The sequence below is a fragment of the Microchirus variegatus genome, assembly GCF_963457635.1.
Source record: "Microchirus variegatus genome assembly, chromosome: 5".
NCBI classification, from domain to species: Eukaryota; Metazoa; Chordata; class Actinopteri; order Pleuronectiformes; family Soleidae; genus Microchirus; species Microchirus variegatus.
Window position 1 is genome coordinate 23,017,180 of NC_139806.1, and position 121,896 is coordinate 23,139,075.

Genomic DNA, 121,896 nt, shown 5'->3' on the forward strand with positions numbered 1-121,896 from the left:
ATATATATAATTCAGTAAAATCAACCAAAGTTTAAAATCAGACTTCAGCACAACAGCATTATGAGTTGTTTCTTTACAGTCAGCTTCTTCCTCCTCACGTAGGACTTCCACGGCTGTGGCTCGAGGATGAACATTCCTCCAGGACGGAGGTGTCTGTAGACTCTCTTGAAGAGCCGCTTGAGGCCGCTGTCTCCCCAGTTCAGGTGAACCCATTTGGTAACACTCAGGCAAAGGATTACGTCATACTCTGGCCGCTGAGTCATAAGCAGAGCATCATTCTCCAGTACATAGTTGGCCTGAAGGAGAGGAGAGATGGGATGAGAAAAACAGGACCTCGACTTCCATAAAGTTAAGGCTATTTCTGAAACATCCATCCATCCATCATCTACTGGTTTTTCCTCCACCGGAGGGTCGCAGGGGGTGCTGTGCCTATCTCAGCTGACATAGGGCCACATATAGAGGCAAACAACCATATGACTCAGATGTCATATCCGGAAAAGATACATTGCTAATTCACTAGTTTGATATACCACGCATCAAAGAAGCAATATGTAGGGATCATTTTTTCCTCTTAATCACCAAATCTTAATTAATCACAAATACTCTTCCCTGTCAGCTTTTTACACTTTACTTGACACAATAAGTTTTCTCAAAGAAAATGCAACACAGCCCTTTCAAACCATTCAGGTCTTATCTTTGGGTCTTTCACAGCTGAGATAATACACTCTCCTTTAATTATCTCCTCTAATTTTCTCCCTTTCTGCACCCAACTTATACACATCTCTGCCCAGTGCCGCACACAGGCCCTGTGGACACAAGACCAGTGGAGAGAAGAAACTCCCTTCGAAACAAGAACAATAATTAAAACCCATAATGAGACGCTGCTGGAAATGTTAATGTCATTATTAGTCCACAGTGGAAACAAAGTCTGATGCCATTAGTATCATCATCAATCTGGTGAAAAGGACTAAATGCATCCTGTTTGCTGCATCCTTCCTTCAGGTCACAGCATCAGTAGGTTTATAGAGCATGTAGTTGGAAACAAATGTGGAACTAACGGTACTGTGACAGTAATATCCACCACTCGGGTGTCAGACAATTTTGGCGTCTTTACATCATGATGACACACAGTTTTAGATGTGATGGGAATTTAGATTTAGTGCAGGTTGTGTCTCACTGTGAAGTACTAAATTTCACTTTACTTTCATCTAGGCTCCTGAGATACGGTAACATAGCAACCTCATGTACGCTGCACCAGATGTCTATACAGAGAACGCAGTCTTACCTTGACGAAGGACACATTTGAGGGGAACTCCCCGGGCCGTGGGCTGGATGATTCTGTCAGTGGAGGTGCAGCGATGGGTCCCCTGGCGATACGCAGGGACATGGGAAAAGAGCAGCTCACAGAGTGATCAGTGGTGGATGAATCACAATCTTCCTGCTCCATTTCCTCTGTTTTGGAGCTTTGCCTCTGGGTCCCTGTCTCATCTGTGTGACAGGAGTCATTGTCATTTACAGCTGCTGCAAGAACACTTTCTTTTTTCTCTGGTTTCCCATTTTCATTCCTGTTCTCCGCTTCATTGTGCTTCTGTTCAGTGCCAGTGTGACTATCATTTCCATTCCTCTCCTCCTGTTCAGTGCATGTTTTCTCCTGCATAGCACGTCTGGCCTCTTGGGTCTGCAGCTCAGAAAGATAATGTCTGATGTTCTTTCGGGCTGCATGTACGAGACCACCGTCAATATCCAGGCCTAATATGCGGGCAGGTTTCAGCACTTTGGCAATATAAAGTGTTAGATGGCCTGAGTTGCATCCCAAATCCAGTACCTCTTTACCTTCAAACCACTCTGGACGAAGCAAACGCACCCTTGAATCTTCACTAGCACCTGGGTTGCGGTAGCCATAGTACTTGTTGTAGTTGCCGTATTGGAACTTCCTCTGGTTCTCCTTCACCTGGTTGTGATGCTGCTGGTGCTTAGAACCACTTTTTGGGGTGTGGAACGACTGGGAATTTCTCTGTCCCCCTGTACTGCAACACCTATCAGCAGATCCTGACTTTCCAATGGGGGTAGAATGGGTTACAGGAGGCTCCATTTTGCCAGAGTTGCGCCTGCGCTTGCGTCTGCTTGTATGATGGTTTGGTCCTCCCAAAATGGAGGAAGTGGAATCCTCAATAGATGCAGAGGTCATTTCTTCTTTACAGTTGGCAGAATTGTCAGTTGAATGCTCATGGGATTCCTTTGTGGTACTGGATAAACTGTCTGAGTCTTTGGAGACATCTACTGCAGAAGATGAGGCCAATGAACCTGGGAACAGTATGGAGCTGCCAGATGTAACCTCACCTTTTCCTGATTCTGAGAGACTGATCTGTGTGGAGGAAATACTTCCCCCTCCTCCCCCACCCCCATGGTGTCTGTTGCGGTGTCTCTTCCTGCCACTGCTCCTATAGGAGGACACTAAAAAGCTGCTGTCTGCTATCCCACTGTTAAGGTTCAGTGGATCAGTGATGTCCCTGGGTATAAGGATCTCCACTGGGTCTCGACTCTTTGCTGGAAGAGGGGAGGATTTGGGTGTCTCTGCATTCAGTGCCCTATTGACATCCTCATCCAGCAGGCTGTTGAGATTCAGTGGGTCAAAAATGTTCCCACCTAAAAGGAAGTTGGTTGGCAGGACGGAGTCACTCTCGGAGTTTGCCCTTCGTCTCCTCTTACCAGATGATGGATGCTTGAAACTAGAGCCTGCTGTGTTGCGCCGTTTTGCTAGCTTTGTTTGTTGCTGTTGTTTGGAATGATGAAAGCTGTTCCTGCGACTAATGTTATTCTCGTTCCCTCTGGCTCTTTCTCCAGCATTATCCGAGTGAGAAAACGCATCAGTCGTGCTGGTGTGTTTAGGTGAGGCTGCAGTGCCTGGGACAGGACATGCAGCAGCACTGTCTGGTGGGTCTCTGGTACCCTCCACCATTACAGATATATTACTGTAACCTCCAGTACAATCTGGGAGCTGCAGAAATGAAGCAGAGCTGGCCTGGGGACTGCCAGTTTTTACTTTATCCTCATGAGCAGACATCTCTTCTGGTTTCCACAAGTGATACGGATCTGGAAGTTTTCTGGATCTGAAAATCACACAACAGAGTGATGTTTGTTCAGGCAGTTAATTAAAATATTTCAAATACAATCTACTGAATAAAATAAATATGTATGTGAATGGTGAACAGGACTATGCAAAAGGAGGTGCTTCCCTAATATAGTTCTACTGTCCAGAAAATGATTTTTTCAGAGAAAACAAACAACAAACAATAATTATAATGAAAATTATTTTGTTTTAGTTCATTGTAGTTTTAGAATAAGACCCTTTACAGTTTAGACAAGGGCCATGCTTTATGGTAGCCACCAACTTGCGCAGCCATGTTTTTTCAAGAGCCCAAACAGACAGTCCATCCAGAGCATGTGTCTCCATGCAAACAAAGAAAAGCAACATCCTTTCTGGTACGTGGCCACCATAATTCCCTGCTGTGCTGAAGAAAAAGAAGCGTGAGTGAAGGAGTCCTCCATTTGTTCGGGTTACAAACTGCAGTGAAGCCATTAGATGTCACTAACGTTGTGTTTCCATCATGGTACAGTACAGTACAGTACAGTACAGTACAGTACAGTTTGGAATATTAAAGCCCGCAGACTTGCATTTTGACTGAGAACAGTACCTTTACTTGAGAGGATGGATCTGCACTGCGCTCAACGGGCAAATCAGCGTGACTTTGTAACGGTACGGCGACAATGAACAACATTGAATGCAACACAACATATCAATGATAATATGCAAGCGAGTGACGCTTTTCTATTCAATCAGCTAACCAACCTCTGGTAGCCCAAAGGAAGGGTACCAAAAAATGGAACAGATGAGGCCAGTTATTTTCGTACTATTCCTAATGGAAACACACAAAAAACATGTACTGTACTGAACCATTCCACTCAGATACGTGCCATAATTCTTACACACTGGAGCTTTAACAACAATTGATGGAACAATTTAGAAGTGCATGCATCTTCATCTTCTTTGAGGCGATATAGTTAAATTTGCAAAACTGGAAACCAGAATGTTGTAAATAAATGTTCCTGTGATGCCTGTATACAATATACCAACCCTACTTTAGAAAACCACAACTACAGCAACAACACTAAAACTACTTCAGCAAACTTCTGGGATCCTGGAACCTTAGCCCAGGGACTTGTTTCCTCCAGAGAGCAACTCAAACACAGGGTCAGGTCAGCTGAGATTCCTTTACTTTCCTCTGTCATTTACAAACACCGTGTTACAGAAACAAGTGTCACTTTAAATGAAGACTCCCAGGAACTACGCCATTGTTAGAAATGGTACATATTATTAACCGTGTGTCTCCTGACGGGGTTACTGACCTCAAAAGTTTGGGAGACAGTTGTGGTGGACAGTTAGCACGCTAGCTCCTAGCTTCTCTGTCGCGGGGCAGAACGTTGAGTAAACGTTGGGCTCCTGTCTACATGCTGAAACGCGTTGTTTGTCAAAAACAGTTAACTCGCATACGCGGCTGCCTAGAACCACTTCAGTATGAGTCCCGGACGGTTATGAGGGATATACTACCTTTCAAATGGCCACCATACGCATACAGTCAACAGTGTAGTCACCATGAAAAATAACAGTCAATCTCACCTCAGTTTGTTTCTACTCCCCGCCTCCGGCCGGACTGTCACTACCCCACGACTCGACTCAAGCTAGCGTTAGCGTAGCTAGCAACACAAGTCTCCCTGCAACAGCAATACAAAACACAAACACGCAGGAAAACATAGCGCGGCTGTTCGCGCCGCTGTGTCCGTAGCAACGGCGTCTCCGACCCTCACAGTGGCCCGTCGTCCACTTCTCCAGTCAACTCGAGCGTCAGGCAGATTGGCGTATAAATGATTCCACTCGCTGATAGGGTCGGCATGGCGGCGCATCCGGGCTCCGAGCTGAAGCCTAAGATGACCGGGGCGGAGATCTGTGTGAGTGGTGGCCGCGAGATGGTGAGGAGAGGACGCCTCACTGATTATAACATTGGTTATAACAAGAGATCTGCTACTATGCATCCATTTGCATCGATTAACGTAAAAGTATTGCCACATGTATCGATTAAGCGTTTCACATGTGTTAACATCAGGCCACAACTGAGGCCTTAATGATATAAAACTTAGCATTTTGAGACATTTGGAGACTTAAAATGTCCCTATTCAAACTTTTATTGGCAAAAAATGTACAGCAGTAGAATGAGAAATACAAATAAAGAAAACAACAAAACATGTTATAGATATTTGTCCTCTTTAGTCACAAGCCATGTTTTGAATGGTGGCCAGATCAGGTCATGTAAAAATATATATGATCAAGACATAAAAATAAAACAAAATCACAATGACCTACAATAGTTATATTTGTATGTTTAGTGACATATTAGTAGACCTTAAGAAATTCAACAGTTTATTGGGATATCAATAATCAAAATTATACCAAGGTTTGTTTGCATATCTTGAAAAACACAGCTATTTAAAAGGCGACAAACATTTCTACAATAAGCTACTTGAATTTGCTTAATTAAACAATAATGTGTGGAGGTCTGATCTGTCTTTGACCCAAGTCATTCTTTTTTTGCAGTAGGTGCCGTTTTTATTTTCACCCCAGCCTTTTCAATTGTCTGTGTACGCCACTGTATATCAGTGGCGTATTCAGTTTTTCACTGACTGGTAGTGATGAAACATATGCAAATAATTATCAGGATGTGCAGAATAGTGCAGTTGGTTGTTTTGAATACTGTTTAAGAATACTGGTTGTGTAAGAGTATTTTTCTTTCAGCTTCTCCCTCTCTAGGGGTCACCACAGTGCATGATCTGTATATAATCGCTTTAAAAAAATAAAAGTCAATACAATAAAAATGTGGGTTTTGCAACCTTAGAATAAGACCTTTATTAACAAGGATCCCACTATATGGAGAGTGATGCAAAAAATAAAATGCATATGAAAACAGGCTTATGGAAAAAACGATCTATTGAAGTAAACCGATAACAATGAAATTGTGGAAAATATTCTGTCCATATTACCAACAAATCACAAAACTTGAACCCTACATGAGTTACTCTGTCATAAATAAACAAAGAGTTTTTATAACAACAAAATGAGACAAAATAATTTGTAAAATATTTGAAAAAATAATAATAATATTTCTATATTTCTTCCCAGAACAAAGTTTTGGTTATGTTTTGAAGAATTCAGCAAATGGAGGGATTTGTAATAGCCCAGTCTGAGGCCCACTTGCAATACCACCAATGCCCACCAGGGTGCCTCAGTTCACACTTTGGGAAGCAATAGCTTACACCAGAGTAATCCACGAATCAACAACTTCCACATATTTTTTAAATATATATTTTCCTTATATCCATCTTTAGAATTTTTTTTTCTTTGGGTCCTTAAACATGCACAATCCTCCTGTGGAGTATAAACCAATAGAAAATGGATGGATGGACGTACAAAATGTGATAAGAAGGTAGTAGAAGGCAGTACTCCAAGTAGCCACAGGGAGGAGACAAAATATACAGTGTAGCAGATTACATGACTACATGACTATATACACCTCTCGCTTCATTTTTTATCAGTGTTTGGTTAAATTGAAACTTAACATGTTGTTGTTAAGTTTTTCAAATACTTTTTTTTTTTGGAAATAATACATAAAGATAATAAAAAGAAAATAGGGTATTCACTTAAAAAGCAATATTGTTGATTATTAAGTCAAAATAACAGAGCTGCCTCATTCCACCTACAGAGCGGCTTCAGCCCTGAAAAATGTGCAGCTGCTGCAACAGAGATGTTTATGTGTTAAGGGAAAAGATGCCTCAGGTTAAAAGTAAGACAAACACTAGCAATCCTTAAGGATTTTTTTTTCTTAAATCAGAAAACACATTGATGTTGTAAGCAGTTTATGTATTGACATTGGACTGGAATTTCATCAGCTTTCAATAAGTATCAGAGGTTTTTATGTCATGTGAAAACTCAAATAGCTGAAGGGGATCTGGGAAAATTATATTAACATTATAATTACCAAGTAAAGCAGGTTTTACTCTTTTGCCCATTAATTTGATTTCCCACACTATAATGTTTACATTATCACTACTTAAATCTGAGGTGTGTGCACATTTAAGGCAGTTTTACTGAATTTAAGGGTAGAGCTGAAATTAAAAAAGGCCTTTATTCATTTTGTAATAAAAAACAAATGTAGTCACCCAAAAGTCAAATTGCAAAATAAGACCTCAAAATAAAAGTGGACCTGGAAATCTTGGAAAAAATATGGATTAAAAATAGGCTTGTGCAGGCTACTGTAGATCAGAATAACTGGATACTCAAACTTCATATTAATTGCTGTGTTGACAGCAGGCTTCTAATTGGGTCCTAGATCAGGCTCTGTTGGGTAAATGAGTCACTCCGCTCTAATCTCTATAGAAGGGGAAAATAGGAGCGAGGGTACCTGTTCCCCCGCCTCTGTCCGCCTCTTTTCTCATGTAAATGGGGGTGCGGTCCTCAATCCCGGAGACCATCTGCCCTTCCTCAGGGTTTGGGCCCCAAGCACTCTAGACATGTCCTATTGTCTGTGTGTGTCCAGGCAGAAAGTGGTGAGTACACATGGTTCTTAATGCCCAAAAGCCTCCTCCATCAAGAGTACAAGCCTGCTGTTCATTAGACCACATGTGACAGAGCTTGCGTGCCCTGTGTACTGAAACATCAAGGGGATCTACCGTTTGTTTTGCTGGAAGTGGTGTTTGGATTTAATGTGTGATGTCATTGTAAGTAACCGTTGGTTGAGGGATGACTGGACAGGTCGTCATGCTGCAGTACATGCATACTTCTGTCTGAAGATATCACCACCAACACTTTTCTTATCACAAAATTAAATCAAACACAGGTTTATAGTGTTACGAGAAAGTTTTATTCACATTAGCATCATCCCCTCTGGGCTTGATCAGAACCGAGTGTCTGCAATGTGACAAACATAGATGCCCTTTGCCAAGTTCATAATTGTGGGGGACAATAAAAAAGTGACACAGCAAAATGTCATTTGGAGTCAGGAAGAATCATTGCAATTGAGCTGCAAAAAATGATAACCTTTGATTTATAATTAATTGATTGCAAACCAAATTATTAGGCCTTATGCAGATCATGCCATCTTTTTTTGTTATTCACTACTGTGCAACTGAGGTGTGTGCATCATCTGACCTATCTCAAAATCCTCACGTGAACTGAAAGGTTAACCCCGGCAACGCTGACAAACCGATCATGACTTTCCATTGGGCCTGCCCGGCTCATTTTCAAAGCGACATGCTGCACGTCTGCATTGAAATTAGTTATTGAACAGTGGAAGCTCAGGGAAACGAGGCTGCGTCAGTGGTGTGGTACACAATAAGCCAGCTGTCAGTGGGAGGGGCTTGTTCAAACCAGTGTTGTCATGGATAGTACTTTTGTGTTGTGCTTCCCTCTAAGAACTGATAGGTGCTGCTGTGCAAGGCCGCTATGCTCTGACTGATATTGACGCAAGGCTTTATTGAAGACAGGCAAGTAGAAGTTAACACAGAAATGTCAACAAGGTGAAGACGGATACTGAATATCCAGAGTTATATGTAATAATAAGAAAATACTGGATTGTTTGTGACATTCGGTAAAAATATACAACATAGTGATGACATTTGCACCAACCTATACTTTTTAATAACACTGACATAACAGAATAATGTCATAATATATGCACACTGGCTCCTCCCTCTAATCCCCAGAGGTTACCCATTTGCTTTCTCACACCTGTTTTACATTCAGCGGCGCTTCTCTAAGCATCTAAGCAGTATTATAGCCAATGTCCTTGCTGGGTGTTTCGTGTAACAACAAAGAGTAATATAGCGTAGAGCTGAGGACATAAACAGAAAAATACACATTCATGGGAACTGGAACAGCCCAATGTGTTCAGTGTACAGCATGAAACTGCTCTGTAAATTGTAAATGCTGCACTTGGTTGACAGTATGAAAATGGAGAGTAGACTAATGATCCCTACTCAGGCTCATCAGTACCCAATCAATAGGTTACCCATTACCAGCAGGCTAGAGGTCTACTAACCTCTTTTGGGGCTTAAATCACACAAATTCACACATTTCACGTGGCTGCGTGATGACTGAGCATGACACATTATCTTTTACATGCCATGTTATCAGTGGAGGGCTGACAGATATCAATCTGATTTTGATCGATCTGAAAATTGAAGAGCATTTAAAACGAAAGGAAAGTGACAAGCAAACGTTGACCTATTTCCAAATTTAATCTGATTTAAAAAATAGTACTTTTTCTTTAGATTGCTTATAGGTTAGGCTGAAAAAAGTATATAAGACACTATATATACTGCACATTCTTACATCATCTGTATATGTTATATACATACATACATACATATTTAAAGCTGCAGTGTGTAAGTTTTGGTGTTTCTTTAGGTGTGTGTGTGGGGGGGGGGGGTATTTGATGTCATTATTCTGCTTGTTTGGTCTTTGTAAACACATATAAAGTTAGTTGTATGCCGCTACCCTGATAATGGGCACTGTCAAGCAAAACTATCAAACCAGAATGAGTTTGTTTGTATACAATGGCAGCAGGGGCAGTCAGGGTCAAGAATCTTTTGTCCCACCAAACTACTGAATTGTTGTTGGAGAAGTGCCGATGAACTGTTCATCGGCACTTCTCCTTTACTGTAATTAAAATATTTTACAATGGCAAAACATAAAACCATGCACACACCAAATACAGCGGCTGAGGGTGTATTTGTAAATGTACAGTCTCATGTATCATATCAAATCGAAGTAAACTACTATTCATTCTAGTCCATTCTTGTGTCATTCTTGAATATTGTCCATATCGCCTTGAGCACCTCACAACTACTCGATGTCAGCATTAACTTAAAAAAAAAAGTACTGTACGTATATCCAGGCGCAGGGGAGAGTTGAGAGAGTTTTTGATGATAATGGAAGAAATGTGATGTCAAGTTCAGTGGAACTCACCCACGCACCTCACCTCGTCTCATATATCATCATTTCCTGCGAGGCTTGCAAGTCTCTCTGAAGCCTCCACCTACCTCTGCTCCCTCCCAAGGCACATCTGAGCTGTGCCATAATATGATAATCTAAACCATAATTCAATATGGTTTATGCAGTAGTGATTGACCAGTGCTGTCATTATTTGATTCTAGGCCAGATTACTCTCAAATTTCTAACTTCCATTTTGCAGAACGATATAATTCTTCATGGAGTGATCAAGAAGGATGCCGAAGAAACACTCTCTGCACATAGTGAGTTGAATGTTGGAAATCTACATGTGTCTAGTGATGTTGATGTAAATGATCAAATAGTCTGACCTGGATGGAAAAGCTTAATTGCCATAAAATAAGAAGCTTGTTTGGTAAATTGGAACAATGCACAATATTCCCCCCCATATTCCCGAGAAGGCCAGAACTTTCAAGGAGCAATAAAAGGTGCACACAAATACAATTAGGAGACTGCAGTTATGCACTGGGGCTCCATCTGAAGCAGCACAGTGGCGCTAAATGATAACAGCAGAAAACAAGCTTCTAATGATAATGTTCATGCTCCAGTTTGGAATGCTAACATTTGCACTAAAGTGCAACAGCGCTAAAGAGATTACAAAATGGCAGTCTATCATTTTTTTATTGAGAAAGCATAATAACAAAATTTTGCAAAAGGTAAAGTTGGATTGTGAATCTCTAATAAGTCACTTTATCCAGAAAACAAGTTTATATGAATATTATGCAACACACTATTCCTTTGTAGACATCTTATGCCTGTCCCACACTAGACTCTTAGAAATAAAAGTGCTAAGTAGAACCATATAAGGGTCTTCGGCTTGTCCTAATAGGAGAACCCTTTTTGGCTAGGTTCTACCTGGAACCCTTTTGGAGGGTTCCACCAAGAAGCCTTTTAAAACCCTTTATTTAGAAATGGGGTTTTAAAGGGTTCTCTGGATCAAAATGGTTCTTACTGGAAACATTCATGCTACCAAGAACCCTTGGAAAGCAAATGATTCCAGGTAGAACCTCAGCCCTTGGAGAACCCTTTAGGAACCCTTATTTCTAAGAGTGTAGATGTTAAATGATTGGGACGAAATTGTAGGGTCTCTTCAGATTTGACTCTGGTTTGAACAGATTATCTGGTTAAATTATCCTGTAGTGTGAGGGATTAACAGACCTGATCTTTAACGTCATCGGACACATGATATACAGCACAAGCGCAAAAATGGCTATTGTTGTCAAGGAAAGAAACCCAAACGCTTGACTATCAAAGGACATGAAGTGATCATTCCATTTGTAGCATGGTGTCTTAGTGGTAGTACGGTCACTATAAAGTGTGAAATCTTCCATGATTGTGTTCAGTGGCCTTAGAGTTTGGTCGTAACAGGTTTGATGGTGTTTGTCCCTCCATGTGTCGGACGTGTGATGTTACAGCTGACTTATCCAGGGACTTTCTTCCCCATTAGCCGACTTCAGGGTCGATTATCCATAATTACAGTCACATGTGTGACGTGACAGGCATAAAACATGATTTAAATTGTGGTTGATGATGTTGGATTAACGAAAAAACAGACACATTTAGTAGATATTTTAAATGGCAATAAACTGAGCACTATAGCCTTATTTTTTTTAGAAAATGTTATAAAATGTTTAAATCAAATGTAAGGACTAATTTTAAAACACACCATTTCTCGAAACTATATCTATAATGTGTATAAAACTCACAAAGGCCACCACTAATGTAAATTACATGAGGAACATTGTCTTTTATTTTATCTTCCGCAGATGAGTGAGGACCATCACAGAACAGCCATATCACTCTCCCGACAGACACTCGACATTAGAGGGGTTGTCAGGACAACCAGCCATGATTCACAGAGCCTCCGATCGGCCTCCACCTAAGGCTTGAACCACTAGCCATGAGACAGAGCAGATGCTGTGACAGTTGGCCAATCACAGGTGAGAGAGAGAAAAAAGATGACATCATAGGCAAATTAGGGCAAACGCATGGAGTACTTTGTTTGTCGTCCCTGCCTCGGCTTTTTTTTTTCACTTCTTATACTTATACTATAATAAATTAAATGCTTCAATTAAATATTAAATATTGTTATATTCCATCTAACATGGAACAATCATATTTATTAATAATTTTTATTAAGACTTCTTTTTTTTTTTTTTTAATTGAATGACCCCGGGGGGGAAACACACATTTACAGCAGCTGAGTTAAGGTGACAAGAGGTGCAGTAATGTGCAAGGGCATAATAAGTAATAAGACGTAAATATAAGTAAAACTAGGATAAAATACAATATGGTAAAAAATTACACTGTAAATATAAGTAAAACTAGAATAAAATAAAGTCAAATAAAAATACACAATATGGTCAAAATTACACTCTAAATATAAGTTAAAAAAAAGAAATAAAACATAAAGATAAGAGTAAAAATAGAATAAAATAAAAATACAATATGGTAAAAAATTTAATTAAATTACACTCTAATGTAGAGTTAGTAATAAAGTAGAGATAAGAATAAAAATAAGATAAGAAAGCACAATATCCAAAAATGTACACACAGTGTAGAAAAGGACTAAACCGAGATGTGCACTCAATATAGACGAAAAATCCTGAATAAACTGAAATTTACACCATAAGCAGCGGTAAGTGAGTGGACATTTAAAACGAGGAGGTAAATATCCTTACACTGAGGGTGCAAAAACTGTCTGGAAATGTCACATTTTCTCTTCACATATTTAGATATTTATTTTGAAGACTAATTCTAATGGGAGATTCTCTCGTTTGGGACATAACGACAAGTTATTTTGTACTTGTTTTCTTTCATATTTTCTGCACATTTTTTGGATGAGCTAAGTGCAAGATGCACTTTTTGTGCCAACATCCCTAAAGCATTGAAAGAAATGGCAACATCAACAATTGCCCCACAAGTCTGCAGAAGTCAGGTTCTTCTCCCCTCAGCAGGTTTGCTCTGTCAAACATAAAACCAACTCTGTCTGACTGTGAGCCTCCTCCCCCAGACCTGCTGCCTGCATTAATATTCAGCCTCTCAGCCAATGAGCAGAGCAGGGCGGATGACATCATGGACTTGGGAACAGTGAGCAGCCAGTGAAGCATCCAGCCTGCCGAGCAAGCTTGCTTTTAGGGTCAGGAACTGGTCTGACTAGAGAATGGCAATCCTGCCTTTAAACTGTCTATAGAAACTATTGACGATGACTCGACCACAGCTCCAGGCCCAAAGGCGAAACGCTGAACAAGAGAATGTGAAGACATATTTCAGGTAATTCCCTCTCTGTGTATGCAATATGGATGTGTAGGCAGAGGGAGGAGAATGGAGGAGGAGGAGTAGGAGGGGGAGGCTGTGTATGTAGGGGTGCTTTGTAGCCTTTTTTTCCTCTCTCTCTCTCTCCCCCTTCTTCCATTCTGCATTCTGTCCTTCCAAGAAGGCAGCTGTTTCATCAGCAGTCTGTCCGTGAGGTTGGACTGGAAATGGATGCCTGCATCAGATGGGCTGGACATGTTTTGTATGACCAAGCAGCCCCCTCTGCATAACATCATCTCTGTATGTACTCCCTTGTGTCTCACACATAGCATCTTTATTGATGGGGAGGTGTTAGAATCAATGGTGCTGTATGTGTGTGTGTGTGTGTGTGTGTGTGTGTGTGTGTGTGTGTGTGTGTGTGTGTGTGTGTGTGTGTGTGTGTGTGTGTGTGTGTGTGTGTGTGTGTGTGTGTGTGTGTCAGACCTGGACAAATGCAGCAGCTGCAGTGGCAAAACACTGGAACAAAAATGAAGCAATGCTATTTTAGGTCTTTGGACCCGAGGCTGACTGATGCATCTGAGCTGTGTATGCTATGTTTGGGGTGGGGGCAGTTGACGGATGCTTGATATGTTGGTGGATGCTCCTTTGTTATCTCTGCACTGCCTCACTTATGCTCTTTCTCATGGAGGGTTTTTAATGGCTTTTACTTCCCCGGTCACACAGACACACAGAGAGGGAGATCAGGTACGTGTCTGTCTCCCGGCTTCAACATGGATGTGTGTAGCGGTTTCATGGCGGCCGCGGTGACAGGGAGATATACAACATCTGGTCACCTGACTTCATTTGGGATTGGAGTGGGGGTGGGGGCCGGTCCTGTAAAAGCTGAGCTATTCTGCCTCGGATCCTTTCACAGGCATCAGTGTTGGCGGAGGAGGATAGAGACTGGCTACAGTCTGAGCAGGATGTGTGTCTCTCCCCATCACTTTTTGATTTATTTATATTTTAGATTGTGCTGTCAGAGCCAGCGTACGGGGAGTGAGATGTTCCTCTCTGAGGGAGCACAGTCATCCTCCGGTTTGTGATGAGAGACCTGTTGTCTGGCCTTCATGTGAAGGGATGTTAGGGAGTCATGTCGGTGATCGAGGGAGGACAAGATGATAGTAGAGGGGAATTGGGGGATGGGATAGTGAAGGTGCTACTCCCTTCCAAACACTGGCATATTATGTTCATATAGGTACATTATATGCTCTGTAATCTATTATCCTGTCGAGACATAAAGCACACTGTACTTCTACTGTTATATTTCTGTTTTACAAGTGGCTGAAACATAAACTGCATGGACACTTCTTTGTCATTTCAGCGTAAGAATGTAATTTGATGATATTAACAGTTGCTTTTCTTAAAAAAACAACAACAAACAGAACAGAATTAGTTTGTGCAGTGCAGCATCACAGAGCACTGGTCTTGGCAGGAAAGACCTACAGTAGTCATCTAACGCAGTGCCACAATCAGACAGAAAGCTTGTGATGTGTCATTAGAGTAGAATCAAAGTGTTTTGGTATGTACAATATACATCCTGTTGAATGCAATTTGAATAATAACTATATCACTTTTAGAGTCTAGCTTCAGTTCAGTATTTACTAGATTAAAAATGACACAGCCACATGCAATTGTTAGCTATACTTATGTAAGGCTGAGAACTTGATGGCTCACATTTATGTATTTTTAATTAGCTTAGACCATTGAGCAGTTGTCATTTGCTAATTGTTTTGTGTCAACTTGTGATTTCAATTTCAGAACCCTACTTTTTTTTTTTTTTACACCTCTTGAAGGTCATAGAGACAATGAAGAGCATTGTGTTTTATTTGTGTATTTCTGCATACCATCAAATTGTTCCTACCTGTAGGTTATTGTCTCTGCATTGTTTACATGAGCCTCATTAGAGATTTATTTTAAGTCAGTTTGATGATCTAGACCAGGGGTCACCAACGTGGTGCCCGCGGGCGCCTGGTAGCCCGCAGGCAGCCAATACGGTGCCCGCGGGCTCACTTCACTTCACCTCACGTGCATGTATCCGTATGATCGCTCAGTAAAATATCTTTGATATTGTTTATAAAAACTGGTAATCGCTAGGAGTAAGCACTGGAATGAATGTGTATGCAGTTGAATGCATAATATTAATCATTTAAATGGTAAACAAAAAAAAATGTTAATGTGGTAGCCCTCCATATTATTTTTTAACCTTCAGGTAGCTCTCATCTCAAAAAGGTTGGTGACCCCTGATCTAGACTGTACTAGTCTGACACACTGTTCATTCTACATCCCTGGAAAACTGCACCTTCACCATCTGTAGTGTAAACACAACATCTGTGGGCAAAATCCAAGTCTGCTGTGGCTCAACTTTGAAGGAAATGTTTTCACAACTGACCCTGATGATGGCAGAGGCAGAACTACATATACTTTTATTATTAATCATGTGACTTCAGGAGGTGACAAGCATTATTAGATAGAATTCTTTTGGACATATATTGAAGATATGGCCTTTTCTTTGAATTATAGCTCATTTTATCAGAAATACATTTCAGAATAACAGAATACATGTTACAATGTTTTCTTCAAATACAAATCTTAAGAAATGCAGGATATTGGATTTTTTGCCGATATTCAATATTCGGATATATCGGGAGTGCATGGGCCGATAACCAATACCGATATCCATTTCCTTTTACCCAGCTGCAAAGGTCATTTAGTCTCTTATATAGTGAAATGAACATGAAAAAATGTATACATGTCACAGCAGATGTGGATATAAAATATCTTTATTATGCAAGGTAGCTGTAGGGGGCGCTAGCATAGAGGTCAAAGTCATATTACAGACAAACATTAACAAACATAAACATAAAGAAATTAGCACATTAATGGAAAACAAAACAGCAACAACATAATATATAGTTCAACAGGTTGAACCAATTCTCCTACACTCTTAGAAATAAAAGTCCTAAGTAGACCCATATAAGGTTCTTCAGCTTGTCCTCATAGGAGAACCCTTTTTGGCTCCAGGTAGAACCTTTTTATAAAGGTTCCACCTGGAACCCTTTTGGAGGGTTCCACCAATAACCCTTTTAAAATCCTTCATTCAGGAAATGGGTTTTAAAGGGTTCTCTGGATCAACATTGTTCTTACTAGAACCATTACTGTTACCAAGAACCCTTGAAAAAACCCTTTCTTCGCGAAAGGGTTTTTCTGAAGCAAATGGTTCCAGGTAGAACCTCAGCCCTTGTGGAAGGACAATTTTGGAACCCTTATTTCTAAGAGTGTACCAATCGTCCTTTAAAAAAAAATCCATCAAATTGGGAAAACAATGGCTGCCATAACTTTTCAAAAATATGTCCCAGATCATATTTCATTAGCTTTTCTTTCTTATGGCCAACATTCTAAAATTGGATTCAAAAACATCTTAACCCTTTAAGGTACGCACCAAGAGCAAAGCAAAAGCATTTTTTATTATTTTATTTTATTTACTTATGATAACGATAACGTGAAATTAGACCCTACAGTATTTCAGATACAGGCCTCTACCAAACGGTTGAGACGTCTGTTCATAATAAACCTGGTTTGCATAATTCATAAAGTACAACATTCACAAGTCACATTAAGTGTTAGTGAGTTCAGCTTGATGCATTTTTCAATGAGATATAGTGACTTAAAGTGTGGTCGACCAAATGGTTGAGTTGTACTTTAAAGGGTTAACATTAATTTCGATTATTTCATTCCTTTTTCCAGTCTGTCTACCTGTGTGCCGTTGTGGGCTTCCCCACAGTTTCCATTGGCCCGTGTAACCCAACACACACAACTTCTCTTGCCTCACCTCAGTTAACAAAAGCAGTTGACACAGGACCTCATCTTAGCTCGTAGCCTGCTAACCAGGCTGCCTGAAATATGATAGGAGGACACACACACACACACACACACACACACACACACACACACACACACACACACACACACACACACACACACACACACACACACACACACACACACACACACACACACACGTAGACCTCCATCTGTTGGGGACTTATTCCGGGTGAGTTATGCTGCTATTGTTAAGTGGAGTTACCACTGAAGGCTCCATGGTGACAGTTTATAAAAGGTGTGGTGTCTCATATGGGGTGTTTAGGGGACACGGCTGTCTAGAGCACAGCCAGAGTATTGTGGTAGGTGTGTCAGAGCTGCAGCCTGTGCGTTGTGGATTAACATGTAGGATTGGAAGCCATCTGGCCATTTTGTCTCAGAAAGGGGAGGGAGAGAAGAGAAAGAGATGGATGGAGAGAGACAGAGGTAGAGAGAGAGAGAGGGAAACACTCACACACTAACACATTGACACAGCGCCCTCCTTAATCTCCCTACTTGATGTCTGTTGCTTCTTAGAATAGGGTTATTTGTCTGTGTCGGCTGATTGTACTCCACAGCAAATGTAGACTCAGAGATTATGGCTTTAAAATAGCCACACAATTATTTTGGGAGGAAGTAAAAGGTGTTAAAGCATCGACAGTATGGTAATAGAGAATGCTTTCCTTTCCTGGAAAAATACAAGTATGAAATGTCGTTTAGGAGGACAGGGTTCAGAGAGTTTAAAACTGTAACTGGATAAAGAGTTTGCAGAGAGTTGTAGAGGCTCATCTGGACTTTAAAGAAGAGCAGGCTGTATGGAGGGTGTGAAGAGGGGTTTACAAAGTCATCTAAAAATACTTGATTTTAGAGTTATACAGTCTCGTGGTGTATTTCTATTCTGCTTTGTGTACCACTTGTGTACTCATTTTTCTGTTCCTTTGTAAAGCACTTTGAGTTGTGCTTGTGTATGGATAGGGCTGTACAAATAAACATTCCTTGCCTGTTGCACTTCACATATGTTTCCACACCTGCTCTAATTTCAACTGGTTGTTTGAAGGCAGCAAACTTTGGGTGAATTCCAATTCCTTGCTTAACCCTCAATCTTAACCCTCAATCTCAAAAATGCACGCTAACTCTAGTGCAAGTGCTGTCCTGATTCTCTGAAAAATTAAGTTGAGGGGTGAGTTTAAGGGCTGTATCGCCCTCAATATTGAGATTTTCCGAGACCGCCCTTGGGAGCAAGGGCTACCCAGAATGCATTGCGTGTTTTCACATAAGAAAGATGGCGTCGAAAGCAGCGAAGCGAGTGTGATACAAATTAAGTATTTTCTTTGTTAATAGAGATATAAAAATGATGAAAACCATTGTATTATCTTAGTTTAGGCCCATTTAATGGATCACTGACGTCATTGTTGCGTAACATTTATTTTTATTTTACGATCTTTTGTCAATAGTCGGCCGGTGCGCACACGCGATCGTTCGCTATCGTTTACCCTTCAATAAGCCGTGGTGTGTGTGGTAACTGTCAGCTGAATATGTCCGTGGTTGTGGTATTTGTATGAGTATCATCTTATAACTGACAACCTAATAACTTGACTGAAATAAAATAATAAATAAATAATCGTGATGTAAATGTGTTCTTCTTCTTCTTTTTTGGAGTTGACAGACTGGACGCAGCTTTCGAGTTATTCTGCCCCCTAAAATAACCCTCAACACTTGGTTTTGAGGGGAGGGTTAAGATAAGGGTTGAGCTTGAGGGTTAAGATTGAGGGTTAAGATAGGAATTGGAATTGGCCCTTTGTTTTTGATTAAATGGTACATATTATGCAAAATCAACTTTTTAATTGTTTAAATCCTTATATTTGGGACTCTGGAGGTCCTATCAGTCGATGTGTGAAAAAAGATGACCCACTCATGTTTTTGTGGTCCTCAGTCTAAGTACAGGAGATGAAACACGCGATGTTGACTTCCGCGCTCACTTGGACGTCACAATGCGCTAAATTCCTGGAATTGTTGTCTCGCAGAGCTCTGCTTTGTCCGTAAAACACACGAGAGTGCTAGCAAGGGCAACGGTATCTGAAAACCGGAAGTCTGCGAATAGTTCTATTCTTGGCTCCACAATGCAGCACAGAGTTCTACACAAACTTCCAGCCTCAGAGGATTTATCTGTCCAGTGGATACATGTTATATGTGACGGCAATGTGCCTGCTAGAGTCTGCAAATGCAATCACTTTTCTAAATGCTAACTGCTGTTAGCTCCCAGTAGCCTCTGTTGCTGATGTCATTTCCTGTCCCTTAAGATTTTTTTTAGTTTTTTTAAGGTGGACCTAAAGAGATACTACTATACCGAGCGTTCTGAACAGGGCTGTTTTGGCAGGGTGATTGAACTGCTGTGGTGCTTCATCCTTATGGTATTTTGACCAAAGCATGTCACAGACATGATTATTAGGACACTAGGAACTAGGTAATAATATAATATATATGGAATATATAATAAATAGGGTATAATATGTCTACTTTAAGATTAGGATGAGTCACGATTAGGGCTGTAACGATATGCGTATCGAAATCGAAATTGCGATACTCAGAGCCACGAACCTGTGTCGCGATGTGAGAAGGCAGAATCGTGAAACGCTCTTTCTAACTCCCAGTTATTTTTCCAGTCAGCCACATGATATGAGCTGTTATTTTTATTAGATGTCAAATTATCGCGTTAATTGTGATTAATTAATTACAGTCATCATTAACGTGTGATGTTTTTTAATCAGACGCAGCGACAAAAGTGTCATAAAACCAAATCTAACTTTAACAAACGCAGACATGCTGCATACTCACAGAAAGGTCAGAAACTCAGTTAAAAGCTCATATAAACCATTCTTATGTTCACCAAACACAGTTAAAACACAGATGGATCAAACCCGCAGGAGCGGAAAAAACCCGTTACGGCGCAGATATTGAAAAGCGGCACCGGAGCGCCAGTATGATTATGTAAACAGCGGAGAATTCACAGGTTTTTATCACTCTAAGATTCACGAATCCAGCCCCAAAATAAGAGCAAAACAACAACTGACTTTCAAGAAATACAACCAGAAATGTTGTCTTACCTTTGCTGTTTATCAAAACAAGTTATTTACACTGGAACAAAACTGCTTCTAATGAAGAACTCCACTTCCCAGCATGCTTTGGGGACAAATCCCAGTCTGATTGATCATTTACTTTGTATTTTTCAACAGTATTATTTTGTTACAGAAAAGAGAGAAATCTTTGGTTATTTATTTATTTATGTTCAAATCTGTTCACAGTGTTCCAAAATATTGTTATTAAATGTCACATTAAGTTGTTATATTATTAAATGTTGTTTAAATAAAATGTTTTTTTAAATTTAAAAGAAATCGTGGAATGTATCGAATCGTGGGTCAAAAATCGTGATACGAATCGAATCGTGAGTTTGTGAGCAGACTATATATGTAAGCTGTGAAGAATATGCCATTGAGACAAAGACAGATGTTGTCCTGAAGGATTTTACTTTAAATAAATATATAAATATATATTAAAAATATATGTATATATATATATATATTAAAATGTGTCCTTTTCACAAACAAGCATTACTGTTTTGTGGGAAGTGCATGCCCTCACACTGTTTTGTCTCTACAATTGGCGAGTTTTAACCCTTTCAACATGACTCTGAGAAGGTGCACCAGCTGGTGTGGCAGGAGGTAATCTACTCCCCTCTCTGCCTCCGGATGGCTCTCACCCACTGCCCACCCATGCCACACTAATGCAAGAAAACACCTTGAAAGCTGATGGTTTCCTGTGGTCAGATCAGCCGCAGGAAACCATCAGCGACTTGTTTGTCATCTTGAAAACGGACACATTTTATGGCTTGTTACTTACAGTGTCTTCATCTCGCTCATGTAATTGTTCAGCCACAAACAGGACATAACTACAGTAGATGCCAAGCTTGCAAAAGTCATGAAGTCTCTTAAATGTGAGGTGAAACATTTATTTAGTTCATTTATAAATTCAGTTGCTAATGATTAAATGATAGTTTTTTACTTTATAAACAGCGTTTGTGCACTCTATCGTTTATTCCACTGGTAGCAAACTGTCAGCCAGGAATGTTCAGTAGAGCAATTTATTGTTTTTAATTTAATATTGTTATTGCTTTTGTGGTTGACACATGTCATGGTGCACAACCCAGTGCAATTAATATTTACCAACTGTGTTATACTGAGGAAAAAAAAAATAATGCTGAAAATAAGAGAGCTAATGTGACAGGATTTAAGACACAAGGGGGAAAAAACAGTTTGTGTGATATAAGAGAGCACTGGGTCCACTTCTGCTGAATTAAATATTAAATGATAGCGAGCTCTCGGGCCACAACAGCAGGGGAGGTTTGGGAAAGGACGATGACAGTCATGGTGGATTGGAGAGCTGCACAAAAATCATATTGCCATTATTTTGACAGATATTGTGATATGATTCCTAATTACTACCATTTTACTGGGAAAAAGTGGCTTGGAGTGACAGTCACCTCTCCCCAATCTTGACTGTAGGGCTTTATTTGTGGCAGACATATTTCAAGATATTTCTATATGCACATACGTTTTAATGGGGACCAGAGCAGGTGAACATAGCTGTAATTTGCTTTTAATGCCACGTCCAGACGTAAACAATCTTTTTTTTTTTTTGCCATTTTCAGAAAGTAAAGATGGCATTGTTTCAGGAAATATCTCCATCCACACAGAACCCCCTGAAACGACTCAAAGCATTGTATTCTATATGCCACCAATGTAGTCGCGCTGTAACTTTACGCCAAAAAACACAGGAGGAGACGTTGTAAACATTGGATATAATAACAGAAACAGAGACAGAATAAACTGAGCCAGGGGAGAGAAGGGAAATTCTGTCTGTTTGGTTAAGTCTCTTTATTTTATGATTCAACACATTTTTCACCCCCCTGTGTGTGAAATGTCGAAAGTTCCAGTGGTGTCTTTTCAGACTGACTTTCGTCTCATTGACAGTAGTTGGTAACACTGTCAAATCTCCAAACACAAGATAATGAATGACAATGACAATGAGAAAACGGAATACCACTCGTTTTTTAACCAAAAACGAAAAAAACGAAACGATACTGGTATTCTATTTTTTTGGTTTAATACTTTAGTACCTGGACCTATGATGTCATTTTCCTAGGTAACATATTCGCTGTATACACGGAAACGTGATGCCAGTGCTTTGAGATTTTCCCACTCTGGGAGGCGTTTTAAAAAAATACAGTATCAGGTCCCCTATAGCTACGTTTACATGATGACGGTCTGAACAGAAGACGCAAAAGTGGCGTGGCGTCTTCACTTTTTGTTTTCTGCGTTTAGATGATTGGGTATGCATGCCAGGCGGCTAGGTGGCGCAACACCACCATGTCTGAGTGCATGCGTAGAATCTTCCTTCTCCTCTTATCTGTGCCGCGAAAACCAAAACATGGCTACCCAGTTGCTAGAAGAATTTTGTATGGTCAGACGAAGAAGTGGTATTATTGCTTCAGGGTCTGACGCATGGAAATAATCCGACATGTTTGTTTATTTCCCTGTACTGCAGCATGTATGTGACGTAAACGCACATTTTTGCGTTTTTAAGCCCCAAAAACGCCGTCATCGTCTAAACGAGACTTTTTGGTCACAACGGATAAACACAGTGCTATAGTTTGGCTTCAGCCCTGCCCCCTCTTTCCCTTTTTTCCCCTAGCAGCAGTGGCTGCAGCCTCACAGCAGCAGCATCAGTACACAGGAGACAGAGGAATCTGTTATGCCTTCTCTCTAAACTTCAGTCAGGAATATTATTTTGTTGCCACTGACAGTGAGTCCCGTGCAGCTCCATTAACTCTGCGAATACAAGTATCGGATTAGGACTCAACACAGACAAAACATATTTTCTCATCTGCAAGATTTTTGGGCTGTTGAATATCTGCAGCACTGCAGAATTTCACAATACTGCTGTTTTGTCACACATTCCATCTTTATCAAGTGTTTGAAATGTTTTTTGATTTGGATATTGCACTATTAGATATCAGGATTCTGAGTTGGAGTTTGATCTGCTGATGTCAGTTTTGACAACCTCATTAGTGCTCAGGTTTAAAGGTCAGAGTAGAATGTTTAAACCAAAACCAGAGATGCACTGATGTCATCTAATTTAAATTTAATGAGGACTGGATCGGGAGAAAATTGTGGAATTTTCCGAGCGGAAGAATCATCAACATTTCAACTCGAACTGCTTTGTGGGACATGCAACAGTAAAAGGCAGGAATACAAGGTGAATAGTATACATATAACCTTTAATAACATGGGGTGATCTTGAGTTTTCTATAAACAATCAAGAAAAGAAGCATCAAAGTAAAACCAGACGAGTTTGAGGTTAATAATAAATTATTGTTAAAGGAGGACATATTATGCTAAATCTAATTTTTAATCATTTAAATCCATATAGTTGGGACTCTGGGGGCCTTATCAGTGAAAAAGATGACTCACTCATGTTTGTGTGGTCCTCCTCAGTCTAAAACAGGCGATGTTGTCTTCCGCGCTCATTGGGACGTCACAATGCGCTAAATTCCTGGAATTGTTGTCTCGCGGAGCTCCGCTTTGTCCGTAAATCACGTGATTATGGCGGGGGCAACAGTACCTAAAAACCAGAAGTCAGAGAAGTCACCGAAAAGTTGTATTCTTGGCTCCACAGTGCAGCACAGAGTCCTACACAAACTTCCAGCCTTAGAGGATTTATATGTCCAGTGAATACATGTTATATGCTAGAGTCTGCAAATGATCACTTTTCCAAATGCTAACTGCTGTTAGCTCCCAGTAGCCTCTGTGGCTGATGTCATTTCCTGTCCCTTAAGTTTCGTTTTACTTTTATTTAAGGTGGACTTTTAAGGTGGACTTAAAGAGATACTACTAAACAGAGCGTTCTGAACAGGGCTGTTTTGGCAGGGTGATTGAACTGCTGTGGTGCTTCATCCTTATGGTATTTTGACCAAAGAGTATCATGTTCATTAGGACACCAGGGAACTAGGTTAACTTGGAGAAATAGGGTAAACTATGACCCCTTTATCTGATGATGTTTAAATGCACTGAGCTGTTACTAAAGTAGAAGTGTAACATTGCTTGAATACATTCATGTGTTTTGTTTTGCCTTTAAAAAAAGAAATACTGTAAGTTGACAGGTCAGGGATCTGGTCAGTTAACATGGAAAAATGCTCTCGTTGGCATATTATGAATGGGGATAAGCATTTTCTACCAACACGATTAAAAGATGTTCATGTTCAGCATTTTTGATGCCCCGAGGCTTGTGTATCAGCTAAAAATAGAGGTTGAAAGAAAAAAAAGTTTGACTAAGAATTTGTTGTTCAAGAATAAAACGCATGATTCCACTGCTGTGAGGCAAATTAACAAATAATGAGTAAAAAAAAGATTGGTGTCAACAACTGAAGTAACACAAAATTAATCTGTAATCAAGCTCATTTAGAATCTATGTAATTACCGTACACTGTCTGCTGTTAGAAACAGTTTTTCAGAATCAAAATGTTTTGCTTAAACTATGAAATTTGAAACAGTGACTTTGTGATATTTGCTGGAAAAGTCCATCTGCTCTGCCACCTGTTATAAGAAAACTACTTTGTCCGTTATATGGCAGCTGTATGCAAAGCAGAGTTTTAAAGGACCAGCCAACCAACCAATAAAGAGGCGGAACCTCCACAACCAACAAAAGCAGTTTTCTGCAGATTTTTATAGAACAGTAACTTTAATAATGTGTAGACTACATTGGTAGTTTGATATTTTAGATATTCCATATGTCAAGATTTCCCACAGAGTTTCTCTATGGGCTTTGGTGTGGGGGAGTGAGCAGTTTACAAAGTGACACAAACGTCAATTTTGAGTCAGCCCAGCCTGTCTAATGGCAAGATAAAGTACCAAACATATAATTACGATAGTGTACACTTAAGCATGCATCGATTTTATCTGTTTTTCCTCTTGCGCCCTTTGGCAGTTTTCACTGAGTGTGTGCCTGCTGCTTTGTGGCTCAGGGAGCAGCTGTATATAAGACGCTGACTATGTGTTAGTACCACAAATAAACTGAACTATCCCTTTAAAAAGGTGCTCGTATGCTGACCTTCTAATGTCAACCACGGGCAACCCCTGGAGTACAAGTGGTCATGGTTATTTTTTTTAAAAGGAAAAACATTAATCCAGGAGTGGATTTATTAGCATGCTACTATTTTGCGGCTAACTTGGCGATCCTGTTTCCAAAAGTAAGCTAGCGAGGCTACGATTAGCATTAGCATAGAACTAACGTAATACAAACACTGTGCAACCTCATTAGGCACAACGCATTATTATTATTATTTTTTTTCGATTAGCATTAGCTAGCTTTTGTGACCAGGCAGGCAGCGGCTCATCAGCAACAGCTGCGCTGTCTGGAGCAGGGAGGTGGGAGTGAAGCGGCTGGGCTAACTTGGCAAACCTGTTTCCGAAGGTAAGCTAGCGAGGCTACAATTAGCATTAGCGTAGGGCTAACGTAATACAAACACTGTGCAACCTCATTAGCACAACACTTTTTTTAATTTTTCGATTGGCATTTGCGTAGCCAATCGAAAAATTAAAAATGTGATGTGCCTTTATGTTCCTTATCATGCATTACCATAACTGAAAAAACTTCTTCAGCTCCTACTATAGGTATACATACTTCCTACGGGCACTGCATGAGTCATAATAACAACAGTTACCAGTGATTAACACTCAATAGACTTGAACCCATTGTCTTGATTGAATACTATTACGTAGACAAGGAAAGAACTTGAAGGCGATCATGTCTTAAATTCCTTGAGGATGCTGCAGTGGAGGATTTAGCCACATGAGGTTTTGATCTTGTGATCACAAATTGTTTTAATGTAATTGAACATCAAGCCCCTCCTCCTCCTCCTCCTCCTCCTCCTCCTCCTCCCTCCATTTGAAAGTAAATGGGTTGTGCAGTGACATTTTGACACATGTTTTTTTTAGGTTTTCTTCTTGCCTTTCTGTTTACAATGGTTTTCAAGTCAACTCTTCTCGTCTTTCTGCCTTCGCTATTTTTAAAATACAGACAGTAAATCCAAGATAAATAAGATAACAGTGTAAACTGTGGTTTCGGAGAACCACCCTTCCATTCCTCCTTATCCTTTCAATGCCCTCTAGCTGTCCGTCCCATCCAAGTAATCAGCATCCTTCAAAGATGCACAGCCAAAGCCCAAGCCAAGTCAAACAGAGAGTGTGTCCAAATCAGGGGCAAGAAGAGCCAGACTTATGGAACCCTCCCCCTACCGTGGGGGCCATTACTGAGCTGCCACGGGCTCAAGATTAAAGTCTTGCTCCTGTGTCAAATTCAGCATTAATGTTTGAAAGAGAGAGAAAATGCTTGCTCTTCATGGGTAGATTAATATTTTATGGACGAGAAATATGAAAACATCTCCAGTAATATCTTGTTGTTGATGTGGTGGCTTTATTAGAGAATTCAGTGTTCTGTCAAAGCATCACCTCCTACCAAAGCAAGCCAAGCTGAATGAAGTCTGGAGCTGTAATTTCTCACAAATAAGCATCTCGTGGATCAGAGTTACAGCTGCTGCTACAGTTTTTTTCTCCTGATTTCTCATGAGTGACACAAATGTCTGTTTTTTTTCTTGCCTGCTGTAATATTTGAGCCTTGTGTAAGACTATCTTCACTATCAGGCAAGCGCTAGACAGACGTAGAGTAGATTTATGATACTTCTAGGCGAGTCTATGTGTGTTGCAGAAATAGGAGCTGGTTCAGGGACAGTGCACTCACTCACTGACTGAATGGCTGTCAGTCTGCACATTAAATAGGTCAGCGTTGTATGTGAGCGAAGAATCAGAAATGTCTGACTCTGGCACTCAGATGATCACTGCAGCACAGACCAGAGTGACAGATCTGTAATGTTGTGCTATGTCAATAAAATTGTCTTGACTTGCGGTTTCCTATCCCCCACTAATTGCTACTGTTGTGTGATACAGAAATAGTTCTTTAACCACACAATTAATCCTAATTATGACCCATGTGTTACTGTTTTATGCACGCGTGTCCTGTGTTGCCAGGACAAAGCAAGGGAGTACGGTGAAAAATAGCCAAGTTAAATATGCATTTCTATATTCAAAAAGGAGTCACAACCTCCTGTCTGCTAGTCATTGTTTGACTCATGTGTTTCCCCCCCCTCACCGCTGCATTTGCACAGCAGAGGGAGATCCAATTGATTACGTCCCTGTGACTGATGTCAGGTCTTACGTGCCATGTGCTCGCGTTAGGGAATCCACTTTTGTGCACGGCTATTAAAATTGTATGGAAAAACACAATGTGTTTACAAGATTACAGTCACAGATTAACAGAGGCATCAGTCACAGCTGCATTTAGGCTCAACTGAACAGACAGCAATGGATTCAAGACGAGGTGGATTTATACATTTACATATAGGCTATATGGAACACATACATGGACAACAATAAAGCAACAGTGTGAGAGATATGATATGATACATGTTGGATATATATACAGCCTTGGATTGCCAACATGGGAAACAGTTTATTAGAGGATCCTTCTTTGCCTCAGGTGGAGCAGCTACAGTATAACCTACATTTCTCTCCATGTTTAGCCCCCCCCCTTAAGGTGTTGTGATACCTGTGTTGTTCGCGAGTCCTTGTCGCTGAAGCATGTCAACATTGTGACACTCCTTTGTCAACATTAGAGTTGCACCAGGGTTTGTGTTGTTACTGCAGACACACCTTAACCCTCCAGTCTAAGAGAACCTGTTTGCTGCAGATGTCTGGACTCTCACCTGGACCTCATCCAGCAGGCTCACCCCCTCCTCCCCCTCCCCCTCCTCCTCCTCCTCCTCCACCATTAGATCATGGTAGATCCTGGAAATAAAACAAACGTTTTGGCATGTTTAATAGCTCTGTGTAGCTGTCTGGTGGTTAGACAAAAGTAGTGTTTGCTTAATTGCTAAGATGGAGTGATAAACAGTGACTTATGTTTATTATCACTCAGTCTGGAGTAAATCATCTTTTAAGTAGATTCCATCAGTATTTAACCCTTCCCCCATCCAACTTTTAATCACTGTATAACTGGGGCTGTCAAATTAATGCAGGATCATTTATTTGTATTTTTGTATTTTTTTTAAAGCATCAACGCACTTTCTCACTTTCATTACACCACAACTAGACACGCAGTTTATGAACAGGCAAGGCAGGCAACTGCTTGGGGCCCCGAGTCGATAGGGGGCACCCGACACTCGGAGCCACTTTTTACCCAAATGTATTAAAAATGTGCAGTGACCAGCCGCACCCCTGTCCCCCTTAAACAACACCGGGCGATTTGCAATGACATCTCAGTAGGAAACCTCCCTAAAGGGGCCCCACGTCAATCCCATGATTCCACCTCACGTTAACCTGTGTGAAGTTATCGTTCAAGTTGGAAGTGAAGCTGAAGGAAAAAGAAGAGTTATCAATCAGGTGGTTAGAAGAGGATGAAGAAAAAAGAAAGAAAGAAAGAAAGAAAGAAAGAAAGAAAGAAAGAAAGAAAGAAAGAAAGAAAGAAAGAAAGGCATAAGTGGCAGATAATGATATAATTATAACATTAACAGTTAATGACTGCTGTTATTGAACTGTTACTGTGTCTAACTAACGGGGACACAGACTTGAACAGCAGCTAACGTTAGCGTCCAAATGCTAGCTGACGCTAACGAGTAGAAGCAATGCAGGTGCTGATGAGGAACTGCCTGTTGTGGGTTTATTACCTCAAGAAAACTTCTATACTTTATATTTTGATTAAAGTTTATAACGTGAGTTATTTATTTTTATTGTATTTTTCAGAAAAAAGAAATTAAAAAATTCTATATTTATATTGTCTTATAATGTGGGTTCTTTACAATGTAATGTTTACTTTTTTTTACTTAGTTATTTACAGTATATTATTGTTCTTTACATTTGTATTTTCACATACATACATTATCTTTCCGTTCCTAGAACAATAGAAAGAGAAAATTTCATTTTTTCTGGCTTATTTATGAATGGTAATTAATCGTGATTAATCAACAGCTACTCTGTGATTAACCTGATTAAAAAATTTTTATCTTTTGACAGTTCTATGTATAACTTTACACTGTTGTATCTTGACTTAGATAAGAAGAAGACACTTCATCCACAGTAATCGGTTACTTTAGGGCCAGCATTTCAAAGGCTGACATACAACAAATAATGTCCTGCAGTAGAGCTGCAATCGCAATATGGCTAACTGTAGTTTTCAAGAGACAATATTTGTTAAAGCCAACGTCAAAATACCATTTTAGATTAAATATTGACTTGACCTACACATCATATTGCACAGATTTGCACACACAGTCATCATTTGAAATGTTTTTCAAAGTGTATGTAATAAATACATGAGAATTATGTGAAAAATAACATTTCCTCTAAGGCGAATCATATCACAATCACAATTTCAGTTAAAATAATCGCAATTAGATATTTATTCAAAATCCTGCTGTGATTATAGATTATTATTTTCATCATATGAGAGAAGAGGGTAACTAAAACAGTGTCTCACCTGCAGGAAACATCAAAATCATTCATTTATTCACATAAAAAAATGAAGAAATTTGGTAGTCTGATCCACATTACACATTAAAACACCGTATTAATACTTTCATTTACATTGTTACAGTATTAAAGAGAAGTAAACGTGTCAAGAAAGATAATTTTCAGCTATTTTGGAGATGGAATTGACTCCATTAAGTTATTGTCTGATACAGGTTATTGTGCCGTTTCATTTGTAAACATTATTTTGAAACATGTTCTATATAGTTAAGATTTGAAGCAGCAGATGAGGAAGCACAGCGGCCTTGTGTTGTAATGCTGTTACTGTATCTGATTCAATCAAGGTGTCCTATCATGTTACATCTCTCTGCGAAATCCTATCCTATCGCTGAAAACCAGTTTATTTAGTTGGTTAACAAAGGCCAGGGTGTAACCAACCAGATTTAGCCTTGTTTTGGTTGTTATGTAGAAATCTAAAGGCCACTGTGAAGGCACATGTGCAAGTTGTCAGAGGCAGCATGCGTCGTATAAGAGCTGAGGAAGGCTCTTTGTTTGCTAATGTAGGTCCATGCTGGGATGGCCCGGTTTCTGGGATGGCTGTGCTGCACATCACATGATGGCCTTGGCCTCGGGGTGAGGCACTGAGAAAGTCTGAGATGCTGTTGGTGGGATGATGGGGGAGATGGACGATGAGTGTTGAGAGTATGTATTCTTGCCAGTGTCTTTGAAAATCAACTCATGGTTATTGCTTTTTCAGCCGAATAGTGTCAGTGAACACTGGACCTCCACCTCTGTCCTTAACAGCCTCTATTCAAATACGAAAAAAACAAATGTTTTTACTCATCTCACAATATTAATTTCTGAAATTATCTTTTTTAGTGATGAAGTCTTTTGCACAAAGTATCAAATTATAGTGAGCTGAATGAATTTTCACTGTGGCGGTTTTGGCAAAAACATCACAAATTGCAATGATGAGAACCCTTTAGAAACTACTCTATCTTCTAATGACAGAACGATAATCTAAGATATGCATAAAAGACTTACTTACTTTCTAGGATTAAGATATGAATTACCAGAACTAAAAACGAGTAACAGTAAATTATAAACCCTGGGTCAGATATGCTGCATAACTGCTTTGCGATTTGCTTATGGTTTATTCCAATTTGCAGGTTTGTTTTTAAATCAGTCATGTGCTCAGCCCTGGCACCATTATTCCACATGTTACAATTGTATTTATTTATTATTTTTTTAATAAAAGCTGAAGCTTTGAAAGTCACTATTCTGTTACCACAGTGTCACACTTTTATCAAATAGCAGATTTGAATTGATCTAAACCAGAACATTACTCCCCACTTTCAGCTCATAACGATTGGCTGTACTTTTTCAACTACTGGTTAGGGAAACAAATGATTGAAAGACATTATACCAAGCTTTGAGAAATTCTGAGTGACAGTTCAGACTCACTTTACTGAATAAGTAGCAATCAGGGAAAAAAAAACACATGGAATAAAACAGTCCGATCAATCCAGGCGACTGAAACATACAAGGCCAAGGCAAAAATCCACAAAATCAAGATGCATAGAGAGAGTGAAAACACAATAAAAGAAGGCGAGAGATACACCGGAGTAACCAAAGACAACCTAAAAGGTAGTGGTTGCGGCAGAGGAGCTTGAATTTATGTGTGAAAGAGCTCGACTGAACTGATGATTTGGCACAGGAATTAATGCTGATTGAGCTCCGCCAAGAAGGTACATGTTTTCGCCAGATTTTGTTTGTCTGTCTGTCTGTCTGTTAGTTAGCAACATAACTCGAAAAGTCACGGACGGATTTGGATGAAATTTTCAGGAAATGTCCACAATGGGACCAGGAACAAGTGATCCGTAGACGCTATCACTGGTTACAACATTCGCTGTCTGACCCAGGCGCGCCTGCAGTGTGTATTTTGTAGGCACTGAGCTGCCTTGGCGGAGTGCTTTTCTCGTTTCAAAATAGAACAGGAAGTCCATGAAAAACTGAACTGAGACACGCTGAGAGACAATTTTACATATGGTTACAGATGGTGTAGAAGAAAAATGAATGAAGCTCAAATTAAATCTGTTCCTGAAACTCTCGCCACCTTGCTGCTCGAGTATAATCGGCCTTTTGAGACTGATCTCCTCCATCTCGCTCTCTTTCTCTCTCGCAGGACATTGTGAGTGCCACTAAAGATGTCTGATAGTGTCGATATTGAAGAGAAACCACCAGCCCCCCCCTTGAGAATGAACAGTAGTTCCCGAGACTCTTCATCAGTGAATCACGCCTCTAAACCGCTTCCAATGGCTCCCGAAGAGAAAAACAAGAAGGTCCGTCTGCGCTCCATCTTCCCCGGCGGAGACAAGAGTGAGTGTCCGTCTCTGTGTCACTTTCACATTTGGAGTGATCCACTTGTAATTTAATTCTACTGTGTCAAATGTACTAACGTTTTCTTCATCTCATCTCCCGTAGCAAACAAGAAGAAGGAGAAGGAGCGTCCTGAGATATCTTTACCCTCAGACTTTGAACACACCATTCATGTTGGCTTTGATGCTGTAACGGGAGAATTCACAGTGAGTATCTCTTTCACCAGACATCCACACACACGCTGTATGAAATCTCCACTCCTGCAGGTGACAGAGTCAACTAATACTGTACATTGTCCATTTACAAATTGGGTACATTTATTTGAATGACAATCGCTCATTCAGCAGTGTCATGCGAAACCTGCACTCGAGTTTAACTGCCATTTTAGTTTGTGGTACCTGTTTTGTTCCTGCACAAGCCTGTGTAAGTAATACCATGCAGTGTTTCCTCATTCTTTTATTCTCTCGATTCAATATTTTGTGAGTCATTCATAGACAATGTCTGGTATGTTGAAAATTAGCCCCAATGCAAAAAAAAATTTAAGTTTCTGTATGGAGGGTTTATTTTAATATTCTGTACAAACACTGATAACCAGTGATGTTCCCCTGTTCCGGTCCCCCGTATATTTATGTCTAAATGTGTGTGTGTGTGTGTGTGTGTTCAGCTCCTCCACTGGACATGGCCCCAACATTTTAGAGCAGAGAATGTTGCTGAATTTTACATGGTTGAAACCTGATTTTTAAACACTTTGCATCTTTTGTAATCACTCAAGTTTGCCAAGGTGGTGAGTAACACATTTCCCTGTAGTGACAGTCAGAAAATAAACACGTTCTAAGTGTGTTAAATTGTGCTTTTATAGTGATGGTTCATTGAATTGTATTATTACACACACACTGCACATCACACTATATTATATCACATATATTACACTTTTAAATGTGTTGACCAACTGAAATGGACAGAAAAGTGTCTTTTAACACCTTCTCCTCATGTTGTGGACCTTTGATTTCTGTTTCTATCCATCTACCTCCGCATGAGGGTTGCTGGTGCCAAAACCAGCTGACGAAGGCAGGGTACACCCTGGACAGGTCGCCAGTCCGTCACAGGGCCACATAGAGACAAACAACTTTCCACTCTCACACTCACACCTATGGTCAATTTAGAGTGTCCAATTTGCATGTTTTTGGACTGTGGGAGGAAACCGGAGAACCTGGAGAAAACCTACACATGTTCGCAAAACCCAGGTCTTCTTGATGAAAAGATAGTTTCCCTTCAGGTTGTTAGCAATCATGTACTATGTTGTCAACAACATCATTCTTCGTCATTCCTCTTTTAAACTACCTTTGGGATGTGCATTATTATTGATTTGACTTCCAAATGTACAACACTGAGTCTGTGACGTCAAGAACAAACAGTTCCCTGTTCAGTGAGGCCAGATCACCCTGATCAAGCTGGTTTTGTAGATTTCCAGGTGGATGCTGTACATTACTTTGCACCCACTCAGTGTAACATCAGCCCACCAGTACCAATAATAACCAATTTTCACAAATGTGATATGGATGGAGCTTTGTCAGGACAAAACTCACCCACCGTCGCTTTAATCTTAAGTTTCACCTCAGATTGTCGTCTGTTTGTACAGGGTATCCCAGAGCAGTGGGCACGGCTCCTACAGACCTCCAACATCACTAAGCTGGAGCAGAAGAAGAACCCACAGGCTGTGTTGGATGTCCTAAAGTTCTACGACTCCAAAGAGACCGTCAACAACCAGAAATACATGAGCTTCACCTCCGGAGGTGAGCATAAAAATCCAAAAAGTTCCCAGGGAAAAAGAGGCAAAAACAGGTCATTTAATTTATGTTAATGTATAATCAAAGATTGCCGGTTCGCTGTCACTACAGGATTGTTTTCTCTCTCGTTACAGACAAGTCGGCACATGGATACATCGCAGCAAACACACTGGTGAGGTCTTTAAATCCCAATTTTGGTTCATGTTAGTTAAGCTTTAATAATACATTTCATTACTTCTGAGAGTATTTGTTCATAAAAAAGTGTTACTTTGATGAAATATATTCTGGTTAATGGCCTCTAATTACTATTTAATGCTGTATTGTTGGTAGTTAAACATGCAGCTCCTCACTGGCGGTGGCTCCTTTTTTATGAGGTATTTTATTGCTGCACTGCATTTGTGGATCATCTCTGGAGTATCTGGTTGTTACAGTAAAAACTGAACAATTACAAATCAATCCAGGCCTTGGTTCTTAGCTGTGCACCACCTCTGCAATAACTCACTGCTTTGGAAAAAATATCTCTCAACTCCCAAGTATAATATAGAGGGACTTTTATTTCTTATGATTTATGTAACAGTGTAATAAATTAACAGGTAAGTTACAGCATTACGTGGCTTTATTTCACTGTCTTAATCTGCTATTTTACCTCTCTGACTGCAACACAGTAAATCTTCCTCACTTTCCTCTCTCTATTTTTGTCTGGGAATCTCTGGGGTTGACTCTCTTGCACTTTAATTTCACACAGACGTCGACCTAATGGGCAAAAAAATGTCTTACTGCTCCAGCTGTCCACCACAATATCCTCAGTTTTGCAGCTTGCACTGCTGCTCATTGTTTATTTTTGCAATCTACTTAGCTAGATTTTGAAACACTAGTTAACAAGCTTCACTGGGGAGCTCAGCTGCATCTAGAGGGACTCCCACTGTGCTGACCTCATTTCTGGCTTTGACCAGAGTGATGTGTGCTTTGACTGTTGTGTGGCCCGTACACACTCTGGGTGAAGAATATGAAATCCTAGTCTGTTCAGTGGGATTTGAAGCCCAAGGCAAACTATGCTGGGATCACTTCATGCAGGGCTACTGCGTGAAAGAGCTCTTTTGCCAGTGAAGGTCAGGTAGGTGTGGCATTCAGCATCTCAGCCTTGGACTGTCACAGTGGACCGTGGCTGCAGAAGTGACTCAGCTGTTGGCTTCAGTGCCACAAATTGGGCCACACTGTCTGAGACCAGCAGAAATACAGTGCCAAAAAGGAAAGCGAACAAGTTTTCTGAGAGAAACAACTTCATGCTCTTCGGCAGATTCTTTTTCAACACCAGCTTCTACTTATCTGCAATACAGATATATGGGAGATATTCCTGTATCTGCTCAATAGTGTCATTTGCATACCAGCAAGGATGTTGTTTGTCTAATAATCACGATTATTTGGGTCAAAATACATATCACGATTACTGATCGACTTGAACTAACTTCGTTTATTGCACGTAAAGTGGCTTTAAAGATAAAATTCCCAATTAACCTTTTGAATTTACCTTAAAATGACAAAATACATTATTGTATGTATCTTTACTCACGCTGCATGTTTAACCCGGGGAATAAAGCGAATGAGCGTGTTCCATTTTTGCCGAATGATGAGCCAGGCAGGATGGGAGACATCGTTACTTTCAGAATAAAAGCCTCTGATTGAGCACCGTAATCGTAATTCAAACACAAGTTTCGATTAATTGCACAGCCCTAGTGCATGTTCTGGCTTGTTTATCTCTTCAGGCTGCTATAGAAACATGGCAGCACAAGATGGCAGCTTCCATAAAGCAAGGCCCCTGCTACGGAATTAGGGCCACATCAAAACAGACTGAACTCAGAGTATTTATAATGGCTTTAATATCAGAAAACTGACTTTTTCCTCATTTTCACCTGCTACAATCTACTTTTATTTTACTTTTTAGCTTGTTATAAGAAAAGATATTGCCCATAATGCACTTGCTTGATGGCAAAAATATATCCATACTAGTCATTTTGTGAGATATCTGGTTTTCCATTCACTTCTGAGCAACCTTTCATTCATGTTTAAGGTACTCATGCTAAGCTCAGCAGTAGATTCATTTGTATTTTTTTTTTTAGCATTAGCATTAGTAGCCGTACATTCTCAGCAGACGTTGACGGTGTTGACATGTTTCCACTGCTCAGTCATGTGGTTGATATTTTGGCCAAATAACTGGATATTTAACTTGAGTGTGTGTCAGAGCCACATCATTAGTCTGTCAACTCACAAAGACGGCGTAACTGCTGCTTATGTCGCTGCATTCACAACCTGACAGTTTGTTTTTCCAGGGGTGAGCTGTGTCCCACAATGCACTTGACATTTCATCTCTTTTGTGGTTCTGCTCAACTCCACAATAACCTTAAACTGCTGTTGCTCACACAAACACGTGTGTTTTAGTCAACATAGGAGCAGCCGAATAATGATTCAAGTTGTTCATATTAATCAATAGATTTACACCAGTCATACAAGTACAAATTAATATAAATGTTTGCAGGTAAGCTCTAAAATCCAAAAATGTTATGTAATTCACTAAGAAAAGTCAGAAGTATTATGAGACATAACTAAATAGATTTTGTAGCATTGGTGCAAATTCGCCAAAAACGCCCGTTCAGCCCAAGATGGCGGCCTTCCTGTAGGACTTACGGCAAAGTCGCCATTGACTTTTTGGACCGTCCTGACATGAGTAACACGTGTACCAACTTTGGTTCATGTACGTTTCAGACGTAAATTTTCACCAGGTCTGATGCGGTCACAAAAATCCATGAGTTTTGGAGTATGGGAAAGGCTTTAAAAACGTGATTTATTTTCAATATGGTTCTTGAACAGTCGTGCTTGAACCCTATTGGAACTGAAGGAGTTATTCTTCTTCCTCTAATAATGTGATAATCTACAATCTGATATAATAGTAATAGTAACAATATTATACAATGATGAAATAGCAATGCATACATGAAAAATAAATGTGAAAAAACGATTATGTATAGTAAAAATAATATGAGTGTATGGATGTATTCTATTATGACTCTATCTCTTTTGATGATTTGATAGTTGGGTCCGTTCTTAAAAGCCCATTGACTTGAAATTCTGTATTTTTATGTCTATTTGTCAAAATGTAAATATAAAAACAGCAAATATGTGATGAGGAATTCATTTATTTATTATTGCAAACGACAAAATGACATAAGTTTGTGCAGGGACAGTCCTCACATGGCATTTCATGTCCTATCCTCATGCTTTTTGTTAGGAGGACAGTTTTGGGACTGGATGTCCATCCCTCAGTAGCAAACCCCTGCCCCACACATCCCCCCCCTCCCCCTGAAGTTCACTTACTCTTCTAAACATTGTGTGGGTTTGTTTTGAGTAAATCCTCCCATTTTCAACCTTCACATTCAGAACCGGCTGCTGTCATCTGGGCCTCCTGTCAGCCTTAGAACCTGCAGCGCATTATTTGACAAGGTAACTCCTCCATATTACTTTCCACATGATGTACCTCTACATTGGCTATGATGCTAAATTCTGCCTCTTGATCTCCTAATTTTGATTCTGCCGACTGGCTAATGCAAAAATACATACAAATATACTACTTTAGATCCTCACTCTCTATATTGAAATTCCATGGGGGGTATAATTTGTTTCTGATCTCATAAATGTGTTTCTAATCTCTTTCACATGAGCACCTCTTGACTGTCTTTGAATGGACTGTCCAAAATGGCAGGGCAGGGGCGCATGTCACAGAGGGTTGTGATGACTGTCACAACTGCATGTATGAACTCATATTGTATTCACATCACCAACAATATCCCTCTAACTCCATCCCCATTTTAGACATTTCTGCATGCCTCTGTTAAAACAACAAAGAAAGAAAAGAAAAACATGGTAGTGCTTACAGATAGCCTCACTCTCATTCGTGCACTGCAGTCTTGGCTCAAACCTCCGTGGAGAAGGTCAGAGGCCGTTTGTGTGTGTGTGTGTGTGTGTGTGTGTGTGTGTGTGTGTGTGTGTGTGTGTGTGTGTGTGTGTGTGCGTGTGTGTGTGTTCTTGTACTTGCGCCATACTGAGGACCAGTGAGGGTTTTTAACCAACAAAGTAAGGACATTTTTACGGAGTAAGGACATTTTGGTCGGTCCTCACTTTGTTTTCATTGAAATCACTTCCTTAGGTTGCTACAACATGCTATACTCTGTTTGTCAAAAAAAAAAAAAACTCAAATTTTGGACGACATAGTATGACTATTTTTGTCAAATTTTGGACCAAACATTTTGCGTCAATTTTTTTGTCAAATTTTTGACCAAACATTTTGGGTCCAATTTTTTTTTTTCAAATTTTGGACCAAAAATTTTACGTAAATTTTTTTTTCAAATTTTTGACCAAACATTTTCGGTCCAAATTTTTTTTCAAATTTTGGACCAACCATTTTGGGTCCATTTTTTTTTCAAATTTTTGACCAAACATTTTGGGTCCAATTTTTTTTTCAAATTTTGGACCAACCATTTTGGGTCCATTTTTTTTTCAAATTTTGGACCAAAAATTTTGCGTAAATTTTGTTTTCAAATTTTTGACCAAACATTTTGGGTCCAATTTTTTTTTTTCAAATTTTGGACCAAAAATTTTGCGTCAATTTTTTTTTCAAATTTTTGACCAAACATTTTGGGTCCAAATTTTTTTTCAAATTTTGGACCAAAAATTTTGCGTCAATTTTTTTTTCAAATTTTTGACCAAAAATTTTGCGTAATTTTTTTTTCAAATTTTGGACCAACCATTTTGGGTCCATTTTTTTTTTCAAATTTTGGACCAAAAATTTTGCGTCAATTTTTTTTTCAAATTTTGGACCAACCATTTTGGGTCCAATTTTTTTTTCAAATTTTGCGTCAATTTTTTTTTCAAATTTTGGACCAACCATTTTGGGTCCATTTTTTTTTCAAATTTTGGACCAATAATTTTGCGTCCATTTTTTTTCAAATTTTGGACCAAACATTTTGGGTCCAATTTTTTTCAAAAAAAAATTTTTGGTCCAAAATTTTTTTTTGGATGACAGTATAGTATGACGTTTTTGTCACATTTTGGGTCAAATTTTACATATAAGTAGATATTTGTAATTGTGTTGATTTATAAAGTGGAAATGCTGGTCCTCACTTTGTCAGCTCTTTTACCCGGTCCTCAGTATGCAGCAAGTACAAGAATGTGTGTGTGTGTGTGTGTGTGTGTGTGTGTGTGTGTGTGTGTGTGTGTGTGTGTGTGTGTGTGTGTGTGTTCCTCCAGCAACACCCTTTCCCTTTAATCACTAGAACTAAGCTGCACTGCATGACAACAAATGGAAATGGATGAAAATGTTTCCATTCAATAGAGGAAGATGATCCAAGGCGAGCAGAGCTTTGGATTCAGGGAGGTAAAGGCTGAGCACTAGGCATAATAAATATGTCTGAGGCATATAAATCATGCTTATTATCTTCCATATGAAGAGGACGTCCACACTGAAAAGCTGTGGCATGTTTTCTCCTATATGGCACAGTTAAAACAAAACAGTTTCTTCCTACTTTAAATTGTCATAATTGGCTCATGGCCCACCTGACCCCACCCCTGAACCAAAAATAGAAAAAACACACAGATAAACAGCACAGGATGGCAACTCACTCTTTTAACATCACTCTCTTTAGTTCTCACTTGACCCCATTATTATTTCCTCCATCATTAACAGACTTCAAACTGTTTTTCTTTTACGTGTCATGTGTCCTGCTCGAGTATCATGACATGTTGATTGTGTTGATGATCACATGCTTCTTGTACTGTATGACTGATTAACATTTACCTCTGGCCACAGGGGTATCAAGCTCTTTTTTTGTGGAAACAACTCCCAACTCCAGAGAAAGTAATCATTAATGTTAAATTTGGGGGAAAATGAGAGGATCAGTATCATTTTCATGCTGCCACATGGCAAAGGCACCCAGATTTACTAACACCTCTTCTTTCCAGGGTCCCAAAACGTCATCGTCAGAGCCCCCCATCGCTCCACCTGTGTCCGAAGAGGAGGATGAGGAAGAAGAGGAAGAAGAGGAGGAGGAGGAAGAAGAGGATGATGATGACGAATTGCCCCCCGTCATTGCACCTCGGCCCGAGCACACCAAATCGGTGAGTATATGCAGTGAAATACTTTGGCAGCAAATCATGCCCGCCACCTCTTTCTGCAATTCTGTGACTCTTTTCTCCCCACGTTCAGATCTACACTCGCTCAGTCATGGACCCACCAAAGCCTCCGTCCCCAGTGAAAGAAGTGGTGACTCCGCCGGAGTCTCAGGTCCAGCCGGAGAACACATCTAACACAATGTATCGCCACACCGACCGCCAGAGGAAGAAGTCCAAAATGACAGATGAGGAGATCCTGGAGAGACTCAGTATGTATCTTTAAAGCTACATTTTATCTATGACATAATTTTGTTGATGGTTGAAAAACCCTAGATCTCCTTAAATGTTAAGGTTCTAATTCTAAAAATGATTACAAAAATGCAAACTTTAAAGGTGCCATATGTAAGAAAGTGGCCAAAAACGGTTACTACATTCAAATTCAATATACTGAGGTCTTTTAGGTTTCGTTTTCTGACGTGACTGGCAACTAGGGGTTGCTCAGCAGCTGAGACTCTACTGACTGCAATGATTGGTAGATGGCGGTAGGTGGCGCCACATGCCAAAACATGATTTCAAAACATAAACATGATTTGCAGTCTGCAAAATATTTTTTTAAATGCAAATATTTTGTCTGTACTGTTGTTGTTGGTGAGTTCAGTTTGTTATATGAACATTATTCCTGAGTCTCTGTGACATATTAGGAGGATTTTATGGCCAGTTGCTTTACATTTATTACATAATGCACCTTTAAAGCTTGTTAACTTTTGCCTCGGTTGAAATCCAGACATGTCCAAAAACAGGGTGTTTATTTAGTTTCCAGTGACTGTTTTTCATGTATTACCTTATGTGCACCAAATCTGTGTATTCTTAAGCAAAGAAGTGGTTTTCCTTCACTATCGTCATGCAATTTCATCTTGTATTATGAGGATGTACTGATCGTATCAAGAATTGGTCTAGTAATTGTCAATATCCCAATGTTTATTATTCTTCGCATTTTTGAGGGTCTGAACATACCCCAAAACTCACGGATTTCAGCGATTGCCTTCAAAATCGGTGAGGTTGCTGTGGACCAGTTGAGGAACTGAATAAATTGGAATGTTTATTAAAATATTGCATGGCGCATGAGATGCGGGGCGACAAATTTGGTGAAAATTCTGATTTTTTGCCACAGACAACAAAACTCTTATAACTTTACGATGGAAAGTCCGATCCAAACCAAACTTGCTATGAGTGATGATGGGTAGTTGCTGAAGACGACTGTGAAAAAACAATTTTGAAAACAGCGCCTCCTGATGGTGACAGAAATAACCTAAAAAACATCATCATATATCAGAAAAAGCAAAAATAACTATTGAAAATCAAAAATACTAAATATCATATAAAAAAACTAATCACAGACTGTAAAAATTAAATAAAAAGCAGTGGCAGTGTTGCTGTTTACTTCTTCTTAACAGAAGCAGAATACTTGACACAGTTTAACAGAGGATAGTGTTTTAGAAATTATGACTCGGTGGTAAATCCATCAGCACAATTATGTTTTTCACTGCTGAGTCATTTGCTGTTTAGGTTCTCAAGTTTGTGATAACGAATATGAACAAAAAGGGTAATCAGCATTCTTAGTTTGAAATAGAGAAGCAGGGAAACGTCTTTTGGGTATTAGTTTGCCTTTGTGTGAAGAATCTTATGACACTCAAACATTTTATGTCTGTTCTTTCTCTGATTCAGGGAGTATTGTGAGCGTGGGGGATCCCAAAAAGAAGTACACACGCTTTGAGAAAATAGGACAGGGGTGAGTATGTTGGTCGTCACAGAGCAATTTGACGAGTCGTCAGTCTTTACCAGGAGAAATGGAGCAACAGTTTAATGACCACTTGAGAAAGGCAGAGGGAAACTGGGAGAAACAAGTGGAAATGTATCCTCAAATGGCCAAATTAGCTTTGCCATCTTCCTCTCCAGTGTCTAGATCCTATCTGCTCTAACATGCTCACTATACTGTACCTACATTTGATCAGGAAGCTCCTATCTCAAACAGTAGATAGCCGTCTCTGCACTCACCACCGGGTTATCTATTAGTGCCAGAAACTGTGTGTCATTTTGCAAAGCTTGTGAAAGTGCACAGGTGCAGCTGAGAGCAAGAGAAAAAGAGGAAGGTTTGACTGTGTGTGTGTTTAGTATCGGGCTGCATTCCATTCCTTTGAACAACATTTGGGAACTATTAATTGGAAACAGCAATCCACGCTTTTCTCAGCTCAAGGCTCGACTACTGTAACGCACTTTACGTTGGTCTTTGCCAGGTTTTGTCTTCGGCGCCTCCAGCTGGTTCAAAGTGCAGCTTCTCGTCGTGAACACGTCATGCCTGTTTTATATCATTTTACATTTTTGCTTTTAAAGCCATTGATGGTCTTGTTCCACCTTATTTAGCAAAGGTGAAAATGACAGGGTCAACGGTAACTGACTGTCCCCAGGTCAAGATACAAACAGTGGTGTGACCTTTCCTGTCTGGGAGTTTTTAAAAGTAAAACATATTTATTCAGAATGGCTTTTAAAATTCCCTTTCCCTCTGTTCTTAATTGTACATTTTCTAAGTTTATTATTCTTATTTTATTGGTTTTATCGTGTATTTTATTCCTAGTTTTTTACTCTTTCATTTTACGTGCAGATATTGTAAAGTGCTATATAAATAACCCTTGTTTGATTGATAAATTCTTTGTGGATCACATATTTGTGCACATCATTGTGTATGTAATTCTGCTCATTTTCAGTTCCCATGGAGACATTAATGGGTTTAATGAAGAACCATAACTTAATTTCTCTCATCAATTGGAGAATCCTGACATTATTCATCATTACTTTTAGCTTGTGATATTTAGTCACACTAATTAACCAGTATATTTAGTTGTATTTCGGAGCATACAATAGGAGGATTTCGCTTTTAATTTTCATTGTATGTAAGAAATGTATATTATTTCACTTATTTGAGTGTGACTGTGTGTTCTTACAGAGCATCCGGCACCGTGTACACTGCCATCGACATAGCAACTGGCCAAGAGGTAAAACATTCTCCTACTGTATATTGTTACTTATATAATAATGGCTTACTCTTGTTCTGAACTATAAAATGTATTTTCTGTTTTCTCAGGTGGCCATTAAGCAGATGAACCTGCAGCAGCAGCCCAAGAAAGAGCTGATCATCAATGAGATCTTGGTGATGAGGGAAAACAAGAACTCCAATATCGTAAACTACTTGGACAGGTCGGTTTTCACAGGGAATATTTTCTGCCTGTGTATCAACCAGACACTGAGTTTGTCCTCGTTAATATGATTCTTTTTAAAAGGAGGTTATAACTCTGATCATTTTACAAAGTGACATCTTGTGTGTGTGTGTGTCTTCGGAGATTAAACTGAAATGAGAAACACAGAAAATCCTCATATTTGAAGAGAAGAAACAGGCAAATGTTATTTTGAACTACATTTTATTGTCCTTGTTTTACCACGTGTAGTCTTGCACATTATCCTGCTCCTACGAGACGTCATCAGCAGTGATCTAAAATAGTTGATGGTTTAACATAATCTGCGTGAATAAACCTTATGATTTATAGTCAGTCGTGCTTTTCCTCTTCCTCGTTTCGTTCTTCTACCTTCTCCCTTTTAATGGTAGTCAGCTTTTGTCTTAAGGGGAATTACTGCCACCTGCTGTTGTCAAAGTTGAAGTAGGGGTAAAATACACCACATAAAAATGCAGTTTTAGTACATGGTGCATTGAGCTGTGACTTCAATACAACTGTCCTGCTGTTTCGTTATCTGGTAGTAACACGCTTGAGTACCATCGGCACTTATGTTCGTAAATAACTGTATTATCAAGCATATAGTGTGTGTTTTTCTTCATAGGTTATCCTCAGAAAAAGTCTATAATCTGTCCAGTAACAGCTGATTACAAAATACATATTCCACTAGTTCTGGAAAAATATGTCGTTTCTTAATGTCTTCACTGACTTTCTTTCTCTCCGCTGTTTAGTTACTTGGTGGGAGACGAGCTATGGGTTGTGATGGAGTATTTGGCCGGTGGCTCGTTGACAGATGTAGTGACTGAGACCTGCATGGATGAGGGCCAGATTGCTGCGGTCTGCAGGGAGGTAAGAAGCCAACTTTAGACATCAGCAGTACCGCCCACCTATTCTGCAGCTATTGTGGCCTGACCCTTCAATTCAGACGTGCACATGAGAAAAACATTTTCCAAATGTGTTCTGTTTCTGCGCTTTTGTGGGCATACTGTAGGTCAGACACATGCTATATTTTTAGATTCTATTTTCCTAATGTTTCTCTCCTCCTCAGTGTCTTCAAGCTCTCGACTTCCTACACTCCAACCAGGTGATCCACAGAGATATAAAAAGTGACAACATCCTGTTGGGTATGGATGGATCCGTCAAGCTTAGTAAGTCTTTACTTTATTGACATGAAATCTGAGTTGGCATTCAAATACATCATACATTATGTACAAAGCAGAAAATGGGCTATACCATCACATATCCAGGCTTTGTTTAGTATGAGTTAATGCAATGCAAGAGAACTATTCATGTTTGCAAAACCAAATATGAAGTGCTAAAAAATCTACACTGGTGTCCACTCATATGTGTCATGCTTTATCATCTATTTTTCATGATCATGTTCTACTGAAGACCTCAAATGGGCGATTGAGACTATTATCTCCTCAAGATAATGTTTAATAACATTATAAATCAATCGAGAAATAGGCTAATTTTACCATATACAGTAGCTCCATTCAAATGCAATGGTGGCTATAGAGTATATCCTTTCTTCCTGATTGACTTCACCAATGAAACTGCATAACTGTTCATTTTTCATTCATGGTCCATGGTTCAAACTTGCACTGACACAAACTCCCTCTGCAGCCGACTTTGGCTTCTGTGCCCAGATCACTCCAGAGCAGAACAAGCGCAGCACGATGGTGGGAACACCTTACTGGATGGCACCAGAAGTGGTGACTCGGAAGGCTTATGGCCCAAAAGTGGATATTTGGTCTCTAGGAATCATGGCAATAGAGATGGTGGAGGGAGAACCACCCTACCTGAACGAGAATCCACTCAGGGTAAAAACACAAACTGCGCTGTTCATACACTGTGTCCGCAGAGATGAAATATTTATTGTCGATTCGATAATCTGTTTGATCGCATTCTTCTGTGCAGGCATTGTACCTGATCGCTACCAACGGGACTCCGGAGCTGCAGAATCCAGAGAGACTGTCGTCTGTGTTCAGAGACTTCCTCAACCGCTGCCTGGAGATGGATGTGGACCGCAGAGGCTCTGCCAAGGAGCTGCTACAGGTAAAACTGAGACTGACACATGTACACAATCTTGCCAAATGTAAGATGCACAATTAAGAAAAACACGCAAACTTCATACTTACATACATAACCGACATACAGTTGTTTATAAGGTAAATTAATTTGATCATGTATACAGTACATACATATATATACTCAAATACCAAAGACATAATATTTACAATAATGTACACTGTTTATGAAAAAGATGAATTATACACACCAGTAAAATAACCAAATACCACTTTTCTAACACTTTGTCAGTCATTTCCCTTTTTTTTTGTTCCAACTGTAGAAAATAGCTCACCTTGACTTCTGGTGTTGCCATGGCAACATGCATGCATGCAATATCGTGAGCTACACATAATACACAAATAGTACACTTAATACTGTACCGTGTGAATAATATGGTGTCAACCAGGTAATTTTATAATTTAAAACTAAATGTAGTACTGATATAGGATTATAGAACAGAACTCATTGCCTTGATGTAGACTTCATTCATCTTCTACCGCTTTATACTGCACATGAGGCTCGCAGGGGGCACTGATGCCAATCCCAGATGATATAGGTCACCAGTCCATCACAGGACCGCACTCAATTCAGTGTCCAATTTGTCCTAATCCCAAAATCTTCATGTTTTGCTGATGCAATCTTGTTATTTTAATGTTTGGATCAAAGTTAAAAGTATTAAGTCTTGTCTACTTCAGAGCCACCAAACTGAATGCAGACATCCATAAAAGCATTTAACAATAACTAACACAAACAAAGATTCATTATTTAGTCATATGCAAATTAAATGAATAATGAATTTGAACGGTGTTGCTTCTGCTCCTGGAATTGCTAGTTAACAATGATAAAGATCTCATTCATATTTGATGTCCTACCTTTTCCATCTTCTGTTCTCATCACGATTCATGCGCTTCAAATGTTACAGAGAATTAAATGTCAGCCTCTGTCTGGTGTTTCTGTCCTGTGCAGCATTCCTTCCTCAAGCTGGCGAAGCCTCTATCCAGCCTGACGCCTCTGATTGTAGCTGCGAAGGAAGCCATAAAGAACAGCAGTCGCTAGGACGTGCCCTCTGTCCGCACCTAAGGCCGGAGCCCCGTCTGTGTTGTGTGCGTTCATGGGGCAGGGATCTGGGTGTATGAGGGGCGAGTGACCTGATCGTGATGGCACAGGGAGGGGGCTTGGGTGACTTACAGTGCCAGCACAAGGACAAAAGACCCCCAGGCCTCATACGTAGGATGGATATCTGGCCTTGCAGCCTCTTGGCCCATGCTGCTGAAAAGACCTTGCCTCTTTGTTTACTTTTACAACACTCTGTACGTGTAGAGCAGTCCATCACAAGCCTGTGTGTGTGTGTGTGTGTGGGCGCGTGTATGTGCACATAATGTTTGTGTCAATTGTCTTGTCAAAGAAGGCAGTCGCTCCCTAAATCCAAAAAAATAGGGTTGAAAAAACCTCAGGAGTGAAGAGGAGACACTGACAAAAGTGAGGAGCCCTCGATTCCTCGATACGTGGAATGTTGAAGGCTTTGTTTTCTTTCCACTCGTACCTCCACGGAGCGCGATCAGGCCACGCCTGCACCTGCAGCGACCAGCTGATGTGAGGGAGAGTGACTCCTGACCCGACCTTTGCCTGCATGACTATGGCTCTGTGCAGAAACACCGCTCCTCCACTGCAGATTGTTATATCTCAACCCGTGTGTGTGTGTGTGTGTGTGTGTGTGTGTGTGTGTGTGTGTGTGTGTGTGTGTGTGTGTGTGAGTGCGTGTGTGTGTGGAGGGGTGCAGCTACACTGGGGAAACGTCATGAATAATTTCACAGGACCTCTCTCAGCTTTAAACATCCTTCAGTAATACAGGTCTCATATGTCATGTGACCCAGCTCCTTCCAGAGAGCGTCCAGAGAAGGTCATGAAGGTCACCTACAGTTATTAAAGCAAGAAAAATAACTATTACACACCGTCAAATCTATGTCTAGATGCTTATTTTTAAAAAAGATATGTAAGAATAAGAAATAATGAGATATAATTGACGGTCAGGGTATTTTTTGGGGGGGTTGTGAATAGCAGAAGCACCTGTCGTGTGTTTGCATCAACATTTTCTTGCTGCATTCAAGGTTCAATCACCAAAAATACTAACCCTTCAAAAATGTATTTACCCACTTAAAAACTGTATTAACACAAATTTGACCTGGATACATATTTTGTTTGTATCTAAATTAATGTTTTTATCAGACAACATAGTATGAATTTGGAAGAAAACTCTTACCTGATAAATATTAACTTTTAATCTTTTAATATATGCATTCATTTTCCATGCGCTGGTGAAACCAACAGCGTGTTCACTGAAGTCACAACATTTCAGCTTTTTGTTTTTTTATTTCAGGGCCAGATTGTGAAAAAACATTTTTCCAAAATTTGTCCAAAACATCATACTATAGTATGTCCTCCAAATTTTGACCCAAAAGAGTTTGATAAAAAAAAAAAAAAAATTTGACCAAAAGTTATGTTGTCCAAAATTTGTCCAAAACGCCATACAATAGCATGTCGTCCTTATTTTGACACAAAAAAGTTTGAAAATAATTGTCCAAAATTCGACCAAAAGTTATGTTGTCCAAAATTTGGCCAAAAAAAGTCAAAATAAATTTGGTCCAAAATTTGACCAAAACGTTATGTTGTCCAAAATTGTATCAAATCGTCATACTATAGCATGTCGTACAAAATTTGACCAAAACAAGTCCAAAAAAAATACACACTTTATATTAATTTATTCAACCTGAAATGGTCAGTTTAATCAATAATCAGCACCAAGACCTAATCTAAGGATTAACATATATATGAGCAGAGATGTGAACTGGATATGATTTAGTCTTAAAATTGTAACTCATAGATGATGTTACTGCTGCTACATGTTTGGCCTGAATGCCTGACTAGTGAAAGGTCACTAACATGTCTAATATGTTACCGAGCACCACCCTCCTCTTTCCCTTTGGTTTTTCCTTTTTTTTCTTTCCTATTGAAGATGAGAATGGTCACGATCACTACTATATGTTTGAATCCTGTTACCTTGAGGTCACGTAATAATAATAATTGAGATAATAAGGCTTGTTTTCTTGTAATAATGGGATAATACAATTAAAAGGTTGTTCCCTATTTATGAATAGTTTTTCATCAGAGATGAGGTCTAACACAATCAGAAGAAAAAAAGTGTTATGCCAAAATATCACATTAATTTGTCTCATCACAAGAAAATAAGCCTTGTTACCATTAGTTAGACTTGCTTTCACAAGATAACAGGCCATTATCTCGTGATGACGAGATTATTATTCTGTGATATTAAGATAACAGAATGAAATGTGTTTTTATTGTGAGTCTCTGGGCAGATTAAACCGAGGGAATGTGAGCAGACAGTATTGATTTCATGATTGTACCTTATCCTAACAAGCACTGAGAACAGAATCTAGTAATAGAGGTTCATGTTGTCTCCTAACATTCCTCCCACAAACTCATCCCTGTACAGACGTCAGTCATTTCCCATGTGGCTTCCCTCTGTGTGTGTGTGTGTGAGTGTGTGTGTGTTAGAGGGCTACCTCAATCTGCACTAGAAGATGCCTCACCTGTGTCGTTCCACCTTAACTCCGAGGTGCAGGGTAGCTACTTAGTCATGTTGCACCTCCGTTGTACACCAAATGTACAGAAGATGAAGGAGTGATGTTCGACGGGAGGATGCAACAGAAAATCATGCATGTAAAACAAACTATACACTGTATCTCATCTCCACATAGGTTAAGATTGTTAGTATGTATGTATGTAAATATGATCAGAACCCCTCCTCCCCACCCAGAATTATGTAACTTAAAATGACAATATTCAGGTTGCTCTATGGTATGTATCAATAAATGTTTTGCACCCTGGAAATCAAAAGAAGAGAAAAACACACACACACGCTGTCTCTGCACTCCTGGATCCAGCTCTCCTGTTCATTGGACACTCCTTCATCTGGACAGATGCAGCACTCTGTGTCTGTCCCGGGAACCACTGCTGACTGTTAGTACATGTACGTGTGCGTGCGGTAGGCGAGTGTGTCGGGGGCGGTCCTGTCACGGGATGTTTTTCGGCATCTGCCCCATGTACTGTACAGGTCTGAACTATGAGCACAAAGGTGAATTTTGGGACAAGAGACACTGCAAACGTGCCCCTTTTTTCTGTGGTTGCGCCTGTACATTCCTATCTTCTGAATGTGTAAACCTGTACACGTGGTGTGAAAATTCCTCTATTAATGTGTATCAAGAGAATGGAACAAAGACAAAAAATGTTACTTTTTAAATTATTATTATCATTATTATTATTACTCTTATTATTGTCTAGCTTTGTAAAACTGCTGAACCATCTGTCATACCTCAGCAGGCCTTTCCCCATCTTTGAAAAAGGACAAAGGGTTGACGGGGGAAAATCCGGTTTTGGATAAACTATTTTTAATTGTGGTTGAAGCAATAGACTTTTTGAACTTTGAATTGTGCATGGCTGTGTCTTGAGTGTAAAAAAAAAAAAATCAAACAAAATATTGCAGTTTGGGAACTGGACTGAAATAAAAAGAGGAAGAAAACCAGAGATGTGACATGTGCTTAGGCCTTTATAATTTCCCTTTTTGGTCATTTACGGTTTTGCATATTGTCAATATTCATGAGAACAGATGACAGGAAGAGATGAATTTAAAAAGTTTGTACATACTGTATAGTAACTTACTCTTAATAATACCAATGGTAAACAGTTTATAAATATAAAAATGATACAGTAAGACTATATTACTCACAGTATGTATGCTGCAACTAAACAGGAATGATTTGCTAAAATATCAAGATAAAAGTTGTACTTAAAAAAGAAAGAAACATGAGTCTTATATACAGTGTAATGATGGAACATGTGTTTGTTCTGTTTAGTGCTTTGATGATGGCATGTTATGTTCAGTAACTTTCACTGACGGCGGTCACATGGCGGTCAGCTGAGTCGAGGTGACGATCCTCAGGCTGATGGCGCCGGGCATCTCGTCAGCCATCTGCCGGCCGCGCTTCCTCAGCTGGAGCCTCTGAGGTTCATCGGGGTCTTTGACCGAGCCGGACAACATCACCTGACCCATGAACTCGTCCTTCACAGCGTTACTGTTCCACACCTGAGGGAGAGCAGTCAGGCTTTTTAAAGAATTATCTGTGTTTATGGTGAAAACGCAGCCTACATCTGGATGTGGATGTATTTAAAGACCACAGGGTTAGCACAGTGTAGAAAATAAATGACAGCTGTGCATTAATGAATGATGTTGTTAAGGCTGATGCATTTCTGAAAATATTGCTTGATGATGCTCTGGAGCCATAGTGAAAGGAGTCATATTATACCCTATTTCCCCAAGTTAACCTAGTTACCTGGTGTCCTAATGAAAATGTTTGTGACATATGCAATACAATAAAAATGAAGCACCACAGCAGTTCAATCACGCTGCCAAAACAGCCCTGTTCAGAATGCTCAGTTTAGTAGTATCTCTTTAGGTCCACCTTAAAGGTCCACCTTAAAAAAAAGTCAACCAAAACTTAAGGAACAGGAAATGACATCAGCCACAGAGGCTACTGGGAGCTAACAGCAGTTAGCATTTGAGAAAAGTGATCATTTGCAGGCTCTAGCAGGCACATTGCCGTCATATATAACATGTATCCACTGGACAGATAAATCCTCTGAGGCTGGAAGTTTGTGTAGAACTCTGTGCTGCACTGTGGAGCTAAGAGTAGAAGAAAGAGTTGACTTTGCGGGCTTCCGGTTTTTGGATACCGTTGCCCTCGCCTACACTCTCGCGTGTTTTACGGACAAAGCTGAGCGCTAAATTCCCAGGCATTAAGCGCATTGTGACGTCCCAATGAGCACAGAAGTCAACATCATGTGTTTTATTTCCTGTACTTAGACTGAGGAGGACCACAAAAACATGAGTGAGTCATCTTTTTTCACACTTTGCTGACTGATAGGACCTCCAGAGTCCCAAATATAAGGATTTAAATGATTAAAAAGTTGATTTAGCATAAAATGTGCCATTTAAGGTGAGGGTAAGGGGCTAGGTAATGCATTATGTCAATGATTTGTCCTCAGTGACATAAAAAGCTTATGCATATGTGTTAGATATGATTGTTGCCATCTTACCTCCACAGTTATGGGCTTTCTAGGTTTCTTCCTGTAGAAAATGCCGCTGATTGTGAACTCTGGCTCTAAGGTGTCCCTCTTGACGGCTGATTTCACTGACCGACCCTCACAGGTTATGATCACGTAAGGGTCTGCGCCTGCATGAAAACACGTAAAGATACAGTGTGTTAGAGTAAAAACACACTGGTGACATGTCATAGGACGGACGGAGGGTAAAGTGGCCTCTTACCTCCTGCGCTGTCCTGGTTCTGCAGTCCTTCAGCTCCATGGACGTAGACATGAGTCACAGCTTGTGGGTATCCAAGGAATGAACTCCAGCATTTGACCTTTGGCTTGTCCACCATCAGCTCCCTGTGAGAATTAAAGGACAATAACGTCATTCTCTGATTGATGCTGAAGTCAGACGACATGATCTTTCGGTCTGTTACGATGTTTCATGGTTACTTCAGGTAACTTTGTCGGCATATGACCTTGCAGTCAGAAAATTAAAGGAGTGCCAAATGTGATGTTATGTCTGTACACGTAAACTCGTTATAGCTTCGACGACCTGTGAGAAAATGTAACTAGATCCTGAGTTTCAACTTACTGGAACGCCAGAAACCAAGCTAAATATTGCAAAACAACATCTCCGGCCAAAAACAGCAATGGGAGCATGATGGTAATTTATACGTGATTTAATGAGAACAGACTATAACCATTATGGGTCACAGTTTATAGCCTCCACTTTCCAAACCACTCATTTGTGTGCTTTTCTTGGACATTATTCATCCGGTGCCTGAGATTGAACAGGCAGAGAAAAGCGATGTCCTCACTTTTCCTCAAGTGAGAGGAAAAGACCTGATAATCGTAAAGATATGTGAACGTTAACCTACGTATATAACTGATGCTATCACAGCCGTACCTGCAGGCTGAGTCCACGTCAGTAAAAACACGGATCATGTAATCCCCCAGCGTCAGAGGTTTGAAAGTGGTGGGGATGATGACGTAGCGGCCTTGCTGCAACGAGCACCTCATGAACACTGTCCGAGAGTTGATGTAGGTGGACGTGGCCACGCACTGTTGTGTCAGGATGTCGTGCATCCGGTATTTCCTGTTCAGCTCCACCTGGAAAACAAAACAAAATAAAAAAATCTGGTATTTACTTAATACTTGATTACCAAATAATTGAGGTACAGGGGAGTTTAAACGAACAGTGTGTGGAATCCTGTTCATTCTCGTTTTAACCCTTTAAGGTTCTACTCAACCATTTGGTCGACCACACTTAAAGTCACTATATCTCATTGAAAAATGCATCAAGCTGAACTCACTAACACATAATGTGACTTGTGAATGTTGTACTTTATGAATTATGGAAACCAGGTTTATTATGAACAGACGTCTCAACCGTTTGGTAGAGGCCTGTATCTGAAATACTGTAGGGTCTAATTTCACGTTATTGTTATCGTAAGTAAATAAAATATAAAATTGGATTCACGTGATTATTTTCATTTTATTGTATCAATCCTATTTGTTGATACAAAACATGATGGATGAGATAGGGTTTCAAATATTACCACACATAACTGCACTATTGTTAAAATGATATATAACACAAAGATGATTAACCAGGTTTCTTATGTTTCACATAAGATGTGCATGTAGAAGAAATATGGTCTGCTGCCCACATCTGTTCTTCTGCCCCCTGGTGGCAAAATGTTGATATAATTTTTTTAAAATTCCATGTAAGTGTGCACACAGTGACTTTACATGACAAGGGTTCTTCTTTAAAATCAGTTTTAAAGCTTGCAGCAGTTCAGCAGACCACATGCACACACAGCTGCCCTTTGTTTTTGTTTTTTTAAATCACAGGCCTTGCTCTTAGTATCACCAGCGTTTATTGCTGTCCAGACGTTGCCCCCTTTTTGGCAGCACTTGTGTCAGTATGACAAGAGTGTACAGTGTGTGTTTGAACTTAGCCAGATCCCTGATGAGGAAATTGCCCTGTGAGGAATGTGGCAGTCTGATCCCTGCACAGAATAATCTATTCTGTCAAATGTTCAAGCTGTGTCGTGCGTTATCTGTTAAAGGGCACATATTAAACCCTATTTCTCCAAGTTAACCTAGTTCCCTGGTGTCCTAATGAATCTGTGACATGCTTTGGATGAAGCACCACAGCAGTTCAATCACCCTGACAATACAGCCCTGTTCAGAACGCTCTGTTTAATAGTATCTCTTTAGATCCACCTTAAAAAAAATAAACATAAGGGACAGGAAATGACATCAGCCACAGAGGCTACTGGGAGCTAACAGCAGTTAGCATTTGGAAAAGTGATCATTTGCAGGCTCTAGCAGGCACATTGCCGTCATATATAACATGTATCCACTGGACAGATAAATCCTCTGAGGCTGGAAGTTTGTGTAGAACTCTGTGCTGCACTGTGGAGCCAAGAATAGAAGTTCTCGCAAACTCTCAGCACTCTACGGACAAAGCAGAGCTCCGTGAGACAACAGTTCCAGGAATTTAGCGCATTGTGACGACCCAATGAGTGCGGAAGTCAACATTGTGTGTTTTATCTCCTGTACTTAGACTGAGGAGGACCTCAAAAACATGAGTAAGTCATCTTTTTTCACACTTTGTAGACTGATAGGACCTCCAGAGTCCCAAATATAAGGATTTAAAGATTAAAAAGTTGATTTTGCATAATATGTCCCCTAAAAAGTGAACTCTTGGAGTTCTTTCTCTAGTTTATTTTGTTGTTTCTTTGTGCCGATAATCTCCTGCACTATCATTTTGGTTGCAGTGCCTGTTTATCAGCCTCCCTGGTTCAATACATTTCCCGAGAAAAATAAGTACAATTTCAAGAATATTATGTTTAATTTACCATTTACATGTGTGCATTACTATAAGATCACAGTGGATTTATATGATTCTGAGACTTAAAATCATAGTATTTCACATTATGATTAGATTCTAATCAAAATTCATCCTATGGGCCAGATCGGACCTGCGGGCCTTATGTTTGACACCACTGTTATATACTATTAAATGTTAAATTTAATACATTTAATAACATGATAAACATAACCTAGCATATTATTATTATTATTATTGTGAATTACAGGCTATCAATGAGTGCTATCTAAAGTGCTATCACACATCCAGTATATTACCTTACATCCCTTTAGTGGGGACCAGAACAGGTGAGCGTCATTGTTTGCATTTGTTAAGAATCCAAATGTAGTGTTTTCAGTCTTTATTCTATAAATAATGTATTTAGTTTTTCTCCCAGAGATTTGGGAACAAACCTGCAGATGGGTTGTGGAAAATATTTCTATGGTGACCCAGAAAATTGTCCGTTTATGTCAGTTTTATAATGTATCTATATATTGAATAGAACATGCCTAAAATGATGCTGGAAATCTAAATGGTTTTATCTGGTAAAAAGGGTTAGGGTTAGGGTTAGTTCAAAATAATATTAGGTTTAACACAATTGCCAAGAAAACACTGATATTTTTTACCTCACTGAGATGTTAGAACACTCAAATGTGTCTGATTCCACTGTTTCTCAGCTTGAAACAATCAGCTAAAGTATGCGCATTCTTTGTGTTTACGATGATGTGATTCACTTGTTAAATTATCTGTTTTTGTTTCTGATAAACCTGTCAAGTCAAGTCTGTCTGACGAAAAAAAAAAAAAAAAGGTTTTGGCCAAAATTGAAGCCAAAAGTTGATGAAATGACTCCAAAATAATCAAATTCTTGAAAAATGCCGTTGACCCAGACGCTCACCATTTCCTTTTCTAATGAGCTCATCACCCGTTAGTTGTGCAACATTTCACAAAAACTTCAAATCTTTTCTTGTCCCACGGTTTCTAAATCGCGGTGCTTACAGTGATTCAATTATTTTACTAAGACACTGGGAAAGGGATAGACAAATTACCTTGTAGACACCGAACCCAATGGTGATATTTTCTCCTTGACCGAATTTTCTGTGGATCTTCATGTCTTTCTGTTGCAAGGAGATTAGAACCTCGTCGACCTCCTTTGTAACATCAAACAAATACTACAAAAGAAGAAGAAGATAAACATGAGTGAGTGAACAGACACAAGCTTCAGCTCAGGTAAAGGATGTGAAGAGAAGGTGCAGTTACCTGTGGATTTTGCAGAAAGGTGCTCTTGTGGTTGGCGCATCCACCACAGCGGTTTAACAGCGGATCTGCGTTTTTAGTCCAGCTCCCAAAGTGCACAACCTCATTCCAGGTCTTATGAACACTAATGGCTGAAGTGTTGATGAGACGGCAAACGTCTGCCTCTGTGAAGTACTTGCACCAGTCTGAGAAAAACATCCTGGGGAGGAACATGTGTCACTATAATGCACTTTGAAAGAGGAAGGTGGATCTTTGGAGCTTAATCACTGACCAGAACTCGCCATCATCCTCCACGGTGATACCAAGCTTTCCTCTCTCTGTATCACCAACCTTTGACCATTGTTCGGAGCTGAAAAATGAGAAACACATAAGAAAGAAGGAATGTCATGGATGGCGTTTTCAGAAGTGGACAGACTCTTGTACCACAATACTGGAGAACTCTCATAATAGAAGAAGGAAAAAGCAGCAGGAAGATTTGTCCTCTTGCCTCAAAGGGTCAAAAATGTCCTGCTCAAATGCAGGGAAGAATAAATTCACCTGTCACTCCAGGCTCCATTCCACTCAGTCTTTCCCCATGGGTTCCTCATGCGGATCAGAGGGATAGTTTCGTTCTTAAAGTAGGCCAGAAGCCCGTGACCCAAACGCACCTTCTTCACTGCAGTTATGGAGTACGCGTGACCTTTCACCAGTCCGTTTGCCATCTTGCTCTCAATTTCATGAGGTTCTGCCTGAAAGAAACTGACAACAATGAGTATGGTCTTCAGAAGAAAGGACTCACTTCGACAGAACATTCCAAACCTTGATGGAGCAGCTTATGATTCCTCCACGATCATAAACCTTCAGAAGATCCTCAAACAGCTGGTCTTGTTTTGTCTGGTCTTTGTAGTAACCTCCTTCCTGCAGGCTGATGGCTTCAGCCACAGCTCCACTGAAATCCACCACTGCATCTCCAGTGTTTCCCCCCTCCAGGGATTCATAGCAGCCAGAGAGTCTGGACACAGAGCAGGATACCACAAGGTCAGCCAGAAGTTAGACAAAATATTACAATAAGAAATGTGTCATATTCAAGGATACAACTGAGGAAATTATATGTATTTGTAAATCACACTTTAAAAATACAGCACAGTTGATGCTTTGAACAAACGTATAATATAATATAATATAATATCCATAACTGCATGCATTACTGACTTTGCATAGGCCTTCTCTAACAGAGCGCTCCAGAATTCATTGTTGGTTTTTGAGTGACAGTAGATGAGCTCTCCATTGATTGTCGGCAGCCGGTCGTCCACCACCACATCCAGCCACTCTCCGAAAACCCAGAATTGAAAATGAAAGATTCCCGCGTAGTCTTCTGGATGTTTGGGATCCCATTCCTGATCCTTAAAGTCAGGAATCACCTGTAAACAAAGACAATGTAAAAATGTCAGTGTGATGTAGCTGTATGGACAAATACAGCATTTAAAGAAATGACTTGGGTGTAATTATAAATGCTGTCACAAGGATTCACAATATATTAATACAATATACAAATATTGTATAAATATGTAAATGTAGTAGCTTTTTGTAATCAAGACACCGAATGAGCACATTACTGAGTGAAGGTTTGACTGTATCTTTTGCTGGAGGCCTCCATAAAAATATAACTTCAGCTTTATTTCACAACGTAAATACTGTTTAAAGTAAACTTAAAGGTGCATTATATAATAAATCTAAATCAACTGGCCATAAAATCCTCCTAATGTCACAGAGACTCATGAATAATGTTCATATAACAAACTGAACTCACCAACAACAACAGTACAGACAAAATATTTCCACTAAAAAAAATATTTTGCGGACTGCAAATCATGTTTATGTTTTGAAATCATGTTTTGGCATGTGGCGCCACCTCCCGGCGACTACCAATCATTGCAGTCAGTAGAGTCTCAGCTGCCGAGCAACCACGGGTTGCCAGTTACGTCAGAAAACAAAACCTAAAAGACCTCGGTATTTTGAATTTGAATGTAGTAACCGTTTTTGGCCACATTCCTACATATGGCACCTTTAACGGTTTGGTGTATTAATCTCAGTTAGGTTTATCGGCGCCCTTTAACTGTACGGTCTCAAACTCGCGTCCCGAGGGCCACATGTGGCACCCTAAATTGACCTCATGCGGCCCGCCACTTGATATCCAGGTATGCATTTGGTTTTTGATTCTATAGAATCATTTAGCATGTATGTATGTATATATATAAATATAATTTCTGCAATATCATGATGGATTTGAAGCTCATAAGCCTACTGAAGTGCGTTAGGTGTGTACTCTAATACAGAGTATTAGGGCTGTATTGAAACAAAAAAGTACACTTTTGAGAATAAAGTCATAATTTTTCAACAAAAAAAGTTGTAATTGTGTATTTTTTTCCCACTTTTTTTCCTTGATGTGTGCTTATACACCTTTGTAGTTTTTTTCCTTAAACAGTATGACTCCTTTTTGATTGACTAACCCCCTCCTGACCTGTATAGATGCTCATTGGCCTCCACGTAATTTGAGTTTGAGACCCCTGAATTAAAGCACTGAATTCATTAAAATGTCACAGTATAATGAATCCATCGACCAGCAAAAAACATCAGTCACTTGGACAAAGGAATTTAAAGGTGCCATACGTAAGAATGTGGCCAAAAAAAGGTTACTGCACTCAAATTCAAAATGTCTTTCAGGTTTCGTTTTCTACGCCATTGTTGCTCAGATGTAACTGGCAACCTGTGGTTGCTCGGGAGCTGAGACTCTACTGACTGCAATGATTGGTAGACGGCAGTAGGTGGCACCACATGGCAAAACATGATTTCACAACATAAACAAGATTTGTGGTCTGCAAAAAAATGTTTTAATGCAAATATTTTGTCTGTACTGTTGTTGTTGGTGAGTTCAGTTTGTTATATGAACATTATTCCTGAGTCTCTGTGACATATTAGGAGGATTTTATGGCCAGTTGCTTTAGATTTATTACATAATGCATCTTTTAATTTGCTGTCAGTTGTAAGTAAATCCCTTGGGCAAATTTCACCTTGAGCAGCAAATATACAGCAACACAACTAAACTAACTTTCTTCCAGAGGTTCGACTTTAAAGCCAGGCAGGAACAGGCAGCCACGAACCAGCAGTTTCCTACAACTCCCTGGTTCAGGTCGTGGGAGCTGATGCCCTCAACAAACAGATGGGGTTCACCAGTGCTTATTTCCTGCAATAGAAAAAGAAATTGGAGGGCGTTATTACACAGAAATGTCTTAATGTACAGGTTTATATACAGGCTTTCACTGGCCTTGACTGAAAACCTCCACAATAAATGTTTATGACGTTACTTTCCATGTAGCCGTTATGGGAAGCTTGTAAAGCTGGATGTTAATGATGAACTGAGTCACTCACCCCTGGTCGTTTCCACACCACAATACCAGGAGGCGGTCTCCTAAAATACAGCGATGAATTGGTGGCTGGAAATTCTGGATCCTCAAACAGCGTCTTGTCCTTGATGCAGTTGTTCTTCAGCTCATTGTAGTGCTGGTTTTTGTACGGCGTAGCAGAGGAGAACATGGTCCAGATGCTGAAGCCTTGCAGCTGCAAAATGATGACAGACCGGATATTTTTTGTTTGTTTTGTGTAGTGTATGAGGGCAGGCTCTCCCTCTGGCCTCTCACACTAAGTCTGCTGGACTCTATCATATTAATGTGTGCACTGTTTATTTCCCACAACAGATTTTCCACTGAGCCAGTGACCCCCAGATGAATACATAAGAGCTTTAAAACATCCAATTTCATGCCAGGAAATAAATACTGCGCAATATATATTTAGATGTGTTGAAACAAACAAAGCAGCAATTGTTGGGCCTTTTTGGAATAGTGACTACAAAATGACTTCAATTCATAGCACTAAACTAAAGAACTATAATTAACTTGGAAACCAGTACTGGGCAAGTCTATTTTCTTGTTTTCACTCCTATTAGTAGGCTACTTACTTTAATATAGTAAGTTATATATTTTTGATTATCTTCTTTGTACAGTGTTTCTCAATCCTGGTCCCAGTGCCCTGCATGTTTTAGAAGTATCTTACTCCAGGGCAACATCTAAAACATGGCAGTGGCAGTTTGTCCCTGAGGACCAGGATTGAAAAAGACTGCTTTAATCCATGAACAACAAAAAAAGACGCTACCAGTGTGTGTAATCCTAAATCTGTGTTTTGACAGCTTTGTTAAGAGAAGCACTAAATGTGTCGAAGGCTGTTTTCATAACTGAAGCAGTGATGAACAGTTTTGCCTCCAGAGAATACAGATATTTTAACCTTCGATCTTTATCCCCTTCACACTGACCCACGAGATCACGTGTGTCAAACTCAAGGCCCGGGGGCCAGATGTGGCCCGCCACGTCATTTTATGTGGCCCGCGAGTGATTCATTGGTCTTAAAAATCTGTGTTAAAATAGGTCTATGCTGCTTTAAGGCGTGCGTTGACAATAAACTACATTTCCCACAATGCATGGCGATTGCGTTACCCGCAAAGTGACGGCATCCTGCCACTAGATCGCAGTGTATTATTGTAAATGCATCATGCAACGAGAAAAATTGAGATTGAGACTGTGATCGCAGCAGAATGTGAATGAAATATTTGTAACTTCAATAAGTAATACATACATAAAGTTATTTAGCACTATGTTACGGAGTAGTTACCTTTATTTTACAAGTTACATTTATTGTGTATGACAGTTACATCTGGCCCATTTGAGGGTAACAATTATGCTGATGTGGCCCTCAGTGAAAATGAGTTTGACACCCCTGCACTAGAGGCTGCATTTGGTCAGTCTGAGCAGATACGGTGTATATATATATATATATATGTCCCAAAAATAACACTGGAATTTACTGGAAGCAGCTTTGGCAGAGAATTTGTTCTTCATAAGAGATGAGGTGGAACAACAAGCGATTAGAGGTCTGGAGTAATAAACACAGCAACATACCTTATTTTATATGGATATATATTTAAACATAAAGCTGCTTTAGTTATTGCTTGTTTTTCTCTCTCTCCTTTTAATGTTGTTATTGTTGGTACATATACAGGAACTTATTTCATGATATTCATTTATGCTATAGATCTTGTAAGATCCAGGTCTTGTGAGATACTGTTTATTGTGATCTGGCAACATACAACATAAAAAACTTAATCTAAGGCCCATATTGGAACTGTATGAAACTATTCTAAAGTACTTCTGCTCAGCGTTTCCTCCTCCAGGTGACGTACCTGACTTTATCTCCCTCCCAAACACTAGTGGCCTACATGTAAGTGCCTTGTCAGAGCCACACCCCGGGCTGTGTTTGTTCTTTCTTATGTAGGACTTTATTACGTGCCGTTCTTTTACTATTCAAATGTGATATTGTGAAGAAGGAATGTTGGCGTCGCGGCCACCGCGTGTTTTATTGAGGAAACAAAGCAACTCGTGTGTCAGCTGTGGGACCAGGTTGTGAGCTTGTTGGTGCTTGTGAGTGAATGTTATCTGTTTGAGAGTTCCTGGCAAATGTGGTCAGGCAGGTTATTTTTGGTTGGTTATTTGCTCTTCTGTAAGTGTGACACAGGTCTGTGAAAGGTGAAATTTGTTGTTGTACTTTATCTGACATGACGTGTGATGAAGTGTACATGCAGGCACATGACAGTGGTGACAGAGAGGTCACTTTAAACATGTTTAAAGTCCTTGTCAGTGTTGTCGGGAACACGTCAGGTCTAAGTTTCATATTTTAAGGGTCTAAGGGAAAATAATTCAACTTCAGAATCTAAAGATAGTAATTACTCAGTTAGAGCACAATAAAGTGGAGCTGAGCATTTACCTGAACTAGAGTCCATGCGTGTGAACTTACTTTAAATATTAAAAAGCAACACTTACCTGTGCAGAGCTGTCTTGTTGTTGTCGTGATCAAAGAAAACACCTTCGTTGGCCTGTAAAGCTCCTGTGAGATGTGTTCAAATCAATCCTGCGTTGGTTTTTGTAACATCCGTCCCATAGAACTGCATCTGTGACGCCCTTTCTGAAACCCAAGACTTAACCTCTGGCTGCGAGGACTTCCCTGAATACATTTACCCAAACTCTAGCTGAAAACTGGTCTGACGAGAGCGCCTCTCTGCAGCAGGAGGTGTTGTGCAAAGGCTGATATGTTGATTACAACAAGGAGGGAAGGGAAAAATGAAACTGAACACCTACTGCCTCCTACAACCGAGCAACTCAAAGGTAAAACAAGTGAGAACTTGCCCTGGTTACCTTCAATTAAAAGAAAAACCTTTCATGGAGAGTAATATTTCCCATATATCTGTTTTTGTTAAAGGTCCATTAAAGGTGCAGAGGCTATTACAATTAACAATAAACAAGATAGATAGATAGATAGATAGATAGATAGATAGATAGATAGATAGATAGATAGATAGATAGATAGATAGATAGATAGATAGATAGATAGATAGATAGATAGATAGATAGATAGATAGATAGATAGATAGATAGATAGATAGATAGATAGATAGATAGATAGATAGATAGATAGATAGATAGATAGATAGATAGATAGAAGGATGGATGGATGGATGGATGGATGGATAGATAGATAGATAGATAGATAGATAGATAGATAGATAGATAGATAGATAGATAGATAGATAGATAGATAGATAGATAGATAGATAGATAGATAGATAGATAGATAGATAGATAGATAGATAGATAGATAGATAGATAGATAGATAGATAGATAGATAGATAGATAGATAGATAGATAGATAGATAGATAGATAGATAGATAGATAGATAGATAGATGATTTTTTATTTTAGGTAACTGAAAAGAAATATTTTACTTAGTCCAAGGTCAATTATATTAACCCTTTAAGGTACGCACCAAGAAAAAAGCAAAAGCATTTTATTATTTTATTATATTTACTTATATATGATAACAATAACGTCACATTAGACCCTACAGTATTATAGATACAGGCCTCTACCAAACGGTTGAGACGTCTGTTCATAATAAACCTGGTTTGCATAATTCATAAAGAACAACATTCAGAACAAGTCACATTAAGTGTTAGTGAGTTCAGCTTAATGCATTTTTCAATGAGATATAGTGACTTAAAGTGTGCTCGACCAAATGGTTGAGTAGTACCTTAAAGGGTTAAACAAACGTAGCAATAAGCCATGTAAAATCCCTTTACTGTCAGTGATCTGTGTAATAAGACACGCTGGCAGTTTATCAAGATAATCTTGTTTCAATAACTCCAGCTAAGGTAAAGAACAGGGCCAGAGAGGAATGCCATGGATTAAGCCAACAGAAATAAGAGGGGGGAGGAAAATATCTCATCACTTAGTGTGTGTGATGTAAAACTGTTTAAAAAGAAGACAGCAATTACTGTGTCAGAGTGCAGCAAATCCCGCTATTTAACCCTGGTGTCACTTTCACAGACGTCAGAGCATCCGGTGAATGCAGCTCGGCCAGAGTGAGGCCAGACAGAGTCTCATTCAAATGAAAAACTGTGTACCTTGTTAGCTTATACTGTACATTCATTGATACATTGGTTTTCATTTTGCCAACAAACATTAAATCCTTGTTTATTGTTAGACGTCTTGCCTCTCGTATTTTGACGATTATCGTTCCACTGTGAGCCACAATTCATGGACTTCACCTGCAACCAGGCAATTATTGGATGATACCAGCTGTCAATCTGGTCCACACATTATATGCTGTGCTTTATCATGGAGTCTCCTCTAAATGGGCAGAGGTGGGGGACTCAAGTCATGTGACTCAAGTCATGTGATCGCTCGACTAACGAATTCAGACTCGTCTTAGACTTTGAGTAAAATGAGCTGCATCTACTTTTTAAATGTAGATCATTGTTATGAATCATCCACACTACTGTTGAAAAGTCTGGAGTCACCTACACATTTTGTGTGTGTTTTCCAATAAAAGTCACACTTATTCATCAAAAGAGTTGCAAAATGAATAGAAATAGAAATGAAAAGTTTAGAAATAATGATTTTTGAAAACAGTTTAAGGGTACGAACGCACTCCTACCACAAGATCTCTAGCCGTATTTTTCAATAATACCACAGGGAAACTTGCAAAGGTCAATCAAACTGTCGTCATCCAAATCCCTCTGTCTTATTTTTAATTTATTTGCAAAGTGTTTTAAGTCCTTAAATCATGTATTTATTAATATTAATATCTTTTAGGGGGGAAAAAGAGAACAAATCTGGCTTAAAGTTTGTTGCACTACTGCCTCCTGGTTTGAGATATTAAATAATGTATGAAGATGAGAGGAACTCATGGGCAGCAGCAGTGAAAATGCAGCATATAATGTCAGAGCATACTTTTATCAAACTTTGCAGCAGAAGATGAGGACCTTGTGTCTCTCTCTATGGAGTTTGGTGTAGGAGAGTGAGTTCAATTCTCAGCCCTGAAATGATATCTAACAGCAAGATAAAGTACCAAACATATACTTATATATACATATATATATATATACAAGTATCATAAGATATCATAGACTTAAGCAGGCTTTGATTTTATAATGTGAGCCTTTCATTAAAGGTCCAGTGTGCAAGAATTAGGGCTGTTCACCTGCAGAAAATTTAAATATACAACCCATAACTGTGTTTGTATTACTCTAACATCACAAATATGTGGGTTTTTTTGTAGACTTAGAATAGGCCTGAATTTTTGTTAAATTAAATTAAATGTGTTAATTAAAAGCACAAGTGTAACATGGCAACTTATTTTGGTTCAATTGTACAACTTTATTTTGATCATTTTTTTAAAGTAATAAACTCATTTCAAATTGCAGTGTCATACAGTCGTTATTGGATATTTTGAGTAGATGCTTCAACCATTCAATCGTCAACTACTTTGGTGATCGATGAGCGTTTGTTTTTCTTGGAACTCTTATTTCTAAGAGTGTATGTTTGGCATTATTATGGGTGGTGGAGTATAGATCAATGGTCTGATTCTAGCTCAGCATTATTCAGTATTAAAAACCTGCACTTTGAATCCAGACAAGATATTGTTGATGATATAGTGCAGGTTGTGAATAGATTGATAAAATCAGGAGCTTGCATTGTGTTGTGTTGGGCCCCAGCCCATGTAGGAGTCAGTGGGAATGAAATTGCAGATAAATATACTAAACAGGCAGCATTAATATCCAAGTGTAATATAGTAAAGCATGATTAAAGCGTGAATGGCAATATTTATGGGACAATGAAGATACAGGCAGACATCTGTATAAAATACAAAAGAATGTTGGTTGGAGTTCTAATGAGGAAACATGCTGATGGTAAGTGTGAGTGTGCTCATCCCGAAACCATAGAACATGTTCTAGAGCAGTGTCCTCAGTACAATCAGGAACCACAAACACTGAGAGAACAACGAGCAGAAGTCAAGATAAATCTGAAAAGTACAGACATATTGCAGAGAAATTCTGGAGAACAATGTTTTCGAAGTATTTTTTTATGACTTGAAAAGTTATTTCATAGACTGTAGTGTTGTAGAATTCAGAGCCACACTCCTATCCAGAAGGTGGCGGTAGTGCACCGAAAAGCACTTTGTCAACCACCAAACAGGAAGCGCTGCATCATGGGAAATGGAGCAAACATTTGATTAGCAGGTCAGGTATGGCGGCGGCCAGGTATAGGAAGAAGACCGTGCTACAAGCCGTCTGAGAGGGCAGAGATGTCGGGGAGCTGGGGAGCCAAAGCGAAGAGTTCCAGAATGTTCTGCTGAAGAAGAAGACGATGGATGAAGAATACGAGCCGCCATGAAGACATTGAAGACCCGGACCGCGGTCCGCGGTCAGCCGCCATGAAGACCCGGTCCTCCGCTTCTTCTCCTCCTCTGACACGAGGAGAAAACAGTTTGTCCATTTTGTTTCTACCCTTATATATTGACCAATTCTATACATAAAACAGACTGTATATTAAGTAGACATATTATTCTGATAACACAGATTAGAAAACTAACTCCATTCTGTGACAAAATATAAAAATTTTGAATCTTAATTTTACTATGTATTTTATAACATTATTTTTTCTGTATAATTTTGCAACAAACAAACAATAATAATCTTTGTGCAGTTGCCAGATTTTACAATGAATTTAACCCAATAATCTTCAAAGAAACATTAAATTCCTGTTTTTATTAATAGCAAAAACAAAATGATCAATTCTCTTGCCTAATCTGGCAAATCAAATGTTTAAACTAATCTTTCTATATAGCATCTCCTTTATATTCTAAATAACTGAATTGTCAATTTTTACAATTTGTGACCAAATTATACAAATACAAACATTAATAAAATATCAATTTTACTATGTTTTTGGAATATACATTTTAATTTTTTTTTTTTTATTTTATAAATATAATTTTGGAGAACAATGGAACATAATCCCGTCTTTTGCATATCATGCTGCCTGTTTTTGTACAGTAGTTGCTAGATTTTCTAATAAATGTAACCCAGTATTCACAAAATAAAAAAAACTTGGATAATTCTGGGTTAGGGTCAGTTTTTCCTGTGTAGAACAGGTGTCTGTCTAATCTAATCTAATCCATTCCAATTTAAAAACAACAAGAACTGAAACATAGAGCTGTACATCAGAGATACATGAATAAAACATACAAACATTTGACCTCTAACATATTGAAATACTGTAGAAAATATAAAAATCAAAGTGTAAGTGGTCTTAAGAGGCTGTTTCATGAAAAAGTGAAGGCTTATGTTAAATCTAAATAAACTGATTCATTATTTTCAATGTGTTCCTCTAAACTATGACACAGTAGATGAAACTGATGTGGAGCCTGTTCTGACCTTTTGTACTTGACTTGTGAAAAACCACAAGTTAAACCATGTCCTGTCTTCTCTTCTGCAGAAACTGGAGACGTCCATCATCTTCTCCATGATGTCGGCTGCTTCTTCCACCGCTCTGAGACGATGAGTATTCACCAAAGTGTGTTTAGTCTGCTCCTTGAGCGTGGAGATGTAGTCAAACAGTGGAGCAGAAACTCTGTTCTTCCTCGCTTTGCTGCATCTCTCTAAACAAATGCAAATTTTTCCTGTTGTAGTGTCATTTGTTTATTTAAATAAAGCTTAAAATTAATGAGAAGCATTTCCCATTGGTAATATTTTCTTAGATATATTGACTGATTAGTTTAGTGAACTTGTGTCAGTTTATACAGATTATCAGCTGAGACGACAAACTGCTAACTAACAGTTGTAAACTTTCACAGAGATGTCTTCAGTAACTGTCAGTGATTGTAGTGACACAACTTCAGAGGTGGTGTAGTCTTACACTTATCACTAAAGTTGTGCGTTACTACGATCACTGACCGTTGCTGAAGACGTCTCTGTGAAAGTTAACCGTTTGCAGTTAAACTTTGTCGTCTCAGCTGATAATCTGTGTTCTGTTTGTTATATTGAGCCTGTACTTTGTCTTTAGCTCAGTCATTGACTTTTATTGTCACTTAAGATTTACTGAATGTACTTTTGTAAATGTTTGACTTATAGCATTTCCACTCACTTCATTGTAATGTTTTAACTTTATTTGTCTTTAGCTCTAGTGTTAACTGAGTCATTGAATGTACTTAGTAAATGTTTTACTTATAATATAGTTTTGTCTTTTGATAAATATACTCATGACAAAGAAAAGTGTATGATTGAAATGTTTTGAAAAAACAAGTTGAAACAAAGTATAGTTCAAGTTTTTATTTTTGAAACAACAATCCCTGCATTGCACTATCTAAACGCATGTTTCTCTCTGGACAATGAGCGCTCGAGGGATTCTTCTTCTCCTTCAAAAAAACTACAGCAAATAAAGAAAAAAAACTGAAGTTCTTTTGACTTTTCATTTAACTTAACAAATGCAAACAATGGTGCAGACTAACTAAACTAGGGAGTGAAAGAGAAGTTGGCCAGGAAACAATTATTGCAAGAGTCCAACTTCATCCTGGAAGACAAAGCACAACAACTTGAACAAACATGATGACATGCTGCAAGACAACATACTCACATGATGGTGCACAATTGTCTCTTCAAGGAGCTTCTGGTTCTTCAGCCAAGTGGAGCATCATCTCAACAGCATCCTGCAGCAGAAGACAAAGACATCAAGTTAGACATAGACACATTAACATAGGGCTGGGTATTCAAACAGATTTCACAAGGGACAATGGAAGACAAACTTTTTCCTGATTGAAAACCGGCTGTTAGCCAACAACATTAGCACAAGTATTTAAAGCAGCTTGTTGCATGAATGACTCGCATCTAATACCCTTTTGGGAAGAACAGGAGGACAATAGTAACGACGTGACATAAGTTGCTAAAGGTGAACCTGTCACGTGCGTCTTTCTGGTCATTTGCCATGGAAACGCATCACGAGTTAACGTTGACGCGGTATAGTGCAAGGCACTATACATTAATCGTTTTTTATTATCATGTAATATTGGTAATGGGTAACCAGTAGGGCTGCAAACGATTAATTAATCGATTACAAAAATGTTAACATTATATAAGCTTTGTGATTTTTTTTTAGCTTCTTAAATGTGAATATTGTCTGGTTTCTTTGCTCCATTCGACAAATATTTTTTTTTATAAAACTAGGTTCCAGGTTTGATAAACACCAACTATATTTTATGGACAAAAAGTGATTAATTGAGAAACACAGATTGATTCTAAAACTATACAGTATATTTCATTAAACACTGAAACGGCATCTCTAGCACTGTTTATTCGACAACATTTTCACTTCAAGATGGAAATTGTGGCACCGAGGCCATCTCTGCCAAGATGAAAGTCTGAGTGGTGAAAGAGCATTTACATTTTTTTAACATGGTTTAACACTCCTCCATGTAAGCTACTGCACTTTGTCAATTTTTGAAACAATAAAATGCCGTCACAGTAGGTGCACCGTATTCATTTTCCTTTTTTTGTTCTTTCCCAATCACACGCTGCTTGATACACATTGAGGCAATTTAAACCAAACGTTTAGCAAGGGGACAATGGAAGATATTTAAAAATGACATCTTCAGATGTTAGCTTACATAGTTAGAACAAGCATTCAAAGCTCAATGTCCTCAAAATTTGCAGCTTGTTGCATGAATGGGTCCAATAGCCTTTCTGGAATGTGGCTAACAGGAAGGACTATGTAGTGAGGGAAAAGCCCAAATTAAATAAAAGCAAAGTGATTGACCTCAAATCAAACAAGTAACTTTGTTTAAAGATCTCCAGATGTGAGCCAACATTAGCACAATTATTTAAAGCTAAAAATTAGCAGCTTGTTGCATGTCATGGCTCAAATCTAATAGCCTTTTTGGATTGTGGGTAACAGGAAGGACAATGGTGAAAAAACATAAGTCTCTTACACAACTAAAGCTTGATACACATTGAGGCAAGTTAAACCAAACATTTGGCAAGGGGACAATGGAAGATATTTAAAAAATACATCTTAAGATGTTGGCCTACAACAGATGTATTCAAAACTCAATGTCTTCCAAATTACGACTTGTTGCATGAATGGTCCAATAGCTTTATTGGATTGTGGGAAACCGGAAGGACTATGTAGCAAGTGAAAAATAGAGTTCAGATTAAATTAACGCAAAATGCTTGACCTCAAATCAAACACCAACAAGTAAGTTTGTTTAAATGCCTTTGAGCATACGTTTATTCAACACAATTACAAACAGTTTCCATAAAATGTACCTGTGCAGATTACTTGAGGGGTTGACATCCTGCACGACTCATTCAGACATCCCCAGATTCTGAAATGAAGACAGAAAAGAAAAACACATTTGTAGAGGGCCAATAAAGGAAAACACAAGATTAAAGTCTGTTCTCTGGCGCCATCTTGTGGTCAAACAGATGAGTGATAGTGGATGGGGATTTACCTGCATCTCTGGCAGATTGTTGTCCAAGCTTCCACTGCTGCAGGAAAACTCGCTCACAGGTCATGAATCCTGAAAAAGAAATTCATGTTAAATAAAAATAAAGTGCAAGAGGAGAATGTGACACTCAAAAAAACACAAGTATTGCAGCTCACTGCAAGGACTTGAATAGATGTACTTTCTGCATCATGTCCATTTGGCTGGATCTTCTCTCATTTTTTGGCACCTGAATCAGAAAGACAAATGGAGGAAATGTAGCTTTACCTGAACATTATTAAATGGTGATTTAATTCCGTTAAGGGAATCCCAAACATTTAAGTCACAAATCAAGGAAGCAGTGGATTAACACCCATGTGCCATGATGTAAAAACAATTTCTCTATGGTAAATGGTGCCGGGAGCAAGTTTAAGATACTAAAAACCCTGTTTACTACCATTGCTGTGGGGAGAGAAAAAAAAAAATAACCTGATGAAAGTCTGCTGCAGTGACTCAGGATGGAGCTTCTGAAACCTGTGAGAGTTAAAAACAAAATGGTCAGAGAAGACTCCATTATGACAAACATCCGATTAGAACAAAGGAAACATGCAGACAATGCTGCGATTACCTGGGAGCTAGAGTTAAATGGGTCGACCTTGTGCATCTGCACAACTGTCTTCAGTTTAACCAGGATTCTGACACAGAGCAAAGAGAAGATGTTAAACAAAGACACAAAGCTTAAGAACAAGTATTATAATATACAAATTAAATCAACAAAAGCAAAGTATGTGCTGTGTCCACTCTCACCTGTGTGTTCCTTGTCCACGTGACTCTGAACAGGAAGTGATGCTGACTCCGGGCGGAAGTGGAATAAATACAACCGGAAGTGAAGAGGCTGGATTCAGGTCGTGTGTGATGGAGTCTTCTTTCACCTGGTGATGAATAATGATGTAAGTTAATGGCAAAAAAACACTCGTACACAAAAGTAATTCCACTAGTTTACTATCAAAATAAATATTTTACACACCTCCCTCGTAGGTCTCGGTCGAACCGCTGGAGTTTGGACTGGTTTGTCACGCTAACCGAACCGGTTGTTAGGAGATGAAAGTAATAAAAGTTAAAATGTTCGTAAAAAGGTGGAATTCTTTCGCAAAAGTCCATGAGACGTATTGTTCAGCTTGATCAAACGGAGCCTGAACAAGTCCTATACACAAAGTTTTTGGAAAGAGAGTCACTTATTAAAGCGTTAGTTCACAAAAATAGCAGAAATTTGAACGGGGTTTGGTTTCTGGCTCTCACCGAACAGACATCACGGCGGGTGGATGAGCAGAGTCTGTAAAAAAGGGAAAAAACATAGACGTTAGTAAGAAACAACGCGTTCGAATGTGAACAAGATTAAAGACAAAATGATCGGCTCAGTGTTTTTACTTCACCTTCAGTTCAGGCTCAGGTGATGATTCACTGAGGTTCAGCTGAGAATGAAGTAGTTTAAGGAGTTGACTTATATATACACACACACGCACACACACACAGGTGTGAGTGGTTGGGTTAATCACCTGCTCATTTACGTCACCTGTGATACCTGGCCGCCGGGGGGCGTGGCCTCCCTTCCACGTGACCTCACGTTTGTCTCTTTTTAAATCAGTCGTTTTGTCTTTCATACTAAAACTACTTCTAAAAAAAACAATACAAACTCTATTTATCACTATATTGTAAATGTATGTTATTGTTGAAATAATTCATTCACTGTGTAGAAAGTATAAGACTTTTTATTCCAAAATACAGCTTTTGAAATGTATGTGGTCAGTTTACAGTGATCTTCATCTGAGAAATGAGAAAGAAACACAGTCACATTTAAACACCAATTACAAATGGTTTTAATTCAACACTGCAAAACCCACGTTAACGCTGTCTCTGCTGGAATTTGATCACTTTTTTTGGAGAAATTAGACATGAAAAAAAATGGAATTTCATCTCCGCAGAAAGACAAAAGAGTATTTAAGATTCTTGTTATTATTGTTCATATTCATCTCAGTTAAATCCTTTAAAAAGACCGATTTATAGAATTTATCACATGTTACAAAGAAACACGTTCTCAGTTTTATACTCTTATTGTGTATTTCTGGCCTTTTTCACGCCGTGTTTATTTAAATAAATAAGCAGTATTGGGAAATTGTACTCGCAACATAATAAAATAGTAGCTAGTGTTTATTTCTTGATGAACACAACTTTTTGGTGAGGTGTAAAATGAGAAGATATGAACAAAATACATTTTAAGTTATTTAACTCACGTTAAGAGCGCTGTAAAAATTTGTACACGAGTGAACGTTCATACAGTGACGGCAGTTTAAGAAGAAATGACCTTATGTACGCAACAACATTTAGTTTGACACATTTTCTGTAATGCTGTGCAATAGGTTAACGAGCGTTAACCCATGACACATGTTTCCATGATGACTGACCGGGAAAAGACGCGCATGACGTCATGTTTACAAGTTCAGGCACCGTTTACCAGTTAGCTCCGTTAGCTGCATTAGCTTCTTTTAGCACCGTTACCTACAGTGGAACTGGAGCGGTCTGTTTATTAAATGAAAAGAGCAGCCCTACAAATAACCAGCGTACCTGTGTACTGCGTATGTGCCTCTGTTTTTAAAGTTTAGCGTTACTTTAGAGACTCATTTTATAAATCCGGAGTCACGTAAACATGACGTCACGTGCATCTTTTCCCGGTCAGTCGTCAACGTTGATGCCGTTAAGCAGTTGACGCGTTAAGTTTTTGACAGCACTCATTTTCTGTTGAAAGAACAAACATGTAAAGGTCAACATTTAGTTCTGGCAACATGTTTGAAAAGGACAAATGACTCAAATTGTACTTTTAAAAACTCCACACATAACGTACATATATGAAGTGCCGCTCCATAAACATCTCGGACATTTAATTACAGTAACAATAAGTAACAGTGAATTGAATATACACATTAATTTTTGTGCATTTCCCTTATACAGCCAGGAGGTGGCAGTAGGTGGGGGTCACAAGGACACCGGGGCGTCATGCAGCTCCTCTCTGGCGGACTTTGATGCGTGCCCTTAACGATGAAATGGAGGATCTTTCCGATGTCCTGCAGATGGACCTCGGGAGAACGATCATGGGTTAAAACGTCGGGAAATGTGAGTTGTAAATGAAAACGTACGATCGTGCAGATGCACATGCACATTATCCAAAAATGGGCACGACTGCTCGGGGGGCCCAAACCACCGGAGATGAAGACTTCCGTAGCTTTCTGGTGATATTGGCTGATGTCGTCATAGGCGATGGTGTGGAGCGTGGTGATGGCCGGCTGCAGGAACTCGGCTCACTCTGTGAACTCCTGGTAGAAGACTCTCAGGCAAGTCGAGCCGAGGAAGAACAGGTGAAGTCAAATATCAAACGTCCCCACATTTTCTATGGTTATTTACTGTCATTGTAAAGTGTTAGAATGTAGAAGCAGATGAACGACGCTTCGTCCTCAACCGCAAAACATTTCTCTGTTTTGCGGTTGACAATCGATATCATTTCACAACATACGAGCGCGCTTCAAATAGGCAGTTGAACTTGAACTCTTCAGTTCATATTTGACATAACATGGCATAGTAATGGGTGTCTATGTACATATTCCATTAAAAACCAGACGTTTGGAGCTAGAATAGTCATTTACCACATTAACAATGTATAGATTCATTTAATTTTGGATTCATTGAAAAAAAATGTGATTTTCCTTCAAAAATATGGACATTTCTAAGTGACCCCAAACTTTTTAATGGTATATCACACCAAAGAATATGTTTTCTTTTATCCTTTGTATTTGAAGCCAAATGTGGGATTGGCCTATGTTGTCTGTTTGGATAGAGTGTGTGAGATCAGTTTTAGAGCAGATAAAGGTAAAGAAGATAAAGAAGGTACAGTCATTATCTTTATCCTCTCCTCCACTCCATGTTTCTTGCAGAACAATGGCGTCACAGTTTTGGACGTCTTAGAGAAAGTCTGTGTCTCTGCTCTTGGTCCCAAACACAAAGGACCTCAAAGCCCTGGATGTTCCAACAAGCAGTGGTGAAGCTTTGGAGTTCCATGGGTAGCTGCATTGTAGTTTTTGCTTTTTTAAGATGAGATAAACAACAACTGTAACAAGAGTCTATAGACATGTGTGTGTGTCTTCTATTCTTACCCTCCCAGGTCCAGAGGAAGTTCAGCATCTGCTCGATGTCTTTCAGCTGCTGGAGCTTCACACTGTCAATGCAGCTCCCATGGATTTGTGAGGTCTGACAAGACAAAAACAGTTTTTGTAAACAAGTCTGTGGTTATGCTGAAAGTTTTTTTTTTGTTTTTTTTTATAAAATGAATTGAACTTAGAGTGTGTCGTCCCCCATTCCATCTGTCCCAGGTCCATGGTTCGTCTTTGATTTTTGTGGTAGGAAAAACAAATACAGTGAAACATCACAACAGTTTGCGTGGCAATATTATATCGCTTTTGAAACACCAAGTATTCATTATTTTTAGCGTAATTTTTTTAACTGATGTTACAAATAAACGTCAAGTTTTTGTGGATTGGCATTAAAAAATAACAAAATAAATTCATATTTCAGTCCACTAGATGGTGCCAAGTGATCACTTTCACTAGCGCTGTCATGTGCAATATATGAGTTTTCAAATATTGTGATAAATTGTATCATGATGATTTTTTAAATATATATAAAACAAATAGGGATGCAATGATTACTGCATTATTAAACCATGACTAAAATAATTGTAAAATACTTTAATAATCAATTAATTGTTGTTGTTTCTTATTAAAGTGTTTTATTTTATTACACAGTTTTGGCTTTTGGATTAAAAAAAGGGAAGACATTTGAGAATCATCAATTCCAGGTTGGAGAAACATTAATGAACATTTTCTGGACCAAAAAAAGAAAATAATATTAATAAATTAATAAAATTAACATTTCCTGGATTCTTTGTCTTTCTGTAACAAACAGAAAACAACATCATTTGTATGTGAAGAGAAATTCAATGAAAGGTGTGTGTTTACTGTGGAGCAGTGACGTCACATTAGCATTAGCATTAGCAGCAGCAGGTGTAATCTGAACACCTGTGATCAGATCACTCAGGTCGGATGTTAACAACAGGTGTAAACAGAGCGTCAACAGAACAAATAAGAAATGTGTGGATCATTTTTTAAGCAGCAGTTACTAAGAACCCATGAAAAGCCCTTTCTTCATGAAAGAAGCAAATGGTTCCAGGTAGAACCTCAGCCCTTGTAGAAGGACCCTTTTGGAACCCTTATTTCTATGAGTGTAGGGTGTTCAACCTTGTAAATCAGCACATCACAATGACATTCAGTGTAAGTAGAAGTATGACAGAAAATGCTGCAACAACACAGCAGACATGAATGAATGAGCTGGACAATGAGTATTTTGTTCATATGGTTCATTCTGGCCCTAACAATGTGTTTAACTTCACAGACGCCATGGTAATGATGTTGCATGTCATTGTTGAAAAGTGGACCACGCATGATTATGGTGGTTGTGGATTATGATTATGGCTGCGTTAAATGACTTGAACTGCAAAGTTCAGACACCTATTGACATTAATGCTGCATGAAAGTGTTTTATAAATGTCAAATCATAGGACAGACACAGTCTGTAGCTAGTAGATAACAGGCCATTCATATTATATTGTACAGTACGTGTTGCTACAAAGCATCTTTATGTTCATATTTGCTGCAGTAGATGGCGCTATAGCCAAATTGTTGTATTCAAGGTCCACATCACAGAGAAAATAAATGTTTTCTCTAACACACTATAGACTCAAAGTCCTGTAATAACAAGAAAGATGAATTTAATCGATTCTTCAGATGTTGTATTATGTTGTATATGCACACATACATACACATTCTTTCTGGCCTTTAGTCATAAGTAGCTTATTTATTAAGCTATTAACCCTTTAAGGTATTACTCTTTAAGTCACTATATCTCATTGCAAAATGCATCAAGCTGAACTCACTAACACTTAATGCGACTTGTGAATGTTGTACTTTATGAATTATGCAAACCAGGTTTATTATGAACAGTCGTCTCAACCGTTTGTTAGAGGCCTTTATCTGTAATACTGTAGGGTCTAATTTCACGTTATTGTTATCATAAGTAAATAAAATAAAATAACATTTTATTCACGTGATTATTTTCATTTTATTGTATTTTTGTTTTGTATGATTCATATTTGTTGATACAAAACATGATGGATGAGATAGGGTTTCAAACATTAAATAAATATTAAACCAGGTTTATTATGAACAGACGTCTCAGTTTGGTAGAGGCCTGTATCTGAAATACTGAAGGGTCTAATTAAAAAAAAAAAAAAAAATTGATTGTGGTTATTGTTATAAGTTAATAAAATAAAATAATAAAAATGGCAAATAAATAATTTTTCCTTTACTTTTTTCTTGGTGCGTACCTAAAAAGGTTAAACTTAAACATCTATTCATTGTCAGTGCATCAGAACATTCTCCAGATTTTGAAAAGACATTCCAAGATATTTTTAATGCACCATAATCAGGACAATATAGAAGGAGTCTCAGGGGATGCTGTCCATGCAGAAAGCATGAAAGCAACTAGAATTTACTTTAAAAGTGGAGAGGAAACCACAGTTATTTGAGCTCTGATATGACACAGATAATTATGCATTGTTCACTTTGACCAGGAAAGAAAACAAGCCAAATTCAAGACCAAAAGTGTGAAATACAACAGTTTTAATTTGCAAAAAGATACCGGTTAAAACACTGAATGAAGCACTGAAACAAGCCACTGTGACATTGCAAAATACCACAAAAAAAGGACATCGTAATATCCTAAGAAATAAAGGTCATTCAGTCGATCAGAAAGGCGTATTTACACCAAAATGCATTTGGAAACGTCCTCATTCAAGACATTTAAAATGTTTTACAAACAACAAGCCTTCCACGTCCGGTCTTATTTGTTTTATCAAACGACAGTTATCTAAAAAAAAAAAAAGAAGAAAAAAGAGGCACCACTGTAGGTGATGAATCGACACCGTCCATCTTAGATGGGGGCGGCCGGTTTACACAAGACAACCAACATGTTCTGTTAATGTTTAAAATGCTGTAGCGCTGTAATAAGATGTAGAAAAAAGACCATTATTAGCACGTGAGGTTATACAAACCCGAAAGCTCTGAGGAAAAAAAACGACAACAAACGTGGCATTTGTACAAAATGGTGGGTAAAGTGAAGTGTCCCTGCTGTTGGATTGGCTGATGTTGTTTGTAGTTGCTGTGCTGGTGTGACAGCGCTCCCTGCAGGAGAAAAGTGTAGCACGGTACACTGGATCTGTTTTTGTAATTTGTCATGAACATATCGAGTAAGCAATTAAAAAAAAAAAAAAGCTATTCAAAGCTTATCCAGACAGAGAGCACAATTTCAGTCCCTTACCTTATTATTCTAGTAGGTATAAAAAGGTCACACTCTACATTAAAGAAACGCCACTACTCTTAAATTTGAATGCATAGGTGTTAATTCAATGAAGGCTACACGTGCAGCATTTTCATCAGAACATCGAGGAAATTAATTTGTGGTCACGATTTTAATGCTGGCAAGGAGACAGTATAAAGTGTCTGTTGCTGTGATGTATATCATAAGTGGCTCCCTGCTTTGTGCTTAAGCATTTGTCCAATTTAGAGATTTCCCTGCAAAACCTGAGAAAACTCTCCTCGGCAGATTTTGCGAGACAAACGATATCAAAACTACAAAACAGAGTCGCACACTGAGGCTTGAGTAAAGTACGTTAAGTAGAGCTCGTGTGAGCCAGGTTGAAGTAGAAAAACAATCCTTGATAGAAACGAATACTTTTGAAATTTTCAAAACACACCCATGGATTCCGATAAAACCCCCTTGTACCTGCAAACTATGCTGAGCCATGCAAAAAAAGAGCAGAAATCCCACTAAAGATTATTCCCTCAGATGAGCATGATTTTAATCTTAACGTCATTTTTGACGTGTTAAAAAGCAACATGCATAAATCTCCACGTGTGCTGCCTGAACTGGTGAAAACACGCACTTCCCCGTCTTCTCTACAAGTCTAAAAAAATCATGCTTTGGCTTTGAGCTTCACACGTCGTATACTGCAAAAACATCGACCACGATCTGTGGTGAAGTCGTGATGAAACGTCAAAACAGGGAGTTTACTCAGACTTGGACAATAAAACTATATTTAATGCGTTGTTGCTGTTATTTTTTCATGGCCTAATCGTCCTTTGGTTTGTTGTTAGGTCCTTAGTGTTGTGGTCATTCACTGATGCCATGCGCTGCGGTTTGTGACCATCTACAAACACAGAGGGTACATACGATGTATAGCCTACGTTCTACATGGAGAGGGTGAAAATAGAGGAAAACACCAACATGAAGATTTCCCTTTATGAAGAAGCCTTTGTATGCGAGATGCATTTGCTTTGCCTCATTTCATGTGGATTTTAAGGCCTCCAATTCGCTTTAATTTCTCTAATAAATACAAGCTGGGAATTTGAATTCTCATCCACGAGGCCAATAATCCTCTTCAGGCAAAGAGCTGCATCCCACACACCCAGAACCTCTTTACAGGGACTCCATTTTGGTTGCTTCTTTCATCATACCCTGTATTATGTTGAGCACATTTAGGCAAGAGATTTTCCGTGGAGATATGGAAGCACAGCAATGGACAGAGAAGTTATGGTGAATAAAGCTATACACAGTATTTACAGAGAGAGTTAGAAAGACTGGTTGGGACCATTGACCTTGCACGCCGTTAACCATGGAGAGCAGAGAGACAGTAAGACATGGAGGAACATCACAAATACAAGTGATACAAAAGTTCAGCTGCTTTTGTCTAACACCCCTAAAAATACCAATTTGCTGCTTGAAATTATGTGACATCCTTCAACGAAATGTCAGAAACCAAAGTGAATTTTTTTTTTGGACACCGTGAAGTCTGAAGGTTAGCGAGCATGTGCACCCCTTTTTGTGAAATAGTGTCTGACCTAACGTGTAGAAATGTGTCTGAACAACAGTGAGCCGAGTGTTTTCCCAATTGGTCAAAACTGCTTTTAAAAAGTGGTTCGTGGCATCGTCAAGCAGCAAATTGCGTCACGTTGGCTAAGGCCTTAAAAAGAGATGTGGAGCGATTCTCCGAGACAATGGGTGGCACTGTGAGTGAAGGTAGAAAAAACTTCAGGCCAAGAAGAAACAGACGGCGGCTGCAGGAGTCTACATCGATTCACCCAGGGAATCGTCGTCATCCAGAGATAAGGGTAGGTAGAGGTCCTGGAACATAACAGTTATCACAGTTACAGATTCAGTGTGGAAGAAACAGTGACATCTAATGGTGAGACTACAAACTGCAGCAAACAAAGTAAAAAAAAAAGGCTTACTTATACAAACATGCAATACACAATATAAGAACACACTTTTCTGAATGCATCTGAAAACATCTTTCCATAATTTGGTCAGGAATAAGTTTTGAATCTCCATCATCCAGACAAAGCTTCTGATGATGATGATACACAGACAATTTCAAACAATCCAATTTCACTTGTTGCATGATGCATACACAATGATACACTGCGGTGCATTGTGGGAAATGTAGTTTATGGTCAACGCAGGCCTTAAAGCACCATAGACCTACTTTAACACAGATTTTAAAGAACAATTAATCACTTGCGGGCCACATAAAATGACGTGGCGGGCCACATCTGGCCCCCGGGCCTCAAGTTTGACACGTGTGATCTATTGTCATTGTTTCAGGTTTCAGTGACTAAAAAAACCCCAAAAAAGCTGGCCTCTTCAACACGTTTTAGGATCATCTACCGCTTTATCGTCCACTGGAGGGTCGCGGGGGATGCTGTGCCTATCTCAGCTGACATAGGGCGATAGGCGGGGTACACCCTGGACAGTTCGACAACTTTAACAGTCGTTACCAATTTTGAGAAGACTTGGAGTTCACACTAACCCACTGGAGAGGCAGATTTTGTTAAGACGACTGAAAGACTGGAGATCACACGTCTAACAAGTGGATCACAGACGACATGATTTGTCAAAACCAACTGAACGTATCACACTCTCGTTTCATGACAGTTTTGATATTCCCGCCACTTCCTGTCATCTTCGTCTTCCGACACCATCTCCCACCTACTCTTTTTTTCCTTATCTGTTGGCAACACGAGTTTGCAGCTGGGTCAGTCATCGTCACAACGTTTGATTGACAGCGACTGAGGTCGCCTTGGGTCTTACCCTCACACTTGCTGATTTGAGTCTTTACCCCTCACACACCAACACATTTCTGTGCCAACTAGTGCTAACTGACCCCAGCTTCAGAGAAGAAGACATGTGTAGGTACCTTCTGCTTGTTGTTGATGCCTGGACTGGTGGGGGTGGAGGTGGGGGAATGCTTGGAAAGTGGGGTGGACAGCTGGCTGCTGGAGCCCGTGCCATTGGCTGAGCGAGTCCACACATCAGAGAAGATGGGGGTAAGTGGAGAGAAAGAGGTAAACAGAGGAGAGGATTAGAAAGTGTGTAAAAGAAGCCTGAACCTTCTTTCTTGGCTCTGGAGAAAAGTCATTCCTGAACTGTGGCCTCATCTGGCTGCGGTGTAGACAAAGCCGTTTGTTGGACGACATTTTATTCACTCACTCTGCGTCCTGCCACGTTGCTAGGCTTCCCTCTGTGTGGAACATTGTGTTTATATCTAAGAGTGGTGCAGTGTGATGTAGTGGAGTGTTTTAACCCATGTTAAAAAGGGTTTTGTTTGTAACAGATGAAAAGCATTAAATAAAAGCACTAAGAGCCAGATGGCCTATGTTAGTTTGAGCCAATCAGAGTTGAAAATACAACGTGAATAAAGCTTCATTGTCAACAGACCTAGAGTCACTGGCTTCATTTAAACACTCAGATAAATAGTTATTCAAATGTAGACTTAACAAGCGACATAAATACATTAAAGGGATAGTTTCGTTTTTTTTCTGAAGTGCTGCTGTACAACAGACAGCATTTAGTACACTGTCAGACGCTTAGCTTTGTCTCAACATATGGCCATTCTTCATATATATCTTACAATGGGCCTGTCTTTAGATTTCCACACTTAAGAGATTTATTCATCTTCTGTAGAAGATTCACCAGAGCGTGCATCTACTGTTACTTTGGGGAAATCACTGTGCGTCATTGTCATTGTGGGCCTTCATCTCAACACCAGGTCAAAGACAGTTTTAAATGCACCCAGCTCATTGAACCCAGTGCACCCTGAAAACAAGTGGGCTCTTTTGTCTTCGTTAGCATTAAAAAAAAAAAAAAAAAAAAAAAAAAAAAGTATTTTAGCCACTAGCCATATTGGCAGATATTGCAGGGTTTGCTGAAATCCCGTAATATTCCATATCCTGATATTGTGCCGTAATATTATATTTCTATAATATTTTCCACAAAGTCGCATTAAATTAGCACATTTAAATGTATATTACACTGTTCAATTTGATCATCATTCCATGACACATCACAATGCACTTTTCTGAAAATATTTTAAAACACGTAATTACATGTGATCTAATATCTGTAACCGTTATATAATCTGAAGTTCATTTCTGGGAGGAACATATAGTTGATTTCATTCTTTTAACCTTACAGTGATCCACAGGAGGAGACATTCTTCACTCCTCCCAGTGAATGACCTGACCTCCCAGACACCTCCAGTGGTGGTTAATGCTCTTACGAGCACGTTAACCAACCATCTGCTGTGTTAAAGGTCAGCTGTCGCCAATCAATGATCAATAAAACATTCAACACAGACAAAGGCCTGAGGGAAACGTGGAACATGTAAAACCGTGGACTAACTGCTGTTTTCACTCTGAGAGCATCATCTCTACATTTACCTCCTCCACTGGTTTAATGCACGTGTGCATGACTTTAACTCATTACAGGAAATAAAATACAAAAAGGACCTAATCTCAACAGTTTTCATTTCCTAGAGTTCATGGAAAACAGCTTATTTTGTTATTATTTTGAATTTTTAAAGACTCTAAATTGTTTAAAGATGCAACTACTAACATTGTAACAGAAGTTTATAGCACTGTTGACATTAAATATTAATGCTAAAAAGCAGTTTACACAGAGGGGTCGTCTTTTTAGAAAAATAAGGGTGTAATAGTTGGGTGAAGGACCTGATATCAAGTAAAAACTGTCTGAACATTGAGGATTTAAAAAGAGAATATTTAGCACGTTGATATGTTTTTCTTTTTCCTCACATTTTCATTTCAAATGGCGTTTTTTGCCACCGTTTCCAAAGATCTACGTTTCTGCCCATGAAGACTAATGTATACGTTTTATTTGAACTAAAATTAAGAAGTGAATGTAGTTATAGTGTCATTCAATATAAACCACACCAATCTTGTGTCATATTTAATGCTGTATTTGTGTTCATTTCCTGCAGCAGGATTAGACTGGATCCATTTTTAATCCCACCAGCTCTTTGCACTGATTTAAAGAAACAGTGAGAGGTAAAGCTTTGCCCGAGATCACACAGGAAGAGTCATCGTGTAGGTGAGATAATAAATGGCTCACTTGATTCAGCAGGAGACTTGCAGCGCTTTATTGGACCTGGACTCTTTACTGAACCACGCTGAGCTTTGGCTCCTTTCATCGCCCTGCATTCTGTGGAAAAAAACAAACAAAACATTTTATTTCTTTTAGAATTTATATTATAATTATCTGTAGAATTTATTTCTGATACAGTGGTTATGATTGACAGGTGATATTTCTTGTAATGTATCACAGTTAATGGGGCGCTACCATTTCCTGAATGGATGCAGTTCCAATTTACAAGCTCTGGACTGCGAACTAATGTTGAAAATAATAACAGTCCCTGCCCGTTTCACTCGCCGGGTGTCACTACTTCATGTCTCCTAGCGGTGGCGCTGCTCAAATAAATGAGGGAAACTTGGGCGGAAGTTGCCTGGACGAAGAAAAGGGGAGTTTACAGAGGGATAGTGGAGGAGAAAGCTACGTTAAGAGACGCCCCATCCACGTACAACACAGACTCGATGCACTTTGTTCTCTATAGTGTGAATAAATAGAGAAATCCTGGACTTTTAAAGGAGTCATATTTCTAGTTCCCTGGTGTCCTAATGAACATGTCTGTGACACAGTCAAAATACCATGAGGATGAAGCACCACAGCAGTTCGATCACCCTGCCAAAAACAGCCCTGTTCAGAACGCTATGTTAAGTAGCATCTCTTTAGGTCCACCTTAAAAAAAAAAAAAAAAAAAAAGTACAACGAAACTTAAGGGACAGGAAATTACATCAAATATCAAATGTATCAACAGTATCCACATAAATCCTCGGAGGCTGGAAGTTTGTGTAGAACTCTGTGCAGCCAAGAATAGAACTTTCCGCGGATTTCCAGTTTTCCGATACCGTTGTCCTCACCAGCACTGTTTCGCGGATAAAGCGGAGCTCCACGAGAGACGATAATTCCAGGAATTTAGCACATTGTGACGTCCCAATGAGCGCGGAAGTCAACATCGTTTATTTCATCTCCTGTACTTAGACTGAGGAGGACAACAAAAACATGAGCGAGTCATCTTTTTTCACACCGATAGGACCTCCAGAGTCCCAAATATAAGGATTTAAATGATTAAAAAGTTGATTTTGCATAATATGTCCCCTTTAATGTTTCACGGACGATTACCACGTGCTGTTATTGGTATCACGGACCATGCATCATAATGTGAGGTACCCTGTAATTCCCAACCCTATATTAAAATATCAATCCATCTGATATGAATTGGAAAATCTATTTTTGTTTTACCCTACATTCATCTTCTAAAACATGTATGCAGTATACACTGTATTAATGAGGGAAGACAGACTGCACACACTGCTTCTTCTCCCTCTGTTTGTACTTCCAGCCTCCACCACCCCCTCTTCGTTCCCACTTTTGATGCTAATTATACTCTGTCCTCCCTCCATCTCCTGGGATCGGTACCATGTCTGTCTCCTCTCTCTCTCTCTCTCGCTCTCTCAACCTTCACACACCACTGGATACACACATACATTTGTGCTCTATTGTTTCCGAGGTGTGGCACCACGCCTTTGACAGTACTTCAGACTGGCAGCTTGTCTAGTCGACAGTCTTCGCTTGTCTGAAAATAGCCGTGAGTGTGTCTACATGTATTCCCTTTCAGCTACACGCGACATTGTTGCTGCTTTTCACAGAGCTGCAGGTAAACATGTCCGTCATGTATATCCATGTCTTGTAAAAAGTCATATGGAATAATAAACCCTGGGGAATTGAAATCTATTTTAATTCTGCCATAAACAAACGCATTAAAGCAGCATCAGCTGCAGTGAAATGGACAAAATACTTTAAAGGTGCATTATGTAATAAATCTAAAGCAACTGGCCATAAAATCCTCCTAATATGTCACAGAGACTCATGAATAATGTTCATATAACAAACTGAACTCACCAACAACAACAGTACAGACAAAATATTTGCATTCAAAAAAATATTTTGCAGACTGCAAATAATTTAATGATTTGAAATCATGTTTTGGCATGTGGCGCCTCCCAACGCCGTCTACCAATCATTGCAGTCAGTAGTTTCAGCTGCCGAGCAACCATGGGTTGCCAGTTACGTCAGAAAACAAACCTAAAATACCTCTTTTTTTATCATTCAAAGTGTGAAAAACAAAGAGTCGGTCATGTTTTTGTGGTCCCCCTTTGTGGCGGCCATGGTCATTTGAATGAAGTAACCGCTTTTGGCCACATTCTTACATATGGCACCTTTAAGAATCACGTGACTATGCAGTAGCTTCTTCATTTCACTTGCCTGGGAAAAACAAATATTATTGCAACAATACTAGTCCCATCGTCATGGTAACCCTCCTCTGTGAATACCGAGACTCAAAATTTTGCTCGAATCACTATTCATCTTGGTGATCCAATTACCAATATTCCTGTGTTTAAATGCATGATTAGGAAAATCTCTGATGTTTCAGTTCCTTAACTCAAATAAAACATGAACCAAAGAGAAAACAATCATTAGTTGCAGCCGTAATATTTTGTTGAGTACTTAGAGTAGCCAAATGGTTTCCAACACTCTTTAAATGCATACAAGTCAATATTTCTATTTTAAAAGGTGACAGACTGTTTGATTTTGCCTTTTAATTATGTCATCCAATTTACCGCCATTTACAACTTCTGGGGAAAAACCCTCTAAAACATCAAGAGTAAGGAAGGAAATATAATGCACCACTAGTTATGCGTTTGCTTGTGTTTTTATTTATTTTTTTATCGAGTGTATTAAAGGGTCCATATTATGCAAAATCAACTTTAAAAAAAAATCATTTTAATACTTATTATTACTTATATTTGGGACTCTGGAGGCCATACCAGTCGCCAATGTGTGAAAAACTAAGACCCTTTGTGGCGGCCATGGTCAGTTATCTCGAGATCACAAATCATGAATTCATTATCACGGGATAATGAGGCTCGTTGTCTTGTGATAACGAGATAATCGTGGAGAGAACGAGTAGTGTCGCGTTCGGATTGGCCCCCCTTGAGGGGCGGACTAACGGACTTAAATATATAGTACCACCCATCGCTACGCTCGGGTGTGTATAAGGGAACCAAACAAGACAAAAAAACTACTTCTCATGGTCCCACACTGATTTTTGTTGGTGTTTTGATTGAAAAACCCCTAGTGGTAGAACTTGTACATAGTGCATGTTTAACAGCAGTGGATGGGAATGGATAAATGTGCATCTTTTTCATATAATCAGATTAACTTTCTAAAACATCATTGACCATAAATAATTCAGATGGACAAGTGCTGTGGATACACAGTTGTAATATATGGAGTACCACAGACAGGACATGGCTCCCTCTTCCTCAGCTGCACTGAGAAAACCCAGTGATGTCTGGAGCCATTTTATGCAGCACTGCCGCAGGGTTATTAGAGAGCGACTGAAACCATTTAGCGTTGGTTCCACTGGGGGGAAAACGCAGAAAGAATAAGGACCCAGATCGTTATAAGTGAACTGCCATCTCCATCCTAACGTGATGCGACAAGGGAGTAAGGGAAGATACGGAGTGAAGGAAACATGATTTGTGTCACTGCATCAGTGCTGCGTTTAGATCCAATGACATTTATACAATATCAAGTGCATTTACATTAGGTCAAAGTGGATTGTTAAAAATAGGGTATTTTCCTTGGCCTGTATGTGGAGAGCTGAGGGACACACTCGGTGGATTGGTTTCACATTTTCTCTCCTCGACTTCGCAGCAGTATCAGCACCAGCGGATCAGCTGGCCTAAACCTGTCACCAGACAGATTAATGTGGCTTTTTCTCTACCTTTTCCTCTCCCTGCTGCCGGCTGCTGATAACAGATTCCTCTCACCCACTGCATTCCCACTCACATTCATAATTTTTCTCCTCACTATAAATAAGCACACAGCTACTGTACATAACATTAAAGCTGATCATAGAGAGTACACACATATATTTGCCATTTTGTAGAGACATATAAAATCATGCATCATCAAGTGACCAAATAATCTAACCAATATCAACAGTTATTAACCCTGGTCTTGTTGCCGACTTTTTAGCCAAAGAAAAAAAACAAAACAATCCAGACTCGCCGTCAGCTCCATGCCTTGACCTACTTTTGCCTCCACAGAGCGGCTCATTAATCACTGCGTCTATAACTAGGTTTAAGTGGAACTCATGAACTTGTAATGATGATATACAGGACATTGTGAAGTCTAAGCTTTCAGTCTAAAACAGTGGTTGGGTAAGAGTGTTTAAATGTGCTTCTCTTATAAGCATGGTGAATTATTATTTTTTTTTTTTTAAATATACATGAGGGTTCTAGTGTTTCCTGCAGCACTCAACTGCCAGACCAATACCATAAAAAACGAAAAGACTAGTTCACAAAACACAGAAGGGGTGTAATGTTACTTGCTACACATTCACACAGGCAATATCTTTACCATGTTTTTAGCATGGCACAAAGATGAGCAATTCATATACTGTTGATTCCAGACAATGTTTGGTGTATTCTGCGAATAAAATACGAACCAACACTATTCTACTCACCGTTCTCATCCAGAGAGAAGTCGTCCTGGGCATAACGGAATTTCTCTGGTCCACATGCGATGAAGACGTCATCTTCCCCAAAGAAATCCTGAAGGCAGGTGACCTGTGAAGCAGGGAGACAAAAATGACAACCAGGTTACCAGGTGAACAACAAACACCATGGACATTATGGCACCAGAGAAGGTCATTGGATCATTTACATTTTGGCTTTCCATTCAATAGAGATACAACCAATGTTTGAACCATGAACCAGGTATTGTTTTCTTGAGTTCTTCAAGCTGCTGATATCAATACCTTAGAGTTTTCTTTGGAGATCATTATGGAACTATTGACCAAGAACTAACACATTCCTGCCTGCTGTACTTTTAAATAGCCTATAGACCTCATAACCTTCTGCGAAATCTACAAAAACCAAGAGTGTGCAGAGCCAAGAGGGAATTTCCGTTCATGTTATATTTGTGTTGATAATTTACAATTTAATAGTGCATTTAAAAGACCATTTTGGAACAATAGAGGCACCATTGCTGTGTTTCGTCAGCTTCTTGATGGAAGCCTTCGTCTTTTACTTGTCATGTTAACATGCCTTAAAGCTCCAGTAGCTGCATTAGCAAAACAACATAAAAGGTCCAGAAAGGACCAAACAGAGAAGATACTGTTACACCTTCAGTGTAATGTTTAAATGATTCAACCTACTTCCCCCAGGGACTTCTCACTATAGCAGCTGTTGACACAATATGGCCTGCTTAGTGGACAGATGTCTCTGGGCCACACCTTCTCCTCTGCCCTGTTACCAGCTCAGGCACGCCCATTAAAACCATTCAAACTAAAAAGCCATTTCCTGTTTTTCTCCTCCCCGGTGCAGATTTGTTACAGAGCATCTCAGTCTCATTTTCAGTTCATCTTTCAACGTCTTTTGAAATCCATCCTTTGTCACCTGAATTATTGGGTCATGATGAAGTAACTGAATCACAGATGACTTTTCTGGGGTTTTCCTAATTTTCTAAAAAGACGCCACCGGTTCTCAGAGTAAATCCGTATGTGGGTTTGTGTGAAGAGTCCATGCACTGAAAGATTATCCTTTGTTGGGACATTCGCCAGGATAGTCAAGATGCATCATGGCGTCCTTTGTGATACACATCCCAACTATGAGCTGCAGATAATTTGGGAACACCCCACCCCAGCAGCTGCCATGTTGGTCCTCTGTCCTGCTAGACAAGCTAAAAGTGTGCGGTGGTGACTCGGTGGCGTGGCATCCAACAGCTGTACCGCTTTCCGTGTCCCACAAGATACAGACATGGCAGATCCTCGGTGAGGGACAGAGATGGTGTTCTGACTCCAGGGATCAAAATCTAATTGGTTTTCCAGCCGGGGCTAATTTACAGGCTGCACATTTGGGTTTTCTTTTGTATTCATTATCAGAAGATTAGATACATGTTACTTTCATTAGGTTAAAACTGTTGTGCTTCAGTAAGAGCAGCTGACAGTTAATCAAGAAAAAAGCTTTAAGAAGAAATGCTCCTTTTACCTCCACAGTCAGCGGGTGGAGGAGACTTAATGCGAAACAGAGAGCAGTCCATGTTTTCATGGCTTTTACGAACAGAGCCGATTAAAAGGATAAAGAGTTTATCCAACAGACCGTTACCTTAATCTCTCGCTTAACAGAATCTCCATTAGAAATCCGAGAAGATTCAGCATCTCTGTTGGTTTCTGTTTGTTGAACACATGTTTATATGTTTATTTGCTCATTCAAAGTCATCACAATGTTTGGTTTGGCGTTTCTTTTCTCACATATGGGACTGGCACAGAAGGAAGACGACATTCTGAGATTTACTGTATTTTGTCTGAAACTCAGATTTGATAAACATTTACACCCATCTAGTGACTTTATCATTTACTTTGGTTTCAAGATAAAGCACCATGTTAAACATATTAAAACAATTGAAAAGGTAAAACTCTCTGGAATAACCAGGTTTCATCCATCTGTCATCGAGTCCTTAACAATATCAAATTTCATTTGCAGTTAATTTGACCATCTGTCTAAAGTTGATAGTGACACTTTCACAAGGAAAATGTCGGCAATTATGACTGCAGTGATGAAAGGGCTGGCCAGCTCGGTAACATTTGGATTTAAGTTGAGAGGCATCCTCTCCTGATTTGAAAAGGTCACTCGGCTGTATCAACTACAGCCACCTGGTATCACCGTCTAAGAAGGAGGACAATACAAGATGACGTGATGCCATTCGACTTCAAAATGACCCTATTGCATATTTACATGCTGCACAGAGAAAAAGACCACTGGGTTTTATGAAGATAGGGCTCTCGACAGACTCCAGGTGCCCACCACCAGGCCAGTCTCTAATCTCTGTCTCACCAGCTGAAAAGACCAACTCACCTCCTGAGAACCACAGAACCACAAACCCCAGCAGCAGCTACGCTGAGATCCACAACAACTGAATAATTCAAGGTTTCCCTGAGACCGACTGACCAGCCATTCACAGACTGCAGAAGTTTCATTAGGCGATGGTGGTCCAGTGGTAAAACTGTAAATTTAGTGCACTCACTGTGACCCAGTGCATGCAATTTGTAGTCAAAGAGGACATATCTTAGTTTCTGCATTGCTCAACACAAGACATGTACACTTACACTTTATTAGGTACAGTAAATACAAAAAGTACATGATACTCAACAAGAATAGCCTTCAATTACCAGGCTCCTCTCCTGTGGAACCAGCTCCCGATGACAGTTCTGGAGGCAAATGCTCTCTCTGTTAGACTTTCCATTTTGATAAAGCTTATAGTTAGAGCTGGGTCAGGGAAACCTGGACCATCTCTTAGTTATGCTGCTATAGTCCTAGACTGCAGGAGGAATTCCTGTGGTGCACACACACTCACCCTCTCATACTCGGGGTATGAATACGTCTTCATTGTCATTAACCTTGTTCTTGCTCTCCCTAGTTGTGTCTTTCCTCCCTTTGCTCTCTCTCTCTCTCTCTCCATGTTCTTATCTTGCAGGTTGCAGATCCAGTTTCAAGGCAACTACTGTTATTGTAATTATCATCATCATACATGTCACCATGGCCCTGCAATGGACTGGCGAACTGTCCAGGGTGTACCCCACCTATCGCCCCATGTCAGCTGAGACAGACACAGCACCCCCTGCGACCCTCCAGTTGAGGATAAAGCGGTTGCAGGATCCAGATCCCGTTTTGAAAATTTGATTTGATGTATGTGTCAAGTGGAAGGGAAGACAGGTCACATTATAGCTGACCTGTCTCCACCTCAGCTCATCCTTTCAGTGTCACAGTTGAAGCACTGATGAATGAGTGACTGGTGATCCCCGAGGTCCAGTTTCTCTACACTTTGACTTCTCACTGTCATGTCAATTGATCTGTGCTGCGGAAGTAGAGCTGTCGAGTGTTGCATTGTCACACTCTGACACACTGCCCTGACCTGAGCGGCTCATCTAACCTGTCAGCATGTGATAAAAGAGGCAAGGGAAGTCTTTGGGTCAGCACATGATGTTGTCAGGAGAATCAAATCCACCACAGACGAGTAATCTCTGATTAGCAACAGCAAGTTTCTTTTTTTATTTTCATACAAAACCAGCTGGAAATAGTACTACACTGTTCAAATGTTATTGTCCTCGCCGTAGTAGCCATATTGCGATATTAGTGCACAGGACTAGAGACAACATTGAATAAATGTAAAAAATCAATAGATCTCAAATCTCTGAGCCATGCAGAAAGAGAAATATATGAAAAACAGCCAACTAAGACCTTGCTTTCCAACCCATGGGGAAACTCCCACGCAATTTCCTACACACAAACAGACCGATCAATATAAGCCGCTGCACTGAGTGGAATATTTCTCTAAAACACACACAGTCTCCATTTTGTGCTTCTCTGAACAGTGTTTCAAATACATTGAAAAACACAGCTTTGCATGCTGTCTATTATAAGCCATTCAGTAATCATCAAGTACAGAATAATCCAAACTACAGCTCATGTGATGGGACACAGTAAAAATCACATGTGGTATTTTAAAGCTGCATGCAATGCCATATTATCTGTATATCTCCTTCATCTGAAAACAGGGAATACAAGGGAGGGAGGGTTTGTGTGTATACACCAGCAGAGCAAGGGCAGACAGGGGCCAGAAGCATTTATTCCATGAAAACTGCTGGACTTTTTAAGTTGTAGAGTTCCCTTCTGAAATTATTCGTTAGTTACCCAGTGTTTCCCCAATTCCCCCGTTTTGTATTTTGTCCATATTTGGGCGACAACAATTAATGTGCATGGACCTGCTGCTGTCACCAGTTGCCTTTCTGACCCGCCTGTGACCTCGATGAACCAGCGCCGTGTCTGAAGCTACTTAAAGTTCCTCCGGATGCATTTGGAGCACAGATGAGCCAGTTAGGCATCCATATCTGCACCGTCATGGGGGACCAGCTGGTGCCTGATGTTGTGCTAACCCCTCCCTTCCCCGACCCCAAGGAAGCAGGCTTTCCATTTGGTTGACTGATGTGGCCTTAACATTATTAACCGCCCCCCTCGGGTCATACTCACTTGTTGATGTGGTATTAGTGCAGGAACAAGGAGCTTGTGAGGCACAGAGGACGCACATATTAGATTCTGCGCCTGTTCGAGATGTGAAATCACAGGGGCCACGCCCCTTCATCGGCCTGACAGTCTATCTCTGTTGAATACTGTGTGTGTGTCACTGATGTGTGGATGTTGCTGACATAAAAGAGCAAGCAGGTAAGACTCTGCAAAGAGCACACTCAGCTTAATATAACCACTGTCCCAATCTGAAGCCTTTACAGTGAAGCCTATTGCCATGACAACTGCTTCTGCACGGCAAAGAGCAGGCAGCCTGCTTTAGTGCGGATAACCAGCAAAAAAAGCTGACTTTTCTTCCCCCATTATCCTGAACCCCTGCCTCTCCATATGCTACCGAGAAAATTCCTCCGGAACATGATTTGTTAACATTTAAAGCAAACTGGGATCTTTTGTTCTCAATAATAAGAGTGTGACCTTGTGCCTGAAGCACCCAGCCTTTAATAAAACATTTATTTCAAACCAGTTCATATGAACTCAAATGTTTTAAAAGGATGCATAAGGACATATGCCACACCAACACAAGCTTTGATATATTTCATGATTACAAATCATTTCATCGTGGAGTGCTGATGAAGTAGTTTTTTTTAAAAATGTAAATCAGTGTAATTCTGCTGTGCAGACGCCTCACTCCCAGAAGGAATACAAACTATAAAACATCTGGTTTAAAATGTAGCCTTTAGAAGCAGTGCAGGCAAATCAAGAAATGTCCTTTTCTTTGTTGTTAACCCGAGGGAATAATTGCTCCCTATCAGCAAAAAATAAAATGATCCTAATTTGCTCTTAGAAAGGAAAATGACTCTCCACTGGAGCCACTGGCCCCACCCTTCCCGGAGAACTGAAAAGCACCGGTGTTTGAGAGGGAAATTGGAGTGATTTTGCTCAGTGACAAAAGGAGGAGGGTCTGCTGTTTTTACAGTCTAGACATCATCTAAAGAACACTGGAGAATCAAAACGTAAAAAATAGGAGCTAGAAACAACCTGAGTCACCATTTCACCACAAACAAATCTTTCAAAACTAATCATGTATTCATAAAATATGACGTGATGTGTGTTTTTTATTTTTTTTAAAGGCTTGCATTGATTGTAAACTCGCACATCCACAACAGGATGTGGTATCTGACAGACCAGTCCACACCAGCTGGGCTCTCTTTGTGCCTGAGATGTGGTCTCCTAGCAACCGGTCCCAGCAGCTATTGCAATGGAATGGGAAGAGGAGGATCAACGCAGAGTCAGGGAGGGGCGGGCACTGCATCAATATTTCTTCTACCATATCACCTCCACCACAGAGCAGCTGCAGTGTGCCTGCGTCTGCACACAAAGGCACCGCAGCATTTTCCACACACCGTCGCCTCCCAGCACGAGTCGGAGATCAATAGACGCTAATGATAAAATAATTAAACTATAACATACAATAATGAGAATATAATTGATATGCTCCGACTGGGAAAGCCTGAGGAAGAGCCTGTTGTGTGGATCTCCTTTGTGGATCCTATAAGATCTATACGATCATTTTAGTATTTTAGTATAGTATTTTAGTCATATAACCAGCAGAACACTCAGGATGACTGCTCTCTTGTGTAAGAGAGAAAGAGTATTAAGATCCAGTTCCCCCGGGACATGTGATTTTAGCCCTTTGTTAATAAGGAGTTAAAAGAATAAGTGCATCACCGACAACAGCTCGCTCAGCAGGACACAACAATCCCCCAGTCCATCTGCGATGAATAATACAGGACAAAAGGTCCCCGTGTGAGAATTAGTGAACATTTAACCATATCAAAGTGAGGACTGAGAAACAGATGTTACAGTATCCCACACGTGCTCACGATTGCTTCTCATGCACCACCTCTGTTCACCGACTGTCATTCACAATAGTCCACAAACCACCACTGATTCACCTATGCAGCAAAAATACAGTTTTGCAGGGAACAATGTATCACCATTATCCTCACATTAAGGATATACTGCAGTGGTTCACCTTGACTTGATCGCTCACCCAGCGGGGTGGCTGTCCCCAAGTTCGGTCCATCAAAAGTGCAAACATTAATAAAACATTACGTCCTTTAGGCTTAGCCTGTGTGTGGAGATAACACTTGCTTTCCCATGGGAGTGACTGAGCTTTTTTAGGTGCTGTGTCTTTATACAGATCAATTGACTTTTGACTTTTCGTCCATTTTGTGCTTCTGTTCCAAATAATCTGTGTCCCGATTCAAATCTATACATCTCAATATAAATACAACACATGCTATGCAACAACATATTCAGCTGGTTTAAAAAAATTTTTATCTTTGAGCATTGTGACCCGCTGTATCAAATATGATACAAATCAAAAAACCCTATATGGAAATTGATATTTGAAAAATAGCAAGACCTTTGTTCACTCTAGTGCATACTAAAGAGGACATGTTCTCACTGCTCGCAGCAGCCAATGGAAACATTTTGCTGCAGGTTCATCTCATGAGTATTTCATGTCCCCATATTTCTGTTTGGCTACAAAATTCAAAAGGATTCCATGACCAAACTCTAGACACTTGTCAACGACAACTATCTGGTTACATGGAGCAAAACGTGCATTTTTAAAAGTCAGTAACTAAAGCATCATCTCACACAGAGAATTGGTGATGAGGGTCCAGGTGACTAGAAGGTCCTTCATGTACGTTTACACTCACTCCTTCGTGTGTTCTAAGAATTGTAATTTATCAAGAGTATATTAAATTTGGCCGACACCGGTTTCGTTGTGCATGTGAACATTTTCTCAGCGCGCTTAAATACCTGCATGCACCACCACAAACATGGTAACAAAGGGGACAAAGTGATCAAACGCAACAATACAGGGCTCGGCTTTTTGTGCATCACCATAGTGGGTAAGAAAGCAGAATTTGCAGATGGGCTCAAGAGCACAAGTGGCCTAAAAGCTGACAAAGACCAGAGGACAGGATACTAATGATCTGAACCACAAGACAAGACAGGAGAATGCTAGCTCACAGTGAAAGGAAGAATAAAGACTGAACAATGACGGTCATTGTGTCCTCAGGTCGTTCTCATGGACACTCCAGGTTCTCATGGACTTGCTGTGTCACTGTTGACTTACATTAGAGGAGGACAATGACAACTCGTCCACTACAAGCTGCACTTTTGTGCCTTTGAAGTTCACAATTCGGGCTACCTTTGATTTTCATGCTACCTGTCCGAGTGTTTAGCAAATGTATAAATGACAAACTGTTCTCATCACAAACCACACATTTGCCCATTGTGAGTTTTGCTTACATACTGTGCTGTGCTGTCTTTATTCCAGATAACCCTACAACAGAGGGCTCTGTGCTGGGCTCAACACAAGCACCAAAATAGCGGGACATTTGAATTTTAAATTTTGCATGTGCACATTATGATCTAATTCAAATCTTTTTAACCTGGAAACATGATGCAAACCGGGTGAAACCTGAAAGCGAGACTGACCTGCTTGCCGTCCAGTGTGTAGATCCTCTTGACGATGCCGCTTTCAAGCTTGATCGCCTCCGTGATGTCAGTGAGGACCTGCTCGAAGGAGTGAGCCGTTTTCTTGTTGAGCAGAATTCGCACAGCTTTCCGCGGCTTCACACCACTGCGCATCACGGTCACAAGCTTGGGTCGAACAAAGTCCCGGGTCTCTCTGGGGTCGCCCAACGCTCTGGCAAAGGACTGCATGTTCTTCTGGTTCGCCGAGGCCTTTACATTCACAGACCAGTTGGGATTGACGTTCTTCGTGTAATCGACCTTCTTGTAGAGATTCTCTGATGCACAAACATAGCTTTCCCCTGTGGTGGTGAAAGAAATTGGGTTAGTGTGACGTAACTCATTCAAGCTATTCAACTGACACCCGAGAGTCCCAGAGGCACCTCTGGTTCAGAATCATCTGAACCTTCAGGAGATATATATAATACCAATACCAGTGGGAGAAACTAAGCTTGGATACATTAGATTTCATCTTAAATTGATCTAATGACACAACAAGAGTGTGACTCTCCTTTGAAGAAGCTTAATTCATACGGTATATGGTGTCCTTCACCATACGACCTTGATGACAATATTTTATTGTCCCAGTTTCAATGTTTCAAATATTTTTTTTTAATCTTTAAAACCACAAACTAAACGTAATTGATCCCTCTTGTATTGTGGTGACAACATGAGCAGATCAATATCACTTGGATAAATGAGATGATATAACCCGTGAGTGATATACTGTGAAGTATCTTTAAGGATAGAAATTTAATAGAGTCTGGTGTTAGTCCATTTAAGCACGTCTACAGCATTGAACTAATCCATGAGTAACCGACACATCAAATTGATGGTGTCATTTTGTCTTAGTCTGGTGCTGAAGTAAAACAAGAGACGACACTTGAAAGATCTCCCGTGAGAGCACAGCAAGAACCTCATCTACAAACATGGAGGATAGTGAAAGTGACACAGAAAATGGTAACCCTGGAATACGATGCTGCAGACAACCAAACACCAATAGCACTAACATTTTGTCCCATCTATGCAAGAATCATATCAAACAGTGTGGAGACAGACTGTCTTTGCTCCACAGTGAATGGATTAAAGCCACAAATAGTTGGAACAAAACCTAGACTCGGGCAGTTTCATCTTTTGCCACACCCATTATCAAAAACAAACATGTAAGGAGTTTAGATAGATCTGCAATTTCTGACCCTAATTTACAGAAACCATTACAGAAAAGACCATATCAAAAATATTTGCTGATGATTTGCTTTTTGACCTCAGTCATACAATAATTATTCTCCTACAGCATCATCACATTATCGGTCTAATCTTTAATTTTATTCTTCATTTATTACCTTACAGTTTTCCAACATGTGTGCTGAGGAGCCAAAGTAAAGACAAAAGGCAGCAGGGGGAGAGCGACAGAGACATTTTGGCAAAGAAAAAAAGGGTGGGGTAATTTAGAAGGCAGCAATTAGGGCAAGTATGGAGAAATTACAGCAAGGACAAAAGGCAGAACAACAGGATTACATTGTGCAGAAGAGATTGAGCAATTAATTACAGCCCATAACAGGAAGCACAATGCAATGCCCTCCACCACCCAAAAACATCACAGTGCAGCCCCTGCACGCATTTAAAACCCACCAACCCACCCGCACACACACACCCAACGCTCCTCAGCAGCTCAAGTTTCAGATATCATCGCCTCTTTTGAGACTAAATAAGCAGCAGATAATCTTTTAGTTTTACTCCAAACTCCCTTTGTCCTCCACTTCAGTACGTACCTCTCAAAAAGTGATGTTTTTCTACAGGTTAATCTTCAAGTTGCATCATTTGATTAGGTCCTAAAACTATTCCGAAGAGACTCCATGTTTAAAGGTGCCATATGTAAGAATGTGGCCAAAAACGGTCACTACACTCAAATTCAAAATACCGAGATCTTTTAGGTTTAGTTTTCTCCGCCATTGTAGCTCAGATGTAACTGGTAAGCAGTGGTTGCTCGGCAGCTGAGACTCTACTGACTGCAATGGTTGGTAGGTGGCGGTAGGTGGCGCCACATGCCAAAACATGATTTCAAAACAAACAAGATTTGCAGTCTGCAAAACATTTTTTTATGCAAATATTTTGACTGTACTGTTGTTGGTGGTGAGTTCAGTTTGTCATATGAACATTATTCCTGAGTCTCTGTGACATATTAGGAGGATTTTATGGCCAGTTGCTTTAGATTTATTAAATAATGCACCTTTAAAGTGATTTAAGGATTTGCCAGGGTAAAAACAAGAATCGGCAAATATGGTTGACAATGTATGCTCTTCTTAAATAGAAGCTTTACATGTTGCTGCACTTGAGTCAATGTTTTACCAGCTTACTGTAAGGCGTTCCTCTATACAGCCAGGCTTGCATGATGCATCATCCTGTTAGATGCCAAGAAATTAATTAATTCAATTGGCACACATGTTTGCAAATCATCTTTGGCACAACAAGAATCTGCACACATGATGATTGTGCTTCTTGTTCTGGTCATCACCCTGAGACCAAATATGTTTGGTGCTGGAGGCAAGTGAAGGAAGTTAGCAGAACAGCGTCTGTAATGGCTGACTCGGTCGGAAAAGTTGATGTGATGCTAATGTTCACTGTTGGACGGTGTAGTGATGGAGCCAAATGCATCAATGTGATTTGATTGGCAAGTGAATATTTGCATAGCATTATTTGAATGGCTGATGTTCACACAGCCTGTTGGAAAGTTCTCAAAATAGGACCTTCACTTTACTGCTTCACTCCTCAAGGTTCAGAGATGATCGTCTCTTTTAGGACAGACTAAGCTGCAGTTCATTTTGTCCTCGACTTCTACAAGTATGTCTCCAAAAGTCATGTTTTTCTGCAAGATGATCTTTAAGTTGCATATTTTGATTACGTCCTAACATTATCCCACAGAGACCGTGTTTAAATAGATTTGAGGATGATTTGCCAGGACAATTCAAATGTGTGTAAAATCTTTATGCTTTAATGCATTGAAAGAAACCTTTCAGATTAAGGGACGCATTCACACCAGGGTAGTCCAGGGGAATCGATTCGATTAAGCAGGGTCTTTCACACCTTCATTTGGTTTCACTTTCACGCTGCATTTTTGTAAGCGGACAAAACTACCTGGATAATGTCACACAGTAAACAGCTGCTTGACCAGGAAGAAGAAGAAAACATGGCTCATCGGTTGGCCAGGACTAAAAACAGAAATCCATCTCTTTCAGCCGGCTTGTTCACTTCAAAAACAAACAATGGAGCAACACCAAATGTATGCATGGTATGGTTTCTGTTTGTACTTTGGTCCATTTGCATTTCTCACTGCAAATGATCCGCACCAGGGCTCACTTGCAAGCAAACCAATACCCACGTTTTCAGGCCAACCAGAGTTCGCTTGTTTGGTACGCACCAGAGTTTGGATGAGCTTGCACACCTGTCCAAATGAAGCAAACTATCCGAGGAACTTTGGTCCATTTAAAGCGGACCAAATAGCTCTGAGAGGTTACTTTAACACAGGGTAAGACTTTAAAACTCAGAAAACATCTGAGAACATACATCTCCTTCAACACTACACTGTAGCCTACAATGTCAGACAAAAGAACTTATCCAACATCCCATGAAGGAGATGCATTGAACAGGATTAACAAGTGCAAGACAAGGGAGTCCTGCTAAAACAACACTTACCTTCCTCTAGTTCATCCAATGTTGAGATCCTTTGTGAGCCATCGATAGTAAAGATGAAGCGGACTCCCTGTGGCAGGTTGATGTGGTCAGCGAGAGAGCGTGTGAGATCAGCCAGGAGGGCGTCAAAGGTGCGAAATCGATCGTTGGCAATGGCGTACACGATGCCCTTGAAGTAGCGGTCTCCGTTTCGGTAGAAGCGCACTTTTTTGGCCTTCTTCTCGTTGCTGAGGGCTTGCAGAGTGCGTGTGCGATAAAAGCTGCAGTGGGCACTGTGGGTAGGGCTGGGGAGACCATTCATGCGCCCGCCCCGCGGGGTACGGGATGCCTTGTCTCGCTCGTCAAAATGTCCAAAGTCTAGCTCCATGATGACAGTTGTGATGGTTGTGACAGATGCAGGGTGGTGGTGACCTTCTCCGAAGAGTCTGGGAAAAGAAGGGAAACAAGGATGCGTCATGTAGTAAAATAGTGAATTGATTTTATTGATGGTAAAACATTGGGATTTGGTTTGTTTTCAAGAAAACCAGGGACTTTTCTAAATGACAGAAATACAGCACCTGTTAAGTAATCAACCAATTTTATATACATGTATTATAGTATATAATATTATGGTCATTTCAAAATCTTGTCCTTGTCATTTTATTGACCTCCACCAGGAGGGTACACGTTTTCGCCGGAGTTTGTTTGTTTGTCTGTCTGTCCGCAACATAACTCAAAAAGTCGCAGACGGATTTGGATGAAATTTTCAGGAAACATCCGCAATGGGACCAGGAACAAGTGATTGTTGGACATGATCCATAAAACGCTATCACTATTTTTTTTTTAAATCGCTAGTTTGTGAGTGGCTGAGCTGCCTTGGCGGAGGTCTGCGCTCTCCGAGTGCTTTTCTATTTCGTTAATAGAAAAATATTTTTCTATATTCATATATAACAAAAATGCCTCATTGTCTTAGGCTGACATGATACATCTGTCACTTTTCCCAGTTTCCCTCATACATAAACCTATAATCATAGCCTTGAAAACTCATCGACACATATTTAATAAAAACTTTAAAACGCATATACCCACTTAAAAAGGGTTTTGTCTGCCACACAATCTCCTTAAGACTGGCTCATTAACACCTTTAACTATTATTTATATAAAATATCATCACACTTTAATACCAAACTGAATAGAATCATAATGCTATTACATAAAAAAAGATGTTTTGAAACAATTGTAAACTTGAGGTGTTATACTTAGTGGTTAGGCTCCTGGATTTCTTTTATTCTTTATGAATGTGAATAAAACTGACCCTGAATGTTCCAAACCATTGATAATTACCTCTCTTGTTTTCATACTTCATATCAACGTGAGGATCTCAGTAACTCCCTTTTGTTCCATGCATTTAAATTAGCCACTTAAACACTGTCTTATTTGTTTTTACTGACTCCATCATTGGTTTGGTATAAAGCCCTGTATGTAATACAGTGATGGAAGATATGATTCACTGAAAGCACACATCCATGTGGTGGGGATCCACCAGTTTTCTACTAACCCATGGTATTACTGACTGACTGACTGATGAGGGGTTTCATGACAGGCTCACTGAGAGATAGGGGAGGGACTTCAGCACAGAGGCTTCTCCTCAGTTGACAAAGGCCAGGTTCCAGGCCCATCTGCTGCATTAATGGGCAGAGCTAAATGTGACCCTTCCCCACTAGATCATCAAATGGGACAGTCCATTGTCTCCAGCAGAGTGACCGCCTTCAGTGTGACATCATCGCCTTCATTAATGCTTGCATGAATTGAGGACATCAATTAAGATCTCATCATTATGAGCTTATACAAGATGACTTAAGTTATGGTATCACACATCACAATAAGTCAATTTTGGGGGATAATTGTGCGCAAGTCACTTAAAATTCTGTCCACATGGCCAACATACAGTCCAAGTGATTTAGTGCCAAGGGGGAGTCAGTCAGACCTCATGATTTAAACTTCAGTTGTTAACATTAGTAATGTTTAATGCATTCCATCTGTGCCCGTAAGCTTTTATAAGATGTGCACACTTTCTGAAAGCTTACAGAGAGAAACAAAATGGAGGTAGATTCTGGACAGAAGCCTTTGCCCATTATTTAATTCACAATTTAACAAATGTGTGTGTTGAGGCATGTTAACGATCACAATAACAGAATGAATGGTAATTACTTGGCCAGAATAATTGTGACAGGAACCGGTGTACCATCCCATGCTGCCTTGACACTTCACAACACCATCATCATCATCATCATCATCTCCTTATGGTCAAGAAACCGCAGACTTTTATCATTAACTCTGACCCACACATTCATTATCGCTGCAGTGACTGTCAGGATATTTCTGGTGTTCCTCCTCACTGAGCCACCCACCCAACACTCAATCTGACAAACCAGCAGCAAACCAAGCTGCTGTGTAAGGCCCCAGTGTTCATAAAACAGGCCCAAAAACACTTGAAATGTCTTATATTTAGTAAAATGTTGCATTATATCGAAGACAACCATACAAGGAATTAAAATATGTCAAAATAAAAGCTTGACAAAAAATGTTCTAGTTCATTCCCTGTGCCGACAACATGCGAATGATCCAACACTGGCAATAGTCAAGTATTGATGATGGTGATAATGAGGATTAAATCAAATTCTGCTCAGGGCCTCATAAATTCTCAGTCCGGCTGTGCAGAAGCTCTCCACCAATTCTCATTCACCAACAACCTCCATCTACCAAACAGCTGTTTTTAAACATCAGTCACAAAGGCTCACTTCCCTGACACTGCACTGATTCATTAGTGGAGGATGATGGCTGAGGCCACATGGCAGTGGCTCAAAATTCAAGTTTTTCCATCAGGAAAAAAAAAAAGAGGAGGAGGGGAGCACCACACCTCCTCCTCTTCATCACAATCCACCTGCATGTAATCACCTCCAGTGCTTCCTTCCTCTCTGTAATATCTCCTATAATGTCTCAACTTTAACATCACACAATTTAAATGTCTCCTTTGAATCACAAAAGTCTGCGGATAATCCCATTTATATAACGCACTTACCTGCGTCGCTGCTTGCGGAGTGAAGGGAGTGAGGGTGTGGGTGTGTGAGTGTGGGAGTGGATGTGAGTGAGTCGACACTGCAGGATGGGAGCACGCCGTCTTTCCCCTCGCCTTTGTCTGCTTCAGTCTGAGCTGAGCCGCTGCCTGCCTCACTGAAGGAGCCACTGGGTCCTAAAGCCAATGAGAGTGAGACCCGCCCACTGTGGAAATAACTCACGGTACCATTGAGCCAGAGTGGGGAGGGGTGGAGCTGACATCTGTCTGAGCAAAGGTGCATGGACTGGTTTAAATGAAATTATATTAGGGCCACGTATGACTTCTTTTCTTTTAAAAATCAGAATTCTGAGGGGGAAAAAAGTAGTGAGATTAAAGTTAGCATGTGTATGGAAGAGTATTAGGGCCACATATGACATTTTTTTGGGAAATAAAATTCAAAAATGTAAAAAGTCCGAATTCTGAGGGGGAAAAAAAGTAAGAATTCTGAGATAAAAGTCAGATTAAAGTTAGCATGTGCATGGAAGAGGATTAGGGCCACATATAAGGGTTTTGGAGTTTTTTGGAAACAAAATTCCAAAATTGAAAAAGACAGAATTCTGAGGGGGAAAAGGTAAGAATTCTGAGATAAAAGTCATATTAAAGTTAGCATGTGTATGGAAGAGTATTAGGGCCACATATAAGGGTTTTGGAGTTTTTTGGAAACAAAATTCAAAAATTGAAAAAGACAGAATTCTGAGGGGGAAAAAGTAAGAATTCTGTGATAAAAGTCATATTAAAGTTAGCATGTGTATGGAAGAGGATTAGGGCCACATTTTTTTGGAAACAAGAAGTCAGAATTCACACAATAATTTCAGAAGTCTGTCTGTTTTCCAATTTGGCCTTAATCCTTTTACATACACCTGGTCCAAATTTTCCACTAAATCCATTTCTCCAACAAATTCTAATTTCACATAGAGATATTACATTTGATGGCCATCGCCGACAGGATTTGGCATGCATACTACTTATTACTGTACCTCAGAAACCATTTTCTAGATATCACACATTTTGTGATATCTAGAAAATTCCAAATCTATGGACTGGCGATCTGTCCAGGGTGTGACCCCACCTTTCGCCCTATGTCAGCCGAGCATGTGACCCTATAAACATGTCATCACTGACTCTAAGTGTCCTGTATAAACGTATAACTTGACACAACTGTTGTATATCTGCTCCTGGTCTCGTTCTTCTGTTTATCTCATCTCCCTCTTGTCCCCCATTTTTCCTTTCACCCCAACCGGCCGAGGCAGATGGCTGCACATCTTTGAGTCTGGTTCTGTCAGAGATTTATTCAAAAAAGTTAAAAGGGAGTATTTTCTCTCCACTGATGCCTAGTGCTTACTCATTGAGTTAATGTTTTTCCCCCTTTTTTCCAACCGGGGCTCAAACCTGGGAACCTAGGTCTTCTTGCTGCAGACGAGAGCGCTAACCAATTGAATTGAATTCCTCTTTATGTCAAGACAGACAGAGGCAACGGTAACACAGCTGCAGACAGTATAAAAGTTTGACTGAAAACACCCACAAAAAAGTGAATTCTACAGCTCAAAATACCTCATTTTAAGAACTACAGAGCACATTAAAGAGGATTTGTTGACAGAACCCATCTGTATGTTTGCGTAACTGTAAAATCTCCTTGAAATAAGAATAGAATAAGTCAGATAATAAGAGAGAATTCCATCAAGTATTTCATGTTTCGAAATCAGCCCGAACAGACAAACTACTTGTGCTTTTTTGGATTTTGGGGCAGGATTTTACTATGCAAATGAAATGCAAAACAACTTCCTCTCTGGTAAACAGAGGCCACTGTGGCTCCCTGACACCTGAGAAAGGTCACAGTGAGAGGAGGGGTTACAGTCCCACCATTAGATGTCACTATTTCTTACACACTGGACATTGACAAAAGGCTCACCTTAATAATGTCTGCTTAAATGTACGGTACACACTGATAATCTTGCTGGCCACTTTAACCAGCTGGCTGTGGACAAACTAACTTAAAGAAATCCTTTAAAGTTCCTCTTCCTCACTATTACTGAATCATCACTTTCTCACCATCATGTTATATTAAATTTCCAGGGGGTGTGGCTGAAAACTTCTTTCATCCATGTTACTCTGTAACCGGTTTGAGTAAAAAAAAGGCTGTGTGTAGTGTCAAATTCATTTCACTGAAAGCTCTGTCAGGCTACTCACAGTCACGGTGGGGAAAGGTGAGATGTTCAGTGTCGGAGTTGTCATGTGATACTCCCATCGGACCGAGAGGTGTCAAAGAAAACACAAATGTAACATTAGGCCAAATTTCACTCAAACAAATGAACTCCTCTGTTGTGAAATTCCATGAAGAGAAATGGCTCGTGGGTCTTAAAACTGGACCATAGTCGAAATTCATAAGATTACAAGGAGTTCATCTTCAGTGTAGTACCACACACTGTGATACTAGTGTATTTTATTCTGGTGAACAGGCACACAACAATGATGACCTCTAATATTAAAATACATTTCTTAGCCTTGGTTTGAAATATTTATTTAATTCTCCATTAATTTATTGGCTTAGAACATTGGTTCTCAAAGTGCGGCCCACAGAAACATTTCTGGCGGCCCACAATGAATTACAGTTGATAGATTTAATCCAGGAGCTACTGAGCTTGTTAACTGTTTATTGGACATGACTGGATACAGACCAATAAGTGTTAACTGTAGAACTGCAATCTGGTCATTAAAATGATTACAAATGGGATTTCTTTCTGGTGTTTTTATCCTTTGGCAGCCCTCAGTCCAATGTCGGGTTCCTAAATTGGCCCTCAGGTATCAACACTTTGAGAACCCCTGGCTTAGAAGGTCAGCGTTTCAATTACAATCAATAGGTTTTGATGTTATTTACTTATTTATTTTACTATTTTATTCTACAACTTGCAAATAATATAGCTATTTTATTCTGTTCTATTCATTGGATTATAAGAATATGAAATCATTGTTTCAGAGCGCCTATTCACTAGTCATCTGCCAATATTGGCTCTTAGACATTAAAATATTTACACTTTTTTTTGTGTTACATCTTTCATTGAGAAATACAATGTGTAATCTGAAGTATAATCTGCATTTTGTTGATTGACAAAATCAACACTGGCGTGTATTTTACATTTAAGATTGAAGAGATCCAGTATTAGAGGTAACGTCACATTTTCATGCAAATATTAGTATGTGGAAATGTATGTATATATAAATATAAATACATGGGATGTGAACTAGAATGAGGGTGTTCACAAATCCTGAGGTCAAGAACAATAAAGCTGAGTCATACTGTCACAAATATGCTGATTAATACATTGTTCTACTGAAGGCATCACTGTTTAACCCACTTGCTCCACGAAGGCCAGTGCATAACAGGTCCTTGTTTTCACGAGGCAACAAAAGTAGGTGACTGGTTTCACAGTTACGCTCCCGTTCTATTTGCCGTCTATTCCTCTCCCCTCAGGCAGAAAAGCTTCACTTTAAAACTCAGCTGTTGTCACATTCTGGAGCCTCTCCTTTGCATGTCAAGCATAACTCTAATTCACTCTGATGGCTGGCTGCTCTGCACCTCCCTCACTGAGCTGCTGCCCACTGCCTGCAGCCCGAGAGAGGGGAGAGGAAGAAAGTGTCAGGAGGTAGTTTATGAGGGTGGGGGCGTACGGGAAGAGAAGCACATTTGTACACCTCGTCGCTCTCGGTGGGGTGCTGTGTCATGTAACGCCAAAAGTGAACATGTCGCAAATCTGTTCACATACATCATTGTTTGTTTTGGTTTTGAAATAATCAATGTTACGCACGGAGAGTGAACATAATATCCCTATGAAGGTGAAGAAGGAAGTGTTTCACAGTAAATGCACTTGATATGTGTTATTTGTTGTGCTAACAACACTGAAAAGGGAACTATCCTTCACTCCAAAAAGTGATTTAAAGGTGCATTATGTAATAAATCTAAAGCAACTGGCCATAAAATCCTCCTAATATGTCACAGAGACTCAGGAATAATGTTCATATAACAAACTGAACTCACCAACAACAACAGTACAGTCAAAATATTTGCATTAAAAAAACATTTTGCAGACTGCAAATCATGTTTATGTTTTGAAATCATGTTTTGGCATGTGGCGCCACCTACCGCCGTCTACCAACCATTGCAGTCAGTAGAGTCTCAGCTGCCGAGCAACCACGGGTTGCCAGTTACGTCAGAAAACGAAACCTAAAAGACCTCCCTATTTTGAATTTGAATGTAGTAACCGTTTTTGGCCACATTCTTACATATGGCGCCTGCAACTCAGTATATTTAGCACTAAAATACTGTAAAGGGCTACATGAGCACAACTTTTCCTAAAAAATAAAATCATATTCATAATTATAACTACCTGAAACTATAAACTGCCGTTTTTGTTACACCACCATGTTTCTATGAATGGACAAACCAAACACAGGATCTAGAGCAGAGTTCTCAAAACATGACCCACTCCATAAATTTAATGCAGCCCACCATGCATTTCTACATAAAGTTATATTTATCATATCAATAAATGTATTGCATGTATATTGTTTTAATTACAGTTAATTAATTTTTTTATTCTACTTTATTTCTTGATTATAAATATATAGCTATACTGTGGATTGTATAGTTTTGTATCAAAACAAAGACTTTTACTTTGAAATCCTGTGAAAGATCATCCTGAATACATCCCTGCAATATCATGGATGGAATATTGTCATTGTGAAACAGCTTTTTTCACTTGACTGACCCACTGACTAAACATTCAATGGCCCCCAGGGTCGTTTGAGTTTGAGATCCCTGCTCTAGACAGATTTTTATGTGACGACTCAAAGTGGAGGGTGAGTTTTCATTTGCTTGCAAAGACAGTTCTGGACTTCACTGCAAGATGCCACCAAATCCTAAGACTAAAAGAATTTAGTCATCATTAATACGCTTCACACATTCACCTTTTAGCGCGAGAGATGCTACTTCTGGCTTTTACCATAATTATGCCGCTGACAAATTGTGCCAAAAATGTTGAAATTATTCAACATGAGCAAACATCACCTCAAAGTGCTTTCATGCATCATTACAGTAAAAGAAAAAGCTCTTATAATAACAGTTATTTAAATTCTGCTCAGCAAATGTCAGGATGTGAGCTGCTTAGTCACAGCTTTACTTCCTGTCACTGATGACCTGTGTTTATTGCCTATCCCGAATTAAACCTTAGTCACTACGAAGAATGCAGCTTATGTCAAGATGCAAGTCAGGTTAGACAGGGTTTCCAGGGCAACAGGGGCATGATATAAATGTTAACCCTTTAAGGTATGCACCAAGAAAAAAGCAAAAGCATTTTTTATTATTTTATTTCATTTACTTATGATAACAATAACGTCACATTAGACCCTACAGTATTTCAGATACAGGCCTCTACCAAACGGTTGAGACGTCTGTTCATAATAAACCTGGTTTGCATAATTCATAAAGTACAACATTCAGAACAAGTCACATTAAGTGTTAGTGAGTTCAGCTTGATGCATTTTTCAATGACATATAGTGAATTAAAGTGTGGTCGACCAAATGGTTCAGTAGTACCTTAAAGGGTTATGGTTGCTTTGTTTGCTGATATCAATTTAAATCTGTAAAGCTGATAGCTTTTTTAAAAAAACATATCATGTGTCAATAAACAGCAGAGCTGCCTTTGCCTTTCTGACATTCGAAATTTGCTTGTTTAATCCTCAAAATAATGAAAATCACTTCACAAAGAGCTGTGTGCTCACTGTGGATATTACAGGGTGACATGGACTGCAGGATAAGCATAAGTGGTTCACAGCTGGTGTTAGGGGGGAAACACGAGAGATGGGTGGAGAAGGACCGGCCGGCCAGCGAGGGGCTTAGAGGGAAGGGGAGGGGTCTTGTGGCGATATTGTGGGGGTTTTTGTAGCCATGACGACTGATGGCGGAAGAAGTAAACAGATGTCCACAAGCTGGCAGACAGGCTCTGAGTGGACAGAGAGACAGGTGGACACTCTGGAACACAGTGGGACTGTAGTGACTGTGAAGCCAAACAGGGATCTGTATATAGAGCACAGACACTGGAGTGTTTCATGAATAAATGACATTGTGAAATTGTGATTGAATTGAACATGAATGGGATTCACATTTGATAGGATTGTTGTCCATTGTTGTGATTGTTGTTGAGGGGACACATTAAAGCTCACAAAATGAAATGTGAATATTGCTCCTTTGAATTTAAATAGTTTAGATCACCTCTCTTCCAGTTTGTTGTGATTCAAAAGCGTGATGACTAATGATGACAATAGTGACTGCAATGATGACGCAGCAAGAAAGCAGTCGAGATGGCTGAGATCACTGTGATGTCTCCAGTGTCATGAATCATAAGAGGGAAAGCAATAAGCTAAGGCTATGTTCACTTGAATCAATACTGATTTGGTACAGATCAGATGTGATGGTTTATATTTATAACTTTAGGTGTCTTGTATATGTGACTTTCGTGTCACATATACAAGTCGCATGGATTCTGATGCTGTTTTCATGTCCCATGGCCACATATTGGACAAACTACAGAGTAACATCAATGAAAATAGTTATGATATGAATCACTTACGTAACGTATTATTGAATAACTTGCTATTTATTGTCACAGTAAAGCAGAAATAACTAATCCACTGATCCATGTGTGCTTTATAATGTAAAATTGTTAAAATGACATTTCTACGCACACGCTGCCCACACCATGACTCTTTATTGTGTGACGGTGTTGTTCCTGTAACAAAAGAGATGAGCAGAGCAGACCCTGTGCACTAATGGCAGCATCTTTAAACAATGTCTCATTGCCGTGGAAGCTTATTCGTCGCTGCAAAGGCCTTGAGAGGCTCATTTTGAGCCTTAATCAGCTGCAGCCTCTCCAAGAAGAGCACAATGAGCAACACAGGATGACGTCATGCGATGAGAAGTCCACAGAGAAGCCTTTTCCTCCTCAGAAACACCGTCAGGCTCGTCATCACAGACGAGTGTCACCATCTTCATATGTTTTGCCATTTTCTCATCATCGCAATCATACTTGTAAATCCATACAGTGTACAAATCTTATCACGTGAATCCTGAAACAAAACATGGAGGACGAAATAAAACTGGCTTATATGTGGGCAGCTCAAAGTTAGAATTGGAGAAAGAAGATCCAAAAAAAGTACAACATGACCTGGATTTTTTTTTTTTATGTTCTTTCATGTCAACACGTGGGGAGTCACCATTGTGCCCACTCAAGTAGCTTTGTCTGCTCGGCAGATTTTCTAATGAGGGGCTTTTGGAGGAGGATGACAGAGCACTGTGCCTGTTCTGGCAGGGGAGGAGGGGCATTTAAAGGAACTGAGCAATGCTTGGTCCATGGATACGCCTAGTTGTAGACAGACTACCACCACCACACACACACAGAGATGTCCCACTGGCAGCTTGGTGCTGCCATTAGGACTAAAAAAAGGTTGAAACTCTCATTATGTTCGATACACTGAAACCCCCTAATCTAGGCTCTAAATGACAGGGGTAGAATCAAGCCAAACTGGGCAAGAATTGCAATAGAGCTTCAAATTGAACTACTCGGATCAGTTGCATTTGCACAAACAAATGTTTTTATGGTCAAGAGTATCAGAATAGAGACGAAAGGTGATTTAAGTGTGCAAGGTTCTGAGTATTTTTAGAAAATGCTGATTGGGATTTTCAAGCACAACCATTTCTAGGGATTACAGAAAGTTATTTGAAAAGGGGGGAAAATCTCCAGTGAGCAGTGGTTTTGTGGATGAACATTCCCTGGTTGTCCTTTTGTGTTTGTACCACTGAGAGGCAAACACAGGAGAGACAGCTGGCCAATAAATCATTCAACCAATAATGTGTGAAGATGAAGGTCCAGCAAGCTCGTCTCTCACAAGAGGTGATGTATCACCATTACTGATGCGACTCAAGTCAAAACAGTAGATCAGTGCATGATGTTAGGCCGCCGGCTTGAAACCAAGGAGATTCTTGTTAGACTACAGGTGCACCATCAAAAAGGTAATATCAAATACAGTAAGCAATAATGTTTGGTTTGATTGTCCCATTTTAATCATGTTTATCAATTAGTTCTTACACTAAATTAGTAAACTCAAGACAATAAGACCAGGTAAGTTTTTATTTTTTTTCATTTTTAGGTTTTTATATTTCAGTGGCTGTTGGAATATTCAACCTCTGTCAACCTATGTGAAGAAGCTGGAAATGTATTAGCAGAAAAGATCAAGAGGCTATAGACAGTTTTCTCCTTATTGTGTGGCCAAAATGTCCATAAAACACTGACACAACTGAACTCACCTACTGTTAATAACTAAACAACAATGAGCAGCAGAAACACTGTGGTTTAAATGACTGCATTAGTATATGTAGTATATGTATCTGTATTTATTTGATGGTGTGAGCAAAGCTGTGGCTGGGCAACACGTTCTATTCTATTCTAAGAAAAATGTTACACGACTGCCATCTCCTGGATGTTTACCACATTACAACATGCAATCCGTTTGATTGACTCATTCCCGGGGCAAATGTTATTTGTATGGTATATTGCATACACAATATCTTCATGTGATTTACAACATAGAAGTAAAAAAAAATACATTTACATAACATTAATTTATACGAGCAAAATAGCTTTTCCCCCCTTGCTTTTAAAAGACAGTGCAGTTGGAATACATGTATTGTGTATATGTGTACTCAAATATGACTAAATATATGATAAAGATAACTGTGTGTAAATATATATACATATATATATATAATTATATTAGAAAGAAAATAATCTTTATTTCTTTTCCAAGAACATTTATTCTGAAAAGCTGCGCTAACCGGATGTCCCCGTTAAAAAGTTAACAAACAAAATAGCTTTTCCCCTTGCTTTTAAAAGACAGTGCAGTTAGAATTCACGTATTGAATATATGTGTACGCAAAGATGACAAAATATATGATAAAGATAACTATATATATACACATATATAGAAAGAAAATAATCTTGATTTCTTCTTCTCCAAGAACATTTATTTTGAAAAGCTGCTCTAACCGGATGTCCCCGTTAAACTTTTCCAACTGGACACACTCTCTAGCGCAAAAACACACACACACACACACACACTGAGACAAAGCAGTGCAGGCTATGGTGGCAGTGACCCAGTGAACAGTGAGCTCATCTCTCAGTGACAGTGTTTTCTCTGTGAACATGTCCGTGAACGAGGTTTACGTGTTCAGACCCTTCAAACTGATCGCGCTGCTCTGCGTCTTTCTGGCTCTGTGTCTGGACGTGGTGGCTCTGCTGAGCCCGGCGTGGGTCACTGCGGAGCATTTCTCCCTGTCTCTGTGGGAGTCCTGCTCACAGTCGGCGGCGCGGGGACCGACGGAGGAGGCTCCGTGGAACTGCTTCTCCACCCTCACCTCTGGTAGGAGCCGCTGCCTGTTGTTTGTTTATTTGTCTGTTTATTTGTTTGTTTCACGTCCACCAGTGAATGTCTTCACGACGAGTTATTCTTAACTTTTTGTTCCTGGGGTTAATTATACATGTAGAGTTATGAACAGGGGCGTAGACAAAGGGGGCTCCCGAAAAGCGACTGATAGTACCTCAAAGGGATAGTTTGTATATTAACTGAACTTTGCTGAATGTTGTTGTTTTTAGCATGTGGCTCTTTTCCACTACACAGATGTATCATGGCTCAGCATGGCTCAACTCTCGTTGCTATTTTTGCGTTTCTATTAGCGATAGTACATGGTACATAATACTTTTTTACTACCTGCTCTGGTGAGGTTCCAAACAAGCTAAGCCGATACTGAAATGTGACGTCGACATTCCGAACAATGCTAACTTTAGTACAGTTAAAATACGTAGGAATCCCCAAAACATGTGTTAATCTGCAACATTTTGCAAGGACATTTATAAAATCTCAATATTTAAAAGAGGAGTCGAGTGTATTTATCAACAGCACTGCTGAAAGCCACCTGTCGTGAGCCGCATCAAAATCCCTACCAATGTACTTTAATTCAATGATTGTGTCGGACAGCGTCCATTAAAGTACAGTACTCTACTAAAGTTTTTAATTGAAGGGGACATATTAAACATATTATATATAAAACAGCCCTTTTCAGAAACTTCGGTTTAGTAGTATCTCTTCGGGTCCACCTTAAAAAAAAGTAAACGAAACTTAAGGCACAGGAAATGACATCAGCCACATGTATCCACTGGACAGATAAATCCTCTGAGGCTGGAAGTTTGTGTAGAACTCTGTACTGCACTGTGGAGCCAAGAATCGAACTTTTCGAAGACTTCCGGTTTTCGGATACCGTTGCCCTCGCCAGCACTCTTTGTTTTACGGACAATTACAACCATAACTGTGTAGTGGAAAAGCACCAATGGAGGCTTTTTGAAGGTGAAGTTTTTATCCACTTCACAAAAGGATAATCTAATAAAATATACAGCTCCTTAAGTCTACAATATCTTTAAAATAAACTTGTAATTTTTTCCTGTAATTACACAGGAACTGCACCAAATTCCATCGAGAAAATGTGCACTTTTACCTCACAGGGACACTGGAGTTGTAGCAGCTTCTGAGCAATAACAGGCCAAAAACACTCATCGAGGTATAGCGCTTCCTCAGAGAAAATATGTTTTCCAGTTGCACTGTATAACAGAACGTGTGCTGCGCTGAGTAATTACGCCTTGTGTTGCAACGCCCCGATTGATGGAGGTGGTTTTAAAAAGGCATGTTATCAGTGGTTTGTTGCCAGGTTCTGTAACAGCATTGAGGCCATGCAGAGGCAGCATTGGATGTAAACAAAGACGTATATATTTGTTGACCCGGCAGCGTTGTCCATCAACTCCCGCGCACAGTATGTTTTAGTTTGTCTTTTTTCCCAGCAGCTGAGTTATTCACAGTTTCCTCTGCTGCTGATGATGAATTTCCTCTGCTCATACCAGAGCAGTGACGTGTGTGTCACCGTGTGACCGTCGCAGAGATGTTCGGCTCAGTTCAGCTCTGCATGGCTTGACTCAAGCTATTTAAAACTATGGATTGGCTAATTGTGCATTTTTATAAAATATCACCCACAATGTAGTGAATTTCCATCATCAGGATGGTGACACAGAGGTCTTTACAGTTATTCCAGTACTTCATGAATTATGTTTATCACAGGATTAGGGCCTGCAAAGGCCTGTTAATTAATTTATCACTAAATTCATTGTCAATTTTAGAACTCGATTAATCGATGAAATAATCAACTGATTAAACGATGATAAAAATAATGACTTGCTGCATCCTTACACAAGATTATTGTGCCAATTATTTTGGTAAATAGTTTTTCAAATTGTCTATTTGAGACGTGTTGACAGTAATAGTTTTCGACAGTCACATTTTTATTAAGGATGCTGCTTCTAAAATGTTATTTATTGATCCGTTTAATGCCTGTCCATGTTTGGAATGAGAAATAAGAGGAGTCGTAAACACAGTTCCTTTGGCAAATAAAGGGTTAACAACAGAAGGCTTTGCAGAGACACACCATTGAGCATCTTCCCCCGTCATCCACTTCACCAGCTTTGGACCCACCAGGTCGCCTTTTGTCAAACCGAGAAGCCACATGATAGGAGTGTGTACGCCTCCAGCCCACTTCCTCGCCCCACCAGTGCAAGAAATCTGTTTTGAAGTCACCAGATTTAGCAGCATTTGGCCTGTTAGCAGATTGTTACACTTGTAACAATGAATAAGGATAAACGCCTGAAAGTGAAATTGTACAGAGATAAAAAATTAATTTCTTGAATATGTAGTGTGTTTGTTGTTTGCATGTTACTAGGTGTGCGGGACTTCAGCTGCAGATTTTGCCCTCTGTCTGCTACAAAGAGGGAAACAAGCTCACACTGTCACTGACAAACTGTGGAATGTGTTGGGGTGAATAGGAGGCGTGTCGGTCGCTTTAAGTGTCTGCAGAGCTCATTAAAACGGCAGTGAAAGAGTGTATTGAAGGGTTAAAGGTGCAGTTCACCACAAGGCAAAACTGATTTACTATGCACATATTTTTATCCCAATATTATTCTTGGTGAGTGAAGTAATATGACAGGCATGATGATTCCATTCAGAATCAGTTGCAGGTGTGTTTTTAAACAGCATTAAAGGCATAGTTTAGCTTTTGTGAGTCTTTGCTGGTAGGCAGCCTTTTCTGATGGAATAATATTTTTCCAAATGGTTTACTCCTTTACCAAAGTTCAAACATTATTGTTATTTTTTTTTTAATAATAACTCCTGTGTGCCATGATGTGAATCCTGGATTTAATCAATGGACTTTTGTTTGTTGGAAAAGGCTGTACAACCACGAGATAAATCAGCAAATGTATTCTTGAGATATTACTGTCTGTGCCTCAGGTTGGTTCTTGGCGAAGTTAGCAGTGACTGTGTGTGTCAGTACCTAATACAACTGCACTTCAAAAAACCTATAACTGTCACAGTTAGTCTCAGTTAGTGATGGAAAAATGTACTTGTGGTGTGAGTAGACCATTTTTCTTCTCTCTTTGAAGAAGCTATTTTAGCCAACACCACATATCAAACCACATAATGGACCAAAGATGAAAAAAAGTATTTTCTGGAGGCTGAATTAAATTGAGTTCAGATGTGACACTGTCATAAATGTTGCATTTTACAATTCAGAAGCTAACTGAGAAAGAGACTGAGCTTGTTTGGCTCCAGCAAATGCAAATTTTCCTTTTGAGTCGAGTCCTTTGAGGTTGGGCCTTCTTCTGCCATTGACAAGTGGCACATCAAAGAGTGGATATTCAATGCAGACACATTTTCTCCAATTTGTGTCTCATTTCAGACTCAGTGGCAGTGCTTTAAAGTAAAAAGTACGAAAGTACTTAAAAAAAACAAAAAACAACAACATTGTTTTGTAGGTGTTTCCAGAGAACAGTTCTCTGATGTAGTGGAAGTGATGAGTTTTACTTTTCCAGCAGGAGTGACTTTTGTTTTAATAAAATAAATAGAATATGTGCTGTTTAAAGCCACCAGCTGAACACACAGGGAAAGGGTCTACTTTGCCGAAAGGATACAATATCGTCATCTCAAATTTAGTTAGACAAAGTTAAACGTATGTTTCAGTACATTTGAAACTTTAAAGGGGACACATTACGCAAAATCAAATTTTTAATCATTTTAATCCTTATATTTGGGACTCTGGAGGTCCTATCAGTCGTGTAAAGGGTTACAAAAGATGACTTAGTCATGTTTTTGTGGTCCTCCTCAGTCTAAGTACAGGAGATAAAACACGCGATGTTGACTTCCGCGCTCACTAGGACGTCACAATGCGCTAAATTCCTGGAATTGTTGTCTCGCAGAGCTCCGTTTTGTCCGTAAAACACGCAAGGGTGCAGGCAAGGGCAACGGTATCCGAAAACCGGAAGTCCACGAAAAGTTCTATTCTTGGCTCCACAGTGCAGCACAGAGTTCTACACAAACTTCCAGCCTCGGAGGATTTATCTGTCCAGTGGATACATGTTATATATGACGGCAATGTGCCTGCTAGAGCCTGCAAATGATCACTTTTCCAAATGCTAACTGATGTTAGCTCCCAGTAGCCTCTGTGGCTGATGTAATTCCTTTTTACTTTTTTTTAAGGCGGACCTTTAATGTGGACCTAAAGAGATACTACTAAACCAAGCATTGTGAACAGGGCTGTTTTGGTAGGGTGATTGAACTGCTGTGGTGCTTCATCCTTATGGCATTTTGACCAAAGCACGTCACAAACATGTTCATTAGGACACCAGGGAACTAGTTTAACTTGGAGAAATAGGGTAGAATTATGTCCCCTTTAATTGTAAACTCTAATCCAGCACAGTGACCTGTAATTAGAACTTCCACTTCAGTTGCATGTGTAATCCAGTTACTGTGGCTACTGAGTTACAGATCACGGGCTGTGTGTGTCATGCGGACCTTTGTTGGTTCTGCTTCACTCACTTCACTCTGTGGGGATTAGCACTTGTTTTGTGTTTGTCAGCACACTGCTCCATTCAGCGACTCACTCCTGTGAATCGAGCTTTTGTTTGTGAGCGTGATGCACCACTCTAACCTGTGTGCGTCCCTGCGTTCCTGCAGACTGGCAGATTGCCACCCTGGTGCTCCTGGTGGCCGGCGCCGTGGCAACTCTGGTGGCGTTTTTGGTGGCCCTCATCTCCCTCTGCCGTGGAACACAAAGACAGCATTACCGCACCGTGGCTGTGTTCCTCTTCACCGCAGGTACGTCTACCTCTACCTCCTCCATCTGCAGATTCACATTGTATGAATAATATGTAACGTTCAAGCAAAAAGTGTACATACACATTTGGAAACAGAAATGCATTCACCACCACTGCAACAATTTCCATGTAGAAAGTTGTTTTTTTTGTTCCAATGCAGAAAAGAAGGAACTCTGAGATTTGCTTGTTGAGCTTATTTTTTCTGTGGTGTGGAGTCTGGGGAGCTGCAAGCTCATGTGCCAAGAAAAAGCAGCCGCAGAATTTGCAGACTTACCAACACAGTAAAGTCACTGAGTGAAAAAAAGTGAAAAAAAGAAAAAAAAAGAAAAAAGAAGCCACCCAAGACTCTTTACCCAGTGTTGCTTCACAGTTGGACTTCACTTCTCCTGCGTGATTTGTGAGGAGGTTCCTACAAGTGAAACCAAATTTTGACACTGGAGGAGGAGGATCTATCTATAAAACATGCAATTAAAATAAAACGGTTAAGCAGTCATAAGAAAGAACACAGTGCTCTGTACAAGTGACTCACAGCCTTTGTGATTACTTTGCTTTTACTGAACACTCAACTTGAAGGAATAGTCCGGAAATCATGTCCTGTTTCCACCAGGTGGTACAGTTCAGTTCAGTTTAGCATGTTACGTAAGAATTTGCAATGACAATGTTCCATTATGTAAAACAGGGGACCTTATGAACTACGGCCATGAGAATTTTTGAGAAAGTTTCTTTTTTTGAAAACTGTGTTGCGCTGGAATGGATGTAAGCCAGATTAGCCATTCTAAACTGTGGCAAGATGAAGTGGATTATGGAAACATAGCTATCGAGCTCTGGTAGCTGACGTCACACAATTCCGTCATGCAACACTTGGAACCAAAATGTGTCAGGAAGCAGTCTGGGCTCCTTCTGCATGAATTCATAGACATGTACAGCATAACTGGCAGCATATTATGGAAGTGTGGAACTGCAACTGTGCCGTTTCTCGCAATAACATGAACAACATTAATTTTTTAACATAAGGCCTGGTTTATTGATTGCTTATTGCATGGTGTTTACTTCAGGGACGGATGAGTTTGAAAATGGGGATGCTTCAAGGCTGCAACTTTTCCACTGGCGATCACACCAGTGTATTTATGATGACATTGGATTATTCTGATTGATCACTGCACATGTTTACAGAAAACTTCTGTGCACTGTGCTGCCGTGATGGCGCACTGTTGTGCACAGCTGAAAGTTTCAGACTAACAACCTTACTGCTAAAGACACTTAACACTCTCTGGATGTGTTAATGGTAATGCACACTTACTACCATACTCAAAAACACTACCAGTCACACACACACTTACTACTATAGTTAAACATGCACACTATCATACTCTCCCACAAACACTGCTATAGTCACGCACATATACTACTATAGTCACGCACACACAGTACTAAAGTCACACACACACACGACTATGGTCACGCCCACATACTACTATGGTCACGCACACATACTACTATGGTCATGCACACTTACTATCGTACTCTCTCACAGACATTACTATAGTCACGCACACTTACTATCATACTCTCCCACAAACACTGCTATAGTCACGCACACATACTACTATAGTCACACACAAACACTACTATAGTCACACATAAATACTACTATAGTCATGCACACTTACTACTATGGTCACGCACACTTTTACTACTATGGTCACGTACACTTACTATCATACTCTCCCACAGACACTGCTATAGTGACGTACACATACTACTATAGTCACGCACAAACACTAATATAGTCACACACACACAGTACTATAGTCATGCACACTTACTACTATAGTCATGCATACTTACTACTATGGTCACACACACTTACTACTATGGTCACGCACACTTATTATCATACTCTCCCACAAACACTGCTATAGTCACGCACACATACTACTATAGTCACGCACAAACACTACTATAGTCACGCACAAACAGTACTATAGTTACACACACATACTACTATGGTCACACATACATACTACTATGGTCATGCACTATTACTATCATACTATCATCAGTAGTGCATTTTACTGGATCACCAATTATCCCTAGAGATGGCAAAGTTGGATCACTGCCATAAAACAATGTCAATGCAAGCATAGATGACATAGCTATGAGAATCCCCAGGCAATGGATTCCTCATGTACAGTTATCATTGCAAATCAAATTCAAAACACTAACCAACTACACTACTTTTTTCATTGCACACACTTGTATTGCAATGTGTAAATGTAAGGATGAGGCAGTGAAGATGTCACGTTAATGCAGGTTTGGACTAATGTCCCCTCGGACATTTTCAAACTTGTGAAAAGCAAATTATAGGGGTCCAAAGCCATTTTTCCAGGAAGAGTTCAATTTGCATGAAACTTGTACTGGTGTCATTCATCTTTGCTGAACCTTTTCCTGCCGCCATGGTGGAGTAAACAAAGCGAGTCCAGTGGCAGTGACTGAGGAGTTTTATATTCACGAGTTTCTCGTTGATTTAATTTCCTGTAAATTTCTTGTTTTTCAGGGCAGATTTCCTTTTGTTTCCATACCGCATGATATCAGCACTTCAACGAACAGAATCTCCTCTGCAAGAGAGTGAACAAGCATATTTCCTAAAAAGGGCAAACCATTTCTTCTGTAAACTAATAATATCCTCAGCTCAGTTCAAATTGTTTCACGGCCACAGTGTGAGGTAACACAAACACATTAAGGCCTGAATAAGAACTACAGTATGTCCAGTATATGGCATTGAAGATGTATTGTAGAGTAACGTGTGACGTTTTCTATCGTTTTGCGTTGTGAAGGACATTTAAGAGCAGTGTAAGGTATTTTTGTCCAGTTCTGTCCTCCTAAAACATCATTCACAAAGAACCAGTTTGTGCCATCAATGTAATGGGTTATGGCTTTGACTGTTCGCCATTTACTGAAAAGCGTGGGAATGCACTGTTATCCTTTCCTGTGAGTAATTGCTTAAAAAGCCTTGCGAGAATAAAGTCTCCATACAGGCACACACAGTCCACAGTGGAGCAGCAGCAGCAGCAGAAGGGCTGCTTGTTAAATGCCCCTTGGCAGAATTGACCGTGGCTGTGTGGTATTTACTTTCTGGTCCAGAAATATGACCTCAGTGTGGCTGCTAGAACAGTCTGGGCTTTATCAACACCGCCGCATTCTTGAACTGCCATTGGTTCTCCTGCACGCCCACTGCTCCATCCTGAAGGAAGGAAAGGTGGAGTCGTAGTTACAGAAAGTCCTTTCCTCAAGAGTCACCTTAGCATGCGCGGAAAGGAAGTACTGAAACAGTAGTCAGCAGTGCTACTTTGATCACACTGGCACGTACATGTGTACACTCACAATGATGGCAACACATTTACCACCAGCAGCTCATTATTCGCAGTGATAGAAGCTAAACAAGTATATTGTTCCACATTTCACAAGGTCATAGGAACTCCACACACTTTTGAGTGTGGAAATGTGTCACTGACGTCAGAAGAGTCCTTTCCACCCGAAGAACAAACCCACAGGAAAGCGTGCCATGCAAAGACAATTGTTTTTGTCTTTGTTTTTATGGCGGCATCGCATTAAGCAAGAAATGGAAATACATTTAATGCTGAAACAGTAAAACAAATCCTTTGTTAAAGCACCCCGTGGTCCTCGTAAAATTTACCATAAAAGTCCAATTATTTTTTAGAGTCTGGAAACAAATGCTTCCAGGCTATAAGTATATAAATAATTTATGGCACAGACTCACAGATGATGAGTGAAGATATAGTGTTGATGGAGATATATTGTTGTTTGGTCCTGACACCGGCGGTGAAGGTGGTGGATGATTTAATGAGACTGATGATGGATGAAGAATAATGAATCCGAGATGATTAGGCAGTGATGACGGGGAGGAAGAGGACATGGATAACGGCAATATGAACACACTCCAGTAGAAAGAGAAAGAGTATTTAAAAAGAAAGCAGCAAGATAATAGGGTTACAGTGAAGGTATCGTGCTGTGCTGTTGGATTAAACTGGTTTATGAATGAGTAACTGGATTGTTATGCAGATTAATGAGATTTGCATTAATGGCTTGAAATGTGCTCTGATTTGGTTCTAGTGGTCCTGCAGGCCTGCGCTCTCGTTCTCTACCCGATCAAGTTCATCGACGGAACGGTCCTTCAGACGTATCACGAGTTCAACTGGGGCTACGGGCTCGGATGGGGCGCCACCATCTTCATGCTGGGCGGAGGGATCCTCTTTTGCCTACGGACGGACATATACGAGGATGCTATGTACTGAGTCCTTCGTCAACCTTCTCCCCTTGGCTCCTGGGAATACACACACAAACACACAAAGGTCTACACACAGGATGTGTGCTACTTTTCCCCACACGCGAGAACAGACCCCGTTTCTCGCTTTCTCTTGCCGTCTTGCGCTCTCTGTTATTTTTAGACAGGTTCTGAAGGCCTGATTTAGGCCAGGGCCATTTGAATAGTACCTTCACTCCCCATACCTACCCTCCCTTTCCACGTATTTGTATTCAGTGAAGCGGGTCCTTCAGCCCTGCCATTTTCGACAGCGAGGTTCTAAAGCACAGAGAGCTTTCTGGACAGATGCTGGACGTTTCCACTGTACGTACGCATGGATCTCTATTGTCAGAGAAAGAGGACAGTGGATTGTCAGCGCAGATGTGATTGTGCAGTGGCAGGGCATTTAAAGGGACTGACATATCTCTACATTTCCTTTTTATTATTATTCTTTTGGATGCATTTGTCAAGGGCACTCTTGTTGTTCATGTATTTACGGCATTTATTCCTACTTAATGAATATAGAAAACCCCTGAATTTGTCTCTCCATGTGTTCTAGCTCACACATATCCAGTAAAACTAAACATTCTGCTATAAGAAGTTTAAAATAGTCAAATTTGATTTTTACTGGAGCTAGCAAGTGTTTGCAGTTTGCTTGGAAAATGGCAATGTGAATGTGTACAAAGTGTTTCTACATGAAGGAGAATCCAGACTAAACAGCTGTATTTTATTTTGAGAGTTTAGGAGTGTAAATTATTTTTTAGAATAAAGTTGTTCTAACTACGATAAAAAAAAAAAAAATAACCCAGGGCAAGTATTCTTCTGTGCTTTGGCTTTAAGATAATTATCCACATATATTGCTAGTCACAAAGGACATTTTGAGTTGATGTATCCATGTCATTTAATTATATTGAGGCATTTTTACTGCAGTGTCATGCTGTGTGGGATGAATGTGCTCCAAGGCTTTATTTAAACTTTACAGCAGTGCACTAAAATATCACAGTCATTATTAATTGTGATACAGAAAAAGTATGAAACCCACTTTTGATTTGCAGTTTGCAGACCAATACATGGCTTGAAGCTGTTTGTTTATACACTTTTCCTCTGTGTGTTTGTAAATGGCAAGTTTTAAAATAAATCCATTTTATTTCCCTGGATGTTTTTGTATAAAACAGAAGGCACTGCCACACTTGAGCAGCCTGGTGTGAAAGTCTCTCTGTACACACTTTCCTTTTTCTTTTCTTTTTTACTCCACAGAGTTCAATCTGCAACAGCTGCTCAAATAAATCTTTGGGGAAAAACAACATTTGCTATTACAGCAATGTGGAAACTCCCCAGCTGTGGAGCTTTCAAAATGAGAGGCACAAAATGCTGCACTGTGTTGACCTGATGCTCTGTTTTTGTGAACAATGTAGTGGTGTGCGTGTGGAATGAGTGATT

General features: G+C 39.7%; 5 protein-coding genes across 6 annotated transcripts in view; 2 read left to right on the forward strand and 3 right to left on the reverse strand.

Annotated features, from left to right (window-relative positions):
* Positions 1 to 4,814, reverse strand: part of mepcea (methylphosphate capping enzyme a) — a gene marked incomplete at its 3' end in the record, with an annotated part of 5,078 nt that extends 264 nt beyond the window's left edge. Inside the window, exons 1-3 of the mRNA XM_083890467.1 lie at positions 4,679 to 4,814; positions 1,286 to 3,110; positions 78 to 296 (exon numbers count right to left, since the gene is read on the reverse strand). Of these exons, the coding sequence (XP_083746593.1) occupies positions 78 to 296; positions 1,286 to 3,064 (1,998 nt within the window). The 5' untranslated portion in view covers positions 3,065 to 3,110; positions 4,679 to 4,814. The remainder of the gene's footprint in view (positions 1 to 77; positions 297 to 1,285; positions 3,111 to 4,678) is intronic.
* Positions 4,815 to 32,108: 27,294 nt separating this feature from the next.
* Positions 32,109 to 46,657, forward strand: LOC310926797 (serine/threonine-protein kinase PAK 3; the record flags this gene model as incomplete). Of its 2 annotated transcripts, none has more annotated exons than XM_083888985.1 (14): positions 32,109 to 32,280; positions 32,386 to 32,546; positions 33,920 to 34,073; positions 34,202 to 34,239; positions 40,077 to 40,232; positions 40,321 to 40,495; positions 41,952 to 42,015; positions 43,228 to 43,276; positions 43,366 to 43,478; positions 44,242 to 44,359; positions 44,559 to 44,658; positions 45,137 to 45,333; positions 45,431 to 45,568; positions 46,550 to 46,657. In XM_083888985.1, 14 exons carry the CDS (start codon positions 32,109 to 32,111, stop codon positions 46,637 to 46,639), a joined length of 1,725 nt encoding a protein of 574 aa, XP_083745111.1. In that variant the 3' UTR covers positions 46,640 to 46,657. The 2 variants fall into 2 exon arrangements, with proteins under 2 accessions (XP_083745111.1, XP_083745112.1); XM_083888986.1 differs by having other exon boundaries at positions 32,386 to 32,486.
* Positions 46,658 to 50,476: 3,819 nt separating this feature from the next.
* LOC310927616 (calpain-5-like) lies at positions 50,477 to 61,868 on the reverse strand. The gene is made up of 13 exons (XM_083889962.1): positions 61,787 to 61,868; positions 59,289 to 59,477; positions 58,969 to 59,103; positions 57,072 to 57,280; positions 56,679 to 56,871; positions 56,418 to 56,608; positions 56,152 to 56,229; positions 55,884 to 56,079; positions 55,673 to 55,795; positions 52,656 to 52,858; positions 51,984 to 52,105; positions 51,755 to 51,891; positions 50,477 to 50,744 (listed from the first exon to the last, which is right to left on the reverse strand). Exons 2-13 carry the CDS (start codon positions 59,451 to 59,453, stop codon positions 50,562 to 50,564), a joined length of 1,935 nt encoding a protein of 644 aa, XP_083746088.1. The 5' UTR covers positions 59,454 to 59,477; positions 61,787 to 61,868; the 3' UTR covers positions 50,477 to 50,561.
* A 17,197-nt stretch (positions 61,869 to 79,065) lies between these two features.
* On the reverse strand, positions 79,066 to 99,111 carry LOC310926632 (neuronal migration protein doublecortin-like; the record flags this gene model as incomplete). Its single annotated transcript, XM_083888806.1, has 6 exons — positions 98,745 to 99,111; positions 95,016 to 95,353; positions 86,945 to 87,047; positions 82,405 to 82,494; positions 80,195 to 80,292; positions 79,066 to 79,122 (listed from the first exon to the last, which is right to left on the reverse strand). The coding sequence occupies exons 1-6, from the start codon at positions 99,106 to 99,108 to the stop codon at positions 79,066 to 79,068; spliced, it is 1,050 nt and encodes a 349-aa protein (XP_083744932.1). The 5' UTR covers positions 99,109 to 99,111.
* Positions 99,112 to 111,017: 11,906 nt separating this feature from the next.
* On the forward strand, positions 111,018 to 121,603 carry LOC310926630 (transmembrane protein 47-like). The gene is made up of 3 exons (XM_083888802.1): positions 111,018 to 111,306; positions 115,993 to 116,133; positions 120,267 to 121,603. The coding sequence occupies exons 1-3, from the start codon at positions 111,090 to 111,092 to the stop codon at positions 120,446 to 120,448; spliced, it is 540 nt and encodes a 179-aa protein (XP_083744928.1). The 5' UTR covers positions 111,018 to 111,089; the 3' UTR covers positions 120,449 to 121,603.
* Positions 121,604 to 121,896: the final 293 nt, after the last annotated feature.

Bases quoted from the DNA above. Each gene is read 5' to 3' on its own strand.
- LOC310927616 (XM_083889962.1), bottom strand. From the start codon at position 59,453: ATGTTCTCCTCTGCTACGCCGTACAAAAACCAGCACTACAATGAGCTG. The intron at 56,872-57,071 runs GTCAGTAATGCA...CTCTGTGTCCAG, and splicing joins TTAGAGAAGGCCTATGCAAA to ACTCTCTGGCTGCTATGAAT. The intron at 55,796-55,883 runs GTAACTGCACCT...CTTCTTTTGTAG, and splicing joins CCTTTCTGCAAAATCCACAG to TATTTGTTTGATGTTACAAA.
- LOC310926630 (XM_083888802.1), top strand. From the start codon at position 111,090: ATGTCCGTGAACGAGGTTTACGTGTTCAGACCCTTCAAACTGATCGCG. The intron at 111,307-115,992 runs GTAGGAGCCGCT...GCGTTCCTGCAG, and splicing joins CTTCTCCACCCTCACCTCTG to ACTGGCAGATTGCCACCCTG. The intron at 116,134-120,266 runs GTACGTCTACCT...ATTTGGTTCTAG, and splicing joins TGTGTTCCTCTTCACCGCAG to TGGTCCTGCAGGCCTGCGCT.